This window comes from Lynx canadensis, chromosome B3 (genome assembly GCF_007474595.2).
Source record: "Lynx canadensis isolate LIC74 chromosome B3, mLynCan4.pri.v2, whole genome shotgun sequence".
Lineage (NCBI taxonomy): Eukaryota > Metazoa > Chordata > Mammalia > Carnivora > Felidae > Lynx > Lynx canadensis.
In genome coordinates, this window is record NC_044308.2 from 45587568 (window position 1) to 45694205 (window position 106638).

At 36.9% G+C, this 106638-nt stretch overlaps 1 protein-coding gene across 3 annotated transcripts; it reads right to left on the bottom strand.

Annotated features, from left to right (window-relative positions):
- Nucleotides 1-637: 637 nt before the first annotated feature.
- Nucleotides 638-83290, bottom strand: MINDY2 (MINDY lysine 48 deubiquitinase 2). Of its 3 annotated transcripts, XM_030318085.1 has the most exons (12): nucleotides 82320-83289; nucleotides 67034-67091; nucleotides 53957-54021; nucleotides 48757-48915; nucleotides 38193-38295; nucleotides 29989-30131; nucleotides 13907-14080; nucleotides 10794-10988; nucleotides 7055-7189; nucleotides 5279-5349; nucleotides 4824-4920; nucleotides 638-1579 (listed from the first exon to the last, which is right to left on the bottom strand). In XM_030318085.1, the coding sequence occupies exons 1-9, from the start codon at nucleotides 83178-83180 to the stop codon at nucleotides 7061-7063; spliced, it is 1887 nt and encodes a 628-aa protein (XP_030173945.1). In that variant the 5' UTR covers nucleotides 83181-83289; the 3' UTR covers nucleotides 638-1579; nucleotides 4824-4920; nucleotides 5279-5349; nucleotides 7055-7060. The 3 variants fall into 3 exon arrangements, with proteins under 3 accessions (XP_030173945.1, XP_030173944.1, XP_030173946.1); XM_030318084.1 differs by lacking the exon at nucleotides 4824-4920; XM_030318086.1 differs by lacking the exons at nucleotides 4824-4920; nucleotides 29989-30131; nucleotides 38193-38295 and having other exon boundaries at nucleotides 82320-83290.
- Between the last annotated feature and the right edge of the window lie 23348 nt (nucleotides 83291-106638).

Below are 106638 nucleotides of genomic sequence, written 5' to 3' on the forward strand. Positions count from 1 at the left end.
AATGAATCTACCATTGGGATCCAGTAGTTGACTATAGTTTAGAGTTGACTGGTTTTTTGTTCATTGCCTCTTGGGTTAAAATCCATCTTTATCAAGTGTTGGTCCATTAAGCATCTGACATGTGCTCAGGTCATGATCTCACAGCTTGTGGGTTCGAGCCCCGTGTCAGACTCTGTGCTGACAGCTCGAGGCCTGGAGCCTGCGTTAGATTCTGTGTCTCCCCCTCTCTCTGCCCCTCCCCTGCTTATGCTCTGTCTCTCTCCTTCAAAAATAAATAAACATTAAAAAAAAAATGGGGCGCCTGGGTGGCTCAGTCGGTTAAGCATCTGACTTTGGCTCAAGTCATGATCTCAGAGCTCATGGGTTCGAGCCCCACGTCCGGCTCTGTGCTGACAGCTTATAGCCTGGGGCCTGCTTCAGATTCTGTGTCTCCCTCTCTCTCTGCCCCTCCCCAACTTGTGCTCTCTCTCCCCTTCAAAAATAAACAAACATTAAAAACAAAGAGTTGGTCCAATTCTCAGAGTTAATCCTAGAGTTCACAATTCTAAATATGAATCAATGTCACTTCTCCATCTCTCCATTTCCCCACTTTGTAAGAAGTACCTTAATGAGATGAATATACATAACAGAAAGACTGTTTGGTCTAAATATCAAAGTTTATTGAAATAAAATATAATCTATAATAAAAAATACTAAGGGTGTTATCACTGGTTACAGTTTTAAGTATATTAACAAAAGGTCCAACATTTTAATCCAAGAATGACACTATCCTTGTGGTACAATAACAAACATGAAATTAAATGTTGAATAATACTGAATAATTCTATCAGAAATATTTTACACTTTCCCATCTATGTTCAATATGCCTTTTTAAAGGAATAGCCTCCAAAAGTGAAACTTTTGGAATATGTTTAAGACATAGTTTTTAGAATTAAATAGTTTTAACATAATTAGCATTTAAAACAATAACTTTCTTTCATAGAAATTCAGTTCAATTCTAAGCTGGGTAGATGCTTTTAGGTATCATTTGAAAAATGTATTTCAAGGCTGTTTTGTATCAATTTCTAGGGGTGCTACTATTCTCAAACTGGAATTAAAGCTGGTCATGAAGCAAAATGGATGAATTGTTTCAGAAGTAGAAAGGGCATTAAGATGGTAAAGAAAAGGATAAAATAGGTGCTCATACACAATCTATATACTCAAACTCTTTGAGAACTCTATTTCAGTTGGCCAATCTTAGCCTAGCACAAAGAGATCTGTATGTCATAGCAACTTCCTGACCCAAATAGTCAGACAGTGAAGTGGAGGAAGAAAGCTTGTTTCTTCTTGCGACATTTCAAAATCACTCGCTCTGCAGTCATTATACCATTTCACTTTCTAGTCCCCAAAATGTGTGCCACATCCAATTATTCTGCACAATTCAAGGAAAAAGACTCACATGCACTAACTTTAGGAAATGACTTTCAGGTACCTCTGAAGTTTCACAAGTGAAGATTATCCAATTATCCCTTTTGCTGACTGCTGTGGAGCAATCATACATCATTCTTCTATGATATTGTCCTACTTGTGATGTGTGGATCTGTGAAAACAATAGTTGTCATTTTATTGAGGAAAATCGCCTTTTAACAAAAACCATTGGAAGTTTTTCAAATCCTCATCTTTAAAAATCTGTAGAACTATGATATCCACTGTACTCTGGAAAATAATGATTATATCATACAACTAAGATGTGAAAAGGAGTAAAAACTGACAAAATTGAGACACATCAGACAGATCTTCAAAGATTAAATGCCAATCTTAGTCTATAAACATATTCTACTAGTCAGAATCACTCTACAGGATATTTTACTTATAATGCCCATTTGGACAGGTCACTGATATGGGAATTTAGATGGGAATTTGTGTTTTCTGACTTCCTATTTAAAGTTGTAACTACTAGACCCAAAGAAGCCAGCATCACCATCAGAAGAATTCTGCTTTGTATATCCTCTTAGTAGGAGGCATCTCTGCCTCTCTGTAGTGTAGTTAAGATGGATATAAAGTTTTTAAAATTCATGACAAATTACTAAGTTATTTGAAAAAATTCTTAAATTCTTAAAGTTAAAATATTAGGTAAAGAACAGGCACTGCAGAATAACAATAGAACTCTTTTTGTCTTTTAAATCTACTGTGATTTAAAGTTTAGGTTTTTATTTCTGCTATGGTATTTCTATACCTTATATGGGATAGTACCATGTTCTAAAAAATACTGTTATAGGGAGAGAAGTCTAAATCTCAGGACAAAAGGACAAACCCGAACTTGAAGCAAGAGTTGGAAGACTTTTACCCAGTTTTTTAAAATTTAATGTTTTTAGATCAGAAAAGTGAAACTAGAAATTAGAATACTTTATGTAAAAATACATATGCATATCACAATGTATTAAACTCTAATTTCTAACAGCAGAGACCCTGGGATTAAGTAAGAGACATGCATGAATTAAAAAATTAAGATAAATCTTCAAAAGAAGTTAAAATTATCAGGGTCCTGCAATCTGTCCCTCAGACTCCATTATCTCTCTTTCGTAAATTTTTTTGGCTAACAAGCCTTCGATTTTAAACTTTGTTTTAAAGTGTCACCTGAGAAAAGTAACGTTGATTCTTCATAAGATTTTCTCAGTAGCTATAATATCAGTAAAATAAAATAAAATAAAATAAAATAAAACAAAACAAAAAGCCATTATATTCCTAGAGAACCTAGGAACTCTCATCCATGCGCAAAAGTTTTACATGTATGTATTAGTGACCTGATACCAATGTGCTTTGTTACATGGAGAAAAAGGCAAAGGGAATCTAAATACTTAGATATATGAAAGATACTGGAAAAAATAGACTTTTAATGCTTTTTATACTCCCCAAATTCTCTTGATTTTGATCGTATAGTCCAAAAGCAACTGCAAAATACATTTTAGGAAGAGATAATGCCATACTCAAAGACAAGGTAATTTTACAAATTTAACAGCATTAAAAAAACTGACTTTAAGAAATATTGTGATTGGGGAAAAGATCTGCACACTCAAGAACAAAAAGTATATATATGATTATTTAAGTAACACTCCGAGCTTATACTTTGTCCTTTACTCAGGAGTGTTAACGCTCTGAAAAAATGAACATCCTTTACATATTTAGAGTAAACTGAGGCATAGAAAGTTTGTCCATGGAAAGATAAAAGCAAGATTTTTAGACATAAAACAGTTCAGGATTCCTATTTCTAGTTCCTTAAAATACAAATTACATACTATCTTTAATGCCTCCATGTATTTTATCAAACATTAGTAAGTTTACAATTACAGTTTAAGTTGTATGCCCAAATATTGTACGACAGGCAAAGCCTGTAGGTTTTCTATCGTATTTTAAAATAACTGGAATATTTAATAGGAAATTAAGTGAAATGTAATCATTTTGCTTTAAAGCAATTTTTTTTTAAATAAATGAAGTTTGAGGACAGTTCTGGAAATTTTTGCCTTGAATGTATTTCTCCAGCAGGACTTTATAAATATCAGCTTCATATGCCAACATTAATATGAGGACTATAATTCTTTCCTTAGATATCTATTTGCCTTCTAGTCCTCTTTTCTCTCAAGATCTCTCTTAATGACCTGAGCTGGTGATTCAGTAAAAACAAAGTGTTAAGGTTTTGTGCAAGTAAAAAATGGTTAATGTTGGATTCAGTCAATTAATCTCTAATACTTAACTTGCTTAATTAAGCTAAGATCAAGAAGTATGAGGAAGAATTTGAAACATAATATGGGATAAGTAGTCAAATACTAGAAATATGAGAGACTAAAACAAAATATATTATACAACTTAATCCTGAACTCTAGTCTATGCCTCACTCAACTGTTAAGCCAACAGATACCCTGAAACATGGAAGAAGTTACTTCACCTAAGCACACTGGACCAGCATATTATAAGAAACAGCCAATGCCAATTTTAGCTGCCCCAAACGGCTTAGGTTATTTATGTGTGTGTGTATTCTTAAATGGTAAAATTTGAGGGAAGGTTCCCAGATTCCTTTGACAATAGAAGTCATGGATCCTTGCTTCAAACACACACACTCACATGCACACACACACACACACACACACACACACACATTCTCTCTCACTCTCTCTCTCACACGTACTTCTAAGTGTTGATAACCTATTGTAAATCACAGCATTGTTGATTCACTGGGGTTACACATGAGGACACTTTTCATATTGCTAACAAAGACTGGTCACTAAACTTATGAAATAGCCTTTGAAAGTACAAGAAAGTGCAGTGACCATATCCATTCATTCATGTCTCTTTTGCTAGCTGTAATAGTGATCGGTTGATACAAATGTGTCCCTAATCTAGCCTACAAATATTAAAAACAAAAATGTTTAAGTTCTAACTTCTGCTAGCAGTTCATGTAACAGTTTTCAAGTACTACAAAATATTGCGAAGGAAAGCCTGTAATACACCACTATCAAATTCCAATATCCCCAAACCAGCAATGAAATGTCTGAATATGTAATTTGTTGCCTTGAGCAAAATTTAAGAATATAAAGACACAATAGCTCTAACCTTCAAGGTTGGGAAACCAGTATCTCCCAAGAAGTTTGTTTTAATAGAATTGAACATTTAATTTTTTCCTCACAGTAATCAAAGCAAACATTTTATCAGTATTACTCTTGGTATATCAAACTGAATTCCAGGAATGTAAGAAAGTCTGAGCTGGAAATATTATGTAGAAAAAAGGTTGAATTAACAAACACATTACATTTTTTAGTTATTTTTTATAAGTATACATTGACATCTACTTATCTGATAGCAGCACTGCTGGTTTTGAGTTTTTTTTTTTGTTTGTTTTTTGTTTTTTTTTTTCCTTCCAGAGGGAATGCAGAATGGCAGTATTATCTTTGGAACAAATTAAGAAGATAGTAACAAATAACAGAAGAATAACTTTTACACATATATTTTTCAAGGGTAATAAATAGATAAGTATATAATTATGGAAAAATACGCCTCAAATATGCTTTTTAAAATTTCTCAGGATTTACTGTTTTGTTTTTCTTATTAAAATATAATGCACTGTCACTACTATCTCTTCTAGGAAAAACAAACCCTAAGGTTTCATTTTCCTCCTCCAACCAATAGAGTGATATCAAGAGTAAACTTGAACTAAGGTCAACTTGCTTGAGCCAACAGAGAATTCTGTAGTAATCTGATTATTTCACAATGTACACATATTCTAGGTTATTAACAAGAGACTCACCAGATATTTTGTATCAAAGTGTTATACCCCAAACAGGTTCTCTGATGATTTATCATGCTAGTATAGGAAATCTGAAGGAGTAACAAATGGTATAACATAACCAGACATGCAATACAGAAGGACATGACATAAAAGATACAGCTTGACCCTGGATTTTTCCCTTAGAATAATTCCTTCCATAAATAAGACTTTACTTTTTATTTTTACACACAGACTCATCCTATAAATAGTCTTGGATCATGGAGAATGTTAAAGACATAGCTTAAGAACTCTACACCACATTTTTTTTTTTTGTAGTCTACTGTCACCCCAGACCACAAAAAACATTCTCCAAGTGGATGCTCAGGTTAGATAAAGATGCTCCTAAACAAATTTACTGAGGCTTAGAATGTAAATCACATAACTACCTGCAGCAGCAATAGTCTTTTCAAAAATGACTAAATCAAACTTTTAAATATAAAGCATATATAAAAAGGACTATTAAGGATAGTAGAAATACAGGAAAATATGTGTTGCCTCATAATAAAGTTCAATAAATATTCTTTCTGAATCCTATAAACACTACAAGATGTTACAGGTCTATTTGGTTCCCATAAGTTAAAAAAGTCTGATTGCTTTTACATAAATTCCTCCCAATTCTTATCTATTTTCAAACAGATTTTTATTAATGCATTTCACTAGACTCAGAGATTATATCTCTAACTTCCTTTCAGAAATGTGCTTTTTTGTTGGCTTTACTAAGTATACGTAATTTTCTAGCAAATAAACATGATTTAAATTTTAAGGTTCAAGGTAATTCTAGAAAAAGGTAGACATTTGAACTATCTGCTTTTCTATATTCCTGTATTTACAAGGCCTAGCATCCACTGTGGTTTCCTTCTTATCAGTTATCGCACTTTCAATAAATAGTAACTGTAGTACAAGTTACGTATATTAAAGATTTCAAAATTCCTCAAAATTTCACAACACTACAAAGTCATTAATATCTGATTTTACAGAATATGAGTATTAGTGTTATGTAATTTTTTTGCTATTGGAAAAGAAATACAACTTATTTTTTCTATCTAAATTAAACCCAAGCTCCATTATCAGTTCTCAAGATAGTATCTAAAATGTACATTCCTAAAGAAAGGTAAAGCTGTTCAAGGGCTGAACTAGTCCAATACAGGATTAAAGGTTATTTATTTGTTATTTTTTGTCTTGGTTTGTTTCTTGTGTTTTGTGTGTGTGTGTGTGTGTGTGTGTGTGTGTGTGTGTGTGTGTGTGTTTGTGTGTGTCTGGGTGTGTGTGTGTTTTCCTTTTATATCCCTATATTAACCCCCTGGTTTCTCTTGGATTAGATAATAATTTAACATTGTAAAAATTAATTTCAGAAACTATTGTGCTAATATTTAGATTTCAGGAAGGAATCAGACAAAATCAGTGACCTCCATTCATTGTTAGAACAAAAGATAAAATAGCTTACTAACTGATATGAGTTATGAATGTCACTATGACACAAAATTTGCTGTGATTTGCTTATTTGGCTACAAGTGCAGTATTTTTCATGTATGATACCACACAGCATTTCCAACTTGTAACGCGAAACTCCAGCTCACGAAGAGTGTACTGTGTGACTTGAAAAAGTCTGATTGTAACTAAGTAACAACCTTTCCCCTGAAAAACATGAACAAAATCCATTGGGAAATCAGGCACAGACGGTATTTATCGGTTTTTCTTCCTTTCCTCCTGTGGTTTTGTTTCTCAAGACATACAGACGCATCCAACAGAACCCACCACTTGTTACAAAATGACACAGCTATTTTTGTCCTTTTCTTTTTCTTTATCTTTTTCTCGAGGTTCCTTTCGTTTACGTTCACTATTCCCAGATTGTCTTCCACTTGATGGAGAGGCTTGTGCTGGCTGGCTTTGCTTTAAGAAAAATAAACAGGAAGAAATTACCTCAACTTTCTAAGGTGCTTAATCATAGTTATCTAGAAAGAAAAACCATAAGAGTGAAAGGAATCATTAATAAAAAAAAGTTATTTGGTCACAGACTTGTTATATGGTATCTGAGTAACTGCCTCTATCATTTTTGATAGATCTAATTAATGTATTAATTATTATAAGTAAAAGAAATTTCAAACAATAAATAATGTGGAGGATTATATTCCGTGAAGCCTCAAATTCAAGAAATATTTGTTAAAGTTTATGTTAAAGAAATTGACAACTTTTGGTAAACTAAGTTCCCTAAGACCTCATCAAATACTATAATAAACAGATTTTCAAGGAGAAAAAAAAAAAATCCTGAGAACTTTGAGTGTGAAATAAGTGTATTCTGTGAAATAAGAAAATGTTTTTAGTGAAGAGCTAGTAAAAATATACCAGGTTTTAAATTTTAACCTTGGAGTAATCAATATTTGAACTAGAAATATAAATACTTAGTTTAATGGAGACCTCTATGTTTAAAATTTCATCAGACCTTAAAGAGCATCTTATCTTCTTTGTATCCTAAGTCAGAGGAACAGTTCTGGCATGGTACAGTTAAACATAACAAAAGGAGAATTTCTTTCATTTTCTCATTTTTCATACATCTCAATAAGATGAGATTTAACACAAAGGAACCCACTTATAGTCACATTTGCAGTGCTTAAAACGTTTAACTGGGAAAAGTGAAAAGTGGAAATGTGCTAATCTTTGTTGAATACTTAGTACATGTCATACATTGGCTTAAGTACTAACCTTATTTGTCCTTAAACAGAAATCTAAGAGTTAAGCATTATCTTTTATTTTCAAGATAGGGAAAATGAGGCTGAGAGAGGTAGGGGACTTTGATCCCCCTAGTAAGGGGATACAGAAGCAGGAAATGCAATCCATGTCTATCTGGCTCTGAAGTGTACCCTGTTACCAGTAGTACTTCATACTGCCCTGGAATTTTTACAGAAGACTTTGTTCCAATTGGTTGATATTCTTTGGAGCTATTAACAACTTAAATTTGATTCAATTGCAGCAAAAATAATAAAATGCCTAGGAATAAACTTAACCAAAGAGATGAAAGACCTATACTCCTAAAACTATAAAACACTGATGAAAGACATTGAAGATGACACAAAGAAACAAAGACATTCCATGCTCACCAATTGGAAGAATAAATATTACTAAAATGTCTATACTACCCAAAGCAATCTACAGATTTAATGAATTCCTATCACATACCAACACCATTTTTCACAGAACTAGAACAATCCTAAAATTTGTATGGAACCACAAAAGACATCAAATAGCCAAAGCAATCTTGAAAAAGAAAAACAAAACTGGAAGCTTCACAATTCTAGACTTCAAATTATATTACAAAGCTGTAACAATCAAAACAGTATGATACTGGCACAAAAACAGACACATACCTCAATGGAACAGAACAGAAAATCCAGGAAGAAACCCACAGTTAATATGGTCAACTAATCTTTGACAAAGGAAGAAAGAGTATATAACAGGAAAAAGTCTCTTCAACAAATGGTGTTGGGAAAATTGGACAGCTACATGTAAAAGAATGAAACTGGACCACTTTCTTACACCATACATAAAATAAACTCAAAACGGATTAAGGACCTAAATGTGAAACCTGAAACCATAAAGATACTAGAAGAGAGCACAGGAAGTAATTTGTCTGCCATAACAACATCTTTCTAGATATGTCTCCTGAGGCAAGGAAAACAAAAGCAAAAATAAACTATTGGGACTACATCAAAATAGAAAGCTTCTGCAAAGCAAAGGAAGCAATCAAACTAAAAGACCACCTACTGAACGGGAAAAGACATTTGTAAGTGATTTATCTGATAAAGGGTTAGTATCCAAAATATATAAAGAACTTACAAAACTCAACACCAAAAAATCCAAATGATCCTATTAAAAACTGGGCAGAAGACATGAACAGAGATCTCTCCGAAGAGGACAAACAGATGGTCAACAGACACATGACTCATCAGGTAATGCAAATCAAAACCACAATGAGGTATCACCTCACACCTGTCAGAAAGGCTAAATTAAAAAAACATAAGAAACAACAAGTGTTTTCAAGGATTTGGAGAAAAAGGAACCCTTGTGCACTGTTGGTGGGAATGAAAATTGGTGCAGCCACCGTGGAAAACAGTATGGAGGTTCCTCAAAAAATTAAAAATAGAAGTAACCTATCTATGATCCAGTAATACACTACGGGGTATTGACCCAATGAATACAAAACACTAATTCAAATGTATACATGCATGCCTATGTTTACTGCAGCATTATTTACAATAGCCAAATTATGGAAGCAACCTAAGGGTCCATCAGTAGATGAATGGACAAAGAAAATGTGCCATAGGAGCGCATGGGTGGCTCAGTGGCCTAAGCATCTGACTTCGGCTCAGGTCATGATCTCATGGCTCATGAGTTCGAGCCCCATGTTGGGCTCTGAACTAGCAGCTCAGAACCTGGAGCCCGCTTCCAATTCTGTGTCTCCCTCTCTCTCTGCCCCTCCCCCACTCACACACTGTCTTTCTCAAAAATAAACATTTTAAAAATGTGGTAGATATATACAATGGAATATTACCCATTAAAAAAATGGGAGTACCTGGGTGGCTCAGTTGATTGAGTGTCCAACTTCAGCCCAGGTCATGAACTCATGGTTCACGAGTTTGAGCCCCGCATCAGGCACTGTACTGACAGCTCAGAGCCTGGAGTCTGCTTCAGATTCTGTGCCTCCCTCTCTCTCTCTGCCCCTCCCCAGCTCATGCTCTATCTCTCAAAAATAAATAAAAACATTTTAAAAATGAAATCTTGGGTTGCCTGGGTGGCTCAGTCGGTTAAGTGTCCAACTTTGCCTTAGGTCATGATCTTGCAGTTCATGAATTCGAGCCCCAAAATGGGCTCTGTGCTGACAGCTCAGAGCCTGGAGCCTGCTTTGGATTCTTTGTTTCTCCCTCTCTGTCCCTTCCCTGCTCATGCTCTCTCTCAAAAATAAACATTTTTTAAAAATTAAAAAAAAAAGAAATCTTACCATTTGCAATAACATGGAGGTAGAGAGTACAATACTAAGTGAAGTAAGTCAGAGAAAGACAAATACCATATGATTTCACTCATACATGGAATTTAAGAAACAAAACAAATGAACAAAGAAAAACAAAGACAAAACAAAATACTCTTAACTATAGAGAACAGAGATGCTTCCCAGAGGAGAGGGGGATGGGGGAAATAGGTGAAGGGGATTAAAAGAACACTTAGCTTGATGAGCACTGAGTAATGCATAGAATTGTTAAATCACCAAAATGTACACCTAGAACTAATAGAACACTATGTTAACTCTACTGGAATTAAATTTTTTAACTGAAAAATCTTGCCCTCAGAATCTCAAGAAAAATAATTTTACTAAATAGGTATATTAAGATAAACACAAACTTAGGACAATGCCATAAAATCCACAGGTGCTAACATGCTAATGTAATTGAAGAATCAATACCTAATTTAAAATACTTATCTTGGCACGAATCCTAGCTTTTACCTGGGCCTGTGGAGAAGCAGAAGCAGCAGCTGCTGCTGCTTGTTCCTGTTCCTGGTAATATTGAGAAGCCCGTCTATCCTCCTCTTCTTGGAGTTTCTTTGCTAGTTCCAAATCACTGATTCCTTCCGGTATTTGTTCCCAGTTGATCTCTTGGCTCTGCTGTTCTTGTTGTAGAGATAATGCCATAAGATAGTCCTAAGAAATTAAATTATAAACCTCTTTAGCCATGAGATTTCACTCAAGAACTGGTAAGTGTAAATGCAGAAGTTGTACCTACAAAACTATGAGAATGGCTTTTAAAAAACATACCAGAGCTTAAATATAAAAATTAAAGCTATCTAAGTGTTTGAGAGCTACAATTTCAGTGATACTGCCATTGTTCTAAATATTCTTGGAATTCATTTAAAATTATTTCTAGAAGCAGTATATAAAGCATTCAAGAAAGCTTTAAAAACAACTCCCCTAGGGGTGCCTGGGTGGCTCAGTGGGTTAAGCATCCAACTCTTGATCTTGGCCAACTCTTGATCTCGGGTCTTGAGTTCAAGCCCTGCACTGGGCTCTGCAATGGGCATGAAACCTACTTAAATGAAAGCAAAACAAAACAAAAAAAAACAAAACAAAACAAAAAAACCAATTCCCTAAAAACCAAAACCAAAAAAAAAAGAACCCTCACCAAACTCCCCCTATGGGTGCCTGGGTGGCTCTGTCTAGAGCATGCAACTCTTGATTTTGGGGTTGTGAGTTCAAGCCCCATGTTGGGCATAGAGCCTACAAACAAAAATAAAATAAACCTTGCCCGGTTTATGAAAGAAACACATCTGCAGAAAATTGAAACAAAATAAAAAAGCATAAATAAGTTAAAATTGCCATATCATTATGCAAAGATAACTATTATTAACAATTGATATATATCCACCTAGCTTTTTCTACATTAACACACAAACTCAAACACATCTTCCAACCCCCATTTAATGTCAAAAAACTTTTTTTTAAAATAAGAATTTCCCCAAATCATTTATTAAATAGTCTTCCAAAACATGATTTTTAAAGGCAACAGTTTTCCAACATACAGGCATATTCAATTACTTAAACACCTTTTCCTCCCATCTCCCACACACCCAAATTATTTCCTCTGAGAAAAAGTGATGCATCTTCGGCTGAAAGTTGTATAATCTGGGGCGCCTGGGTGGCTTAGTTGGTTAAGCACCCAACCAGTTCAAGTCATGATCTCACGGTTTTTGAGTTCAAGCCCCATCTTCGACTCTGCTGATAGTTCAGAGCCTGGAGCCTGCTTCGGATTCTGTGTTTCCCTCTCTCTTTCTCTGCCCCTCCCCGCTTGAGCACGTGCACATACACACTCTCTCTCTTTCCTTCAGAAATAATAAATGAGTAAACTTAAAAATACTTAACACCCACATTCATTAAGAATTAGTACTGAATGAAACTTGACTACGCTGTTTATCTCTCCCAGTCTATCCTCAAAATAAGAGAATATTAACCACCCACAGAAGATATCTAAAAGGTGGTTATCTGTGAAGACCTTGGACTATCTAGCATGAATATCTTACTAATATGAAGAATTTGTCCTTCAAATTTTTCTCACTTCTTCAAACTGCTCTTTGCCAAGTCCCTAGGTCTTAAATCCACTCTTTCCTTGCTATTTCCACAGACAGTATCATGTATCTTTTTTCTCACATCTTACATCTTTACTACTGTAGCAATCTATTGCCTTACCTTCATTCCCTCTGCTCTGATATTTTTTATATATAGTGTTAGAAAAATCTTGCACATTTCTCAAGTAATATATATATTTTAAATAACCCCATAAAGCTTCTGAAGGAAAATGCGTATGTTGATTATTATAGCTGTTTGGATACTTAACTTCCAAAAGTCCAAGAAAGATTAGCATCTTTGAATCAAGTATTCTTCTGTGCAACTGCCATTATAGAGGATGACATATAATAGTTAATTGGTCAAATATCGGCCTCTGTTAGACTATAGAATTGTGAGGATTGTACTATATGATTTATCTGTGAGTCCCCAGGAGCTTGTTAATAGTACCAGGAATACAACAGCTCAGTGAATATTGGCTAAATGAACAGTCTATCTTATCTACTTAAATTGTTATCAGCATCTGATGTTATCAGCATTAGACTCATGTGCCAACTGTTCAAAATGAACAATTTTCTGCCTCAGTCAGGGAAGAAGTCACTGACTATAGTCACTGACTATAACAGTATATCACTGTTATACTTCCAATAGTAAACACTCCTATGGCTCCAAGCCTGCCAACCTATAGCAGGCAAAGATCTCATCTGTCTCACTTCTTAATGAGAATTCTACTCACTTGAGCAGCACTTGTTGTAAATGTCTGCTTACCTTGGACTCTAAGACTTTATACGTTTTACTTTTTACCCACTGCATGCTATCTTCAAGACTCTTTTTTCTACGTTTTCTGACTACCCAAATATATCTTAAATCTGTATTCATCTCATCTCTAACGCCAGTGCTCAGCCATCATCACCTCTCGCTTGAATTGCTAGTCTCCATTTATACCTGTGTAATTCCTATGCATTCTTCACATAGCAGCCTTTAAAAAAGGTAGATCATCTTACTTCCATGTTTAACACTTGCCATATCTTCCCTACAATTAAAATAAAATTCAAACTCTGTACCACGACCTTCACAATTCAATATACACTGGCCTTCTGAACCAAAGTGTAGAGTCAATGTACAACACGTAAAATGATCATTTACCGATTTAGAAAATGTCAGGAAAATTTCACAAGCATATAAATGAATAAATCTTTAGTTCAAAAGTTTTGGATAACTGAATTCACATTTGAAAGGAGAATTTTAATTTTTTTTAAATTTATTTACTTTTGAGAGAGAGAGAGACAGCACGAGTGGGGGAGGGGCAGAGAGAGGAGAGAGAGAATCCCCAGCAGGCTCTGCACTCTTAGCGCAGAGCCTGATGCAGGGCTTGAACTCATGAAGCTGGGAGATCATGACCTGAGCCAAAACCAAGAGTCGGAATGCTTAAATGACTGAGCTACCAAGGTGCCCCAAAAGGAATGAGCATTTTAAATGATATGAAAAGAAAGCAAATCTACCTGATCTATCTGATCCTGTTGTCCTCTGTATACGGTTTCAGGATCTGAAGGAGGCCGCAGATGAAATTCTGAGTCACAGAAATTTCCATCACCATCCACATTGTGTAGGCTTTCCCAAACAACTTTTTCTTCCGTAAGAAACCCCTGGTCTGTTACCAGCAAATACAGTAGACCCTTAATAAGAAAGAAAAAAGACTGTTAAATGGATCAAAACTGGTTAATATTTACGGGAAATTTCATCATCTGTATGTTTATAGCATATTAATGATTCCTAGTAGTTAGATATAATAAATAGCAGACAAAGTAGATATCTTATTTGTTCACTGAATTAAGTCAACCTGGGTTTGAATATAGTTCATAATTGGTATACTATAGTATAATGACATTTGGGAAGCTGCTGGCAAACTCAACTACCACATGACTTATAAATAGCCTTTGGGGGTATATAATCTCATTTTATATAACAGAAATATAATCTACAAGTTCCTTAAAAACATATCAGGTAACAAATGTTACAAAGTCACAACAAAATGATATCACATTGCCTGCTTATTAAAAAAATTAAGCTTATGACTAACCTAATTCATACTAATTTTTTCTTTTTCTGCACCATTAGCTGTTCTTCTTTTGTATACCAACAGTACTTGGTACTTATTTCTATTATAGCACTGAATCACATTGTGCCACGATTGTGTTTCCCTACGTCATTTCCAGACTACGTTTTTAAATGTCTGTATCTCTGGGCCTAGGGTGGGGTGATCATAAAGTTGAAACCTAAATTTACTGAATTAATTAATGAATTCATTTGTATTTATAGTCACTACCACAGAATTTAGTACCGACTTCTAATTTTTCATATGGATTAGCTCTAAGTCCAATCATATGTAAAGTGTCCCTAGTATTACATATAAGGCTTAGAAGCCATTTTTCCTTCATATATGCCAAGGATATGGCTTTCATTTTACTTGCTCAGGGTTCCCACTGGTTAATATAGTACTTATTACTGCACAAGATTCATGCTTTTCATGTTATTTCATCACAATTAATCTTAGTAATTAAGAAACTCCTTTAAAGAGTTTGGTGGTAGGGTTAGAGAAATCATTGAATAGATCCACAACTATACGGTCAACTGATCTTCCACAAAGCAGGAAAGAATATCCAATGGAAAAAAGACAGTCTCTTCAACAAATGGTGTTGGGAAAACTGAATAGCAACATGCAAAAGAACGAAACTGGCCTCTCTCTTACACCACACACAAACATAAATTCAAGATGGATGAAAGACAAATGTGAGACAAGAAACCATCAAAATCCTAGAGAACACAGGCAGTAACTTCTTTGACATCAGGCTGTAGGAACTTCTTACTAGATATGTCTCCTAAGGCAAGGGGAAAAAAAAGGAAAAACAAGTAACTGGGACTTCATCAAGATAAAAATCTTCTATAAAGTGAAGGAAACAACAAAACTAAAAGGCAACCTTCAGAATGGGAGAAGATATTTGCAAATGACGTATCAGATAAAGGGTTAGTATCCCAAATATATATAGAACTTATACAACTCAACACCCCCCCCCAAATAATCTGGCTAAAAAATGAGAAGACATGAATAGACATTTCTCCAAAGACATCCAGATGGCTAACAGACACATGAGAGAAGATGCTCAACATCACTCATCAGGGAAATACAAATCAAAACCACAATAAGGTATCACCTCACACCTGTCAGAATGGCTAAAATTAACACAGGAAACAACAGGTGTTGGTGAGGATGTAGAGAAAGAGGAACCCTCTTACACTGTCCATGGGAATGCAAACTGGTGTAGCCACTCTGGAAAAAAGTATGGAGGTTCCTCAAAAATTTAAAAACAGAACTATCCTACAATCCAGCAATTGCACCTCTAGGTATTTATTCAAAGGATACAAATATATACATATATATATACATATATATATGTGGAATATTACTGAGCCATAAAAAAGAATGAGATCTTTTCATTTGCAACGACAAGAAATCACTGAATAAACTCTGAACTTTTATTTATTTAAAAAAATTTAATGTTTATTCATTTTTTTTAATTTTTTTTTAACGTTTATTTATTTTTGAGACAGAGAGAGACAGAGCATAAACAGGGGAGGGGCAGAGAGAGAGGGAGACACAGAATCTGAAACAGGCTCCAGGCTCTGAGCGGTCAGCACAGAGCCCGAGGCGGGGCTCGAACTCACAGACCATGAGATCATGACCTGAGCCGAGGTCGGACGCTTAACCAATCGAGCCACCCAGGCGCCCCATAACGTTTATTCATTCTTGAGAGACAGAGCATGAGTGGGGGTGGGGCAGAGAGAGAGGAAGACACAGAGTTCAAAGCAGGCTCCAGGCTCTGAGCTGTCAGCACAGAGCCTGATGTGGGGCTCAAACTACAAACCGTGAGATCATGACCTGAGCCGAAGTCAGACGCTCGATTGAGCCACCCAGGTGCCCCATAAACTCTGAAGTTTTTTAAAAAAACTAAATAATTAGTGTTGAACATTTACTATGTGTCCAGCTCTGTGCAGCACAGCTGTTTCTAAAATATGAAATCCATCCTGTTGTCTACTACTAGTTACATCCAAGAGTTAGCTCTACATAGCTCTGATTAATTTATATGGTCATTGAAATTACTCAGTCAACATGAAAGTATTCATAAAGAAAAACATTTTGGCATAAACAGTTTAAAGACTTTGCTTTAAGCAAAAATTAAGTCCAGGCTCTTTTTTTTTTTTTTTTTTTTTTTTTAATCAAGTAGGTTCCAATTCATCAAATATTTGAAGACCACCATATGCTCAGTATTATGCTAAGTGCTTGAGGATTCATATCATGGAAAGTAATGATCTCTCCTTACTTTGTATTGGGTACCCTTTTTTGTGATTCCATAGAATGCTGCATTTACCACTATCATAGCACTTTACACATTGAATTGTAGTAGTGTGTCTATTTACTTCTCTGTCTTAATGTATTTCAAGCTCCTTGAGGACCAGAGGCATGTTTTATTCATCCATGCATCCTCATTACTTAACATATTTTTAATGCCCAGTCAGGGTCTACTTTGTCCTAAAATAATTTGATAAAATAATTTAAGAGAAAACCTCAAAGTTCTTTCCAGCCAATATTCCACTGTTGAATAAATCTGACCCTTCTATACCTATACTTGTCACCGTACACTTTAACATATCATTATATTATACAATATTGAGATTTTATAATTTATTTTATGTACATCGTATATTAGAATGGCTACTAACTAGGAAAAGAAACCACAGTCTTACTCTCCAAGGACACTTTAAGATAGGTAAATTCTGGGGGTGCCTGGGTGGCTCAAGTGATTAAGCATCCAACTCTTGATTTTGGCTCAGGTCATGATCTCATGGTACATGAGACTGAGCCCTGCACTGGGCTCTGTGCTGACAGCACGGAGCCTGCTAGGGATTGGTTCTCTCCCCCTATCTCTGCCCCTCCCGCACTCATGCTCGCTCGCTCTCTCTCTCTCTCTCTCTCTCTCTCTCAAAATAAATAAGTAATCTTAAAAAAAGTTGGTTAAGTGTCTGACTTCAGTTCAGGTCATATTCTCACGGTTCTTGAGTTCGAGCCCCACATCGGGTTCTCTACTGTCAGCACAAAGCCTGCTTCAGATCCTCTATCCTCCTCTCTCTGCCCCTCCCACACTCTCTCTGTCTCTCTCAAAAATAAACATTAACAACAACAACAAAAAAGATGAGTAAATTCTGGGAGGGTTTGTTGAAAGCCATTACCACCCATAGCATATGAATATTTGTAAGCTTAACTAAAATGGTGTCTCTTTCTTGAAATAGATGTCCTGTCTTCTCATGGACCATCAGCCTCAATTTCTTCCTCTTTTAGATCTTGACGTGTATCAAAAAAGTCTGTTACTAGTCCCCTGTCAACAATGCTGGTTATTACTCAACAGTTCCTTTATATAATTGCACTGTAGAATAGCAAAGTATGTATTAATTAGTACTGAATAGTTTAGGCCCATTTGTTCCTGAGAGTCTACAATTAAATCACCATCAAGAGTATTTCTTGCTTATATATCCTAGCACTTTTCTTCATTATCTAGTCAAAGCATTCTTTTCTAAACCTTGACTCTTTCTCCCAATCTTACTCACTAGTCTCTAAACACTAATTTTTAACAAAACAACAAATACAGGGGCACCTGGGTGACTCAGTCAGTTAAGCATCTGACTCTTGTTTCGGCTCAGGTCATGATCTCACAGTTCATGAGTTCGAGCCCCACATCTGGCTCTGTGCTGACAGTGCAGAGTTTCCTTGGGATTCTCTCTCTCCTTGCTTTCTGCTCTTTCCCTGCTTGTGTTCTCTCTCTCTTTCTAAAAAAAATAAATAAACATTTAAAGGGCTCATGTCTATCATGGGAATACTGCTCAATAAATATCATCATTAAAAGAAAGAAAATAATGCATACAAGATGCATATATTAAATTCTTAAATTAGGTATTAATGTATACAATGTATAAGTCTTTTGTTATATGAAAATAATAAATAAATGACATTAGATAATTTTCATAATTTTTTTTTACCAACTAGGCAATTGGAGTCTGGAAAACAGTATGGAGGTTCCTCAAAAAGTTAAAAATAGAACTTCCCTACAATCCAGCAATTACAGTACTAGGTACTTATCCAAGGGACACAGGTGTGCTGTTTCAAAGGGGCACATGCACCCCAATGTTTATAGCAGCTGTATTGACAATAGCCGAAGTATGGAAAGAGCCCAAAAGTCCACTGACAGATGAATGGAAAATGAAGATGTGGTATATATATATATACAATGGAGTTATTACTTGACAACCAAAAAGAATGAAATCTTGCCATTTGCAATAATGTGGATGGAACTAGAGTGTAATATGCTAAGTGAAATTAGTCAGAGAAAGACAAATATCATATGACTTCACTCATATGTGGAATTTAAGATACCAAACAGATGAACAAAAGGGAAGGGAAGCAAAAATAATAGAAAAACAGGGAGGGGAACAAAACATAAGAGAGTCATAAATCTAGAGAACAAATTGAGGGTTGCTGGAGGGGTTGTGGGTGAGGGGATGGGCTAAATGGGCAAGGGGCATTAAGGAAGACACTTGTTGGGATAAGCACTGGGTGTTATATGTAGGGGATGAATCACTGGATTCTACTACTAAAATAATTTTTGCACCGTATGCTAACTAACTGGGATGTAAACTTGAAAAAAAAATTAAAACAAACAAAGAAAACTAGGCAATTGGATCACCAAAAACAGAATGAAAAACTATTTTATCTCAAATACCCTGATGGGGTGCCTGGGTGGCTCTGTCGGTTAAGCGTCTGACTTTGGCTCAGGTCATAATCTCACAGTTTGTGGGTTCAGGCCCCATGTCAGGCTCTGGGCTCTGTGCTGACAGCTCAGAGCCTGAAGCCTGTTTTAGGGTTTGTGTTTCCCTCTCTCTCTCTCTGCCCCTCCCGTTTGTTCCCTCCCCCCCACCCCTCTCTCTCTCTTTCTCTCTCTCTCTCAAAAATAAACATTTAAAATAGCCTGATAAATTAGTTCTATACAGACTATGATTTACTTGTATTAACAACATACATGACAATGTCATCATAATTTGTAAATTGATAAAATAGAAGAAAACTTGTCAAATGTATAAACAAATTAATTATGTAATTCCAGCCTTTAAATATGGTGGAAAGCACTGCCAAATATATTTTAATTTTTTTTTAATGTTTTTATTTATTTTTGAGACAGAGAGAGAGACAGAGCATGAGCAGGGGAGGGGCAGAGAGAGAGGGAGACACAGAATATGAAGCAGGCTCCAGGCTCTGAGCTGTCAGCACAGAGCCCGACGGGGGCGGACTGCGAGATCATGACCTGAGCTGAAGTCGGACACTTAACCAACAAGCCACCCAGGCGCCCCAACACTGCCAAATATTTTTGGTTGACAAGCTTGGATTCAAATTACTTAATGTCTTTGGACTCTTCTTTTCTTTATTATGAAGTGATATAGAGTAGGTTTAACCAGAAAATTTCTAAGATATTTTATAAATTGAAAGATGAACTTTACTTCTACTTAACAAGCGTCTCTCTCGTCTACAAATAGCTTTCTTATCCATCCAGAGAGGCAGAGCTGTTGAGTGTGGGCTTGAAAGTCAGACTGGAGGTGCTTACACTCTGAATGGTCTCGGGCAAGTTACTTAGTGCCTTTAAGCTTATTCATTCAGTTGTAAAGTGGGAGTAATAACATCCACTCCTCAGAAGCTGTGAAAATTAAATGAGGTAATACATGTAAAGTGTTTAGCACAATGCAAGGCACATAATGCTAGTTGAATATAAGATTCAATTCATGAATACCACTTAAATCTATCTCAAAATTTCTGTAGCTATCACCTTTTCCTGTCTCCCATTTAGGAGAAAATCTCTGCCTACACTGTAAAATCTATCACCTATCTTAGTCTGTTTCTACATTCCTCACCCCCATCCCCCTTAAAAAATTTTTTTAATGTGACAATTTTTGATGTATCAGCCACCTTTAAAAAAAAAAAAAAAAACTAGGGGCGCCTGGGTGGCTCAGTCAGTTAAGCGTCCGACTGCGGCTCAGGTCACGATCTCGCGGTCCGTGAGTTCGAGTCCCGCGTCGGGCTCTGTGCTGACTGCTCAGAGCCTGGAGCCTGTTTCAGATTCTCTGTCTCCCTCTCTCTGACCTTCCCCCATTCATGCTCTGTCTCTCTCTGTCTCAAAAATAAATAAACGTTAAAAAAAAAATTTAAAAAAACAAACTAAATTTTGGGGCATGTGGGTGGCTCAGTTGGTTAAGCGTCCAACTTTGGCTCAGGTCATGATCTTGCAGTTCATGAGTTCTGCCCCACATCAGGCTCTGTGCTGACAGCTCAGAGCTTGGAGCCTACTTCAGATTCTGTGTCTCCCTCTCTCTGCTCCTTCCCCTGCTCATGCTCACACTCAGTTTCTCTCTCTCTCTCTCTCTCTCAAAAATAAACATTAACAAAAAATTTTTTTTTAATTTTTTTTTTCAACGTTTATTTTTGAGACAGAGAGAGACAGAGCATGAACGGGGGAGGGGCAGAGAGAGAGGGAGACACAGAATCGGAAGCAGGCTCCAGGCTCTGAGCCAACAGCCCAGAGCCTGACGTGGGGCTCGAACTCACAGCCCACGAGATCGTGACCTGAGCTGAAGTCGGACGCTTAACCGACTGAGCCACCCAGGCGACCCTAAAATTTTTTTTAAATAACTAAATTTAAAAAATCCTAAATTAATTGAATTTTTACTTCAACGTAGCCTTCTATGGAAAAAGACAAATCCCAGTATAGTCTTAGTCAAAAAGAACAGAGAATAGATTTATTTAATATGGCCTTAGCACTTATTTAGAACTGTATCTCCTCCTAAACTACTTTTTGCTTCTTATCCCTAAATGTAAAGTAAAAATGCAAACAAAAGCCAACCCCAAAAATACTGGTTTTGATATACTCCACAGAGACGTCAGTAATTAAAACCAAGAGGTACAATAAACAGTTGTGAGGGGCGCCCGGGTGGCTCAGTCGGTTGGGTGTCCGACTTCGGTTCAGGTCATGATCTCACGGTCCGTGAGTTCGAGCCCCGCGTCGGGCTCTGTGCTGACAGCTCAGAGCCTGGAGCCTGTTTCAGATTCTGTGTCTCCCTCTCTCTCTGACCCTCCCCCATTCATGCTCTGTCTCTCTCTATCTCAAAAATAAATGAACATTTAAAAAAATTTTTTTTAAATAAATAAAAAAAAATAAACAGTTATGAATATAAAAGACATGGATATGAAGGCTGACATGGATAAGGGATGATTAAGAGGACGTCACGAAAAAAAAAAAGAGGGTGTCATGATGGGGAAAGAACTACACAGATGTCATTATATAAACCAAAGATCTAGAAGCCAAGTGATCTATAAACAGCCAAGGAATTAGTAGTTTACCTTACTCAAGAGCAAGCAGAATGGAGAAGGATCATAAGAATAAAATGGAATAATTAAATCTTAGGTATATAATTATATATATAAGAATCTAAAAGTCATGATTATATAGACAATATGAAAAGCAAAACAGACCTACAAAGGTCTGTTTCTACCAAAGAGGTAGTTTCTTTACAACTCATTTTTATACTTTCAAATTTCTTGCCTGGATAAAAAAGTCACCTTACTACCTGGAACCACAGGAATGGCACTGAAAGCATCTGCTTTCTCACTAGGGTGGGTCTCTTCCTGCTGCTTTCAGATCCTAATCTAGTTATGCTGATGAAAAGCAAAGATCTTCATAGGATCACATATTCAAAATACGGATTTGCCAAGATGATTTGCCCAGTTTAGTTGTACAAGATTAAGTGGTACTACATGGAGCAAAGTAACATAAGAGATAGCAGAAATTGGGGGGGTATATGTTACTTGTTCCTGATGGACAGATGAGGGATGAAGAGTTTAATGAAGGAATCACAGAGAGTGTTATTACAACAAATAACTAACAAGAGCTGTACTTGATTACTTTGCTAGCAATAGGAATAAACAGCAAAGGTACTTGTCCAGGATTTAGTAATGGTAAATCACAAAACTAGGAATGATAAGAGGACTTTCCAGTAACAGGAAGTCAATTAATATCTATGGTTAGGGAAAATGTCATGAAAAGCTATGCAATAAAAACCACAAATCATGTTATGTTAGATAGTTGGGAAGTGTAAGGTCGATTGGTAGACAGTATTCAGGAAAAAAAAAAAACAGTATCAATTTGACTAACCCATCTATTGTGACTGTGCAATGGCAGAAGGCCTAATAAATAGTCTATGAATATGGAATCATAAAGTTAGTAAAGAGAGAATACTTTGTCGAGGTACAGGTTTTAGAAATATCTATTGTCTTCAATGCTTTACATAGAGTCATCAAAAAGTTTAACCTAACAGAGAATTTGTCCCTGCCTCTATTCAGTGCCTAAAAAGAGGAGTCAGAACAAGGATGAATACTAGAGACATTAAAATACTAGAGACATATACCTTCCCTGTGGTCAAATAAAAGTCCTAGCTCATATGTCTCTAGAGTTTGAAAGACTTTAAATGAAAAAAGATTTTTACACATCAATTAGAGTTTAGTAAATTCCTAAAGAAATAGTACAATCAATAAAACAATTGTAGATGACAACCTTTCCTAGGTAATCCTTTCCCCTGCCAACATGGACTTCCTCCTTGTAGAGCTTGGTCCGGGGATGATAATGGCATATGATACGACATGGGTATCAGAAAGCATAAAGATCCTTTCTGCAAATCATAGTAAAAAATAAGCCCCACAAATAACAGAGTTACAAACATTTATGACATTACCAATTTATTATTGGCATTTATATAAATAGTTTAATACTCCACAATTTATTATTATAGGCTCCTAGTTATAGACACCTTTTATCTGTAGTAGAAAGTATTCTATCCCTATGTTAAATTTATTTTTTGTTGAAAGTATATCTGGAATTCTGTGGGATCAACTGTATTTATATTATAGGTATTCCAAAGAGTTCACAGGGGTAGGAAGATGAGAAATGATCATTAAATATGAATGCATAAAATGGCCCTAAAATCTGAGGGTCTTCAAAGATGAAATGTCATGAAGACTTAATGTAGTATTAAAAGCAGCCATATCTTATTTGAAAAAGCAGCTTTATAATTTTTCCTTGCTTATATCCTTATTAGATCAGACTCCCTGGGGCTCAAATTTATAAAGAACTACAGAAATTCTAACAACCCAGGAATTAGTGGTAGAGAATAATAGTTTCAATGCTGAACAGGTTTAACAGAACAAGGTCACAATCTTATATCCTATTTCCTTCTCAAGCTAATGGATGCCATGATGGAGGAATGCCTTTCCTGAACTTTATATTAAGTATTCTATTTTAGGGCTTTTAGCTCTACACCAACAGCCAAAGAAATGTTATAGATTTTGTTGTAAATCAGTTAATCAGCCATTGGGTCAATGAGGAGGGAAAATGTCTCAGACTCTTACAAAGAATGTACTCATTAGGTACTCTGCCAGACGTAAAGCAGTGTCTTATTTATAGACACTCATGATTGGAAAGATAGTTTAATGGGAATACAGGAAATAGGACTGAGAGGAGTATAATGAGACATAAATAAATATGTTCACAGGCCCGTAAGATTCCTAGAAAACGCAAAATTTGCATGATATTAAAATAGACTTACTTCACCAAATGTATGTTCCTTGATTAGACCCTGGTTTGAACAAACTATCTATAAAGCCATTTGAAAGATAAATGGGAGACTTGAATATGGCTTGGGTATTAGATAATACTAAAAATAATGTTAATTTTGTTAGATGCAGTAATGGTACTGTGATTTGAAAGAAAAATGTCCTTGTTTAAACATGTATATTGAAATATAAGCAAAAATACAAAAATAGATGAAAACAGTAAATGTCAAAATTGTTGAAACTGATCAGTATAATAGGCACACATTAAATTAGTCTCATTTTTCTCTAAGTTTGCAGTTTTTCATAATAAAAAGCAAAAAAACCAGTGTTACGGTTTCAGTTTGGTGGTCACTATAGTAAAAAAGGGAAAGTAAGTATTTCCCTTAGTGATTGGCCACCAAGATTGTTGTTCCAATTTATTTCTTCTGTAAAAACAGGATTACCTTAGTAGAGAATGATGTTCCTCAATTCCTTTGCTTTTCTATTCTTTATTGTACCCACTTAAAGTCCCAAATGCAGAATAATAAACTAGCTACCTTTGCTTTGCCTATACTCTGATGAATATGTCTACAGAAAAATCATCCAGGATGCATATTCACGTAATAATTACAATCCTCAATTTCTCTGGTTACAATTTCCCCCCAGGTGCTATAAAGACTATTTCAAACTACCTCCTTCAAATCTGGAACCAAACTTACCTTCTCAGTCTTAGTAAAGGATCTTGCCTTCCAAACAACACAAAAACTAGAAGCATTCAAACAGTAGCTTTCTCTAGTTCCTGCCACCAAATCTATAAATTTACCCGTAGCTGTACTCATAGTCTATTCCTTCCCTCCTTTACAATGAACAGATCTCTTTCTCAATGACGGGTTAGTTCCCTTCACCTGTGAAAACTTCTATCCTATCTCACCTTCTTAGGGGCCTTCTAACATCAATTATCTCCTCTCCTGAATCTTCAAGCTTTCTCACTCTATTGAGTCCAAACATGACCAAGTCTCTCACATGAAAAAAACAAAAACAGGGGCACTTGGGTGCCTTAGTCGATGAAGTGTCTGACATCGTTTCAGGTGAAGATCTCATGGTTTATGAGTTCGAGCCCCGCATTGGGCTCTGTTCTGACAGCTCAGAGCCTAGAGCCTGCTTTGGATTCTGTGTCTCCCTCTTGCTCTTTGCCCCTCCCCTGCTTGCACTCTGTCTCTCTCTCTCAAAAATAAACATTAAAAAATTTTTTTAAAAACACAAAAAACAAAACAAAAAACCCTCTGGATTCCATATGCCACTACAGCTATGAGCCATTATGTCTATGCTCCCACACAGTTTCAAATAGTTTCCTATAATCTGTTTCTAGTTCCTGACATTCCAATCACTTAACCAATTCAAATTGAGTTTTTCCTGCTGCCATTCTCTAAAAGATATCAATGAAATCCATCACCAATGGACAGGTTCCCCCAGTGTTCTCATGTTTCTCATCCTCTCAACAGCATTTAACAAGTGAGATCTCTGTTCTTCTTGAAATACTCTCTCCCCATTGGCTTACATGATATCATACTCTTCAGATTTTCCTTTTCTTTTTTTCTTTCTCAGTCTCCTTTGCTAGTTCATATTCCTTTAGTTGATCCTTAAATGTTGGCACTCCTTAAATCTCTGTCCTAAGCCTTCTCTTTTCTTCTCTTCTATATTTACCTTGTGAATCTCATCCTTTCCCCAAATTACCATTTATACCCCAAAATTATTCCAGTCTTGAACCATTTACCCAACATTTCCACTTGGAGGAATGCCTTGGAAGCAGCTCTAACAGTTCCAAGACTGATTTCATGATGTTTCTCTTCTCCTCATCCAGTGTTCTCTGGAATACCACCATTTATCCAGTTCTTCATGCTCAGAATCCAGAAAACATTCTTTCTTATTTTTTATATCCTAATCACCAAATCTGGTTGATTATATCTCCTAAATGTCTATGGAATCTTTCTACTCTCCATTTCTTTACCATCCTAGTCCAAGTCAGTATAACATCTTACTTGGCCCTGCACAATAGACTCCTAACTGAATCCACATCCACACTTGCCTCGAAGTCCAAAGCACCTTAATGTTGTACAAGGGGGGGTGGGGGGAGGAAGATAACACATCATCTTTGAAACACTGTTTAGCCACAAAATAAGGTTCCCTGAGAAAAATGTGGAAGCAGAGAAACAGAATGTACACATTCTATGAGTTATCATTATCTCACAGAAATGTACACTTAGTCCAGAAATAGACACATGGTAGAAAGTCTTGAGGGGAGGCATCCCTCCCCCAACCACATAGGAACAGTGGGAATACCTAGCTTGACTAGTAAAGGACTTCTGGTCAGGGACATGGCCTTGATAGAAAAGAGAAAAACATCTACAGTTCCGTCTGGAGAGGCTGCATAACCACCACCAATAACAGCCAGAGATCTTATTTTCCCATTGAACTATCTCACTCCTGCTAAGCCAAAAAAAAAAAAAAAAAAAAAGAAAGAAAAGAAAAGAAAACACAAAGAACCACTAGACCATCAGGAGACCAAGATGTGTTTCTCTTCTTAACTCAGGACTCTATACAAGGTCTGGTACTTACACCTATCTCTTTACCCTTATACCATGCCTCTTATTTTCTATGCTTCATACAGGCCTTCTTATAATTCCTTAAAGAGTTCTTTCCTTTCTCAGGGCCTTTGCACACAGGTTTTATATGCTTAGTTAATCCTTTTTTTTTTTTTTTTTTGCTAACTGGTTAAACTAAAAGATTCATTTTTCAGTTTAAATGTTAACTTCTCAAGGAAGTTTTTCTTGACATCCCAACTCGGTTCTAAGTCCTGATAAAGGCACCCACAGCATGTTTATGTACCCTTTACATAGTATACCTCAATAGAAATAATAACTATTTGTACAATTATTTAACATATGTTTCTTGACAAACTAGGAGGTGCTTAAATGGTAGGATCCAAAGCTGCCCTGCTCAGGCTGCAGTCCTAGTACCGGCTGAGCACCCAGACATAATCATGTTTAATAAATATTTGACATAATCAGGCTTGATAGATATTTGTAAATGAATGAACTGTGGACTTGAAGACATCAGATAAAGCAAGACAACTAAGCACTATATACCACCTAGCAATAATGCTGATTCTGAGGTTTTGGGGCCTTAAATTTCTGAAAAGCATGGATGATTCTGGGCTTGTACCTAGCACACATACGCCTCAAATGTGGGAGCAATACAAATGAATGCCTGCTATAACTAATAAAACAGGAAGGTAGGGCTTTAGAGTATTTTTTTTTAATTAAAAATTTTAATTCCAGTATAGTTAACACACAGTGTTACATTAATTTCAGGTATACAATATAGTGATTCAACAGTTCCATATATTGCTCACTGCTTAGAGCATTCTTATATAAGCAAACAGAACATTATTTTACACCACTTTATGCAATTCATTGATTAAAGTGTTGAAGGAAATATGAAGACTTGATTTCTGACTTCAAATCAGCTTACTTTCATTTAGAGAAAGAAGGCACATTTGCAGGAAAAGAAAACTGACTGCACATTTAAATCACCTGGGGAGCATTTAAAAAATACAGATGCTTAGGCCCTACCTCCAGACAGTCTGACTTAACTGAATTGGTGATGGGCTCTTGGGCATTGGTTATTTTTTTTTTAAAAAATTTTTTTTTTCAACGTTTATTTATTTTTGGGACAGAGAGAGACAGAGCATGAACGGGGGAGGGGCAGAGAGAGAGGGAGACACAGAATCGGAAACAGGCTCCAGGCTCTGAGCCATCAGCCCAGAGCCCGACGCGGGGCTCGAACTCACGGACCGCGAGATCGTGACCTGGCTGAAGTCGGACGCTTAACCGACTGCGCCACCCAGGCGCCCCTGGTTATTTTTTAAAAAGCTTCCAGGTAGTTCTAGCATACAATCTGGTTGAGAACCACTGGTTTAAGGAGTGAATTTGAAATGCTGCTTTTTTTTTATTTAAAAAAATTTATTTTAATGTTTATTTATTTTTGAGAGAGAGCACAAGTGGGGTTGGGGCCGAGAGATGAAGACATAGAATCTTTTTTTTTTTTTTTTTTAATGTTTATTTTTGAGAGACAGAGACAGAGCCATGAGCGGGAGAGCGGCAGAGAGAGGAGACACAGAATTGAAGCAGGCTCCAGGTTGTGAGCTGTCAGCACAGAGCCTGATGTGGGGCTCAAATTCACAAACCATGAGATCATGACCTGAGCTGAAGTCGTACACTTAACCAACTGAGCCACCCAGAGGCCCTGGGAGACACAGAATCTTAAGCAGTCTCCAGGCTTTGAGCTGTCAGCCAGAGGGCTGGCTGACACAGGGCTCGCACCCATGAACCGTGAGATCATGACTTGGGCTGAAGTTGGACACTTAACAGACTGAGCTACCCAGGCGCCCCTGAAATGTTTCTTTTATAAACATTTTTTTTTAATGTTTGAGAGATAGAGAGAGAGTGCGAGCAGGGGAGGGGCAGAGAGAGAGGGAGACACAGAATCCAAACTAGGCCCCAGGCTCTGAGCTGTCAGCACAGGGCCCAATGCAGGACTTGAACTCATGGACTGTGAGATCATGAACTGAGCTGAAGTCAGTTAAGTGTCCCACTCTTGATTTTGGCTCAGGTTATGCATGATCTCATGGTTTGTGAGATCAAGCCCCACATAGGGCTCCGTGCTGACAGTGCTTGAGATTCTCTCTCTCCCTCTCTCTCTGCCCCCTCCCCTGATCTCTCTCTCTCTCAAAATAAATTAAAAATAAACTTAAAGAAAAAGGATAGGTGAAATATGGATAGGCTAAAAGGGAATGAGATCTCTTCAAATAGGAATTAAGAAGAAATGATAGTAAAAGTGCAGAAATGGGAAAGTATAAAGTGTGTACGAAGATACAGGAATTAAAAAAAATTTTTTTAATGTTTATTTGTCTTTGAAAGAGAAAGACAGGGTGTGAATGGGGGAGGGGCAAAGAGAGAGGGAGACACAGAATCTGAAGCAGGCTCTGAGCTGTCAGCACAGAGCCCAACATGGGCCTCAAACTCACAGACCTCGAGATCATGACCCAAGCTGAAGTCAGATGCTTAACCAACTGAGCCACCCAGGCACCCCAAAGATACAGGATTATTAATGAGCAGACACACTATATGGCTGAAGCTAAGTGTTGGCAAAAGAGGATAGTAGAAAATACCTTGCATTTTTATCCTCTAGGCACTGAATGCTACTGAACATTTTTGGTATATTACAGACATGATCAGGGCAGTATCCTATCACAGAAGCCTCCCTATATGTTGATAAACTCCTCATTGGTAGCAGCTGTAAAAATGGAAGAGATGGATGAAGAGATAACAAAAAGGATAAACCAGTAAGATTTTTGGCAGAGCCATAAATGGCATAAGAAGAATTTAAAGTCACGCTGATAACTTTAATAATAGTAAACACCATCCTAAAGACAGATCCTATTCTTCTAACCTCCTTTAACCCTCAAATATACACATCCATCATTACCAGCAATCCTAGTTCTATTTCTAAGGTTTATGTTTATTTTTTTTCCTAGGAAATAATACTTTTTAATGCAGTAATCTGTGAAAAAGGGATTGAGACTTAAAACAAAAGCTGATTTGAAGTAACACTTAGATTGTGAATCCATTGCATCCTAAAGGAGTATTTAATAATTACCTTCATAATCTGATGAATAAAAGAATATTATGCTGAATTTGTTTTTATTTTGAAGTAGATCATAAGACATCTCTTAATCCAGCTTCTTTAATTTAGAATAACAATTAAATAGCTATTTCTATATCATACCTTGTATTTGGTCATGGTGCTAAAATGATTATTCCGAAAGAACACACAAAGTTCTCCTTCCTGAACCGTTGAAGTTAGTTCACATAATCCATGGTATGTCAGTTGAGTGGCTGTGTTATTTAGAAACTGCTCAGCTACAAAGCCTATGGAACCAATGCATAGTATTAGATGGAAGAATAATTTCAAAATTAATAAGTTTTTTCTATTTACATTGTGTTCCAAGTATGAAGAATGGCCAATCAAAGTAAGATTTTCCCTAGTATAACATGATTGACTCCAAATTGAAGATTCTTCTTTCTAATTTTGGTATGGAAGATGTGTCTATAGACATTCTCCATCGTAAAGAAACAGTTATGTGAAATTCTTTTTAACAATAAATGTATTTACTAATACTTCACCTACTTCCAAAAAGGATTTCAGGCACTATTAATAAAAGATAGAGACACAATAAAACTAAAAATCATTCAAACAAATAAGGCAAGAATTAGCAATTTAAAAAGTAGGTAGGAATGAAAGATGTATATCAGTAGCTACTTTCCCAATGGAAAGGTGTTGAGAAATTAAAAGTAGCCTTAACAAATTGAGTTGGTTTTAAGATGTTAACAAAGATCCCAGATAATTCTCAGTTCACAAACTGTTCAGTTTTTGCCTTAAAAAACTAAAAGTAGGTGTGAGACCAAACAGAAAACACTGAGATAACTGATGCCAGTTTTATCCTAATAGCCTCCAAACTTACACCACTCATTATGTAGCTATATCAAGTTCAAAGACAGACATGATCGTTATTGTTTTCAAAACACAATGAAATATAAAGTTTCTGGGGTTTAGCTGATCTTCATTATTTGTGCACTTTCATATTTGCAAACTCATCTACTAACTAAAATTTATTTATAAATACAAAATCAGTACTTGCTATGCTTTCAGGGTCAATCTTGGATATGTGCAAAGTGGCAAAAAATTTGAGTCACTCAAGGCACACATTCTCCACTGAGATCAAAAAAGGCAGCATTCTGCTTCTTGTTTCAGCTTTCTTACCAAAACAGACTCCTCACCATCTAGTAGGTGTGCTTTCTTGGGGTGATTTTTACTGTGTGAAATGGCCCCCAAGCATACTGCTGAACGTGCTGGGTAGTGTTCCTAAGCGCACAAAGGCTGTGACATATCTTACAGAGAAAACACATATTTTTGCAGATTCATTCAGGCATGAGTTAAAGTGCTGTTGGCCATGAATGTAATGTTAATGAATCAACAATATGTATTAAATAAGGTGTCTCTAAACAGAAACACAAATAAAACAAGGTATGTATTTATTGATTAGTTGATGAAAATCATGTGACCAGAGGCTCACAGGAACCTAATCTTCTGTTTCCCCTAGGAGCAGTGGTTCAGTATTCACTAATTCAATGTTCATAGACACTTTATAGAACATAACTACCAGGACTAATGAGAATCTCTATAAATATTTTGAAAGGGTTCTTTCCTTCTTTCTCTTTCTTCATCCTTTTGCTCCCTTCTTTTAATAAGGAATGTCTCAGAAGCAATGAGGGTACGTGTGGTGGAAGAGAATGCCCTAAACAGTTGTGTAAGTGGGCAGGGAGGTACAGATATAGGAAGGAAAGATGAACTTATGTTAAGAAACTGACACGTCAACAAGAAATTGAAAATAAACTTGGGTAGGGCCAGAAGCAGCTGGATAACATAGGTTTATTCCACTCCCTCTCCATCCCTCACCCTTATTGCCCAGCTATAGCATTTCAAGCTGCAAAGTGAGTGTAAAAAGCTACCATTATATCAAACTATTCCAAGGAATTGGTTAAGGTCGGAGGGGAAGTGCAAAAAGTTATACAAGAGGCCCCGGCCAAAGGAAATTTATAGCCCAATAGTAACTTCTTGGGTTTATACATTTAGAAGAGCTCCCCTCTTCCATTATTATCATTACTTTGCCCAGTACTAAGTTATTGGGTAGAATGCATTAGTTATATACTAAAGCACTTGCTATATAATAGTTTTAGTTTTAAGCACTATACCTATGCTGAGAAGTACCACTGTTCTATATAATACATATTATATATTTATATTTTATATTTATATTTATATGTATATATATACATATATATATACATATATATATATAAAATATGTGTAATGCTTCCTTCAGAAAGATATTTATGAATGCTCCTCCCACAACTCCCACAACGTCCTCTCTACAAATCCCTTTCAAAAAGATACGAAAATTCAGTGGAGATTACTGAACTCACAACATTATTTATGTGTGTGAAATTAAATAATGCAACATTAGAAAGGTCTTTCTCAGCTACTTTATTCTACAGAATAGGACATCAGCTCAGAAAGAATACATGACTTGCTCAAGGACATAAAGCTAGTTATAGCAATAGTCTATAGTCTACAGTTATAGACTAGAACCCAGGAGCATTATTAGTATTAAGTTTAAAATTTTAGTGCTGATTACCATAAATACAGATTGAATTCTATTTCTCCCAAGCCATAAAGCATATCCTGATTTAGACTTATAGAGAACAATGTTACCTAATTCCTTTACCAACTCTTAAAATGACCCCTGTGATTTTCATGGAATATTCGAAAGCCTAATCTAGTTTCAAATCTTCATAACTAATTAAACAAATTTTGGTAAACAATTCTAAGTGTTACACAGCACTTTACTTATCTGTATTGCTTTTAAAATGAAAGTTTATTTGCAACATTTAGCTTAAATTTCAATTTTAATGTTCTTGATACTATTATTAATGATACCAAAGGTAAAAATTAATATAATGGTAATAAGAAAAATATGCTACTAAAAGTATATTTAAGTTAAAAATTGTTTTCTTGACACTAGTTTTGAAAATATTTCTTCATTCCAGAAACTCGATACTAAATTTATCAAATTACTTTCCTCTATTACTGAAGAGTTTAGAGAACATAAAAGTACTAAGTATCTTAAAGGAACTGAAATTAGAGAGGCACTAAAATTAGGCAAAAAGGAACAAAAAGAGGATATAGGAGAAAAGGAAACTTGGCTTATTTTTAAATATTGACTAGATTTGGCACTAAGATTTGTGCTCAAATTTAAACTCAATCAGAACTTTGTCACAGTGATAGCTTTAAACAATGACTGCCTTTTTGGTTCATCTACTGTCGATTTTCAAAAATCAAATACATTACATCAATATTTTTTCTCAAGAGGATGGGGCAAAACAATCCCTTTTACTATGACAAATGCCCAGATTTCCGTTGAAAATATAAGGGCTCATATGATTTGATGCCAGGGATGTAGTAGGGACCCCAGAACATTCTATTGTGCCATAAAATAAGGAAGAACTCAAGAAATGAAGAGACATTACTAAAAAATATGGGGAGCTCTGGGGGGCTCAGTCGGTTAAGTGTCTGACTTTGGCTCAGGTCATGATCTCACCTTCCTGACTTCAAGCCCCACATTGGGCTCTGTGCTGACAGCTCAGAGCCTGGAGCCGGCTTCAGATTCTGTATCTCCCCGTCTCTCTGTCCCTCTCCCACTTGCACTCTGTCTCTCTCAAAAATAAACATTAAAAAAAAAAAAGGAAAAAAAAAAAGAACATGGATCCAGGTTGAGAGGACTCCATTAGATATATTTGAGATAATTTTAAGCATCAAAAAGAGTAATGATAATAATGGATTAGAACACACTGAATAAAAAAGAATCCATGAGTCTACATTGATAAAAAAAATTTTTAATGGGGGAGGAGAAAACATTTATTTTTATAGAAGAATGCCAACTAATAAATGTAGAAGGAATAATAGAAATACCATAACCACTACAGTAATAGTTTATTCAGACAAGAATCAATGAATGCCAATTGTACTGGGTGAAAGATTACTAGGGAACAGGATATTAAAAGTTTCAAAGTTTCAAAGCACAACATCAGAGACTACTTACTAATTACAAAAGATAAAGAACATCTTTACAACAAAAAGATCTAGCAGAGACCACCTTAATCATACTTCAACATCACCAATAACGGAAGGAGCAGACATCTTGTGCCACCTGATTTGATGCACTGGGAAAGACACAATATCACCTATATAGTATTCCCACCAAAAATATATAACTATGGGGCGCCTGGGTGGCTCAGTCGGTTGAATGTCCGACTTTGGCTCAGGTCATGATCTCGCGGTGTGTGAGTCCAAGGCCCGCATCGGGCTCTGTGCTGACAGCTTGGAGCCTGAAGCCTGCTTCAGATTCTGTGTCTCCCTCTCTCTCTGCCTCTCCCCAGCTCATGCTCTGTCTCTATCTCAAAAATAAAACATTAAAAAAAATTTTTTTTAAATATATAACTATTCTACTCATAAGTAGACAATCAAATAAATCCATAATGAGGACTATTCTACAGAAAATTGGCCTGGACTATTAACAAAAGTCAGTATCAGAGAAGACCAAAAAGAAAAAAAGAAAAAAGATTAGGGATCTGTTCTAGATTACAGGAAACTAAGTTGATTTGATAAATGATTCTTGATTAGAACCCACAATGAAAAAACTTAAGAGCTATACAGGGCATTATTGGGACAACAGGAAAATTAAGAATATGAACAGTATATTAGATAAAAGTACTGTATCGATCAAAAAAAAAGTATTGAATCGATGCTAAATTTCCTGTGGTAATTTATTGTGACTACATAGGAGAATTCTTTGTTTTTAGGAGATAAATGTTTAAGGACTAATGGGCAAAGTGCTGTGATATTTGTAATTAACACCCACATGGTTTAGGAAATAGTGTGTGTGTATGTATGTATGTGAACAGAGAAAAAAAGCAAAACTTCAATATGTTAATAATTGGTGAATTTGGGCAAAGTGCATACATATAATCATTGTTACTATTCCAACTTTTTTATGGGTTTGAGAGTTTTCAAAATAAACAGGAAAAAATCAGTATTTAATCAGAAATAACGTGAATTCAAACTATAATCTTTAGTGTTTACGGCACATGATAAAGACTTGATAAGTATTTGAATAAATAAATATCATGGAATTATTTAAGCATTGTTTTAAACTTAGGAATAATTGTCAAAGGAAAAATTATACCTGAGAAAGCATCCGGAATTAAGTGACGATCTCTGGTGAAGTCTAGCAGCTGCTACTGTGCTATTTTTTTCCTTATTGATTTTTGCTGCCGTGCCACACCTATCATTATACCAAGGATAATGTATAATGGCAAAAAAGTACTGCCATCCAGAAGAGGTAACAAATAATATATACTCTATGTACATGTGAAAGTTCTGTACTTTTGCTTACAAGGTATTGTCATCAAAAGAAAAAAATGTTACCTGAAAGAAGGTGAAAGAATATCTAATTCTACTTAACTAACATTGCTTTTTCATCAAAAAAGAATGATAGTAAAAATATTTCTGGTGCCTGGGTGGCTCAGTCGGTTAAGTGCCCGACTTCGGCCCAGGTCATGATCTCATGGTTCGTGGGTTCGAGTCCTGCATCGGGCTCTGTGCTGACAGCTCAGAGCCTGGAGCTGGCTTATGATTCTGTATCTCCCTCTCTCTCTGCCCCTCCCCTGCTCACACTGTCTGTCCCTGTCTCTCAAAAATAAATAAATATTAAAATATATATATATTTCTTTCTTGTATTCTGTACCTTAGGGTAATGAAATATTTGAATTAAAAAATAAGGAGATCACCTGAGATTAAAGCTTAATACCTTTTAATAAAGAAGGATTAGATATAAACTACCTCTTAGATATTTTATTGATTCAGAAGGAAAGTTACAGGTGTGGGTCAAACAGAAAAAGCAGACTCCTTCAGCTGAACACTATACCTAAAAAAATATGAAGAAGAAAACAATGGAGGAAAGCTAATTGCTACATTAAAAGTAAAAATATCCATTGTGGCCTTTTCTTTCCTATACTATTTCCTAGTGCCTATACAAGTAACCACTCGAACTGAGTAATTACTTCAGGCTACACATTTGTAGTTTCTTATAAACAAAAAACTAGTTTAGCTTTTTAATTGTACTGAATTCCAAGTATAATTATTCCTTGATATAAAAATCTGATATGCAGAATTCTACCATTACAAAATTCATATATCAAGGAATCCATCAATTCTGGTACATATTACCCAAAAATTCTATAGCATTAAAGAGGATGATTCCTTCCTTGATTTAATCAAGGAGTTCTTCTCAAGTTATAACTATATAAATTAGTTATAATGGGGCACATGGGTGGCTCAGTCGGTTAAGCATCCGACTTTGGCTCAGGTCATGATCTGGTGGTTCGTGAGTCCGAGCCCCACATCAGGCTCTGTGCTGACAGCTCAGAGTCTGAAGCCTCCTTCAGACTCTGGGTCTCCCTCTCTCTCTGCCCCTCCCTGCTCACACTTTGTCTCTCTCAGGAAATGAATACACATAAAAAAAAATTTTTTTAAATAGTTATAGTTTTTTGTAATCCTGGGGAATCAATGTTAGAGAAATAGGAACATTAGTTATAACAGCAGGTCAAGAAAAAGAAGAAGTGATAAAGGGACTGGATTTGTGTTGTTGGGGGTGCTAATGTTCACTTTGTTAATTAGTGTACTGCCTAAGTCCTACCCTAGTAACATTATAGCCTGCCTTGGGAAAATTGCTGTCAACAAGCATTCCCTACAGCTTCATACCCTATAAGCCTATTCACCAAAATATCACTTCTCTAGCTATCAATCCATCTGTTAACACTTTCTGAATCCTATTGTTCCCTAAGGTACTACAGAATAGCATATTGGAAGTTACTGAGATAGCTGGAATCTACACATGGCAATTTTCTTTATAGTCTATTTAATATTTTTAGGAATATATAGTAATGAGAGTTTGGATCAAGAATGGAAAGTTCTAGGGGCAGCTGGGTGGCTCAGTTGGTTAAGTGTCCGACTTCGGCTCAGGTCATGTTCTCACAGTTTGTGGGTTTGAGCCCCGTGTCAGGCTCTGTGCTCTCAGAGCCTGGAGTCTGCTTTGGATTCTGTGTCTCCCTCTGCCCCTCCCCTGCTCATTCTCAGTCTCTCTCTGTGTCTCAAAAATAAATAAACGTTAAAAAAAATTTTTTGTTAAAGAATGGAAAGTTCTAGTGAGTAGAATTTTATTAATTGGAAGTTTTTTTTTTTTTTTTAATGGCTTTGGTTACTCCCCTCGCCCCTATAATTAAACTTTGTTTCATTGGGTTGCAGTGAAAGAGTTGTCATACAAATCAGTGACTGATATTCCTGTATACTTACGTGTTTATTCCATGTAAAAATCCAAGATAAGTCTCCACTAAAATACTCTGTATTTTCTTGCTACTTACTTCTTGAATAAATGTGTTAAACTTACAGATCTATTGACTAATATAATTAGTTGGGTTCTGATTAATCAATATAGTATGTAATTCATGTACCTATTTTCTTTTACATGTTCTATCTCTTGTAGTCACTTAATTTTTAATGTGGTGATTATAATCAACTTTTAATATACCCCATGTAAAAGAACTGTGTCTGAGAGACACAGTTTCTCCTATTTCTCGTGATTTCTCTTTCTTTTGCTTACCCTTTAAACAGAGGAGAATAGCAGCCTGAGTATTTGTGCATATTATGAGAAAGTGAAGTAGGTGGTAGGAAAGGTATATCCAAATACTACGGCTCCTTACAGCATTCTGGTTTCAAATACGCTCTTCCCTTCACTGATCAGAACACAGCTAAAAAAACATGAAACTATTTCTATACTGACAAATTTAGCAATTTTAATTAGCTAGGGACTAGGAAAACTGATGATCAGAGTATACTTTGATTTAAAATCGTGTTTTAATATACTATATACTAAAATGAACACTTAAGCATATAATACTCATTTCAGTCAACTAGGGGATGAATTATAAAATTCACTCAGTACTCCCAAATAATAATCCTAACCCTTTTTTTCAAAAAAGAGTAATTATCAATAACTCCTGGTTAATTGACCTTATCAAAGCTAACAAGTGATTCCAAAGATTTTTAGTAGAATCCAGGCCTGATTCTAGAAGTGAAAAGTGTTCTAGAAAAACCTTTCACTGGTATCTTTATGAATAATTACTTCTTTGAATTCCCACAGGTAGCATCACTTGTATTTTTTAGAAGTCTTATTTATGACACTTAAAAGATATTAAATTATAAGACAAGTTATTTTGCCAAGAATATGTCAGGTAATAGCAGCACTCACCCACCTTCACTAACCAGCTCACTATTGTCTGACTGCTTACAAGAGATGATCTTCTCCACTAGCTGGTTGTAGCTGCAGTTACCAACAGCTTTTACAATGTCATCAATCTAGAAAACAAATGACTGTCTCACTAATCACAATAAGATTAAAAACAATAACAAAGAAACCCATATCATTCTTTAGGGTTTTATTCTAATATTATATTAAGTATAAAAGTATTACTTATTAAAAAGAAAATCAACACCCGTTTTTAATTTTGTTTACATCTCACTATAACATATTATGAAAAATATTGCTTAGCTATATTCAATTATGCAAAAATAATGAAATGGGATTATTACATACAACTTTATTTCTTAAGTTGTAAAGATGCATTTAAGTGATTAAAATAAAAAGCAAACTATTTCAGGAGGAAAAATAAGAAAATTTCAGGGTTTTTTTCCTAAAAAATTAATATTTTGCATTTAAAACAAGGCAAATCTGAAGATATTAATTTATGGGATTCACAAAATTTTCCCATTTTATTTATTATTTAGTTCATAGCAAAGTATAGTGGAGATATGAGTAGATATAACTATGTCATTTTCCTGAAGAAAAGTTAATATTGTATTAATCAGGGACAGCATTTGCCTCATGAGTCTTACTTAAACTCTTTGTCTTTGGCAGTCTAGTAGAAAAGTAAATGTAAAGTTTAAGCTATAGGAGAATAAAACTGGGCATCTCTACTCTCCTTCCATTATACTTTGCTCTGACTACTGAAGAAAAATAGGTTTCTGATGGCTAAACAACTTGTTTTGATTGTCATCCCATCTGTAAAATATACTTACTTATAAACAATTTACATGTACTACTATATTGATATATATATATATATATATAATAAAACAAATATAAATTAATACGTTGACATAAAATAAGAGGGCCATTGTTTTCTTCCTATATCCAAATGATCCTTCTTAAATACTTACTCTTTGAACACCACAAGTCTTCACATATAAGTGTACAAGTAATGCTCTGGACAATGGTTCTCAAACTGGGGAGCTTGTTAAAAAGATCTAAAAGAATTCCAGACTCAAGTTGCTTCTCTTCTCAGTTGTCTAAGTTTTCATTCAATTTCTGCATAGCAAAGTTTAGGAACAACTGCTCTAGGCTATGATTTCTTTGTTCCTGCAAAATTCTAGGGTGGAAAAAGCCTCTGAACCATTGTGGGATAACTGACTGTTGAGAAGAGTGTTAATTGAAAAAGGTCAAAGCAGGAAATTGTGAAAAATTGTTATATATACATATCTTAGACATTTTATGTTAAAATATGCAAAGTATTCACTTGTTAATCTTTTAATGCAGAGCCAAATAATGCCTTTTCTTTGAAAGCAGATCTTTTGGTTGATTCTATGTAAACAACACAAAAGAGTGAGACTTCTAGTTTTGATTTAAAGTGAAAACTTAGACCCTTAAGAAGCAATTTGAGGGCACAATTCCTTTAGATTTTCATTATTTTTCTTAACACTTTTACTGTTTACAGCAATTTTTTTTTTAGTGACTCAACTTCATTAAGTCTTTCCAAAGAATCTAAATTTCCGATCCTCAAGAATCCACAAAAATACATCTATAATAAATACAAAATCATTATACAAAAATCAATTGTATTGCTATAGACCAGCAATAAACAATACAAAGATTTCAAGTTTTCATAGGCAGAATCTCTACATTTTTTTTTTTAATGTTTATATACTTTTGAGAGAGAGAAAGAAAGAGAGCACGCATGAGGGCCAGGGGCAGAGAGGAGACAAAGAATCCGAAAGTGGTCAGCACAGAGCCTGACATGGGGCTGGAACTCACGAACTGCAAGATCATGACCTGAGCCAAAGTAGGACGCTTTATTGACTGAGCCACCGAAGCGCCCCTCTCTGTTAGTATTTTATTCAATTAATTCATTTGGGAGCCTTTTATGCACTACTATGTATTACATGCTGTTAGAGAAACTGCAGACTCAGCAGTGAACAAAAGAGATGGTCTATGCTTTCATAAAGTTTACATTCTAAAGACAATAAACCAAATAAACAAGACAATAAACCAAATAAACAAATATATTATATGCTAGGTAGCTATATATAGTGGTATGCAGCTGTTCTTTGTTCATTTTCAATGTATACTATTCCACAGTATGGATATACCATAATTTTTTATCATTCATCTTTTGATAGCTATCTAAATTGCTTTCAGTTTCAGGCTAACAAATAATACTGCTATGAATATTCTTACACATTTATCCTGTTCTACACATAAAGAGTTTCTCTAGGGAATATGTCTTATCAAATTGCCAAGTCTTAGGTTATGCTTATCCTCAACTTTACTAGAGAACTCCAAACTGCTTTCCAAAGTAGAAAGTCAATTTATATTTTCATCAGTGGGAAATGAGAATTCTCTACATTGTAAATCTTCTCCAACATTTAGCACTGTAAGACATAAATATTAACCGTTCTAATGCGTGTATAGTGGTATCTTATTTTGGTTTTATTTTGCATTTCCCTGATGACTAGTTCATATGTTTACTACTTGTTTGGATATCCATTCTTGTCAAGTGCATGTTCAAGTCATTTGCTTTTTTTTTTTTTTAATTGGATCAAAAGTCATGTGCTCTACTGAATGAGCCAGCCATACACCCCCTTCTGTTTGTCATCTTAAAATTCTTTTTGAAGAAAGTTTATCTGAAGAATTTTAGCTTTGTTAATCTTCTTTATTATATATTTACTTTGTATTTTAATATTTTCCGCTCTTAGAGTGGATATATAGCTTATAAATACCTTAAAAAATATTTACTTGTAGGAGCTCTTTATACATTCTGCATGTTAGCCCTTTATTTTATAAGTTATAATCATCTTCTACTCAATGGCTTGCTTTTACATTTTCTTTAGGATTTCTGTAAATAATCACAAGTTCTCAATTTTAATGTAGTCATGTTTACCAATGTTCTTCATGATTAATGTATTTGTTTTAGAAATCTTTTCGTATTAAGATCAGAAACATACTCTCAAATTTGCAGTTTTAGCTTTGACAGTTAAACATCAATGCATATGGAACAGAATTTTATTCCGTGAGTTGGGAGAAACAATTTCATTCTTTTCTAATTGGCTATCTAATTAGAAATCTGAATTGGCTACCTAACTGGCTAATTAGGCTATCTAATCTAATGGCTATCTAATTGCCTTAGCACCTTTTATTGTAAGGGCTGCCTTTCCCCTGTTGCTCTACAGTGCTTATTTATCTATATATGTATAGTCTTTTTGGCTTCTCTATTCTCTGTCATTGGTCCAATTCTTAATTACAATATTTAAAATATTTCCTATCTGGGAGACCAAGTCCTCCCTGCATGTACTGCTTCAAGAATATCACATTTTCTATTCCTGGCCCTTTGCATTTCCATATAAATTGTAGACTCCACTTGTCTCCTTCCACAACTACTCCCCATAAATCTGATGGGATTTTGTTTGGGGTTATAATGAAACTAAACTACTTTAGACAAAAAGGACATCTGTATAAATTACCTTAAAATCTAAAATTCAAGAATAAAAACCTACATTCACATAGGTCTCTAATTTCTCTCAAATTTAAAATTGTCCATACAGAGGTCTTGCACATCTTTTTGTAAGATTTATTCTTAGGAACTTATGCTATTTAAATGATGTATTTTTAAAATTTCAGTTTCTGTTTGTTACTTTATGTATTTGTTTTTTTTTTTTTTTAATTTTTTTTTTTTCAACGTTTATTTATTTTTGGGACAGAGAGAGACAGAGCATGAACGGGGGAGGGGCAGAGAGAGAGGGAGACACAGAATCGGAAACAGGCTCCAGGCTCTGAGCTATCAGCCCAGAGCCTGATGCAGGGCTCGAACTCCCGGACCGCGAGATCGTGACCTGGCTGAAGTCGGACGCTTAACCGACTGCGCCACCCAGGCGCCCCTATGTATTTGTTTTTAAAGATTTTATTTTTAAGTAATTTCCACACCCAACATGGGGCTTGAACTCACAACCCCAAGATCAAAAGTCACGTGCTCTCCCAAATAAGCCAGGCAGGCACCAACTTCTGTTTGTCATCTTAGAATTCTTTTTGAAGAATATTTATTTGAAGAATTTTAGCTTTGTTAATCTTCTTTATTATATATTTACCCTCTATTTTAATACTTTCTGCTCTTAAAGTGGATATACAGCTTATTAAGTTAATAAGCTTTTGGGGCGCCTGGGTGGCTCAGTCGGTTGAGCGGCCGGCTTCAGCTCAGGTCATGATCTCACAGTCTGTGAGTTCGAGCCCCGTGTCGGGCTCTGTGCTGACTGCTCAGAGCCTGGAGCCTGTTTCAGATTCTGTGTCTCCCTCTCTCTGCCCCTTCCCTGTTCATGCTCTGTCTCTCTCTGTCTCAATAATAAATAAACGTTAAAAAAAAAAATAAAAAAAATAGGCTTTTAATCTTTTCTTATTCATTAATATATTAATTTAGGGCTTTAAAAATATGGATTTAGTTATTATACAGTTTAAAACATACTCTAAGTTTCATTATGGTTTTTTGAACCCAAACAATTTCTATTGTTTTTCTACTGATTTCTAGCTTAACTGCACTGTGATTAGAGGATATTTTATACTCTATATGATTTCAATCCTTAAAAATTTGTGGAAACTTGCTTTATAGTCCTGTAGTAGGTCAGTTTTTGTAAATTTCATGAATGTATAAAAGTAATGTATAATCAGGTTCAAGAAAAAAACAGGAGAAAATATCATGGACAAGAGGAGACTAGGAAGATATGATGATTAAATGCAATGTAATATCCTATATTATGGAACATCAACAACACAAATTAGGAGAAAAATGGGTGAAGTGTGTGAGACCTGAAACCATAAAAATCCTAGGGGAGAACAAAGGCAGTAACTTCTTTAACATCAGCCGTAGCCATAGCCACTTCTTTCTAGATAGGTCTCCTGAGGCAAGGGAAGGATAAGCAAAACCAAACTCTTCCTTCCACAGTGAAGGAAACACTCAACAAAACTAAAAGGCAACCTACAGAATGGGAGAAGATATTTGTAAATAACATATGTGATAAAGGGTTCGTATCCAAAATATATAAAGAAGTTATAAAACTCAATACCCTAAAAATGCAAATAAAAAATGGGCAGAAGACATGAAGAGACATTCTTCCAAAGACATACATATGGCCAACAGACACATGAAAACATGCTCACCATCACTCGTTATCAGGGAAATGCAAATCAAAACTACAATGAGTTATCACCTCACACCTGTCCGAATAGCTAAACTCAACTACACAAGAAACAACAGGTGTTGGCAAGGATGTGGAGAAAGGGGAACCCTCTTGTACTATTTGCATTCCTGATGCAGCCACTCTGGAAAACAGTACGGGGGTTCCTCAAAAAGTTAAAAATAGAGAACTACCTTACAAGCCACCAACTGCATTACTAGGTATTTATCCAAAGAATACAAAAATGTTAATTCAAAGGGATACATACACCCTGATGTTTATAGCAGCATTATCTACACAATAGCCAAAATAGGGAAACAGCCCAAGTGTCCATCAATTGATGAACAGATAAAGAAGATGTGGTAAATATATACAATAGAATATTACTCAGCCATAAAAAAAGAAATCTTGTCATTTGCAATGACATGGATAGAGCTACAAAGGATAATGCTAAGTGAAATAAGCCAGTCAGGGAAAGACAAACACCATATGATTTCACGCATATGTGGAATTTAAGAAACAAAACAAATGAGCATAGGGGGAAACAAAAAAGAAGCGAGAGGCAAACTAAGAAACAGACTCCTAATTATAGAAAACACACTGATGGTAACCAGAGGGGACGTTGGTGGGGGGACGGGTTAACTAGTTGATGGGGATTAAGGAATGCATGCAGTGTGAGGAACACTGGGTGATACATGGACATGGTAAATCCGTTATACTGCACACCAGAAACTAATATTACACTGTATGCTAACTGGAATTTAAATAAAAATTTTAAAAAACAATAAAATAAATTGGTGAAGTGTGAATGAAGACTATAATATAGTTAATAGTAATGTACCAAAATTAAGTTTTGACACATGTACCAAGGTCACATAAGATTAGGAAAAATGGGTGAAAATCATTTTTGCAAATTTCCTATAAATCTGACATTATTCAAAAATAAAAAAGTTATTAATTCTTTTTAAAAATATGCATTAATTAGGTTTTCTTTTCTGCTTCTATCAATTACAGAGAAAGATATATTAACATTTTCCAGTATGGTGATCTATTGCTATTTACAATTCTGTTAAATTTTGCTTTATGTACTTTGAGATTATACAATTAGGTGCATACAATTTTTCCTTTTTTTTTTTTTTTTTGGTCAAAAACTGACCTTTATCTTTTTCTGACAGTTCCCATGGGTCCAAGGAATGAACAATCAATTAGGCATTTACTTTCTAGGTGTCTCCAGATACATATAAATCTAATTTTCCCCCCTCTTTTTACTTGCAATCTGTTTTTTATGTCTCTTGTAAATAACAAACTACATAGAATCACTTTTAACTAGAGGATTTAGTCCTATTTATACTTACCATATCTATATATTTGAATTTATTAAATCTATTCTCTCTGTTCCATCAGTTCAACATTCCTTTACCTTTTCTTTCCTCCTTCTTTTTAGATTAAATTTTCTCTCTTATACTAATCTAGAAGTTACCCACTATGTTTTCTATTCTTTTCATAGTTACGCTAAAACAGCATTATCGAATAGCACATTCTGTAATAATGGAAATATTCCAAATCTGTGTTGCTCAATAAGATATCCACTAGCCACAGGTTACTATTGAGCGGCTGAAATGTAACTAGTGCAACTCAGAAAATAAATTTTTAATTAAATTTAAATAGTCACACTTGGCTACCACATTGGACAAAAAAGTTATAGAAACTATAACATCTAATCCTACAAAGCCAAAGTTAATATTCTCCTCTTGAACAATTAATTCTAGGCCTTTAGAATACTTTACCTACCTTCCTCCCAACTTATGTTACTATGTTTACATATGCTAATGCTGTTTTTTAAAATCCCAAAAGATAATGTTATATTTGATACAGCCCACATTTATATTTATCCACATGTTTATCATTTTATTTTCTCTTCATTCACTTTTCCCTCTATCTGAGATCACTTTCCCTCTTTATAAAACCCGTGTTTAGACTTTCTACTAATGATGGTCTATTGTCAAGAAGCTTTTTTTTTTTTTAAATGATTTAAAAAAAAAATTTAAGTAATCTGTACACCCAGTGTGGGGCTTGAACTTACAGCCCCGAGACCAAAAGTCACATGCTCTACTGACTGAGCCAGCCAGGGGCCCCCAACAAGCTCTTAATTTAATTAATCTACAAAATGATTCTTCAAAGATAATTTTTCTGGGAACAGGATTACAGATTAGCATTTGTCTTCTTTCAGCACACTCAGTATATCATTTCCACTATCATCTGGCTTCCAAATGTTGCTCTTCAAGAGTTAGTTACCAATTAATGGAGACATAGCCTCTCAGTAGGTGACTCTGGTGCCTACCATCCAGAGAACTGCTGATATTTATTTGTGAGATAATTATTTGCATAATGCATAATCAGAATACAAAGAACCAACCAATTCTGAGAGAGATTTCATACAGACCTAGAGGTTTCAAACTGTTGCCTTGTTCTTTTTTCTTTCTCAGTAGCAGAATCACTCTGTCACAATTAAGTAAAACAGATAAAAATCACAGTCCTCAGGCCCTTCCAAGAGTTTGAAAACCACTGTTTATACCAGAAAAGTCTGATGAACAATTTCAGTCCTACATTTGAGTATATGCTTTTCTTTAAGCATATGAATTCAACAGTCTACCAGGCAATATATAGCTACACATATAGTCAGAGAGATAATCTGAGTACAATTTTTAAGAATTCAGGCTTAAGTTTCTCAGGCTGTCAGCTCATTTTCCTCAAGAACCTAGGCAACCTGGCACTATCATCTGCCAGGATCCAACATGGCTCACCTTGAGTATGTAAAATGTTGCACAAGGTTAGACTTTCCAGTGATGTTCTCAGAGACAGAATGCCATAAAGATAGAGACACCCCGTTTATAATAAGCCATACTTTCCTTGCCTAGACTACCAGTTGCTTTTACCAATGGACAGAGATGAAGAAACTTCCTACTGTGATCTCTCCATCATTAGGGTTAGTGCGTGCAGATATGTATGCATGCTTCATACTATCAACCAATATTTACTAAGAACCTACTATGTGCCAAGCACTGTTCTATCCAATGGGATATAAGATCCCAGCCCTCATAAAACATTCTAGTAGGAGATGAGAGTAAATCAAGTAAAGAAATAAATAGGGGCGCCTGTGTGGCTCAGTTGGTTAAGCATCTGACTCTTGATCTCAGTTCACGTTTTGATCTCACAGTGGTAAGTTCAAGCCCTGCAATGGGCTGGCTCCACATTGGGTGTGAAGCCTACTTAAAAAAAGAAAAAAGAAAAATAAATAAATAAAATTCCAGATAATATTAAGTGGTAAAGAAAATCAAATCAAAGAGGCTCATGGGAGAGTAAATGACAGGAAAAGAAGGGTGACTAATTTCAGTAAGTTGTCAGAAAGAGCCTCTTTTTTATTATTTGTTTTTAATTAAAAATTTTTTTAAAGTTTTATTTATTCATTTTGAGAGAATGAGAGAGAGCATGAACAGGGTGGAGGAAGAGAGAGGGAGAGAGAGAATCCCAAGCAGGCTCCATGCTGTCAGTGTGGAGCCCAGTGTGGGACCTGAACTCATGAACTGTGAGATCATGACCTGCGCCAAAATCAAGTTGATGCTTAACAGACTGAGGCACCAAGGCGCCCCCCAGGAAAGGCCTCTTTAACAAGATGATACTTCACCTAAGATCTGACTAATGAAGTACCAGAAACATGAAGATCTGGGAGAACAATGTGTTAGAGTAGTAGAACAATGTTCCACAGTAGGCGATCAGCTAGCACAAAAACCTGAAATAGAAATGAGCTTGATATGTCTGAAGAACAGAAAGGCAGTTAGTGTTACTGAAAGACTAGTAAAAAAAATAAATAAAAATTTAAAAAATGGGAGTATTATATGAGGGAAGGTTGGACAGATAGGCAGAACCTAGGTCATGCAGCATATCATAAAAACTCTAGTAAGGATTTTATATTTTATTTCAGTTACACTGAAGGCCTTTAAGGAAAGGAGGGGGACACAGAAATCAAGGGGAGGGTTATTTTACAAAGATCACTCTGAGTACCAAGACAATTCAATGGGGGAAAGAATAATCTTTTACAAAGAGTACAACAAATAGTACTAGGACAACTGAATAGCCACATGCAAAAGAATAAAATTGGATTCTTCCTACAGCTATATATAAAAATAACTCAAAATTGATCATATTCCTAAATATAAGCACTGAAACTATAAAACTCTTAGAAGAAGTTACAGGAGTAAATCTTTGTGACTTTGGGTTAGGCAAAACCTTCTTAGGACACCGAAAGCATAAGCAACAAAACAAAAAAAATAAATTGGCCTTTATCAAAATTAAAAACTTTTGTGCTTCAAGAACACCATCAAGAAAGTAAAAAGACAGAAGCGCCTGGATGGCTCTTGATTTCGGCTCAGGTCATGATCTCATGGTTGGTAGGTTTGAACCCCATATTGGGCTCTGCACTGACAGCATGGAGCCTCCTTGGAATTCTCTCTCTCTGCTCCTCCCTTGCTCTATCTCTCCCTAAATAAATAAATAAATAAACAAACAAACTACAGAATGGGAGAAAATACACAAACCATGTATCTAATAAGAGACTTATACCTAAAATACATAAAGAACTCTTGCAGCTCAGTAACAAAAAGACAAACAGCCCAATTAAAAATGGGCGGGGGGGGGGGGTACCTGGGTGGCTCAGTTGGTTAACTGCCCAACTCTTGATTTTGGCTTAGGTCACGATATCATGGTTTGTGAGTTCAAGCCCCACATCGGGCTCTACATTGAACGTGCAGAGCCTGCTTGGGATTCTCTGTCTCCCTTCTTCTCTCTCTCCCAAAATAAGCAAATAACGTAACATAACATAACATAACATAACATAACATAACATAACATAAATAAAAATAGGCAAGGGATCTGCAGCTATTTCTCCTAAGAAGATCTACAAATGGCCAGTAAGCACATGAAAAGATACTCAACATCATTTGCCATAAAAATACAAACAAATCCACAATGAGATATAACTTTACACCTATCAGTATGACTATAATCCAAAAGACAGAAAATAAGAACTGCTAGTGAGAATATAGACTCAACTTTGTAGTTGACTCCTAACTCCTTGAAGTTATAGTCAGTAGTCTTGGGACAGATTTAGTAGTGCAGAGGACAGTGCCCTTAACCTCACAATTTGGCTAATTTCAGGTAAAATCACAAAAATATAATAATTAGAACATATAAATCTGATTAATTTTTCAAATCAATAAATTTTTACTACATTTGTGTTTATATATTTAACATTTTTCTACTTACCTGTGGGTCCACTAACCACCCATGGTACAAAGGAATATCAAGAAGATCAAATACTATGCATTCTGGTGTATATTCAAACACTCGAACACCAGTGAATTTTACATTTACATCCAAGCCTGTCTGTAGTTTGTGCAAGATTGCCATAGCATCACTCATATTCTGAAAATAGAAAGGAGAAGGTAAAGATGAGAAAAATCAAACCACAATGACAATGACAACAACAATAGCAAAGATATTTAAATGCAGGCACATTTACTTCTAATTTTCCATTTTATCCAATTAATTCATCCCTTCAACCAATTTTTATTAAATACCTATGATGTACCAGGCACTAACCTAAGTTCTAAAGAGATAACAGCAAATAAAACAAAGTTCCTGATTTCATATAACTAATATTCTACTTTGAGAGACAGACATACATATATAATGTCAAGTATTTAATAAAAACTGAGCAGGGAAAGGACACACAGACTGACAGGGATGAGGGGCCTATTTTAGACCAGGAAGACTAAAGACAAAGTTTCTAGTCAAAGGTCTCCCACTTTTGGGTATACATCCAAACCCCAGCCATCTACCCCTGTTGTTTTCTTTTCCAAAAGAGAAAAAGCATATTCTTCAAATATGATGTCAGTGTGATCTATTTTTTTAAGTGATAAGAGCAGAAAAAGGATACATAAGGAGTGGATACTTCATTAAAAAAGTAGGGGAGGGAGTAATAAATAGTGTGTCTCTTCCCTCTCCAACGAAGCAATACTTGCACCCCCCAGGTTCATTATAGCATTATTTACAATAGTCAAGAGGTAGAAACAGCCCAAATGTCCACTGGCAGATAAATGGATGGAGACATTGTGGTATATACATACAATAGAATATTATTCAGCCTTAAAAAAAAAAAAGAAAGAAGGAAATCCTATCACATGCTACAATATGGATGAAACTTGAGGACATTATGCAGACTGAAAAAAGCCATCACAAAAGGACAAATACTATGTGATTCCACTTATAGGAAATATCTATAGTAGTCAAAATTCTGGAAACAGAAAGTAGAATGGTGGTTGTCAGGGGACGGACAAGGGGAGAGCTGGGGAGTTGTTCAATGGGTTTAGAGTTTCATAGTTTTACAGGATGAAATGTTCTAGAGATCTGTTATCAATGTGAATATAGTTAACACTGCTAAATTATACACTTAAAAATGTTAAGGGATTAAATTTTATATTGTTTTTTTTAATCACAATTAAAAACGAGCTATCAAGCCATGAAAAGACATAGAGGAAATTTAAATGTACATTACTAAGTGAAAGAGACCAATCTAAAATGGCTACATACATGAATCCAAATGATATTGTGAGAAAGGCAAAACAATGGAGACAGTAGGAAAGATCAGTGATTGCCAGGGGTTAGGAAGAGGGAGAGATGTATAGGCAGAGCACAGAAGATTTTTAGGGCAATAAAAACTTCTCTATATGATACTATAATGGTGGACACATGTCATATTATACATTTGTCAAAACACACAGAATGTTTAACCAGAATGAACCCTAATGTGAACTATGGACTTTGTGTGATATTTTGAGTCAGTATAGGTTCATCAATTATAACAATGCATCAATGAATGGATGTTGATAGTGGGGGAAGGTTGTGTACGTGTAGAGGGGGGAGGGAAAGAGGGACAAGAGGTATATGGCAACTGTGTTCTTTCCACTCAATTTTGCTGTAAACTACTTTAAAAAGGCAGGGGAGCTCTTTAAAAATGACACTTAAATAGGGGTGCCTGGGTGGCTCAGGTTGAGCATCCAACTTTGGCTCAGGTCATGATCTCACAGTTTGTGGACTTGAGCCCCACGTGGGGCTCTTGTAGCCTGAAGCCTGCTTTGGATTCTGTGTCTCCCTCTCTCTCTCTGCTCCTCTCCCGCTCATGCTCTGTCCCTCTCTCTCTCAAAAATGAGTGAGTCTTGGGAAGCTCTGTGGGGGGGGGGGGGGGGGGACAGCATTCCAGACAAAATAAGACACTAGTGCAAAAAGTGATGCAAGGAATGAGTTCGATATTTGTGTCCATGGAATAGCAAGGAGTCTTGAATGGCTAGAACAAAAATAATTAAGTAGAAAGTAGTGAGAGATGAAGTCAGAGAAAGACATAAAAAGACAGATTACAAATATTGCTGACCAAATTAAGAAGTCATTCTGTCCACATCTGTTTTTTCTGTAAATATAATCGTATTATCTATATTGAATATTTTAAAACATGTTTTTCTAAACAATTTTAATATATTAAATATAATTGTACTTACAGAGGATATATTTGATGAAACAAAAAACTTCTCCAACATATACAATTTACTATAATTTTACTGAACCCCTACTGTTAATCAGACACTGTGCTATATATGGAAGATAGAAAATAGAAGACTATGGCCTACTGGGGGCCTTATAGTAGAAAAGGTGAACCTGAAATAAAACCTTTTATAGGGGTGCCTGGGTGGCTCAGTTGGTTCAACATCTGACTTCGGCTCTGGTCATGGTCTCACAGTTTGTGGATTCAGCACCCCCGCAGGGTTCTGTTGTCAGCAAAGGGCCCACCTCAGATCCTCTGTCCCCCTCTCCCTCTTCCCCCTCACTTTCTCTCTTTCAAAAATAAACAAACATTAAAAAGAATCCTTTTATATTAAAACTAGGGACTCTCTCTGAAATCTGAAAAAGATAAATTAGGTCATAAGAACAGAATTCTGTTTTACCAAATAACATAAAATTCCATTCAAAGAAACTGTATGGACTGAAAACAAAAATTACTCAAATGTTTCAAACTTATCAATGAAGAATTTATAACAGAATAACACTGTTATATAGTCTGGCTTTTTCACCTTTTCCTAATAACTATGTTCTTCCAAAACAATATATTTTTTCAACTTTCCCCAAAGTTGAAACCTTGAAAATAATCAGCTCACATTTTCTCCCTTCAGTGTTGTAAAACTTTCATCATAGCAATGATGAATCTAAAAAAATAGTAATAACAGTGAGCAATTATAGGATTATAGTTCTACTACTACTGATTTTTCATCTATATTTGTTAAATTCTTGATTGCCAGTCACCCAATTTCCTTTAGTTACTGGGCTCATGCCTACACTTTTATACACCTTCTATATTTCTTTATAAATTATGTAGTATTAAAATAACTAAATAGACACCATTTGATAATCTCCATAAAGATTAGTAACACTGGTAAAAAATGAACATTCGTAAACAAAGAACTAAAAAGGGTAAGTATTTTGCCATTTTGTTCCTAAATCCGAATTATGGTAATAATATAAATCCTTGGGATGGTTGCTTACATCACAAGGAAGGAAGGATTACTATTGGTTCCTTTAAGCCAGTGGTTAAAGTGTTGTTCTGTTTTTTGGTTTTTTTTTTAGAATTTTTCACAAAGGTACTTCTGACATGGTGAAATATTTTCAATTTAACATGTATTTTAAAAATATACTTGCAGTCATTTAAAAACCTGTCATACACACATACAAACACACACACACACACACACACACACACACACACACACACAGAGTGCTTTCTTGTGTTGTCAGTGTATCTATCATTAAGCAAAACTGGAAAAAGTATGCTTTTTATTTATGTTACTACTTGTGATAAAGAAGTTTTAATTAGGAAGATTTCAGCCTTACATTGGTGTCTCTCAAATATAGGCTTAAACATTTTTGCTCACATAAAATTATACAAAAAAGAAGATTATTCAATCACACCTGTGGAACATTAAACAGGAGCTCAGACTCAGCCTTATCAGCTTGGTACATGCTGTTCTCAAAACTAATGGTAATATAATCATAATATAAATAGTTTAAGAGTTTATCTTAAATGCAGGGTATTTTTCATCTAATATGTAGTTCTCACAAGAAATGTATGTGGTTGTTAGATATTGTTTCAGCTTTGAAACAAAACTTTAATTCCAATCATTTTCCAAGAGTCTAGATCACCTTAATGGAAGTGTCTCCTGAGACTGCAAGATGGACTTGAAAAAACAAAATGCTGATACCACTGGCAAACACACGTTAATCAAGATTTTCTCAAGACTGTGCAAGAGAAGTAAAATGAATTTTGAGGATGATATATAACTACAATTGTAATTCCTAATTTCAAGTTTTGAATTAATCAAAATAGCTTCACTGACTTAATAAGAAATTCTATACATTTGATAAATAATATAAATTGAATCTTACCACTTTATACTTATAAAATGTCATTTACCGCTTTTATATATTGGAGGTTAGCATGAAATTTCATTTGAAAAGAGGTTTCTACCACGAAAAATGCTTGGAAACCATTCCTTTAAACTACAAACTCCAAAAGAATTTAAATGACTTAGCATACCAATTTGGCTTTAGCTATAGATTTCCTACCTTACAGGGTGAAGTAATGCAATATGTAGGCTCTTCAATTCTATTAGGACTAGATGATCTCACCATTCAAATTCAAGTTTTGCAATACTGCAATGAATTTTGCTTCCTTTTTGTCAATTTGATACCAGTGAAAGTATGTTAGAAAGGTTGCTTTGAAAGTAAACATAAAGGTTCCAATGATGTCTATTTCTTCCTTGGCTGATCCTTCCTTCCTCTAGAAGAACCTGATTCTTTCTTGCCTTCTATTGTCAAACAGAAGAGGAATACTGAAGAAAATGAAGTTCTGCTTGCTTTCTTCCAGCTCCAATAGTTTTGAGCTTCTCCTATTTTATAAAACAGAATCTCTAAAGAACATGCAAGAAATGTGGACACACTGAAACTACAGAATTGCAGGTTTTGTCCTAATGACACACCAATGACATCATTTACTCAAATTCCTCCCAAATATAACTAAATTATAAAATACAGATAAAATGAGGAAAGATGAATCAAAGACAAATTCACTTGAAAGTGAATTTTTCAAGAAAAATACCAAGTTATCATTCTACATAGGTCTGTAGAATAATATCTATGTTTCATTCCATATGGCATATATGTTCATATAAAACAGATAGCAGCAAAGTAGGCCTATGGGCCAAAACTGGCTGTCAGCTAACAATGGTTTTTACATTTTTAAAGGATTGTAAAAAACAAAAAACAAAAAACAAACAAACAAAAAAACACTGACAGAGACCAATGAATACAACCATAAGTTAAAAATTGCACATCTGAATATAACAAAACTTATGTCTATTACCTGCTCATAGTTTAAACGTTGAATTTCTGAAATTTCTTTTGGCTTTGCATCAAGCATGTAATCTCCTGTAAAAAGAAAATGTGAAGTTGCCTGTTGAAAATATTACTTTTTCATTACAAAGCTAATAGATTTTAATAATAATTGTAGAAATAAGTGACATAAAATTGACCCCCAGTTCTACACAGAGAAAATCAAAGTTAACTATTTGCTATAGTCTCAAATGTTTTTTTCAATGCACATACTATAATACTTTTGAAATTTTTCCTTCCACTTTACAATATATTTGAGCATTTTTCTGTGTCACTATAATAAAGCTCTAAAAGGTTGTGCCAAGTTTCACTGTTATCAACACTATAAACTATTACCTCATTACTTTTTTAAGAATGGGTGTTATCAGTCTTTTAAATGTTTGCCATTCTAAGAAGTACACAAAATATTTTTTGCACTTGAAAAATTGACATATTTTTAAATATGTATTTTTGTTACCGCCTTCTTCCCCTTCCCTGGTTTCACCTTTTTAATATATGTATGACTTTTAGTATATGTGGCACCTTTTAATCTATGTAACACCATTTTAATATATGCATTAATTTTTTTTATATAAAAGTTTAAAGTTTATTTATTTTTTGAGAGAGAGCACATACGTAAACAGAGGGAGTGGCAGAGAGAGAAGAGAGCTGACAGCTCAGAGACTGGAGCCTGCTTCAGATTCTGTGTCTCCCTCTCTTTGCTCCTCCCCTGCTCACACTCAATGTCTCTCTCTCTCTCTAAAAAATAAATAAAACATTGGGGGTCCTGGGTGGCTCAGTCAGTTAAGTGTCTGACTTCAGCTCAGGTCATGATCTCTTGGTCTATAAGTTCAAGCCCCACATCGGGCTCTGTGCTGACAGCTCAGAGCCTGAAGCCTGCTTTGGATTCTGTGTCTCCCTCTCTCTGCCTCTCCCCCACTCACACTCTGTCTCTTTCTCTCAAAAATAAATAAAAACAAAAAAAATAAATAAAAACAAATAAATAAAAATAAAAATAAACAAAACATTAAAAACAATAAATAAATAAATAAATAAATAAATAAATAAATCTTTAGTGGAGTCAGGATGCAGAACATTCTAGAATTCAATATTAAATGATCCTAAATATGCTATCATAGATTAAAAAAAAAAGTAGGTGCTAAGAGTAGAATAATTATTGTGAAAGACTCAGAGACACAACTCCTCTTTTCCTGAGGCCAGGAAAGGTTTCTGCAGAAAAGTAGAATAGCCTAGGTAAGGTAGGCAGCTTCTTAGATGGACTTCAATAATTCCTGTCTCGTAGTATTCACACCTTTGTATAATCCCCTTACCTTGAGTATGGATCTTCTGAAATTAGAATACTCAATATTGTGGTTTTGTCATGATGCTGTCCCACTTGCTCAACTCTGATGAAAGCCAGATGCTGTGTTCTGAATTGCCTTATGGAGAGGCCCGCATGGCATAGAACAAAAGGAGGCCTCTGGCTACAGTTAGTGAGGAACTGAGGACCTCAGTCCAACCACCTGTGACCAACTCAGTCCTACCATCAACAATGTGAGTAATCTTGAAAACAGATCCTCCTGAGTTAGGCCTAAGAATGAGACTACAGCCCCAGCTGACACCTTGACTGTAACCTCATGAGCAACCTTGAGTCAGTCACTCAGCTGTGCATGCCCAGATTCCTGACCAAAAGACACTGTCAATATATATTCATTATTAAACCAGTAAATTTAGGGATGATGTGTTATGCAACAATAGATATATTTTCAGGTAAATTTGTAATAAAAGAATCAGATATTTTTAAAAGGCTGAGTTGGACTTTCTAAGGGAGATTTATTTATCTAAATAAATAATCTCTTAAGAATGCTCTTTTGGGGTGCCTGGGTGGCTCAGTCGGTTAAGTGTCTGACTCTTGGTTTGGCTTAGATCATGATCTCATGGTTTTGTGAGTTTGAGCCCCACATCAGGCTTTGCACTGGCAGCATGGAGCCTGCTTGGGATTCTCTCATCCTTTCTCTGACCCTTGCCCGCTCGTGCTGTCTCTGTCTCTCTCAAATAACTAAATAAACCTAAAAAAAAAAAAAAAAAAAAAAAAAAAAAAAAGAGTGGTGTTTTGGGGCACCCGGCTGACTCAGTCAGTGGAGCATGCAACTCTTGATCTGCTGTTGTGGGTTTGAGCCCCAAACTGGATGTAGAGATTATTTAAAAATAAAATCTTTAAAGAAAAAAAAAAAGTGCTGTTTTGTCTACCTTATCTAACCTTTATATCTAAAATTGGTCAGCAATACTATTTTAATCAAAAAATATTTATTGAGTCTATTTTGAGTATTTAGTAATAGGCTAAAACAAATATTAGGAAATAAATGTTTCTCTTAAAAAACTCATAATGCGGTTGGGCAAAGAACATACAAGAAACAGAATGAGATGACATAAAGTATAATATAATATAACATGTAATAAATGCCTTAGGTACCAACTGATTTTGAAAAGAGATACTGATAAAGCTTATAGCATCTAGAAATAGCCTTTGGAGGGGGTCTTATCTAAACTGGATTTAGAAAAAGGGGCAGAACTTGGCAAGGCAGTTAAAGAAAAAGCATTTTTTTGAGGGAGAATGACAGAAAAGCACATATAAAAAACATCAGGCCATAGGGTGCCTGGCTGGCTCAGTCAGTAGAGTGTGCAACTCTTGATCTTGGGGTTGTGAGTTCAAGCACCACGCTGGGTGTAGATATTACTGAAAAACAAAATCTAAAAAAAAAAAAAAAAAAAAGAAAAAAGAAAAGAGAAAAGAGAAAAGAGGGGCACCTGGATGGCTCAGTCAGTTAAGTGTCTGACTCTTGATTTCGGTTCAGGTCATGATCTTGCAGTTCGTGAGATCGAGCCCTGCATCAGGCTCTGCAGTGACAGTGTGGAGCCTGCTTGGGATTCCCTCTCTCCTTCTCTCTCTGCCCTGCCCCAGCTCTCACCCATGCTCTCTCAAAAGAAATAAACTTTAAGAAAAAGAAAAGAAACATCATGCCATACGGACAGGTTATAACCTGTTTATAACAGTCAGTTGAGTGTCCCACTTCAGCTCAGGACATGATCTCATGGTTCATGGGTTCAACCCTGAGTCAGGTTCTGTGCTGACAGCTCAGAGCCTGGAGCCTGCTTCAGATTCTGTGCCTCTTTGTCTCTGCCCCTCCCCTGTCTTCTGCTGTCTGTCCCTCTCTCAAAAAAATTTTTTTAAAAAGTAAATACATTAAATTTTTAAATTTTAAATTTTTTTTTTCAACGTTTTTTATTTATTTTTGGGACAGAGAGAGACAGAGCATGAACGGGGGAGGGGCAGAGAGAGAGGGAGACACAGAATCGGAAACAGGCTCCAGGCTCCGAGCCATCAGCCCAGAGCCCGACGCGGGGCTCGAACTCACGGACCGCGAGATCGTGACCTGGCTGAAGTCGGACGCGTAACCGACTGCGCCACCCAGGCGCCCCTAAAAAGTAAATACATATGAATTTATGTATAAATACATATGAATAAATGCATATGATTTATGTTATAAAGTGGTGGGAAATATGGCTGGACCAGATTACAGAAAATCATAAATAGGGGTGCCTGGATGGCTCAGACAGTTAAGCATCTGACTTTGTCTCAGGTCATGATCTCACAGTATCTGAGTTTGAGCCCCAGAGTGAGCTCTGTGCTGACAGCACAGAACCCGGCTTCAGATCCTCTGTCCCTTTCTGTCCCTGCCCCTCCCCCGCTCGTGGTGTCTAAATAAATAAACTTAAAAAAACAACCATCGTAAATAGTAAGTTTGGCTGCTTGTGAAAAATCATAAGGGATCTATCTTTCTTTATATTTTAAGAAGTGAAATATGAAATTGGTGCTTTACGAAGATAACATTGGTATGTAGGCTAATTTGGAGGGGAGAGGAAAACAATAGAGTTTGCAATAAATCACATTATGAAGTACCAGTATACAGAGAGAAGAAAGAATTTCAAAAAAAGAACCCAAGACTTTGGGTCTGTTTCCCTCCCCCCGCCCCCAAAAAAAGAACTTTAAGACTTTGTTACTAATGGGACATTCCAGACAAATAGAAATCAAGAAATAAAAACCTGGGGCGCCTGGGTGGCTCAGTCGGTTAAGCGTCTGACTTCGGCTCAGGTCACGATCTCGCGGTATGTGAGTTCGAGCCCCACGTCGGGCTCTGTGCTGACTGCTCAGAGCCTGGAGCCTGTTTCAGATTCTGTGTCTCCCTCTCTCTCTGACCCTCCCCTGTTCAAGCTCTGTCTCTCTCTGTCTCAGAAATAAATAAACGAAAAAAAAAAAAAAAAAAAAAAAAAAAAAAGAAATAAAAACCTGACAGCTACATTAGGCCAAAAACTGGAAGAGAGATTTTGGCAATAGCTTATCTCAAATGAGCACTGGGAACAGAGAAGAGAGGTCAACTCTGGGCAAAATTAAAATACTTCAACAATGACCTCCCTATGTAGTATTTATATGTAAAGATAAAATAAATTATCTTTTTTTTTAATTTTTTTTTTTTTTTCTGAGAGATAGTACATGCAAACCCGAGTGAGTGGGGAGGTACAGTTAGAGAGGGGACAGAGGATTCGAACTATGCTCTGTGCTGACAGCAGCGAGCCTGATGCGGGGCTCAAACCCATGAACTATGAGATCATGACCTGAGCTGAAGTCAGACGCTTAACCAACTGAGCCATGCAGGCACCCAATAAAATATCTTTTAGAAAGTCAGACAGGGGCGCCTGGGTGGCTCAGTCAGTTGAGCATCAGACTTCAGCTTGGGTCATGATCTCACTGTTTGTGAGTTTGAGCCCTGCGTGGGGCTCTATGCTGACACCTCGGAGCTTGGAGCCTGCTTTGGATTCTGTGTCTCCCTCTCTCTCTGTCCTTCCCCCACTCACACTGTCTCTGTCTCTCAAAAAAGGAGTAAATGTTAAAAAAAAAAAAAAGTCAGACAATACCACCATCCCAACAACTGTCTTCCTTACTCATCATCATAGTCTCATCATCATGTGAGCTACTCTGGATAAAGTCATAGTATATATTCCTGCTTGTCTTCTGCTTCTTTACATTATCTTTCTACCCATGTTCTGCCTTCTACCTACACTTCTTCCCGACCTTATTTTATTAAACTTCCTAGCACTTCCTAGGTATCCTGGCTTGTCATGTTCCTTTCTCAACGCCGAAGCCCTCCAACAGGCTGTGTCCATGTTTGGCCCTGCTCTAATACTCTAGTAACAGAAATTTTCAAATTAAAATGTACTCCTCTAACCTTTGCCAATCAAAATTCTCATTCCCTTGTAATCTCTAAGCTGGGTGCTACGAAAGCAATTAATGGTTTATCTTACAATCTTTCTACTAGTGTTTGCTTACTAACTCAAAAGTTTCTCCAGTTCCTCCAGAGAACTGAAGTAATCTCAAGAGGAGAAAATCCAAATAGCTTAGAAAATTAAACAATTTGTTCTGGCAGGGTTGGCCCTGAATGAAGTTTACTTTTGGCAAGGCAGCGTCTTCAGTACCTCTTTTCTTACATCACTCTTGCTTACTTCTCCCCCACCTCTCATTAGGATCATATTACTTTCATGCTGCCCCTAGGACTTCCAAACCACTTTAGGTACCCCAGATGTAGATATTTCTTCGCTTTTCTTTTTTCCCTATTAAAATTCTCTACCCTACATCCTGCTTCCTCATGGCTTTGCTAGCTAACAATTTAATATACAAAGACATCCTAATTATTTTCTAAGAAAAATACCATGTTAACATTTTCATAGTAGAATACACTTATGCAACCACATTCACTGCACTGTTGATACCTCCAAATAACTTGCCCACAGTATGTGCTCAGTCAGTATTTGCTGGACAAGAAAAATAAAAGAAAGAAAAAGACTAGTGGGAATTTCAAATACTGTATCAAAAACACTTTTGAGGGGTGAAGGGGGAGGAGGGACATACTTTTGAGTATATGAGCGTTTCAGCATTCTTTAAATCACCTAAGAGGGTGCCCAGATGGAGACAGCACATCATTTAACCTCTCTGAGCTTTGGTTTCTTCATCTGTAAAATGAAAAAGCACTACAATTTCTGATACTTTTAGTTCCATTCCAATCTTATCCTTTTGTACTATTAGTACCTCCACACTTAATATCTTTTGGCTCTGCTCATGGGTCTCGGCACTACAATTGTATTCTTCATTTATGGGAAATAACAGCAAAAGAGCTCATTTAGTGTCAGAAGGTATGCAGACAAAGGCAAGAAGAGTGGTGGCAATAACCAGCAGGGAGAAGGTAGGTAAATGGCATCAACCTATGACAGTACAGAAAGCAGAGCCAGAATGAAGCTAGAAACTGTAGAGTGGCAGTATAGTCTAGGTTAACACTGACCAAGAGAAATATAATGCAAGCCACAAATATAAGCCCACATATAACTTTAAATTTTCTAGTAACTACATTTAAAAAAAGTAAAAATAGATGAAATTAATTTTAATAATTTATTTAGCCCAGCATATTAAAAATATCATTTCAACAGTATAATAATTGATACTTAATTTTTTTTATTAAGTCTGAAATCCAATGTATATTTTATACTTATAGAACATTTCAATTCACATTGGCAAAATTTTAAGTGCTCAATAGCCACATGTGGCTAGTGGTTACTATACAGGACAGTGCAGGTTTAGGTGATTCTGGTCATGATCTGAGAACAAAGGAAGCAGAGAAGAAAGTGATTAGATATGGAAGAGATGGGTAGGAAATTGGGTTCACAAATATATGTTCTCATTATTTAAATTATATATTTTAAACATTCAAATATCTATTGATATTTGACCATATCTGAGCTACTGCTCCTACTTCCTAATTGGTCTCAAACAGACCATCTTAAAAACTACACTTAACATGTTATTTATCCCACTTAAGAAACTAAAATAGATTAAATGCCCTATTATAGTAAACCCTAACTCCTCTACCTGGCTCCCAAGAGTCTGTAACCCATCTAATCCAATCTCCTTTCCTGTAACTATACAAAATGCAGACTTACCAACTACAGTCAAATTGTACTCATTCGCCACTCCTCCAAATATGTCTTACATATTTTCACGTCTAGCTTGAACTTAAAATATTTCCACCTACCCCTAGCCTTGTAATATTCTTTTTACTTCTTTACAAGGGTTTAGGGTCTAACTATACTTAAAACCTAGTATTCTGTACTCCTCCTTCCTTCTAATACTCCTCATGACTTCACTCTCCTGGCTCTTCTCTTACCTTCCTGGTTACTTCTTCCTTTACTTCTCTATCCTCTACCCCATGCATTTCAGCAGGGGCAATGTTGTCCGGGGGGGTGGGGGGGGGGGTAGCAGGAGGGGGACAAAAACTGATTCCCCGGGGGAGAGGCCAAAAATATCTTAGCTATTATAATAGTTTGTGGCCTTCAAAGGGCATAGTACATGAAGAAATATACAGTGTGTCTGTGGTATTAAAACCTCCTGGAGGGGCGCCTGGGTGGCTCAGTAGGTTATGCGTCAGACTCTTGATTTTTTGGCTCAGATCACAATCTCATGGTTCATGAGACTGAGCTCGGCATCAGGCTCTGTGCTGGACATGGAGCCTGCTTAAGATTCTCTCTCTCCCTTTCCCTCTGCCCCTCCTTTGCTGGTGTGTGCATGTGCTCTCTTCTCTCTCTCAAAAAATAAATAAATAAATAAATTTCCTAGAGTAGATGACTAGGGCAAAAAAGTCTACAAGGCTCCTTAGGGGGCAATAATTAAAAGACTGAGAAACACTGCTCTATCTCATGTCTGTACGCTGGGGAACTTCCGGGAACAATCCTGACCCTCTTCTCTCTTTATGCTGTCTCTAGTAATGATCTCATCAATTTCCACAGATTTTAAATACCATTTTTATTCTGACGATTCCTAAATTCTTATCTTGAATTTCAATGTCCTTTGGAACTCATGGACTCTCCTTAGCAAAATCTTCTAGGTATTTTCTTCTCTTAATGTTTCCTCACCTTCTTGCCTAAATGACATCTGGCTCTGGCTTGATAACACTGCAGCCTTCTCAAGTGATAGTTCTCAGGGCATCTGGATGGCTCAGTTGGTTAAGCATCTGACTCTCGATTTTGGCTCAGTCATGATCTCACAGTTTGCTGTACGGAGACCCTGCATCAGGCTCTGCACTGAAAGCACAGAAGCCTGCCTGGGATTCTCTCTCCCCCTTTCTCTGCCCCTCCCCCATTCACATGCATTCTCTGTTTCTCTCTCAAAATAAATAAACTTAAAAGTGGCAGTTCTTCTCTCTCATACTTCTTTACCAGTGAGCCTGAAGGTGGAGCAAATATCTGTTTGCTCCTTGTCATTCTCTCTCCCACTCCTCCCTAAAACTTCTCAATTTTAAAACTCATGTCATCAAATACTACCCATCATCCATCCACCTGGTTGCAGTCCTCTACCAACTTCAGATTAATCCCTCTCATTCCTAGCTCATTATCTCTCTCCAACACAAATCCTGCCATAATTTTTGGTAATTTCAATATTCATAGAGCTGATCCATCCAATAACTTAGCCTTTCTGTTCCTTGACCTCTTCTTCAACAAAAATCTTATATTCTACCTTACCTCAGAAACTCATTCCCCACGGTCACACAGCTTTGTCATTATCAGGTTCCAAAAATTCTCAGGCTCCATTAGGACCTAAAATCCACTAATTCCACAACTTTTGCCTTCAACATATTTATATCTTTTTTTCCTCTTTATGCAACTTCAATTCTATGGTCCATCATTATACTCTCTCTCTACACACATCTTCAATTCCCTAGACTCTTTCTTCAACAAATTCACTTGGCAAAACTCCAGCTCTGGTTAAATCCTGCTCCCACACTATGTAAGTCTATAGTAATGCAGCTAAATGTGACTGGAGAAATCATACCACCATGTGGTCTGGTTTCACTAACTTCAGGAATCATATCACATCTCCCGTTCACTCTGCTACTCTTCTACAGACAACTATTTTATACCTTCCCTCTCATCTTTAACAACTTCTTCTTCATCCTCACTCACAGCTCATGACCTGGTTCCCTATTTCACTGAGAAAATAAAAGCACTCAAGAGACCTTCTAAAAGCTACCACAACCACATCTACCCACCTACCTGCACCTATTTTTAATACATTCTGTCTCACCTCTTATTGCTACAGATGAACTATCTGTACTATCTAAGTCTAATTCTTCTATTTGTCAAAAGTACTCTTGGGGCACCTGGGTGGCTCAGTCAGTTAAGTGTCTGACTTCAGTTCGAGTCATGATCTCACGGTTTGTGGGTTCAAGCCCTGTGATGGACTTTGTGCTGACAGCTCAGAGCTTGGAGCCTGTTTTCAGATTCTGTGTCTCCCTCTCTCTCTGTCCCTCCTCCATGAGCGCTCTGTATCTCTGTCTCTCAAAAATGAATAAAAACATTAAAAAAACTTTTTTTAAGTTCTTTTCCTTTTCTCCAGTTGTTTTTTTAAACAGCTTTGAGATATAATTTACAGACCATACAATAAACCCATTTAAAGTATACAACTCAATAGGTTGCAAGTATGTTAAAGGAAATCATCATGATCTAATTTTAGAACGTTTTTGTACCCACCTAAAGAAATTCTGTACCCATTAACAGTCAATCCCCATATGCCCTTTTACTCCTCCACCAATCCCAAGCAACCACTAATCTACTGTCTCTATAAATTTGTTTATCGTGGACATTTCATATAAGTAGAATCATGTATGTGGTCTTTCATGACTTGGCTTCTTTGACTTTAGCATAATGTCTTTAAGTTTTGTGTTTTATTTTTTTTTACAAGAGAGAGCATGAACAGGGCAAAGGGAAAGAGATTTTTTTTAATGTTTATTTATTTATTTTTGAGAGAGACAGAGGGAGAGAGTGCATGTGCATGCAGGAGAGGGAGAACACCAAGCAGGCTCCACACTCAGCATGGAGCCTGACACAGGGCTCCATCCCATGATGCTAGGATCACGACCTCAGCTGAAGTCAAAAGTCAGATGCTCAACCAACTGAGCCTCCCAGGCGCCCCCTACGTTTTGTTTATCTACTCATCAGCTGATGGACATTTGAGTTGTATCCATTTTTTTGGTTATTTGAAAAATGCTGTTATGAACATTTTTGTACAGGTTTTTGTATGGGCATATGTTTTTACTTCTTCTGGGTGAAATTTAGGGTCATGTGGTAATTCTATGTTTAACTTTTTAAGGAAGTGACAAATGTATTTATACCTTCGTTTCCTCTTTAAGCAACTTAGATTCTATGACCTGTCATTATAATCTCTCTCTACACACATCTGACAAACTGTTTTCCAAAGTAGCTATGTTATGTTACATTGCTATTGGCTATGTATCAAGGTTTCCAATTTTCTCTTATACTCACCCTGTCTGGTTTCCTCCCATGCACATGTCAAGGTTACCAATGACCTCTATGGCTCAATCAATAGTCAAATTTTAGTCTTCATCCAGCTTGACCTATTAGCAGTATTTGGTTCAGCTAATCTTACTCTTCACTGAAACTTCATTGGGATTCTAGGAAATCAGTCTCCTGTTTTTCTTCTACCTGGCTTGAACATGCCTGTTATTCCTTATTCTACAACCTCTCATCATTGGCATGTTCCACACTCAGTCCATTAACCTTTCCCCTTCTCTTTCTACATTCATTCTTGTGATTTCATGCAGCCTACCATTTATGTATGTTGTCTGTTGCCAAATGTACATTTACAGGCTAGATCTGTACTGCCTAATACATTAGCCAGTAGCAACATATGGCTACATAATTTTAATTAAAATTAAATTTAATGCTTAGGTCCTCAGGCACATATGCTGCAGTTAAGAGCTCAAGAGCCACATGTAGCTAGTAGCTACCAAAACTAGACAGCAGAGATACGGAACATTTCTATCATCACAGAAATTTCTATTGTATAGCACAGATCTAGACCTTTCCTCTGAACTCTAGATTTATGTATGCAACTGCCTTACTGAAATCTCCACTTGGATGTCAATAAACACCCTAAAACCAAAATCCTGTTATTCCTCCCTAAACATGTTCCTTCCATATTTTACCTGTTTCAGCTGATGTTAACTCAATCCTTCCAGTTTTTCAAGCCAAAAACTATGGGGTGAACCACTCTCACTCTACATTCAACTGACCACAGAATCTGACCACATTTTACAAATTTCCACTTCTACTACCTTGTTTAAAGCCACCACCATCTTTTGCCAGTTCTAATAGCATCTATCGTTATAATAGCTTCCTGATATCCCTCCTTCTGTCCTTTCCCTCTTAAATTCTATTTTCACATAACAGCCGGAGAATTCTTGTTGAACTCAAAGTCAGATCACATCAGTCCTCTGCTGAAAATCCTCTAATGGTTTCCAAGCTCACTCACAGCAAACATCAAAAGTTGCTGTATTAGCCTATAGAGCCGTATATGACCTGACCCCAATTACTTTTGGAATGTCATCCCCTTTCCACACTCCTTGGAAGTCATACTGGCTATTCATCAAAGCACCAAGCATATTTCAGCCTTCTCCATGAAATATAATTTAGACATTACAAAGTTTAGGGGTGCCTGGGTGCCTCAGTCAGTTAAGCATCCAACTCATGAGTCATAATCTCATGGTTTGTGAGTTCGAGCCTTGCGTCAGGCTCTGCACAGACAGTGCAGAACCTGCTTGGGATTCTCTCTCTCTCACTCTCTCTCTCTCAAAATAAATAAAATAAAAACTTAAAAGAAATCACAAAGTTTAAGAATCACTAAGCTACACTAAAAGAGGTATAAATAGAAATTCTATTTCCTGGGGCGCCTGGGTGGCGCAGTCGGTTAAGCGTCCGACTTCAGCCAGGTCACGATCTCGCGGTCCGTGAGTTCGAGCCCCGCGTCGGGCTCTGGGCTGATGGCTCAGAGCCTGGAGCCTGTTTCCGATTCTGTGTCTCCCTCTCTCTCTGCCCCTCCCCCGTTCATGCTCTGTCTCTCTCTGTCCCAAAAATAAATAAACGTTGAAAATAAAAAAAAAAAAAAAAAAACTTTAAAAAAAAAAAAGAAATTCTATTTCCAGATATCTGGGTATTCAAAAGTAATCTAACCTTAACTATAAGGTTTCCCTAACCAGTGAATAGGATTAAATTATATTAATTACATAAAGAAAAGGGTCTTCCAAAAGCTGCAATCTCCATTACTTCACTAAGCCTGTATTTCACAAAAAACCAGTTAGCTAGTTGTCAAAATAATCAGCTGACAAATTTTTTTACAAAATTTTCCTTACACGTTTAATTACTAAAAGAACTAAGAATATGGATTAAGATTTCATATTTGTTAACAGTATAAACATATAAATTCTTATTCATTAAATTGTAAAAGACTTCAGTGTGATATACAGCTACCCGCTCTGTAAACAAGTTCTACTGAAAGCAGCTGGTCTGCAAACTGTGTATCACTAGTCTGTTTTGAAATAAGAAACTTGCCTAAGTATGCAACTTAATACACTGCTTCCTTCATCAAGAAAATTTGCTCTGAAACATTTCAGATCAACTAAACAGTGTATTTATGTACATGTTTTACATTTTGGCACAAGCCCCTATCTCACTGTGGCTTGGTAACTAATATTTCATAGACTGGCAAAGGTCCATGAATCACACGTTGGATAGCACTGCTCTAAATTATCTCCTGGATCTTTAAGTCTACTCAATATATTTTTTAACACTTTCGACATGCAATGTCAGAATTTCTGTACCATTTCCCATTCTAAAATTTATTAGGAATTATTATGTATCTTGTTCTTTTCTGGAAGTTACTCAGTCTCATTTATATTACAGAATTTTAATGCTGGTTAGAAAAGCCTTCAGAAAGGTTTAACATGCAAAAACAATAACATACGGGTAGAAATTTTTAATTAAGAGCTTCAAAATTATAATTTTAAAGTAGATTATATAACAGCACTTCAGAAAGATGTAATTTGGTAATATATTAGTTTTAGAAATGTTTATTTTGAAAGAGATATAAAATCATCCACTTTTCAACACTAACCTAAATATTCCATCAGCTGTTCAGCAGTTATGATTTCCATCATCGGTGGAAGTTTCACCTGAAAAACAAAGTATTTTTTCTATAAAATCAAGTGTTTTAGGTGATTAAAGTGTTTCTTCAGTAGGAAACATATGTTTCTACTATATGTATACATTAATAACTCATGTTACCAAAATCTTTATAACTAATCTTTATAAAATATAACACAGTCAATCCTATCACCATAAAATTTCCAGGGTGATATAAGATCTCATAGAGCCATTGAGAAATCTGTTTTCAAAGCCAAGTGCTATGCCTTTCACCACCCACTATGATTGTCACTAGGTTCCTACAAAATGCAGTTAAAGGACAGGAAGAGGCACCAAACATGTGACAGGTCACCCATGGAGCAGTTTTACTGAAGACAGGCTTGAACACAGCTCAATATGCCATTACTTCAGTTTACCTTGGCCATTTTTATTGCTGAATGACTATAATAAATACAGTATTAAGATATTAGTCACATACTGAATAATTTGTACTGTACGATTCCACTTACAAAGTTTAAAAGCAGGCAAAATTAAACTATATTGTTTACAACTGCACACTTGGTGATAAAATTATAAAGAAAAGTAAGGAAATGGATACTATAAAAATCAGAATTATGGTTAGCCCTAAGGTAAGGGAAGGAGTTATAGTTGGAGATGACATATAAGAGCCTTCTGGGATGCTGGCAATGCTGTATTTCTTGACTTGCATGGTAGTTCCAGTGACATTTGCTTTATAATAACTTGTTAAACTGTACATCTCTGTTTTATGTATTCTACATGAGTTATAGTTCACAACAAAAAGGTTAAAAGTAGATATATACATTACAATTATATTTACGTTTCTAAATTCAGCTGCAACACATTTGTGTCAAGGTTTTAACAGAATTGTCAGATGGGTTACAGAGATATTACAACCAATGGATTTACAACCGTAAATATTTTAACGGACTTATTCAAAAGCATACTCTTGTGGTACATTCATGGAATAGGAGAAAAATAAATACAGTAGGATGGAAACTCAAAGCAAGTATCAATGATAGGAGAACAGTAATGTAATTAAACATTCTTCAGGGATTATTTTTTGGGAATTATTTTCTGTTCAACCAAGGAAATCATTTAAATCACCAATTTCTTCAACAATTCCCCCAAGTATTAAAGAAGGTGCTCTTGGTATTTATGTTAGCAAATGTGGTAATAGCATGTCACAATTTTTTCTTTGTTTTAATCAATGAGTAAGTTTTAAAACAGATCCCTGTAAAATAGAACAGTTTGATACCCTATGAGAGCATACATGACAATTGACGCTTATGATTTTTTTCATCCAGGGGATTTATCAGTGATTGAAAACCAAGAGATGCCATGCAGGTTTTAATCATTACTTGATTCTAAATCATTTTTTATTTTCTATGACATGTTTTTCAAAAAACTATAATGACTTTTTTTTTTTTTTTTAGCAGTTTTAGTCTTACAGGATATTGACCAGAAAGTGCAGAGTTCCCAAATACAGGATATTTTTAAATTGAAATTCATTGACAAATTATGGTCCCCTGCCTGTTTGTCTAAATCAAGTTTTATTGGAACAGTCACTCTCATTGTTTATGGATAGTCTTTGGCTGTTTCTGCACAACAATAACAGAGTTGAAACTTTACAAGAGGGATTATAGAGCCCACAAAGCCTCAAATATTTACGTACTATCTAGTCCTTTATAGGAAAAGTTTGCTGATCCCTGCTTTAGATGATTTTAACTGTTACTAGAATATTTTATCAGGCTATTTTGGTACCACTATTGAAGGTCTGATATTTAAACCAGTAGTTTACATTCACTGTGAATGCTTACATTCTGACCAAATGTCAAAACTTGAAAGTCTCATTTACACCTAACAATGTTTCTTACATAAAATAAGACCTATACATTCTTTCACTCCAGACAGGTTCAGTCAGAATATATTCACCAGAAAATTCCACAGACAGAGCTTATTCTCTGCTTTGGTTAATGTAGTAATCCTACTATAAAATTGTCAAAATAAGAATTAACAGAAGTCTTAATTGTGGCATTTCTGTCAAAATATGAAACCAAGGCACTAACAAGTGTATTTATTTGGGAAATACATACTATAATCCTAGATTTCTACAAATATGATTTCAGGGTTTAGCCTTGAAATTTCCAAATAATAACAACTGCCTACCATAACAACTGCCTACCATGTGTTTGCCGCAAACAAGAAAATGACAACCTCTATACTGATTTTAGAAGTGGGACAACAAACATGCAAATATTTTAACTGACTTATTCACAAGCATACTCAGTGAAATATTCATTTCCTGAATCTTAGCCAACAAAATATTCGTGATATTCATTAAAACTAAGAACAAATAAACATAATTGTGAAGGAACGCCTGCCTCTAACACTGTTGAGCCATCAACAGATTTTTTTTCTTTAAACCGCAAAATGATCTTCCTGAAAGCTTGCTTCTCTTTTTGCTTTCCTCCACCACCATCACCTCAAAAACAAGTGGCAGGGGCAGCACCTTGGTGGTTCAGTTGGTTAAGCATCCGATTCTTGATTTCAGATCAGGTCATGATTTCACAGTTTGTGGGATCAGGCCCAGCTTCAGGGTCTGTGCTGATGGCGCAGAGCCTGTTTGAGATTCGCTCTCTGAAAATAAAAAAATACTTAAGGGGTGCCTGGGTGGCTCAGTCAGTTAAGCGTCTGACTTCGGCTCCGGTCATGATCTCACAGTTCATGTGTTAGAGCCCCGGATTGGGCTCTGCGTGGACAGCATGGAGCCTGGTACCTTCTTAGGATTCTGTGTCTCCCTATCTCTCTGCTCCTCCTCCTCCACGCTCTGTCTCTCTCTCTGTCTGTCTCTCTCTCTCACTCAAAACTAAACATAAAAAAATTTAAAAAGAAAAAGAAAAAAATACTTTAAAAAATGCTAAAGGTTTTGTTAATGATCCTAAGACTTTCACTCCTTTGTCTCTTTAGATTTTACTGAAGAAGAAACAGGTTGGGGAACAGCTAGCTAAGAATACAGAATATAATAACTGTGGTGTTTTGTCCAAATCTCTAAATTTTAAATTTTACAATGAAAAAACGAATTCAAACGAAGTAAGACCTAGATTCTCAGGTGGTCTTTTAGTAATAATCTATAACATATTTTTTTAAAGATTTTATTTTGAAGTAATCTCTATGCCCAACATGGGGCTCAAACTCATAACCCTGAGATCAAGGGTCAGTCACACGCTCTACTGACTGAGCCAGCCAGGCACCCCATAACATATTGTTTTTAAGTAAATGAATACTTTCATGTATATAAGGGTAGTTGGAAGGTACTCCCAAATAGTTTATTCTTCCTAAAATATGAGCAAAGCTTCTCAGCATATAGTAACATATAGCTCCAAATTAAGAGTTCAAACAGAGTCTAGGAAAATAAATGATGTCCTACCCTATAAGATTTTATTGGATTAAATGGATTTCCTGAGCAAATTAATAACATAAGCAGAGAAAGAATACTGAACAAAAGGAAATAGCTACTCCAACTCCAATTATTCAACTATACAGTAAAACCTCATTAATTCAGCCCAATTATTGCCTGAGTGGCTTAGTCGGTTAAGTGTCCAACTTTGGCTCAGGTCATGATCTTGAGGTTCGTGAGTTCGAGCTCCACTTTGGGGTCTATGTTAACAGCTCAGAACTTGGAGCCTCCCCTTCTTGTGCTCTGTCTCTCTGTCTCTCAAAAGTATATAAACATTAAAAAAAATTTTTTTTAATTTTTTAAATGTTTATTTTTGGAGAGACAGACAGACAGACAGAGTGTGATCAGGGGAAGGGGCAGAGAGACAGGGAGACACAGAATCCGAAGCAGGTTCCAGGCTCTGAGCTGTCAGCACAGAGCCCGACGTGGGGCTCAAAACCATGAACCATGAGATCATGACCTGAACCGAAGTCAGACACTCAACCAACTGAGCCACCCAAGCACCGCAACATTAAAATTTTTTTTTAAATAAGCATTAAAAATTTAATTCAGCCCAATTATTCTGTAATTCTTAGTCATTTAAAGAGTGAAGTATATTTGACCAACTAATCTTTGACAAAGCAAGAAAGAATATCCAATGGAATAAAGACAGTCTTTTCAGCAAGTGATGCTGGGAAAACTGGACAGCAACATGCAGAAGAATAAACCTGGACCATTTTCTGACACCATACACAAAAATAAACTCAAAATGGATGAAAGACCTCAATGTAAGACAGGAAGCCATCAAAATCCTCGAGGAGAAAGCAGGCAAAAACCTCTTTGATCTTACCCACAGCAGCTTCTTACTTAACACGTCTCCAAAGGCAAGGGAAACAAAAGGGAAAATGAACTACTGGGACCTCATCAAAATAAAAAGCTTCTGCACAGCGAAGGAAACAATCAGCAAAACTAAAAGGCAACTTACGGAATGGGAGAAGATATCTGCAAATGATATTATCAGATAAAGGGTTAGTGTCCAAAATCTATAAAGAACTTATCAAACTCAACACCCAAAAAACAAATAATCCAGTGAAGAAATGGGCAAAAGACATGAATAGACATTTCTCCAAGGAAGACACCAGATGGCCAACTGACACATGAAAAAATGTTCAACATCACTCATCATCAGGAAAATACAAATCAAAACCACAAAAGATACCACCTCACACCTGTCAGAATGGCTAACATTAACAACTCAGGCAACAACAGATGTTGGTGAGGATGCGGAGAAAGAGGATCTCTTTCTCATTGTTGGTGGCAATGCAAGCTGGTGCAGCCACTCTGGAAAACAGTATGGAGGTTCCTCAAAAAACTAAAAATATAACTACCCTACGACCCAGCAATTGCACTACAAGGTATTTATCCACAGGAAACAGGTGTGCTGTTACAAAGGGACACATGCACCCCCATGTTTATAGCAGCCCTATCAACAACAGCCAAAGTATGTAAAGACCCCAAATGTCCATCAATGGACGAATGGATAAAGACAATGTGGTATGTGTATATATATACATATATATACATATATATATACACACATACACATACATACATACACAATGGAGTATTACTCGGCAATCAAAAAGAATGAAATCTTGCCATTTGCAACTACATGGATAGAACTGGAGGGTATTATGCTAAGTGAAATCAGTCAGAGAAAGACAAAAATCATATGACTTCACTCATATGAGGACTTTAAGAGACAAAACATGAACATAAGGGAAGGGAAACAAAAATAATATAAAAACGGGGGGGGGACAAAACATAAGAGACTCAAATATAGAGAACAAACTGACGGTTGCTGGAGGAGTTGTGGGAGGGGGGATGGGCTAAATGGGTAAGGGGCATTAAGGAATCCACTCCTGAAATCATTGTTTCACTATATGCTAATTAATTTGGGTGTAAATTTTAAAAAATAAAAAATAAAATAAAAAAAGAGTGAAGTATATTTGAGAACAGACTCAAGTAAGATCAAAAAACTTAAAAAAATTTTTTAACTAAAATTAAAAAAATAAAAACAAATCTTCCATGTAAAGTGTTAATAAAATCTTAAACAAGAATGTAAAACATCCCAAAAGTGATATGCCGAGATTTTGACACCTATGACTTTGGTATTCTGTGGGGGGCAGAGAAATGCAGGAGACCCAATAATAACTAAGAAATAAGCAGTTTATACAGGTGATGGTAAGCACAAAAATGACCAAATAATATAAATTTTTAAATATTTAATTAGAATACCAATAAATAGGAAATACACAGTTTGATTTATAACACCTTCACAAATTGAGGAGTTACTTGAGAAGATAAAAAGTTGAGTATTTGCCAATTTCTGCTCTTTAGGAAAGTCAGAAAAAAATTTAAGATATTCAACTTCTACTAATTGTCATATAATATGCATGTTACCCTTAATCCACAACAATCCTATGAAGCAGATTTCATTACCTTCGTTCTAAGAATAAACTAATGGGCTGAAAAGTTAATTTGTCCAAAGCAGCAAAGCTGTGATGTGAATTGAGATCTGACTCCAAAAACAATTACCCTTTCCATTATACCAACATTTACAGACTTAATAGCAAAACACTTTGTTTAAGCGAAATCTTAAGTAAAACATCATCCAAAATATATCTTAAATGAAAAGTTGACAGAACTTGGTGTACAATGAAAAGTGGACAAAGGGGAAACAATAACTGAGGTTGACTCTAAGACTCAGGGGACTGGAAAAATTAAGATCCCTATAATCAGTAAAAATAAGAAATTTGGTACGGGTAGATAAGTTTATAGAAGGAAATGATATCTGCTTCAGAATTGTGAGGTTTAGTTTAACATTCAAATAGAAAGTTGAGTTGGAACTCAGGAAACAACCATTTTTAATTTGTACATGAATTATTTGATTTTTGTGCTGCAGTCCATTTTTGCATTACGTATGGTAAAACGGACCAACAATACAATTCCTTCTTAGTTCAAATTTCATTTATTAAAATAAATACTTTTAAGTAACCTCTACACTGAACATGGGGGGCTCAAACTCACAACCCCAAGATCAAGAGTTGCATGCTCTATGTAATTGAGTCAGCCAGGTGCACCTACTAATTTTGAATATACAGTAAATCATACAGCACTCATGATTTTTTAGATGAAATTGTAAAGAAATTATTTTTAAAAATATTAGAAATACTAATGGGAATCAAAAGGAAGAAATGTAGCTTCTGTCAAAATAAAGACTAAAAAAGTTAAGAATCCTTTCAATATACCTTTAATTCTGGCTCCAGCAAATAAACGTACATATTATAAACTATTATAGAGGGGCACCTGGGTGGCTCAATCGGTTGAGCGTCCGACTTCGGCTCATGATCTCATGGTTTGTGATTTTGAGCCCCACATTGGGCTCTGTGCTGACAGCTCAAAGCCTGGAGCCTGTGTCGAATTCTGTGTCTTCCCCTCTCTCTGCCCCTCCCATGCTCATGCTCTGTCTCTGTCTGTTTCTCAACAATAAATAAACGTTAAAAAAAAAAAATTGTTAAAAAATTGAACGTTAAAAAAAAAAGGATATCATATATCATCTTCTTATTCTAATTTCTTATATGTATCATTAATTTATTATTTATCATTTATTACCAATTAAGAATGGTTCATTTATAATAATTATTATACTTAAAAATACTAAAATTCAGGCTTTATAGTAAATCTATTTATCATCAGTATTTCCTCTCAGGAAAAATTTATGAGACAACCTTCAACTTAGAAAAGCCAATTTCAGGGGTAGCTCAGTCAGTTAAGTGTCCAACTCTTGGTTTTGGCTCAGGTCATGATCTCATGGTTTCTAGGTTCAAGCCCTGCATCAGGCTCTGTGCTTACAGCATGGAGCCTGCTTGGGATTTTCTCTCTCCCTCTTTCTCTGCCCTTCCCCTGCTTGCTCTCTCTCTGAAAAATAAGTAAATTAAAAAAAAAGAAGAAAAACAATTTGAAACATGTTTGCCATCAATTTCTATCACAATAAAACCCCATCCTCAGAGTAACACCAAGGCCTATTTAAAACTATTTAAAACCATCAGAAACTGCAGATACATTCATACATATTAGATTTTCAAAAGTATCCTATTTTATATGCAATCAAAGAGTTTCAGAGCAATGAAGAATGGTACAGTGGATATCTATTTAAGAAGCTCACAAAGCCTGGGGCGCCTGGGTGGTTCAGTCGGTTTAGCATCTGATTTTGGCTCAGGTCCTGATCTCATGGTTGGTGGGTTTGAGCCCTGCATCAGGCTCGGCACTATCAGTGCCGAGCCTGCCTGGGATTCTCTGTCCCTCTCTCTCTGCCCCTCCCTGCACACGCTTGCACACACTCTCTGTCTCTCTCAAAATAAACAGACTTTAAAAAGCCTAGTTGCTGAAAAATCTACCCAGAGAATAAGTGACAATGAAAGTTTGCATTAGTTGCTTGAAAAATAGATGGGAATAGCTACTGAAGTAGTCCAGATAAGATGAAGGTGGCCTGAACTAGGGTAGTTGTAGTAGAGATAGAAGTTACTAATTAATGAAAATATCAAAGAATGCATTTCATAAACTTTGAAGGGAAAAACAAGCTCATTCACCACAGAAGCTAAGAAAGTCTCTGACACTGGAAGTGCCAGATAATTCAGAGGACAGGGGGTGAAGCAGAGGGGGCTAAAAATGGAAGGAGTCTGTATAAAGAGCAACTGGTACCAGATCCCCAGGATCTGTTCTAAGGAATCATGAAGGCTATTTCTGCTCCTCTGACTTTATCACTGGTTCTTCCAGACTGATTTGTCCCAGACTTATTGTCCACTATTTAACTTCCAAACCACATATCCCAAGTAACATCTCAAGTTCTGAAGTAGGTGATAATCTTAGCTTGGGCAAGTTATTTAAAATTTATGTACCTCAGTTTTGCATATATGTAAAATAGGAACACTACCTAAGGATTTCATGATATAATTGAAAAAATTAAGAGGAAATGCATATAATTCATGTAAAATATTTAGCAGTGTATCTGGACATAAAAATAACCAAGTACTGGGGTGGGGTGCCTGGGTGGCCCAGTTGAGCACCCAACTCTTGATTCCAGCTCAGGTCATGATCTCACAGTAGTGAGACTGAGCTCCAGGTCTGGCTCTGCTCTGTCAGCATGGAGCCTCCTTTGGATTTTCTCTCTCCCCTCCTCTCTGCCCCTCCCCCTCTCTCACGTGCATGCACAAGGGAAAGCATGTGCACTCTCTCTCTCTCTAAATAAACATTAAAAAAAAAATAATGGAGTACTACTATTTTTCAAAGCCATATGATTGCTGGTACCATCTATGCTCAAATGTTCTTCACCTGGCACTCAATATAGATAAGGTGGATGGGGAACGGGAAAGTCATCCACTGAAGGACTACTGGGAGCAAGGAGAGAGGAGAAAATGAACCCATCATTAATAGGGCAACCAGCCAATGGAGTAGTCATACTATCATCAGTCCTCATCCATTTTATCTCACAAATGAAGAAATACAATACCAATCCTAATTCTTAAAAGAGATTGGAAATGAAAGTCTCATAAATGTTACTTGCATCTACTGTGTAAACAAAACTCCACCGTGTGAAGTTATTAATCTCTTCTTACAGGATCTATATTTAAAAAAAAAAAGGGTGGGCAGAGTCTAAAATGGAATCTTTTTTTCCACTTTTATAAGTAATAAATACACTTGGAAAGACTCAAAAGAGCTTTGTGCCTACTTTGGGAAAAGGAAAATGTGAGAAAATTTATATGATTGCAACGTTCTTATAAGTCAGGAAGTTTGAAAAAAAAAAAAAAAGTAAAAACCAGTCTGAAGCAAGGTGTATGAAAACAGTACAAGAAAAGTTTTCAAGCAGGGAGGGAGAGGTAGAGTCATACTCATTGCTGACAAGAGGCTCACCTTCATGATGCCTCATGTGCAAGTGGTAATAACAGAGAGGCCATCCATTTGAACATCTTTGAATTTTCCGGTAATGGCCTTTTGTTCATTTTGCTGTTGGGTTGCTCATCTCTTTTTAATTTATAAGGGCTCTTTGTAAATGAAGAAATTAACCATTAGACACATAATCTGGCAAACTGTTCCCTCAGTTTGTGGTGTGTGTTTTGGTTTAGTTTCAGGTAGCGTTTTTGGGGGGAAGAAGGGGGTTGCGGTGAGAAAGGGACTTTCTGTCTTTTTTTTTTTTTTTTAAACCTTCAGCTTTTTCAGTTTTCATAGAATCAAATGTATCAACCTTATTTTACAGATTCTAGGTGTAATGTCTGGAGAAACCAGTTTTAATATAAAAAAAAAAATCTTGTTTCAGAATCCTGGCATTCCTCTCTTGACTTGGAGTAGGAGATGGTCTCAGTTCCTACCTAAAAGGGCTGGGGAGGAAATGAGATGTACTTCCAGCATCTTAATTTAGAACAGTGTATTCATTCTTCTACTAAAATGCTACATAATCATTAGATATTACAAAACTATCATAACGTACAGAATAAGTTTATATGTTTTTTTCAGTGTTTGATTCTCAGAACCTATAACATTCTTTCTATAAGACAACAAATGTATGACAAAGCAAGGACTCCCTCTATTAAAGGAATACTTTCATAAACATGATGATATTAATGGAGAAACTTTAAAAAATGTTCATAGTATAAAATTTAAGTTACACAAAATAGAAAAATAATAGCATAATGAATTTCCCAAGTACCCATCACTTGGCTTCAACATTTATAACATAACTATCATGTTATCAGTATCATCAGAAACTAAATTTTATATCTTTGACTTGTTAATTTTTACAAACACATCCATTTTTTTTTAGTTTTAAGTAATTTCTATACCCTAAGTGGGGTTCAAGCTCACAATTCTGAAATCAAGAGTCACATGCTCTACCAACTGAGCTAGCCAGGCACCCTGAAACACATCTAAATAAGTGGGTCATAGCCTTCAAATACACCTATAAATAGCACTGTAGTTTTTTTTTAATGTTTATTTATTTATTTTGAGAGAGCGCGTGCATGTGCACACACACGTGGGAGAGGAGCAGAGAAAGGGGGGAGAGAGAGAATCCTAAGCAGGCTCCCTGCTGTCAGCTCAAACCATGAGATCATGACCTGAGCAGAGAGACCTGAGGTGATCAAGAGTCAGATGCTTAACTGCTTAACTGACTGAGCCACCCAGGTGCCCCTAGCATTGTTTTTGATAGATAAAATGAAAGATTAAAGAAAAACCATAAAAAAAAAAAAAACATTAAGTTTAGTCTAAAGTAAAGAAGCAAAATGAATACATATTCCAAAGCATAAATTTACCTGGTGTCAGTTAAAGAGAAATAGAAATTTAAGCCTGAATTAAATTTAATGAATAGGTTTCCTTTTTTGATTTGTTGGATTATCACAGCTCAACTATTTCAGAGATTATGAACGATCACCTACTCTTCATCAGTCCTAAGGCAACCTATCTATAACTAAAACTCCAATATTTCCAACACAGTACTGTTTGATAATTTTAACTATCATTTCTCATCCAGAACTATGGCACTTACTTTCTTTGAATCACTCAAATCCTCCCAACATGTTTAGTTTATTGATTTTTCTCATTACTCCACCTTCCTTCAAAGACATAATCACCTGTTTCATTTTCAACTCTAATTCCATTGACTCTCCACAAATCAGCCCTTGGAAAGCTCAGTCCCTGATATAACCCTAACCAGCCATTCTTTCTGTTCCTATTTCCAGGTATTAGAAAACTACTGGGGAAACAAACAGAAACAAAGCAAAATGTATATACTACAAGTTTTTAAAGCATAACCCCAATTTATCCATTGCTACTTACTACTTTCTATTTATGCCTCAAATTCCAAGACATAATCCCTATGAGATTAGAATGTCTTTAAAATACAATGTGCCTTTCTCATACAATCCTCCCCTCCAAACTTTAAAACCTCTCCTTGCTAATTACTGACAGGTTCAATAGTGATTGCTGATAAGGTCAATTGTTATTGTGCCAAAATGGGAGAATGAGGCCTCAATTGCCATCTGCCTCTCTATCTTAACACAACCTTGTCTCTGTATCTTCCTTGTCCCATTCCTTCCATTACTTCAGAAATGAGATTGTTGCTCCTTTCCTCTGAAGAGAACTTTACCACCTATTCTGAGGAGTCCATATTATTCTGACTTTTCGGCATCTTTGTCCTCACACCCATCCTTTTTCAGTAAAATCTTTTGTACTCCAATAGCTCCTTGATGCTGTTGCACTTGACAATTGATAACTGACCGCTTTATCACAGTTTCTCTCCAAGACTACTATCATGACACTGTCCTATTTCCAGTTCTCAGTCATATGTCACATTATGCCTATACTGGTTTCTTTTACACGCTCTCACTCTTAATGCTTATTGCCTTTCCCCCACCAAGTTTAATCGTTGTTCTCTGTTTTCGCTATTGTCTACTGGAGAATGGGATGGAAGAGGGAGTGGAGAATTACAAGGAGGAATTAAGCTGGCAATTTGTAGTTTCCCACATATTCTCAATGATAAAAAAAAAAATTGAGAACTATGGCTCACCACTCTCAATGAAATATTCATTTATTCTCATACTTATGGTAAGTAAACTACCATACTTAGGTCTATGCAATAACTCCCCCATTCAGTTTTTCTCTATAATTTGACCTCTTCCCTGACACTCGATGCTTCTAGAGGCATGATGAATATTTATATTTTCATGTCCCACTATCAGACATTTCCAACCTGACACAACTAAACTTTGACATCTCCCAGCTGAAAACACTTTATCTTTTGAATGACGCAATCTCTATTACCCAGATTAGAAAAGGTGGGGTCATCTTCATTTCCTTTGTCCAGTTAGCGATCATTTAGGCTCCAACATTGTCTTCATCAAAGAGAAGGGGCAGAGAATTCCCCATCCAAAAGGGCCATCCTCGTCAATTCTTCATGTTACACTACACTTCTTGCTACACTACAATCTTACCCCTAGTCTAATCTCAAACAAACAAGACCACTTCCATCATATTATTCTCAGTCGAGTTCCCTATGATTAGCTAAATATAAAGTGTAAGCACCACTTGTGTTTACAGTGAAATCTGACAGCTACTTTTTGTACCCTATTCACTATTTTTCTCTACCTCAGCCTTTCTCAAACCTTCTGGTGTCTAGACTATTACAGTCCTAAAAATTATTGAGGACCCCAAAGAGCTTTGGTCTATGTAGGTTATATCTACCCATACTTACCATACTAGAAATGAAAACTGAGAAAAATTTTAAAAAGAATAAGCACATATTCCATTAACTCTCAGAGCAATGATATTATCACGTATCATATAGCCTAGAAATCTCCACTGACACTTGTGAAAGAATGAGAATGAAAAGGCAAATAATAGCTTAGTATTATTGTGAAAATAGTTCTGACCTCTAGCACCCCTGGCTCTCTTTGAGAAAACTGCTTTATCAGACCCTGCTTCTCTTAATCTGTCTCCCTATCAATCACTGATTACTGATGAGTAACATTTGTGTGTAGCCATAGCCTGGAGGCAGACAGGAGACTTAAAAACCACAGATTTATAAAATAGCCTCCAAATTAATAAGCACGCCTGCTCATTAACAGTCTAACACAACTATCAATTTTATTTCCTGCTAATGCTATTTCCTTCCCTCTGACTCTGCACTTCCAACCAAGGTTTGAATCATGAAAAAGAACAAATCTTTTTCTGCTTCACCAGCTTTGAATACACTATTCCCTCTGGCTGGAAGGCCTTCTATCAACTCATCCTTCAGATCCAGTTCATAGATTACCTCTTTTATAAAGCTTTCCCTGACACAACGCATCCCCAATTACCCTTTTCTAATTCCAAAGCACATTTAGAACTTATCACATTGCACTGTAATTATTTATATGTGTCTCCCCACTAAATGGGAGCTACATGAGGGCAGACTTGCATCTTGCTTGTTTTTGTACTTCTAGTACCTCACACGTAGTAGGAACTCAAATGTTTGATCATTTCATTGAAGCCATGTCTGAAAGAGTCAATTCAAAGTTCATCTATCTCCAAATATTTCAGATCATAGCACTTGCTCCTTCCTCTGAACTTTGGTAGTACTATCTGGTAACTAAGAGAAAAGAAAATCTAAAGAACTGTTATCCCTTCCTACAAAAAGACTAGGGTCTTTGGCCTGTATATCAAGTCTGACTCTGACATTTAAGGGCTTTCATCAAGTGGTTCTTCACCTTTCAGTCTTACTTTTTATTATTCACCAGTATGAACTTACCATTTCTGTCGGCTAATAAACACACATGCACGCACACACGCGCACGCACACACACAATCCATTCTATTTTCATCCCTTTTGTTTATATCCTTCGCGCTCCCACAATTCCTTTTTCTTATTATTTCAAATTTACTTTTCCTTAAAAGCTTGGTATAAGACCCATCAATTCCATGAAGCTCTCTGGGGCTATGACAGACTAAAGAAAAATTTCCCCTTTTGGAATACCTAACACATTTCAATCTGTTGTTTACAACTGAAAAATTTATATTTATATAAACAGATGTATACATATATAGATGTATTTATAACGTATTGCCTTGCATTGTCCTTTAATAAGTCAATGATGCAACCCCAAATAGCTCCCCAGCTAAAGCAGACACAGTCTTCATCAAACATTTGAGTGCCATTATGTACCAGATACTGCTAAGGTTTCTAATCTTATTTCTTTTGCATCAGCCCTTGCTAGTAACAGGAAGATGAAGGCACGTAATATATGCTATTTCCTTTACTTAATTTTTTTCCTAACCGGTCAGAATAATCCAGGTTATTTTTTTCTAGGAAACAGTTTATCAATGGATATACTTATCAATTAGAAAATAAGAGGTGTGCTATAAGATCCTGCATCTCAGCACCCTCAAACTGCAAGCTTGAGTAAGACACTTCAGTTATACACAACACACTGAGTCCCCTCAATATACTTTAACTTTTGAAGGGCCCTTACCTTTCTTGTTCCTTTACCTTGAATATATCTTTTCTTATTTGAGTCATTACAATTTTAATTCCCTTAACCTTGACAAGTTCTGATGCAAGTAGTATGCAATAATGTAATAACAGTCATAATGCCAAACTGTTTAATCAGAAACAAATAAACAAGGCAAATAAAAATCATGCATAAAATGAAAACAATCTTTGAAAACCAAGAAGTTATGGTAACTGGGCTCAGACCAATGCTTTCCCTTAAATGGAATTTGTCTAACGGGCCACATCTTCCCTATCACCATTTCCTTAAGTATCTACACCCAAATGGAGCAAGTATTAGTTGGAAAATCGGCTAAACATAACCATCAAAACTTGTTCCCTGCTATCATGGATTGATGGTAAGTAACTTCTAAAGATCATTTTCCCCAGTTCTTCACTCTTGCATATGTGACAGTCAGTAAGAAGGAAACACAGAAAAACACAGTTAAAAAAATAATCCTAGGGTTTAGGGTGCTCTAAGTCCTTGTTTTTAAGAACATCAACTGAATGTTGAACTCGTATTTAAACACTAGAGAGACCTGAGGTTGCCGGCAATTCTTTTTACAAAATACATATAAGAATATTCTTTGGACAAGAGTCCCAGAACGAATTTCATGGGAGAACGAGGAAAGAAAAGAGGAAACCGTCAGCTGACATGCAGCAGCTCCTTCACCCCGTTTTCCCCCTCCCCAAAAGCTGTAGGAAATAGCTGCAGAAATGTACCTTCCAGGCCAGAAGCAAAACATTGAGGATAGCCAGCAAAGGGCAGGGTCCATTCTCATTCTGAGTGATGATGGGTGTGTTCTCTTCCTTCCACTGGATCCACTTGATGTGATAGACAGATTGTCCCGGGAAGCGTTCCTTGGAGGCCGCCAGTACCTGAGCTTCCTCCCCCTCCTCCTCCTCCTCCTCCTCTTCTCGGCAAAGAGGCACAGCCCGGGGCAACACCGCCGCGCCCTCGCCCTCCTCCTCCTCCCCGGGGACCCGGTTCTCTGCTCCCTCCTCACTATTAAACTCAGAGCTACTGGGGAAAGAATGCAGGTTAGAGAACGACTCCAGGGAGTCCAGGCTTGGCGATTCCCCAGGAGGGCTCGGGTCGCTGCAACTGCTACTGAGGCCGCCGGCGCTGCTAGGCTCCTCGGAGCCGGCGGCCGCCAACTCTGCCCGGCAGGTGCCGGCGGAATCCGCGCGGCAGCCGGCGTCTCCGGCCGGACCCAATCCATGGTCCGCTCCGGCCTCCGCGGTCTCCGGCGAGGCGGTCACCTTGTGTTGCCCTCTCAGAGGCGCCTTCTGGGCAGCAATGTTCTCCAAATCGCTCTCCTTCAAGTCCAAGCCCGGAAAGGGGCTGCAGGGTCTGGGAACCTGAGGAGAGCCGGCGGGAGAAACGGAGTCCAAGAGGCTCCTCCCGGCGGCCGCCGCCCCCTGCCCATTCCCGCCTCTGCTCTCCGCCGCCCATACTCCAGGACCATCTCCGGCGGCGAGCCTGGTCTCCGGTGGCCCTTCCTGCGGAGAACCTGTCCCTGGCGTTGGCCCGATGGCCACCCCGTGTTCTAGTGGCTGCAGGCTCTCGGGGCCGCTCTCCATGCCCAGCCGCCAGCCCCTCGCTCTAAGGAGACCGCGGCGGGTTCTCTTCAGCCAGCGCCTCGGACGCCATGACAGCGGCACTGGCAGCTACAGCGCCCTTGCGCGGCCTCGGCCAGGCACGTCACGGGGAGGGCACCGGGAGCGCGCGCGCGCGCCGCCGCGCTATCCGCCTGCTTGGGGTGTGACTGAGCGCCGCCGAGGGAGGGCGACCCCTACCCGGACCCGCCCCTCCTACGCGCCCGCCTGCTGGAGCTAGCTCCCGGAAGGCGTGGCGTGGCGGGCGTGGCTAGGAGGGTGTGGCCAGAAGGAAAACATCCTCTCACTATGTAGCCGGAAGTTGAACTCTAGGGCAGCCCAACCGCGCGCGGCTTCTTTAAAGGAGAGGCGGGCAGAAACTGTTTCGGTTGTGACCCTTAAGAGCTGGGGTGTGTGTGGCCCAGCCTAGGGCTCAGGATGATGAGTTGCCTGTGGTTGTGTTATTTGGAAAAGAGCTCGTCCCCGAAGAGCTGAGGAGATTTGTTTCCTCCGCTTGTAAAATGGAAAATTGAAGGAATTTCTTACGAGATGCGGATTTTTAAAGGCTGTGCATCTACTCGAGGTGTTTGGATTACTACACCGCAGAAATCCCAGTCTCCCAGGGTTTTGGCTGAGAAACACCGGGCTCCTCACCAGCTACTGGTGAAAACGTTCGCCTTACTTGAGGCGTCAGTGCGGTTGTGGATACTGGCCTGCACAGGAAAAAAAAAGTGGGTAATTTTGGGCCAATAATAATAAATTAGCTTCTGCCTGAATTAGCCAAGTCTTTGCGGTTTTGTCAACTTGGCCTCACTTTGATGGAGTGGGAAGTGCCTGTTCCTGAAAGAGTTTTCTAGTTGCAATTGATTCGTCTTAAGGCCGTGCAATTTTCAGAGAGGACAGAGTAGGCTGCAAATTTTGTTGGTGACAAAATGGGATTTGGGTCCTATTCTGACCTGTTCCCCACAAGGACGCCCCTCTCTCCCTTCCTCCCGTTTTTGTTTGTTTGTTTTTTGTTTTCTGTTTTTTTTTTTTGTTTGTTTTTTGTCTTTCAACATTTTTTAAGCTCCGGGGATACAAAAGATGACAGGGCAGGTCATCTTTCGTGGTTAGCCATAGAAATAACTGACATCTAATGGAACGGTATCTTTCTGTATCTCTTTTCATTCGAGAAGGTAGACAAAATTACAAATTGGTATTTCATTCACTCATTTAACACCCCTCAAGTCCAAGTACATTCTGGAAACTGTGGCACTGGCGAATAAGAGAAAGGGCTCATATCTTCTTTGGGTTTACTATCTAGTAGTTTCTTGTTTTGTTTTTTTTCTTATTGCTACGTTTTTATTTATTTTCACATTTTTTTTTTAAATTTTTTAATTTATATTTTGAGAGACTGAGCAAGCAGAGGAGGGGGAGCAGGGGGGGAGGGGTTGAGAGAGAATCCCAAGCAGATTCCACAGTGCCAACACAGAGTCCAATGCGAGGTTCCAACTCATAAACTGTGAGATCATGACCTGAGCCAAAAACCAAGAGTCAGATATTTAAGGGACTGAGCCACCCAGGGTAAGACACATACTGCTGAAGGCACCTGGGTGGCTCAGTCTGTAGAACATGATCTCAGGGTCATAATTCGAGCCACACTTTGGATGTAGAGTTTACAAGGTATATGCTGCTGGATCAAGCTTTTTACAGTATTTAAGGCCATTAAGTGTAAATGAGAATTATAAGAGATTTCAGGAAATTCAGAATTTAGTATGCTGCCTTGATTATAAATAGATGTCTAAAGGTGTATTATATGGCTGCCTGGCTGGCTCAGTCCGTAAAGCATGCAACTCTTAATCTCAGGGTCGTGAGTTCAAGCCTCACATTAGGTGTGGAGCCACTTAAAAAAATAATACGCTAAAATAAATAAATAAATGAAGGTGTAGTGTATGAGTAAATTGAATGACTGGATCATTTACAGGCCAGAAACCACAGAGCCAAAAAGTATGGAACACATGGGGCGCCTGGGTGGCGCAGTCGGTTAAGCGTCCGACTTCAACCAGGTCACGATCTTGCGGTCCGTGAGTTCGAGCCCCGCATCAGGCTCTAGGCTGATGGCTCAGAGCCTGGAGCCTGTTTCCGATTCTGTGTCTCCCTCTCTCTCTGCTCCTCCCCCGTTCATGCTCTGTCTCTCTCTGTCCCAAAAATAAACGTTGAAAAAAAAAAAAATTAAAAAAAAAAAAAAAGTATGGAACACATGTCTCACATAATAATCTTTCACCAGTTTTTTTTAAGACTCTGCTTAGATAGGCCTGAACTTGCTCTGGTAGTTTTCATTGGTATATGTTTCAAATGCTCACATGCATAATTTAATAATTTATTTATAATAGAAACAGAACCAATTTTTTTTGTCTATATGTTGTCAGCAACTACATAGTGAACAGTGGTAAAAAATGTATGCTTGTATGTAATTATTTAAGTTTGTGAAGATGTGCATAGTTATTTTTCTAAGGGAGGTGGGGAGTGGCATCTAGGGAGAAATGTCAGAAGACAATAAGCTGAAAAATGTCTCACTCATTTTTGCTTATATGTGTCTTTGGTTTAAGTTCTTGTTTTTCCCAGAATTAACAATTACCTCATCATTTTGTTTATTTGCTTAACTCTTCACCTACTAATAGCTCAGCCACAGACTTACCCATACAGTCACACATATCAGGTTTCCTCCCAGATCCATTTTAATCTTGCGTATATCCCTCCTGAAACACTTCTCTTACTCTGATCTAAACTTACTGTTCTGTAGGACTGCTGCACATGTCATCCTGGGATTTCTCTTCACTATTGTCTTACGAGTTCCCTCCTCCTCATTTCCATGTTGATTCCTTCCTTGAATCTCCTTCTTCCTCTTTCTTGGATCTGGTGGAACATATTCTTTTTTAGCTTCCTGAGAATGAGTGCATAGGAAGCACATTTTTGGGGACTGCCTATGTCTGAAAAAGAGATAGAAGTCTACTCTACCTTTACATTTATAGTTTGGCTAGATATAAAATTAAAGGAAATACTTCTTCCTTTTGAAGTCATTGATCATTGTCTTTCAGCTTCCAAATGATTATAGAGTAGTCTGATGTTCCAGAACCTTTGTGTATTACCTATTTCTTCTCTCTGAAGTGTATTTGATTGTCTCTTTCTTCTTGGTGTTCTGACATTTCAGTATTTGATGTTGTTTTGTTTTGTTTTGTTTTTGTTTTTAGGTAGGCTTAATGCCCAATGCAGGGCCTGAACTCAGGACCCTGAGTTGGAGAACTGTGCTGAGATCAAGAGTCAGATGCTTAATCAACTAAGCCACCCAGGTGCCCCAATATTTGATATAGTTTTGAGTGGGTCTTGCTTTATTTATTGGGATGCATACTTGATGATCACACAGTGAATGCAGAAACTTATATTCTTCAGTTCTGGAAATTTTTCATTTCTTTTATAATTCTTATTTATTCTTTAATTTTATCTATTCTATTTTCTTTTTTTTTTTTTAATTTTTTTTTTTCAACGTTTATTTATTTTTGGGACAGAGAGAGACAGAGCATGAACGGGGGAGGGGCAGAGAGAGAGGGAGACACAGAATCGGAAACAGGCTCCAGGCTCTGAGCCATCAGCCCAGAGCCTGACACGGGGCTCGAACTCACAGACCGCGAGATCGTGACCTGGCTGAAGTCGGACACTTAACCGACTGCACCACCCAGGCGCCCCTATTTGTTCTATTTTCTAAGAGATTTTCTCAACTTTATCTTTCAATTCTTTTTTTTTAAATGTTTATTTATTTTGAGAGAAAGAGAGAGTGCACACCCACATGCACACATGTATGCAAGACAGGGGAAGGGGCAGGGTGGGGGGTAGAGAGAGAATCTCAAGTAGGTTCTGCGCTGTCAATGCATAGCTCAATGCAGGGCTCGATCCCATCAAGTGGGAGATCATGACCTGAGCCAGAACCGAGAATTGGGTGCCCAACCGACAGAGCCTCCCAGACACCCATTCAATTATTTTTAATGCATTACTTACTGGTGCTGTTGTATATTTAACTTCCAAGAATTCTTTGTAGTTCCTTTTTATTGCTTAGAAACATCCTGATCATTCATCTCTTAGAATATTGATTACAGTTTTTATTGTATCCTTTATATTTTTGAAAGGATATCTGAACAATATGCTATAAAAAATATACTTAGTATGGAGTTATTGACAGTTCCAGAGAGAGTGAGATATGGGCGATACAAGTGTAAAACATTGGTTTTACTCTTTGGAAGGGCAAAATCTGTTTTGGGAAATAAGATATATTCACATGAAATACTGAGAATATAAGTCAGTTAATAATTCATACTAAATGAGTGGTACAAGCAATAACTTATAAAAATTCAGATGAGGAAAATCTTTTCATATGAGATAATTGAGGAATTAAGCTATATTAGCCTAATTGAAATCATAGGCTGATTGTTACCTCAAGCTTAAGAAATCCAAAAACTATATCTCTAACTCTCAAAATTATTATTCTTTAAAATTTTTTTTAAATTGAATCATAGCTAGCTACCATAACAGCAAAGTTGATACTATCTTTGACTTTTACCCAGATTTATTTACTATTACCTCATCTGTCAAGTCTTACTGATATTATACACTCCTTTTCTATTTCATTTTTCTGTAGCCACCCCCTTGCTAAGTCTTTATCACCTTACTGCTAGTGTGTATCATCATTCTAATTATTCCTCAGCCTATGGGGTTTTTTTCCCCTAAATCCTCATATTCCATAGAAATAAGTCAATAAACAATATCTACAACTTTTTAATGAAGATATAAGAGTGTAATCATGTTACTCAGAAAGAAATTTGGGGATAAGGAACTAAAGAATACCTAGGAGTATGGAACTGCTTCTAAAGAACAGGACTCAAAAGTGTGGAGGGATAGAGCAGAGAGAATTGCTTTGTTTTTATATAAACTATTTGACTTTTAAGCCTAGTCCATCCTGCTTTTATTTTGTTGATGGTGCTACTAAAAATAATTTGAAGGTTCTTTATTGTTAGCTGAACCAAAATTGGGTCAGAGCAGATTGCACAGGCTTGGCATATATACCTTTATTTCTTTTCTCTTAGCTTTCTACTCAAGATATGGTGGTGAAATTTTGAGTTAAAATCAAGAGTTTCCATGTAACTCAAATTGCGCTGGCTCTGGCCCTCATCTGCTTATGCAGAAATTCCAGCCTCCTGCAAAGTACATCCCCTATTTAATTATTTCTGAGAGCCCCCATGAGGAGTCCCACACCTGTTCAGAAACAAATCCAATCCTATGATATTCTACCAGGTGCTGCTTCTACTCCATGCTGCTTTACCAGATGCTAGGCTGTCCTGGTGGTATTAAAGATGTATGATGGTGAATGGAGGAAAATGACCTTGTTTTCCCTTTATTTTACCTCTACTATGCTAAGTATTGTTGAAACATTTCTTTTTTTAATTTTACTTATGTAATTTTTTTTTAATTTTTTAATGTTTGTTTACTTTTGAGAGAGACACACACACAGAGCGTGAGTGGGGGGCGGGGGGAGCAGAGAGAGAGAGGAAGACACAGAAACCCAAGTAGGCTCCAGGCTCTGAGACAGCTCAGGCTCCACATAGAGCCTGACATGGGCTTGAACTCATGAACCATGAGATCATGACCTGAGCCGAAGTCAGATGCTTAACCAACTGAGCCATCCAGGTGCCCCACCTATGTAGTTATTTTTAAGAGTGGGACCTAAATTTGGGTACAAATAGAGTCTATCAGGAATGAATTCAAGGAATATATTCCATCACCTTCAACTCAAAATCCCTACTCTTCTGGTCTTAGGACAATGGTTAAGGTTTTGTTATTGCCTCACATATATAATGCCTTAGGACCTAGCTCTTCAAACACACTCCTACCAGTTTGCTAGATATCTCTCAACTTTAATACAGTTATTCTCCAAGTGTGGTTTTTGGATTAGTAGTATTAACATCACCTGGGAACTTGTTAAAAATGAAAATTCTTGGGGCACCTTTGCTGGCTCAGTTGGTGAAGCATGTGGCTCTTGATCTTAGAGTCATGAGTTTGAGCCCCACATTGGGCGTAGAGCTTACTTAAAAAAGAAAAGAAAAGAAAATAAAGTTATCTAGTCCTACCCCAGAAAGTCCAGTGACACAAAGGACTGTGTTTTAACAAGACCTCTAGATGATTCTGATTCACAATGAAGTTTGAGAATTGCTATTCTAGCACTAAGAGAAGCATCTCTTCCCCACCTTTATGGCAAATAAATAAACCTTAGTGCAATCCCTATCAAAATAACACCAGCATTGTTTACAGAGCTAGAAAAAACAATCCTAAAATTTGTATGGAACCAGAAAAGACCCCAAATAGACAAAGCAATCCTGAAAAAGAAAACCAAAGACATTACAATTCCAGACTTCAAGCTGTATTACAAAGCTGTAATCATCAAGACAGTATGGTACTGGCACAAAAACAGACACATAGATCAAAGGAACAGAATAGAAAACACAGAAATGAACCCACAAACATATGACCAACTAATCTTTGACAAAGCAGGAAAGAATATTCAATGGAAAAAAGAGAGTCTCTTCAGCAAATGGTGTTGGGAAAATGGGACAGCGACATACAGAAAAATGAACCTGGACCACTTTCTTACACCATGCAGAAAAATAAAATCAATATGGATGAAAGACCTCAATGTAAGACAGGAAGCCATCAAAATCCAAAAGCAGGCAAAAACCTCTTTCACCTTGGTCACAGCAACTTTTTACTCAAAATGTATCCTGAGGCAAGGGAAACAAAAGCAAAAAGGAACTATTGAGACATCATCAAGATAAAAAACTTATGCATGGCAAAGGAAACTATCAGCAAAACTAAAAGGCAACTGACAGAATCAGAGAAGATATTTGCAAATGACATATCACAGAAAGGGTTAGTATTCAAAATCTGTAAAGAACTTATCAAAATCAACACCCAAAAAAACAAATAATCCAGTGAATAATTGGGCAGAAGAGATGAATGGACACTTTTCCAAAGAAGACATTCCAAAACTGCTCAACCTCACTCATCATCAGGGAAATGCAAATGAAAACCACAGTGAGATAGCACCTCACACCTGTCAGAATGGCTAACATTAACAACTCAGGCAACAACAGATGTTGATGAGGATGTGGAGAAAGAGGATCTCTTTTGCACTGCTGGTGGGAATGCAAACTGGTGCAGCCAGTTTGGAAAACAGTATGGAGGTTCCTCAAAAAGTTAAAAATAGAACTACCCTATGACCCAGCAATTGCACTACTAGGTATTTATCCAAGGGATACAGGTGTGCTGTTTTGAAGGGACACATGCACCCCAATGTTTATAACAGCATTATTGACAATAGCCAAAGTATGGAAAGAGCCCAAAAGTCCACCGACTGACAAATGGATATATATATATATATATATATATATATATATACATATATATGATATTATATTCCACTAATATATTAATATTCCATACACATACGCACACACACACACACACACACACACACACACAGTAGAATATTACTCTGTAATCAAAAAGAATGAAATCTTGCCATTTGCAACAACGTGGATGGAACTAGAGTGTATTATGCTAAGCAAAATAAGCCAGTCAGAGAAAGGCAAATATATGATTTCACTCATAAGTGGAATTTAAAAAACAAAACAGATGACCATAAGGAAAAGGAAGCAAAAAAGATAAAAACAGAGAGGGAGGCAAACCATAAGAGACTCTTAAATACAGAGAACAAACTGAGGGTTGCTGGCAGGGTGTTGGGTAGGGGACAGGCTAAATGGGCATTATAGAGGGCACTTGTTGGGGTGAGCACTGCATGTTATATGTAAGTGATGAATCAGTAAATTCTATTCCTGAAGTCATTATTACGCTGTATGTTAACTAACTTGGATTTAAATTTTAAAAAATTAAAAAGTAAAAGTTACTGTAGTATAAAAAAATAAATAAACCTTAGCAAAAGTAAAAGGCTTCTAAATTCATCTTCTCTAGCCAATTTTTAATTACTTTCCTAGAACTCCACAATGCTCCAAAGTTATTCTTTTGGCCATTTTTTCTATATATTCTCCTTTGAGGAGTGTGTGTGTGTATGTATACCTTCAAAGTCATGTCGAAACCATATTTTGTTATCCTGATCTCAAAATGCTTCTTTGTTCTTGTCTTTCCCACATTTCTCCACTTTCATATCAGTCTCTGTTACTTAGGGTTAAAACACTCAAGTACTTCCATTTAGTTTCCTCATAGTCAACAAGTCCCCTTTTTAAATTTAAAATGTTTAATATAAGTAAATATTGTGCTTTTCTAGTTAAAAAGATTAGCAAACACGTATGAGCAAATAAAGAAAGGAAAAGCCACCTTTCAGCATGCTGTGTGGAATGAAGTATTAGAGAGAACACTAGTGATACCTCACTGCATGTATATCCTCCTCAAACCTTTCTAGGTGTCTGAACACATACATATTTTTGTGAACAAAAATTGGACCATTCTGTGGGGTGCCTGGGTGGCTCAGTCAGTTAAGTGTTTGACTCTTGATTTCGGCTTAGGTCACGATCTCATGATTTGTGAGATCAAGCCCAGCATTGGGCTCTGCACTGATATCAATATATTGTGAACTGTTATCAATATATTTTGAACACTTGGAGTGCCTGGCTCGGTCAGATGGTAGAGCATATAACTCTTGATCTTGGGGTTGAGAGTTCAAGCTCCACGCTGGGTGTAGAGATTACTTTAAAAAATAAAATCTTTAAAGATACCTATCTTGTGAACATCTTTAGGTATTAATTTACATTCATCTACAACATTTCTAATGAATCAATAATATTCTGTTATATGGCTGAACCAATCCCTGCTTTTCAGACATTTAGATTGTTTAACTATTTTATGAACTTCACTGTAATCAATGTCCTTGTAACTGAATATTCCTTTTTTTAAATTTTTTAAAAAATTTTACTTACTTAGAGAGAGAGAAAGACCAGGGGAGGGGCAGTGAGAGAGGGAGAGAGAGAATCCCAAGAAGGCTCTCTGCTGCCAGCACAGAGCCTAATGCAAGACTCGAACTCAAGAACTGTGAGATCATGACCTGAGCTGAAATCAAGAGTCAGACACTTAACCAACTGAGCCACCCAGACGCCCCATCTGTATTCCTTTAATAGATTTCCACATGTTCAAGTCAAATCAGGATCTGACTTTTACTTCACTATTTTATCCACTCCTTGCTTTCCATTCTCGCTGGTGCTGTCCTAGGTCAGTGAGCGTGTTGGAGTAAACCTGCTAAATTGATTTCGCTACAGTTTATTTTCCTTCAAGTACATTGTGTATATTGCTAGATTAAACAGTGATTTTATTATTTCCATCTACCACTGAAAACCTTTAAAGGCACTTCCTTAACCACTAAATATCATGAGTTGCTCTAGCATTCAAAGCTTTTCTTAATCTATCCTCATTCTATGTAACTAGCCTTATCAATTACTAAAATGTAATAACCCTTTTTCTATACCATTTGAACTAATTATACCTATGCAAATGATTTGCTCATTTTGCTTCCTTAATTTAAAATATCTACTCTCTTTTTCTCTTAATTCCATATTAGCTTTCAAAGTCTACTCAGATTATGTCCAACTTTCTACCTCAAAATCCCATTTTCTTTTTTTTTTTTAAATTTTTTTTCAACGTTTTTTATTTACTTTTGGGACAGAGAGAGACAGAGCATGAACGGGTGAGGGGCAGAGAGAGAGGGAGACACAGAATCGGAAACAGGCTCCAGGCTCCGAGCCATCAGCCCAGAGCCTGACGCGGGGCTCGAACTCACAGACCGCGAGATCGTGACCTGGCTGAAGTCGGACGCTTAACCGACTGCGCCACCCAGGCGCCCCTCAAAATCCCATTTGCAATACACCATTTAAAATACCATTATTGATAAGAGAAAAAAAAAAAGATTACCCTGCACATTTGCAAAGACATCTAGTCTCTAATTAATTTGATATGTTTGGCCCAATGTAACAATGAGCAACATATAATATTGTGAATCTGAATAATTTTGGAGCTTAATGCATCCTCAGACATAATTTTTTTTTTTTTTTTTTTTTGCAAATGAGGAAACTGGGGCTGAAAGAAGTCCTGTGACTTACCCAAGGTCAGACAGTTCCATTATTACCACAGGTTGGTGCTAGAACAGAGTCCCTGAACTTTCAGTCCAGTGTTACTCTGTTACAATGTAGCACACACATTACAACAGAGGCCTTGGGAAAGAAAGATTGATTTCAAAATATAAAAATGTCTTGACTTGAAAAATTGTTAAAGATGAGCTGTTTAGCTAGTTAGCATTAGATTAAAATATGATCCATTTAACTAAGCAAAATTGTATTAGTAATTGTGATGATTCCTCAGCATTTGAATTGTTTATTATAAGCTAGCTTTGTTTTTTTTAAATTTTTAAATGTTTTTAATTTTATTTTTGAGAGAGAGAGAGACAGAGCATGAGTGGGGGAAGGACAGAGAGAGAGACACAGAATCTGAAGCAGGCTCCAGGCTCTGAGCTGTCAGCACAGAGCCCGATGCAGGGCTTGAACTCATGGATGGTGAGATCATGACCTTAGTCAAAGTTGGACGCTCAACTGACTGAGCCACCCAGGCGCCCCAAGATAGCTTTAAAAGAAACTAATTATATTTTAAACAATTTGGCCCCACCTAAATGATTTGTTTGTTCATATAAAGTGTTTAATGCAAAGTGTTTAGTTTGTCTTATACCTTAAAATAAATGCTGACCAATATAGTGTTTATAATGCGTATGTCTTGTTATCTAGATTTCTAGTGCAAGTGTTTAAGTTTGGATAGACTTAAGAGAGGTATGTGTTGGGGGCGCCTGGGTGGCTCAGTCGGTTAAGCGTCTGACTTCGGCTCAGGTCATGATCTCACAGTCTGTGAGTTCGAGCCCCGCGTCAGGCTCTGTGCTGACAGCTCAGAGCCTGGAGACTGTTTCAGATTCTGTGTCTCCCTCTCTCTCTGCCCCTCCCCTGTTCACGCTCTGTCTCCCTCTGTCTCAAAAATAAATAAACGTTAAAAAAAATTAAAAAAAAAAAAGAGAGAGATGTGTTGGTATGAGAAATTAAAGCAATAACAATAGAGCAATTTTTAAAAAATACAATTATTGAATTTTCTTATGTCTAATATTCACTTTCTTAATATTTAAAAAATTTCTAGATTCAGAATTAAATATTTTGTGAACAATTTGATGCTCTTTTCTTCAATAGCTATTGTTAAATCAATGGTGTATCTTACAATTGAGGGTATCTTAGAATCAAGGAAATATATCATCTTTTGTTTTTTGTATGTTGACATTGACTTACCAAGACAACCTGGTCTTTTACATTCACTCTATCCCTCATGTTTATTTAGGATGGTGATTGTCAAACTTCAGTGTGATTAATGCTCACATGAGGAGCCTGTTAAAATGCATGTTTCTGGGCTCCGAGCCCAAGAACTCAGATTCTCTCATTCAGAATTGGAGAAAAGCCCAGGAATCTGCAGTTTTGACATGCATCCTAAGTGATTCTGATCCAGGTATTTCACTGGCCATACATTGAGAAACACTAATCTAGAACAATATCAGATAATAACCACGTGTGCTATTGAGAAGTAAAGTATAGTTGGTAATTGTTAATATGCATATAGTAAGAATTATGACTCATTTGGCTTCTAATTACAATAATGAACCTCTGTAATTATGTGTTGAGTGTCTACGGTGTGTGCTTTGGGGCACCGAAGGGAATATCAAGCATGGTCACACAGAAGCAGCCTAAATAGTAGGAATTGTGATGAATGGAAACCGCAAGACCTGGGACCAAAAGCTGGTCCTGCATTGACTAATTTTACAAGCTTCGGTAAATCAATTTACTTCTCTCAACACGAGATTTCACCTTTTGTAAAAGAAAAAAGGGCGGGGGGAAAAGCATGAATGTTATTGCTATGTTGCTTTGCAAATGACATGGGAACATATAGGAAAGCTCTTCTAATATAGTATTATTATTGTCATTGCCCTGAATTGGTTACAATCTTGTTAAGAAGACAAGACATAAGCATCTACAAGTGAAATAAAAGTATGACGCTTGAGGCTGTATATAAGGCCTACTTATGAAGTGCTTCCCAGAACAATAAGAACTAAATAACCGTATCAATATAAAATGAATCAGATTAGGTATTTGTTATAATTCCCTTACAAGACAGGATTCATTCCAGGTCTAAAAGAAGCAAAAGTGAGACTTAGAAATCTAATCACAATCTGAATAAATGTAAAAAGGTTGTGGCCTAATCAATTATATTATTCCTGAAAAAAATAATAAGAGAAAGAGAGATATTGGTCTACGTGGGGTCTAAAGAAAATCCCAAAATATAAGGGCTTGTCATAGTGCTTCCATAACCATCTAGGGTGGAGGTCACCTGAGCAGGTGGATGGCCTGGTTCCTGTCTAGTCCCTTGTCAGATTCTAATGTGGCATAGTAAGTTGGATAGTTGGATAAACTAGACAGTAAAATCATTTAATTAATTTCTTTTGCAATGATGCCTTGCTTACTAAGCTGCTTTTAATTATGATTTAGCCACTCAAGTGTTAAAAGATAAAAAAGGGAATGCAGTGACTTGCTAACACGACTATGTAACTTGTAGAAAAATAAGGTGATGTTTCGGTCAAAACATGTCTCTTGAGAGTTTAACTCCTATGAATTAATCCTTGTCGGGTGATCAACTCAGGTTGCACTATGAAAAGTCAAGCTTCTGGATCTTCCAAACAGAGTAGTAGATCCTGGACCATGGCAGTGATAATATAAATGGATTCACCTAGTAATTTAAAAAACTGGACTATAAGATTTAGAGGCAGACAAATGCAGGCTAGAAGCCCGGTCCTCCTCTGTGTTCTCATTTGTGAAATGAGATATGTCTACTTCATAGCATCATTGTGAAGACTAAAGGGGATCATGTATGCAAAGTGCCTATCGTGCACTATGGCACTATGGCAGGAATATTGTCTTGGTAGTGTGCAAATCTCCAAATCAGGAGCAGAACAAATATTTCTTGAATGAATGATCAGTAATTACCATTAGCACCCTGTAAGGTTTTTCTGGGTGCTCTCCGCTTTGCCTCAAAGCCTTTCTATCTCTGTCCTCTGTAATATCAGAATAATAATAATGAGAGTTTCCCTAAAGTAACAAAGGATTAACTGGAGATGAGTGATATAAATGATAAGTGTTTTGTTCTAAAATGTGATTGAGATTTGTGGGGCCCTTGGGATCTAGGAAAACACTTCAGGACTATTTGGAACTTGGTCTAGTTCTCAACAGAGGTCACAAACTAAAATTCTGACAGGAATAACACAGGCTGGGGTGACATTAGACCAGCCCATCCAAGGAGGGCAGCCTCTACCCAGTTTCAGCCAACTGAGGTTTTGCAAGAACTTAAGTCTGCTTAACCTCTCAGTTTTCACAGAAAATGCGGTATCTACGTTTTAACACAAAAGCTCCTAATTGTTGAATATTGATGTATAATTACGAAAAATGTTTTTTATTGTTATTTTATTAATTTTTATTAAAAAAGTTTTTTAGAGAGACAGAGAGAGCACACGTGAGCAGGGGAGAGGGGTAGAGGGAAAGAGAGAGAGAATGTTCTTTTTTTTAAGTTTATTTTATTTATTTTGAGAGAGAGCATGAGCAAGGTAGGGGCAGAGGGAGATAGAATCCCAAGCAAGCTGGGCTCTGTCAGTGCAGAGCCAAACACAGGGCTCAAGCACGAGATCATGACCTGAGGCGAAACCAAGAGCTGGACACTTTATTGTCTAAGTCACCCTAAGAAAAAACTTTTAACTACAAGTCAAACCAAACATGCCTCTGAGTCTAATTTGGTTTATGAACTACCAGGTTGTGACCAGAGCTTTAAAGGCTAAGTATTAGAAAAACCCCAGGCAACAATGAGATAAACCGAGGCATATTTAAAATTTTTAAAGACTATTTGAACAAAAATCAATACAACTCAGGCAACAGATAATAATAATCTAACAGATAGATGAGGGCTCAGAGGAACTCCATAAAATGAAAGACTTTTAGGGGCAAAAGGGAGTGGGAATAGGGAAAGTTCTACTAGGCAAAAAAGTGTATTGGTTATTGCAAAATTAATTCCTTTAGGAGATGGTAGGAGCCTATCTGGCAGATTACCTAACTAGTGCTGATCAGGCATTTTCTGACTGTCTGGTTTAAGATTCCATTTCTGAGTAGCAACTGTAATTAAGTTTCAGGTTGGTGATGTGGGGCTTAGCATAAATGGCTCCATTTTGAGCCTGCTGTTTTGTTTTTTAACACACTGTATGAAAGGGAGATAAAGGGAACAAAAAACATAGGGAGGGGATAGTTTGTGATGCTTTTCTTTTAAGAAAAGAACTAGGGAAGATATTAAATAAACAAATACAATACAGTTTAATAAAGCTACATTGGAAATAAATGGTATATATTAAATTTTGTCTAATGACAAAGTTAGGGGAGATTTAACAGAAAAGAAGCCTGAGCCATATCTTTAGAATAATATCTGTTTCTTTGTGTTTGAAAGGAAATTGACATTTATCACATGTCTTCTAGTTGCATGCTCTACCAACTTGGGGCGCCTGTGTGGCCCAGTCAGTTAAGCATCCAAGTTCAGCTCAGGTCATGATCTCAGGGTTTGTGAGTTTGAGCCCCATATCAAGCTTGCTGCTGTCAGTGCAGAGCCTGCTTTAGATTCTCTGTCTCCCTTTCTCTCTGCCCCTCCCACACTCGTGCTCACTCACTTTCTCTCTCTCAAAAACAAATAAATATTTAAAAAAATAAATGCTTTAAGTTTTAAAAGCTATTTATTTATTCATTTATTTATTGTTTTAGAGAGAGAATATGCATGAGCAGGGGGGAGGGGCAGAAGGGGAGGGAGAGAGAGAGAGAGAGTGAGAGAGAGAGAGGGAGAGAGAGAATCTTAAGTAGGCTCCATGCTCAGCTTGGAGCCTGATGTGGGGCTCCACCCCATAACCCTGAGATATGACCTGAGCTGAAATCAAGAGTTGGACGCTCAACCAACTGAGCCATCCAGGTGCCCCTAAATGCCTTAAGTTTTAAATATCATTTTTCAATGTTCTCTTTCCCCAAAAGTAGATTTTCTAAGTCCTTTTCTTCTCTGATTCTTACACAGAAAGCAAAATCCTAGCAAAAAAACTGTCTTGGATATTTTGAGCCTAGTTTTATAGAATATATAGGATAAATGGGAGAGGCATTCTTCATGGAGGGAATAAAATGTGCAAAGATGTCAAAGAGGGAAGTGACACTTGTGTTTGGGAAGACAATTGCAGGTGAACAGCAGCATATTGTAGTGATTAAACACAAACTTTGGAGGCAGATTTAACTTTGGACATTGGCTCTACTACACAATAATCTCTATACCCAATGCAGGGCTTGAACTTACAACCCCAAGATCAAGAGTTACATTCTCTACCAAGTGAGCCAGCCAGGTGCCCCATTTTTTTTTTTTCTAGATGGCAATTTATTTAAGTTCTTTAAGCTTTCATTTCCTTACTAACTGCCAGCTGTTACTGTTATTCTGGTTTTTGTCCTTGCAGCTTTTAGAAGATAAAGTAAGAAAAGAGAGCCATGAAAGATGAATCTGGCAAGGAAGGCAAAGACCAGATCATGAAGGCCTTGCATTTTATCCTGGAAATAAAAGGATATATATATGTATATTTTTAAAAAATCACTCTTGTAGCAACGGGGGCAAAAGGACAATGAGCGGGTAATGTGAGACAGAGAAACCAGAACTTGGGCTGTGGCTGTGGCCGTAGAGGTGAGTGGGGGTGGTTGACAGGATGGAGATTAAACATGCGACCCTACTGGAATGGGAGAAGAGTTAGGTGATTGCTTGCACGGGGTTGTCACTAACCAAGACAAAAAAGTTAGGAGGAAAATGTGGTTTGAGTAAGTTGATAGAGGGGTTTGTTCATTTTGGGACATGTTATATTTGGTGTACTGGGAGGGTTTGGCTAGTAAATGTTAGATAGGCAATAATAACAACACCTAAAATTTTGTAATTACATCTGCCAGGTAATATTCTTAGTGTTTTACATCTAGCACTTTATGTAACTCTCACAGCAGCCCTCTGAGGTAGGTCTTAACTATTCTACCCATCATAAAAATGTCCAAAGTCGGGGCGCCTGGGTGGCTCAGTCAGTTAAGCGTCGGACTTCAGCTCAGGTCATGATCTCGCAGTCCGTGAGTTCGAGCCCCGCTTCTATCAGCTCAGAGCCCGGAGCCTGCTTCCGATTCTGTGTCTCCCTCTCTCTCTGCCCCTCCCCCGTTCATGCTCTGTCTCTCTCTCTCTCTCTCAAAAATAAGTAAAACGTTAAAAATTAAAAAAAAAAATGTCCAAAGTGTGGAACAGGTGCCTTAACTTACTCAAGTTTACAGCTGGTAAATGCCACAACTAGGATTTGGTCTGGAACTTGGGACACAAGTATAGGAAAAGTGCTGTGTGCTAGGCACTGGGGTAGAATTCAGTATAAGAGAGAACCAGTGAGTCATAGACATTTGAGAGTAGTAAAAACTAATCATGCACGTGAAGAATGAGAAGACAAAAGAGCCAAGAATAAAGACCTGAGGACAACCAATATTTAAAGGATAAAGAGAAGAAAAAGCCCCGGGGAAGAGATGCAGAAGAAGGCACAGTTAAAAGTAGGAAGAAAAATCAGGAGTGAGCAGGGCCTTGGAAAACACTGGAGGAAGGAATTTTGACAAGAGATGTTAACTGATCAAGAGGTCTAGTTAGATAAGGAGTATGGGTGTCCAGTGACAGTGATAACAGATGTTTGATGGCCATGGCAAGATTAGCTTTCTAGGAATAGTAGGGGGTGGAAGCCAATTGCAGTGCACTGAGGTGAGGACCAGAAGTGAGACACTGGAGTGACATGGGTTAGAAGTCCTGCCACATGTAAGCAAGAGAAAACAACTGTGTGAATTGGAGTGACAGTCATGGGAATGGAAAGATTAAAAGCACAAGAAAGACATTTTTAGTGGAAGAATTAGCATGTGGTGACTGGTTCTGAGTAGATAAGGGAAGAGTCTGCGATGATTCTACCCTCCACCCCAGGTTACTGGGAGAGTGATGGTGCCATTATCAGAGATAGGAAGTTAGCATATTGAATTTGGCACCACAGTGAGACATCCAGAAGGCAGTTTATTAGGAGCTGGAAGTTTAAAATGTAATTGTTGAAACATTTACCAGGATTGGCTTGAGTTGTGCAACAAGCATTTTCATGTAGTATTACTTGTGTAATATTCTGTATACAGACATATACTTGCCAAATTTCTCATTATTGCAGCTTGAGGATAACTTTTATTATACTGGTAGTATCAAAACTGTGTATTGCTGCTAAGGAAGTAATACTATTAATTGCTGCTTTTGAATGGATGTTTGAGTATTCATGGAAGGACTGTGATACTTACATATTCTAACTAAGCAAATGCTTACATACCAACTATTACCTTCCAGGCACTGTTATAATCACTTTACGGTGTTAACTAAATTTAATCATCAAAACAATTCCATGAGACAAATATTTTATCATTCTTATTTTATAAGGAAATATTGAGGTTAGAAAGGGTGAAATAATTTGGCCAAAGTCATACAGCTTATACATGGGACAGTGGGGAGCCAAACCCAGGCAGTCTATGATGGTAAATCATCAGTTTCCCATACATTTGCAAAATACCAAAAATGTGGTAAGTTAAAATTTCAAACAAAATAGCAGTTCAAACTTGTAACATTTTAATACCATTCATTATGAAGCTGGTCTGTTATATATTTATGCTTTAACATAAAAATGTGGGGTGCCTGACTGGCTCAGTGGGGAGAGTGTGTGATTCTTGATCTCAGGGTTATGGGTTCCAGCCCCACAATGGATACAGAGATGACTTAAAAAAAAATCTTAAGTGCTCCTGGGTGGCTCAGTCAGTCAAGAGTCCGACTCTTGATTTTGGTGCAGGTCATGATCTCACTGTTTGTGGAATTGAGCCCCATGCTAGGATCTGCTTGGGATCCTCTCTCCCTCTGTCTCTGCCCCTCCCCACCTCTCAAAAATAAATAAATGAGGGGCACCTGGGTGGCTCAGTCGGTTAAGTGTCTGACTTTGGCTCAGGTCATGATCTCGTGGTTCGTGAGTTCAAGCCCCAGGTCGGGCTCTGTGCTGACAGCTCAGAGCCTGGAGCCTGCTTTGGATTCTGTGTCTCCCTCTCTCTCTGCCTCTCCTCTCCTCATGCTTTGTGTCTCTCTGTCTCTCAAAAATAAATAAATGCTACAAAACAAAACAAAAAAAACAAGTGAAGCCAAAAGATACCTTAAAAAAAAAAGATTGTATTCCTTTTTTTTTTAAAGCAATTTCCCTTTGTGTCTTTTTTTTTAAAATTTTTTTAACGTTTTATTTATTTTTGAGACAGAAAGAGACAGAGCATGAACGGGGAAGGGGCAGAGAGAGAGGGAGACACAGAATCGGAAGCAGGCTCCAGGCTCCGAGCCATCAGCCCAGAGCCCGACGCGGGGCTCCAACTCACGGACCGCGAGATCATGACCTGAGCTGAAGTCGGACGCTTAACGGACTGAGCCACCCAGGCACCCCTGTATTCCTTTTTTTTAAAGATTTTTAAAGTTCATTTATTTATTTTTCTAAGATTTTTTCTTAATGTTTCTTTATTTTTGAGAGAGAGACATAACATGAGCTGGGGAGGGGCAAAAAAGAGGCAAACACAGAATCTGAAGCAGGCTCCAGGGTTTGAGCTGTCAGCACAAAGCTTGACTTGAGGCTCATGAATCTATTTTTTTTAATGTTTATTTATTTTTGAGAGAAAGAGAGTGCATAAGCAGGGGATGGACAGAAAGAGGGAGACAGATGATCTGAAGCAGGCTCTGAGCCCAAGGTGGGGCTCTAACTCACAAACCAGGAGATCATGACTTGAGGTGAAGTCACATGCAATAGGCTGAGCCACCCAGGTGCCCAAAAAGGGACACAACCTTAAGTGTAATATTCAGTGGTCATCTTGGTAATGCAAAATATGATTTTGGATTCTTTCCAGTTGAATTCAAAGAGAAAGTGTCATTTGCCTCTAACCATCATAAGTCAATTATAAAAATTAATTTAAAATAATTATAATAAAACTAATTATATACTGTGCAACATGAAACATGCTGCAAGATAGTCGAATAACTGGAAAATCAAAATATAATTGTTGACAGCACCACCAAAAGAGAATAGTAATAAGCAAAGGTGATAGACAATGTAATGTTTGCAGGTAACTGTGTCTTTTAAGAAATGGAAAAAAAGTTCATGAAACTCTGCCATCCTTTAAGGTTTTTGTTTTTTGTTTTGTTTTCTTGAGAGACAGAGAGAGAGAGAGTGCACAGGAGGGGTAGAGGGGGAGGGGAGAGAGAGAGAGAGAGAGAGAGAGAGAGAGAGAGACTCTCAAGCAGGCTCTGCATGGTCATTGAGGAGCCTGATGAGGGGCTTGAATTCACAAAAGGTGAGACCGTGACCTCAGCTAAAGTTTGACTCTTAACACACTGAGCCACCCAGGCCTCCCTGTCATCCTTTAATAATTCCATTTATTATTATTGTTGTTATTATTTTTACTTTTAAGTAGGCTCCACACCCATCTTGGATCTTGAACCCAAGATCCTGAGATTGAGTCACATGATGTACTGACTGAGCCAGCCAGGTACCTCATTATAAATGGATGTGCTCTTTAAAAAAGATTTTTTTTTCATGTTGATTTATTGTTGAAGGAGAGAGACAGAGTGTGAGCAGGGGAGGGGCGGAGAGAGAGAATTCAAAGCTCACAAAATCCAAAGCAGGCTCCAGGCTCTGAGCTGTCATCACAGAGTCCCACATGGGGCTTGAACTCATGAGCCATGAGATCATGACCTGAACTGAAGTCAGACACTAAAACAACTGAGCTATCCAAGCACCTTGATAAATGGAAGCTCTTAATGATGGTTTTGGAATTACTGACTGTATTTATTAACGTTAGAGCAAAACTATAATAATGTATTTGTCAAACTGACAAAGAAGCATACTCTTGACTTAGGCAAAGGGTAACAAATTTAAAAAATATACAGCATAAAAAGTATAGGAATACCATTTTATTATTAATAATGATACTACTAGTATTTATATTTCTGAATTCAGCCTATTGAAACAGGATGCCAAATAGATAAAAGAATATCTAGTTAAATGCCATCAAAAAGTTGTAGTTAAGGGGTGCCTGGGTGGCTCAGTTGGTTGAACATCCGACTTCGGCCCGGGTCATGATCTCCCAGTTCAAGAGTTTAAGCCCCACGTCGGGCTCTGTGCTGACAGATCAGAGCCTGGAGCCTGCTTCAGATTCTGTGTGTGTGTCTATCTCTCTGCCCCTCCCCAGCTCATGCTCTGTCTATCTCTCAAAAATAAATAAAAACATTAAAAAAAAAAAAGTTCTAGTTAAGGGGCACCTACATGGCTCAGTCGGTTGGGTGTCTGACTTCCACTCAGGTCATGATCTTGCAGTTTGCGAGTTTGAGCCCACATCTGGTTCACTGCTGTCAGCGCAGAGCCTGCTTTGGATTCTCTGTCCCCCTCTTTCTGCCTCTGCCCCACTTGCATTCTCTCTCGCTTTCTCTCAAAAATAAACATTTTTTAAAAAGTTCTAGTTAATGAAATAAAAGTGCCCTTTCTCCCTTATTTGCCATATGAATATGTTATGGAACTAGATAGTGGCGATGGTTGTACAGCAATATGAATGTACTAAATGCCACTGAATCATGTACTTTTATTCAACTTTATTTTTTCCAGCTTTATCAAGATATATCCAACATATAACATTGTGTAAGTTTAAGATGTATAATGTGCTGGTTTGATACACAATATTGCAAAATAATTATCACAGTGGGGTTAGTTAACACCTCTAACACCTCACATAATTACCATTTCTTTTTTGTGGTGAGAACATTTAAAGTCCACTCTCTTCACAACTTTCAAGTATGTAATACAGTATTAACTATAGTCACCATGCTGTTCATTAGAGCTCCAGATTGTACTCATCTTATAACTAGAAGTTTGTGCCTTTTAACCAACATTTCCCTCTCTCTATCCCCAGCCCCTGGTAATCATCAATCTACTCTTTGTTTCTATGAGTTTGGCTTTTTTAGATTCCATATATAAGCATGATCACACAATATCAGATCTCTTATTTCATTTAGCATAATGCCCTCAGAGTTCACCCCTGATGTGGCAAATGGCAGGATTTCCTTCTTTCTCATGGCTGAATAATATGCTGTTGTATGTATATACTATATCTCCTTTATCCATTCATCTATGGAGGGACACTTTAGTTGTTTCCATGTTGTGACTATTGTGAATAATTGTACCATGAACACGGGAGTACACATTTCTCTTCAATGTTCTGATTTCATTTTCTGTGGATGTATACCCAGAAGTGGGGTTGCTGGATCATATGGTAGTCCTATTGTTAATTTTTTGAGGAACTATTTTCCATAATGGCTGCACCAGTTTACCTTCCCATCAACAGTGCATATGGCTTCCCTTTTCTTCACATTCTTGCTAACACTTATTATCTCCTGTCTTTTTGATGATAGCCATTCTAATAGTGAGGATTGTGGTTTGGATTTGTATTTTCTTGATGATCAGTGTTGTACTGTTGGCCATTTGGATATCTTCTTTGGAAAAGTGTCTATTCAGTTCCTCTGCTTATTTTAAAAATTTATTTTTTAGGATGCTGGCTGGCTCAGTTGGTGGAGCCTGTGACTGTTGATCTTGGGGTTTAATAAATTCAAGTCCCATATTGGGTATAGAGATTACTTAAAAAAATCTTTAATAAAAAAGTTATTTTTTATTCAAGTATAATTAACATACAGTGTTATATTAGTTTCAGGTGTACAACATGAGGATTCAACAATTCTATACATTTCTAGTGTAATTAGTGGATCCTATAATTCTATTTTTAACTTTTTTAAGATAAACAATTTTTTTTTTTAAGAGAGAGAACAAGTGAGCGTGTAGGGGAGAGGGCCAGAGGGAGAGAATCTTAATCTTAAGCAGGCCTGATGCAGGTCTGACCCTGGGATCATGATCCTGGGAGCATGACCTGAGCTGAAATCAAGAGTTGGATGCTCAACTCACTGAGCCTCCCAGGCGCCCCAAGATTTTTAAAAATTTTAAGTAATCTCTACACCCAACATGGGGCTTAAACCTACAACCCTGAGATAAAAAGTTGCATGCTCTGCTAAGTTAGACAGGTGCCCCGATTTTTAACTTTTTGGGGAATCTCCATACTGTTTTCCACAGTGGCTGCACCTATTTTGCATTCCCACCAACAGTGCACAAGGAATCCCTTTTCTCCACATTCTCACCAACACTTGTTATTTCTTGTGCTTTTGATTTTAGCCATTCTGACATAAAGTAATACCTCATTGTGGTTTTGTGTTTCTCTGATAATTAGTGATGATGAGCATATTTTCATGTGTTTGTGGCCATCTGTATGTTTTCTTTAGAAAAATGTCTATTTGGGTCCTCTGCCTATTTTTAAATTGGATAATTTGTTTCTTTGCTGTTGTGTAAATTCTTTATATATTTTTTATTTGCAAATATCTCCTCTCATTCTATAGGTTGCCTTTTCATTCTGATTGTTCATTACCCCGTGTAGTTTGATGTAGTCCCACTTATTTGGCTTTTGTTGCTTGTGACCAATGTCAAGGAGCTTTTCCCTTGTTTTCTTCTAGGAGTTTCACGATTTCATGTTCTATGTTTAAGTCTTTAATCCATGGAACAGAAGTTTAAAGAACCAAAGTGAGTTACTGAGAAACCACACATGAGCTTCAAAGAAGTTGGGGTGAGGACGATAAGAGAGTTTTCCTCAGAGATATGAAAAAGAGAGTGGTAAAGAGGACATGCTTTGGGCAGGAGATTTAGGACCATGTGATTTAAGCTGCACGCATTTAGAATGGCCAAAGCCTTATCTGCGACAAATTTTTAAACAATTCAGAAAAAATGCCATAGGCTACGTCTTTCCTTTCTGGGCTTGAAGGTTTTACATCTGTTTTGATCACTGGTGGCTGTCGCTTGTTGGGACTTTGCTTTCGTTTACTTGGGTGATGTCGTGCACCACCCGAGGCAGAAAAAAAAAGAAATACAAATCTCCCTTTCATGCGAAGTTAAGACAAAAGCGGCCTCTTAACATCCTTCACTCTCCCGTTTTAGCCTTGGGGACGGTCATTAGCGGCGATAAGAACTAGGGAGCCCGGTTAGCTCTGCAGAGCTGCTCTCTCGTTGGGGGGGCGGGACCAGGAG

Bases quoted from the DNA above. Each gene is read 5' to 3' on its own strand.
- MINDY2 (XM_030318084.1), bottom strand. From the start codon at position 83,180: ATGGAGAGCGGCCCCGAGAGCCTGCAGCCACTAGAACACGGGGTGGCC. The intron at 54,022-67,033 runs GTTAGTGTTGAA...TTCTTTTTACAG, and splicing joins ACAGCTGATGGAATATTTAG to GAGATTACATGCTTGATGCA. The intron at 48,916-53,956 runs GTAATAGACATA...TTCTATTTTCAG, and splicing joins AACGTTTAAACTATGAGCAG to AATATGAGTGATGCTATGGC.